Genomic DNA, 144,179 nt, shown 5'->3' on the forward strand with positions numbered 1-144,179 from the left:
GGCTTTATTGATAATTACATCACGTTTATGCACAGTCAGTATTTGCATTGTTGACCAATTTTTCAAGACCTCTGCAAGAATGTCTGAGTTTTTGTTTGTCCACACGCCTCTCTAGGATTGACCCCATGTTCCTCAAAGGTTTGTGGAGTTTCCTGATCATGGACCCAAAATGTCCATGTTTTACTTCCCGAGCCACTCAGTTATCACTTTGGCCTTTGGTTGTTTTGTATTTACTTGGGTTATCTTTGTGTAATATTACAATGTGTTTGATGATTTCAGTCATTTAAGTGTGGGGGGAAAATGGGAAAAAAATTAGTATTATTAAGTATGATGCTACAAGATGTTTTTTCTTCTGGAAGGTTCCCCTCTCTCCACAGAAAAACAGTGAAACTTTTTCAGAGTGACCATCGGGTTCTTGGTCACATCCCTGACTTAGGCCCTTCTCCCCTGATCGCTCATCTTAGCCGGGCGACCCGCTCTATGAAGAGTCCTGCTGGTTCCAAACTTCTTCCATTTATGGATGATGGAGACCACTGTGCTCATCTGGACCTACAATGCTGCAGAAATTTTTCAGTTCCCTTCCCCAGATCTGTGCCTTGATACAATCCTGTCTCAGAGGTCTACAGACGATTCCTTAGCTTGGTTTGTGCTCTGACATGCACTGTTAACTGTGGGACCTTATATAGACAGGTGTCTCTCTCCAAATCATGTCCAAATCAACTAAATGTACCACAGGTGGACTCCAAACAAGTTGTAGAAACATCTCAAAAATGATTAGTGAAAACAGGATGCGCCTGAGCTTAATTTTGAGTGTCATGGCAAAGGGTGTGAATACTTATGTATCGTACATGTGATTTATTTTGTTTTTGATTCTTAATAAATTTGCAAAGATTTCAAACAAACTTTTTATGTTGTCTTTATGATGTATTGTTTGTAAAGTCTCGAGGAAAATAATAAATTTAATCCATTTTGAAATGAGGCTGTAACAGCAAAAGAGAGGCAGTGAACACTTTACAGATGCACTGTACACACACACAAAGCAAAGATGAAATCATCAAGGTTTACTGAAATAAAACATTTTAATATATAGATCAATCTTTTTCATACACCATGTTGAGAAACATATTCAATATAAATTAACATTAGATCTCTGAAACTTTATTTAAAGACTGGCACTAGACTGAATTACAGACCTGGGCGTAAATTCATCTGTAGACTAGAAATATATTTATTAGTTTGAAGCTAAATTTCTCCAAATGTTTTGTTTAGCCTGTTAACGTTCACCAAAAATATGGCTGCTTACATCCAGAGTTAAATATCTGTATACATCAAAATATATATGTTTGTTTTTTTCCACTAGAAATATACTCTTCACTCCACTTCTATATTTGGTCATGCAAAAAGGATAGGTAGGTAAGACAGGTCCAACTTATCAGTTAATAAATCATTATAGATGCACACTCGTACACGACACGTTAGATACCGCGGGTGAATATAGTGTATATGAAGCTAATACTGTGCCGTTACACTTCATACCTACACGATACAAAAGTGTCAGGAAATCACAAACGCACAAAAGGTTTAAAACAACCATTTAAGAATCCTGGTAGAAAAGTCACATGACACAAAACTCACATTCTGCATCATTGAACGGGGACACGTCGAGATTTCTGTAAAAACCCAATAAGAGGAAAACAACATCAACAAATCACAGAATAAAATATACACCTCAAGTCACCACGACGGCCATGCTCATGATAGCGTTAGTGATTCAAAGTGCCGAAAGGGAATTTTAAACCTGATACACAATTAGCTAAAATCTACAGCGAACTCTTTTAAAGTCCAAAACGTTTTATGCAACATTTCTGCTTGTTTGTAAGGGATAAAAACTCTGATTGGTTTATTTTAAAGTGCAGGCACTGTGAAAAACGTGAGAACATCTCTATTTTCAAGTAGTCTGTCAGCTCAGAGGGTCTGCAGGATCTCGTTCAGGCCCGTGGAGATGTTAGAAGGTTGAGAAGCAGCGTGATTCAGCAGCAGCGTCGTGCCCATGTGAGCGTGCAGCGATTGGCACAGGTTGGCGGTGGCTCCTCTCATGGTGCCGCTCCTGCCGTGGACCGTGCCGCTCTTGCAGGAGGAGCTGAGGAGGTGCCAGAGCAGAGGGAGCGCTTTCTGCTCGACCAGCTGGGGCTTGCGGGGGTACAGCTCTCTGACCAGCTCTGAGAAACAGAGGGACCGAACAGAACACACAAACAGGGTAGAGTTATAGAGCACATGTTCACCAGGGGAAAAATAAATAACTGAATGAGTAGAAAATACAATTATAATGTGCACAAGTGCAACCTCAACCTGACTGATTCTCAGAGAGCTGGGCAAAAGCAAAAGCTCCCAAACATAAATGAACACAAATTCTCTAAAATGACGCTAGACATTAATAACTAATAATAATTCATTAACTTCAGTGCAAAATGTTCCCCTTAAATTTACTGTGCTGATGCTTCTACATGTTACTGAATTATATAATGTTTTGTTTTTAACTTTTTGAGAAAATATAACATCGTCTATTCAAGCCCTGATATTAAAAATAAATAAATAAATAAATAAGTCGATTTAATCAAAAGAGGGTGTACTTTCTTTTTCTCATGACTCCATGATTCTTACATTTTTTCATTTCATCCATTCTACACATCATGGTGATTTATTAATATATTAATATTTGATTGTAACAGCTAACATTCAATACAAATCCCAACGTGACTGTGTTAAATAACACGCCGTCGTCCCTCGTGCAGCTTCAACTGTGTGTTTTTTCTCTTTAGTTCATTTTTGTAAAAAGTGTTAGAGGCATCTATAAGTAATTTATGTTCCAAAAATGATTTTTTCCCCCACAAACTTAAAACTTAATAAGAAACTTCAGAACGTCATCATTTCTGTCAGTACACGGCCGGGGTGTTTCTAGTCCCATATCTTATTTTATATCTAGTTTATTGTAAACCTGTGGAACGCACAGAACCCCTTTCCTGGGTACTATGAGGATCCTGAACATACCTGCAACTCTGTCTACAAGGTCCAGTTTAGCCTTCCCACTGAGAAACTGGGCCTTTGTGCAAAACGGCTGAAGTAGCAGGGTGTTGTCTGAAAAAAAAAAAAAAAAAAGTACAGTTTATGACAAATACGTGAGTACTGCATGAAAATGATCACGTGTTTTCAAATGAGTTCTTATCCTACAGCAGATGAGAAACGCCTAAAATCTGTTCTTTATTTTCTGTTCTAAACTGAAACACTGCGCTGTGTTTGTGTGCATGTTAAACTGCAGAAGAGAACTCGCTCACCCAGGTTCTCCATCAGTGCTTGGACGGCCCCTGTCGCAGCCGCGTAGATGCCGTTGTTCTTCGAGTTGAGGTGATTGTCCACTACAGCTGGAACAAGGATGTGGACCACTGGGACCAAGTTGTCTTTAAGGATGGTGATTATCTTCTGTAAGGCTTCCAACGCGTAGAGGTTCACTTTGCTGTTCGATTCCTGTAGCCGTTCTTTAAAAGCATCAAACACCTGGTTTGGTGAAAGACAGAAACAATGTGAACTACAAACCTATACTGTGTATATACACACAGGAGTCTTCCATCTGGAAATCACCGAGATTTTGGAAATTTGTTCCTCTCGCAAGTGAGGCTGCATTCTCATTATGAGCCACGTTGCTCAATGCTGATACAGTATTTGTTGGTCAGATAGATTTGCATGTCATATTGGTTTACATTCCTAATTACATGTGACTTTACGTGGATGCTTCTGTCCTCTGTCTGGGTTAAAACACATCATGAGTTTATGCGAGTGCTTGTTAATTTCAATCCATGGACGTGATTTTGCTGAAAAGAGTCGGTTTCACTGCTTTCAGTGAATCAGTCCGGGAGCACCATAATAGAAAATGTCTGTCCTGTAAAGCCGTCCTGCTGGTGAATAATCCTAATTTCGGGAAATCCTCAACGAGACAGTCCGAAACAGCTCTGAGACAAAATGATGTCACAAAAAAGCACAGTCTTATATAATGTGGAACCAAAACACCAAAGCTGTGTTTTTTTCTTTTATGTTTTAAATTGTATATTCATGTCAAAGGCGAATAAAACTCACTTTGTCAGACTTAAAAACAAATCCGATTTACAAACATACTCGAGGACTTACTGTACTGGGAGCATTATTTAATGGGAATATGCTACCCCTGAATTCTCCAATAGGTAGATGTCAAAACATTCTCCACTTACTGTTATAATACATTTACACCTTTAGCATTCTTCTATAGTGTAGTGTAAATCTATCAATTCACTCTTTGGAAGAATTTCCTATCTGCTTGTTCACATTCAAGTCTCATAACCATATATCAATATATACAGTATATCTAATCTAGGGCCACAAACACAAGTAATTCAGATGCAATCTGAAAAACACAGATTTGTGCAATTAGACAGCACTAAATTTTTAATAGATCTTGGTCACATCAGGGCGGTAATGTGAACGCTGCCTTATTATTACTCTCTCACAGATCACTTCTTAAAGCTACTAACAGCACAAAAATAATAATAATAAAAAAAATAAATAAAAATAGATGTCTAAATAAATTACCGGGAACATGTTGCCCATGACCATATAAGGGTTTTCCTCACAGTCAGCCACCAGCTGGTCGATGCCCCTGATGCGTTCCCGGAAGTCTTTGGAGGCCAGCAGGGCTCTGAGCTGCTTGACGTACTCGGTTTTGTCTGCGATGCTGTGGAACTGAGCTTTGCTGCCGTCTTTGCTGGAATACAGAACAACATAAATAAATAAAATCAACCTGAAAAACAAACAACTGATCTGATTATCCCCAACATTTAGAAACATGTACCTGCTGGAGAACTGAGGTTCGCGGGTGAGAGACGAGGCGCGCACCAACCCACCGCCGGACATAGAGCGCCTGCCGCGAGCCGAAGGCGTGTCCTGAGGGATCTCACCCAGTCCCTGAAGATCACATTTATTAATCAATTCCCCACTGCTGTGGCGAGCCAATCGTATTGCACTGACCAAATAAACCAGAGCTCCACAGGAGAACAGGAGCAGTTAATCAGACGTACCTTGGTCTTCAGACTGGCGACGGTGTCCCTGATGGTTGCCAGGTCTTTGGCAGGGATATACTTTTCCACCATCTTGTCAAAGTCACGGTGAGACGACAAGAACAGCAGCATTTGCCGACCAAAATATCTGAAAGAAGGAATGTTAACGAAGGCGCAGATCAGAAACGCTGTACAGCTTTTAGACTGATTGGGAGCGGAGGATGAGGTCCATGCTGTAACCACACTCACCTGGTTTCCTGTGAAGAGTCCTGCGCCAGCTTGGAGACAGCAGGTAGGATCCGGTCAGTGAGATCTTTAGCGCCAGACAGTAAGCGGCCAGCTCCGATCTTGTCCACCAGAGTGTTCAAGTGCTGAGCGGTGCACTTCCTTACGACTGCGTTCAAGTGCCTGTTAGTGACAGGAAGCAGACGAGAGAAAAGAAAAGAACATGCCTATTTTAATATTTAGTTAATATAGTCATAATTGTGGTAAATAAAGGAAAATCTGAAACTAATGAGTTATTAAACAGGGTTCAGACGAAAGTTTTTGGACACCTCTCTGTTACACTTTTTTTATTTAAACTACACTTCTGTATAATCCTGATTACATTAGCATACCCGAGTCCTCCGGTGAGTAGTGCGTTCATGCTGCGTGTGGGCGTACAGTTCTGCACCATGCTATCCAGAGCTGCATCCACGTCCTGCCTGATGAAAGCGTTGTACTCTCCTGCTTTGTGCAGCAGCACTCTGGCTGTTCCCTCCAGCTCCTGGTCCATTCCCTTCTGCAGGCCGGAGTACAGCTCACCTAAAGTCACCACGGCGATGCGGGACACGCTAGAGCGCAGGTTCCGAACCTGCGAAGCGAGACGGCACACCGAGCTTTTATACACAACCCAGACCTACCTAATCGTACGAACACCATCATAACTCGGATACAGTCAGCGTCAGACGTCAACATACTGTTTAGAGGAGACGACCACAGCGGCTCTGCGTGATACATATTTACAAGTCGGTCTATATTCATTAAGCCATGGAAAGAAAATGCTTTTTAATTTCCGCTAATGTCATTCTTATTCTATAATTCTGTTCCTCCGGATATAGAATACCAGAATTCTGATTATTTCAGCATTTAAATACTTGCAGCTCAGTTGGAAGCAAAAGCATGTCTTACCTCCTGAATAAGAGCAAGGCAGACATCATGAAGTCTACTGCTAAGCACATCAGAGTGATACCGCGCCAAACAGCGCAGGCACACGAGACCCTCAATTTTCTTCTCCCTGTAGGAAGAGACAGGATTTATTACTGTTACATGGGGATTATTAAGAGCGGGTAACTGCAAGTTAGCACTTTTGACTTCTGAAAGATGGAAAGAAACAAAAGGCATCTCCAACATTAGACTATTTTCAGAATTCTTTTACACTTGATATTAAGTTAAGTGTGTTTTTGCCACCAAAACACTAATGCACTGTGTGACTCCTTTCTACCAGAACCAGCTTTAACCCTTTCAGCACTTTGAGCTACAGTAGCGCTTCTATTGGATCGGACGACACGGGTCAGCCTTCACTCCCCATGTGCATCAGTGATCCCTGGCCATCCATGACCCTGTCGCCAGTTCACCGGTTCTCCATCACTTTCGGTATGTCCAGACCCCTGCAGACCGGGAACATCTCACAACACCTACAGTTTTGTCTCACAACACCCACTTTCAGGTTGTTGTAACCAGATACTGTTTGAAAGGCCTTATACAAACTTCTGGATATCTGAAAGATTTTTATAATAAAAACCTGACATTCAGCACACCTGGTATCCATGGTAACGTGGCATTATCACACACAGCCGGGTAACGAAACTGAGATTATGGGAAGCTATTAGGGTCAAACTTGATCATATGATTAATTTGCCTAAATGAAATAGTGACGTGTAAATAAAAGTAAATAAATTCTAGATTAATCACCTACGTCCCACATTAATACTGACAGCTCTAATACATAATGCTTAATTTTTGCATTAAGATGCCAATGAACTCCAATGTTTCCACTTTCCTTATCCATAATTCTGACTCGGACCGATGATTAAAATTTTTGGATTTTACGATGGTACACTTGGGTAAAAAATTTTTTGATCTTTTCATGTGCTTACGATACACAGTACAGCACTCTACTGTCATGTCCAAGATTAACTTGCTCTGTGGATGTTTACGTTAAGCGAGGCTAAGCTATGATGTTTAATAGGAAAATAGATTTTCAACTTAACCTAGTTTTAACTTTTGGTTTATCAAGACGTGACTGTCGTAAATAGAGGATCATCTGTAACCACTAAAGGTTTGTGGACCCTCTGTTTTTTTATAATAACAGATTAGACAGCAAGAACATTAATTACAGTAACATCAGACTGCAGCATTCCTACTGAGGAGACTCACTCTCACCAATCGTAGCACAGAAAACATAAATTGTTCCAGTGTAAGAAGATCAAATTTGCCTAGAGAATAGACAGACGGATGTGACGCAACAACAACTCATTCCTTAATATCAGACATTTAAGATGTAAATCCTGATGAGTAAATCCTGAGCACTTTAACAAAGGATCAGTCAGTCGGCGTGTTCCGTTAACCCTGCGCTCTATTAGCGACGGCCTCACCAGTCGTCTAAGCTGAGCAGTCTGAAGCCCTGCGTGAGAGCGAGCTCGGGTCTGGAGAACGGTCTCAGCTCCACCTGCTCGCTGGGATCCTTCTTTTGGGTACCCGGTATGATGTCATCTAAACAAAAATGTTGAGAAAAATGATACTTTATATATGGACCTGTCCATTTTCATAAACATATCCGCAACGTTTTATATGACGCTGACGCATTACCCGAGCTGTTGGACAGAGACGGCTGTGCTCGGGTCAGACTGGGAGCTCTTCTCCGCCGAGGGGGCGTGTGTCTGCTCGGGACGCCTGCGGGAGGACTCGGCTGATGATGGGGGCTGGAACATTTCTGAGGATTCTGGGGTCCCTGTGCACCTGTAGGACTTCTGAGTGATTCCCTTTTGAGGATTTCAGTCTTATTGGAGGGTAAAACGCAACCGTTCAGCTGAATCTCTGGAAACAGGACAGAATTACTGCGGATTATTATCTGCTAGTCAGTGAAGCGTGAGGAGCGCGTCATGAGGATGTCAACAAACTCTTACCTTTTAGAGACGCTGCTTCATCCGTGGTTACCTCCGCTGTTACACGTCTACGGCTCTGCCTCATTCGCGGTGTGGGCGGGGCTTCTTGCTGTTCTAACCAGTGGTGCCGCATCTTGTCCCTCGTGAACTTGGACAGCTTCATCCTGTCCTGTAATTACAAGGTTAAAAATGTCTAGAAGCAGGGTTAAGATGACACCCCTCAGCCCGGGGCAATCAGCAACACAAGACTTGAGTGTTATGTGAAAGATTATAATAAGATGTGATGGGACAGAGGACAGGAAAGACAGGCTGGTTAAACAGCAGCTGAAACAGCAGGACATGATAATGTAAGACTGGAGTCTAAGACCACTTACTCGGGCAAAACACCAGTTGTCCCTTACTTTTACTATACATACTGTAGTTTTAAAACCATTTAAAAGATATATATCTACATATATATCTATATATACATATACACACACACACACTCGCCTAAAGGATTATTAGGAACACCTGTTCAATTTCTCATTAATGCAATTATCTAATCAACCAATCACATGGCAGTTGCTTCAATGCATTTAGGGGTGTGGTCCTGGTCAAGACAATCTCCTGAACTCCAAACTGAATGTCAGAATGGGAAAGAAAGGTGATTTAAGCAATTTTGAGCGTGGCATGGTTGTTGGTGCCAGACGGGCCGGTCTGAGTATTTCACAATCTGCTCAGTTACTGGGATTTTCACGCACAACCATTACTAGGGTTTACAAAGGATGGTGTGAAAAGGGAAAAACATCCAGTATGTGGCAGTCCTGTGGGCGAAAATGCCTTGTTGATGCTAGAGGTCAGAGCCGACTGTTGATGCTAGAGGAGAATGGGCCGACTGATTCAAGCTGATAGAAGAGCAACTTTGACTGAAATAACCACTCGTTACAACCGAGGTATGCAGCAAAGCATTTGTGAAGCCACAACACGCACAACCTTGAGGCCGATGGGCTACAACAGCAGAAGACCCCACCGGGTACCACTCATCTCCACTACAAATAGGCAAAAGAGGCTACAATTCGCACGAGCTCACCAAAATTGGACAGTTGATTTGAAGTCTCGATTTCTGTTGAAACATTCAAATGGTAGAGTCAGAATTTGGCGTGAACAGGATGAGAACATGGATCCATCATGCCTTGTTACCACTGTGCAGGCTGCTGGTGGTGGTGTAATGGTGTGGGGGATGATTTCTTGGCACACTTTAGGCCACTTAGTGCCAATTAGGCATCGTTTAAATGCCACAGGCTACCTGAGCATTGTTTCTGACCATGTCCATCCCTTTATGACCACCATGTACCCATCCTCTGATGGCTACTTCCAGCAGGATAATGCACCATGTCACAAAGCTCGAATCATTTCAAATTGGTTTCTTGAACATGACAATGAGTTCACTGTACTAAAATGGCCCCCACAGTCACCAGATCTCAACCCAATAGAGCATCTTTGGGATGTGGTGGAACGGGAGCTTCGTGCCCTGGATGTGCATCCCACAAATCTCCATCAACTGCAAGGTGCTATCCTATCAATATGGGCCAACATTTCTAAAAAAAGTATTCCGCACCTTGTTGAATCAATGCCACATAGAATTAAGGTAGTTCTGAAAGCGAAAGGGGGTCAAACAGTGTATTAGTGTGGTGTTCCTAATAATCCTTTAGGTGAGTGGCCGAACCTGTGTACACGCCCATCTTTGGCAGACGTTAATGAATATTAATGAGTATGCAAATGTAACGGTCATGTGACAAGGTGTCGAAAACACAAACAAATGGAGAATTTTCTTGGCAGATTCCGTAAAATGCTCGTGTCGGCTCTGTGTCTGTTTTGAAAAAAATTATAACGAGGTCTCAGGTCATGTGATCTCAGGGCCACGGAGGGGAGGTTGGGCCTAATTAGCACATTAAAAGTACAGGGTGCACAAAACTATTTTCAAAAAGTACTTTTTATAGATAGATGTGCAAAGCCAAGACAATACCGGTATCACTCGTCATTTTTATGAATATTCTTCTTATTTATTGTGTACTTGTGTACAGTTTGAATAAATCTTTAGTGTATTACCATCGGTCGTTATTTAAACTAATTTGCTATGACAGGGGGCGTGGTGACGTAGTGCTTAGCACTGTGGTCTCGTGTCTTTAGGGTCTAGGGTTCGATGCCCACCTCGGGCCTGTGTTAACTCGAGCAAGAAGGATTCTCTCACCGTTCCCTCTTCAGCTTCGTCATCAGATTCGAAGTGACTCCCAGAGACAGTGTGGCCGTAGACTCCAGCTGGTGGTTCGTACGAGGTTTTGTTCACGGACCCGTCCTGCTCGGGACACGCCGCCACGTCGAGACGACTCGGGAGAACCATGCTGCCGAAAACCCCTGCCATGGGTAAGGGCTCGGTTTTAGGGTCAAAAAAATCTAACACATCTTTATAAAAGTGACAACAAAGCTCACATTAACAGCAGAACGCTTGTACTTACCCCTGCCAACTATCCCCTCAGACATGTCATTAACACCAGAGGCCTTTGTGCTGTGCATCTGAGATCCTGAAACACAGAGATAAACACTAATGCTGATTATATTTCATTACCTCATGTTAAAGTGTGTACAGAGAGTAATAGGAACAAAAAGGAAAAAAATAAAAACTCATTTCCAGATCTCTCAGATCTCTTAGACAAATTCTATTCAGGTCGTCTTCCATTATTCCTTATACAACAAAGGTACATAATTGAGCAGCTCCGCTCGAGCAGGAGGTGTAACTCTACAACTGCAGAAATGCGCATAAAAGCACAGATTAGGTCATGACCCGTCCAGGACCGCGAGCTCTAGAGACGGCTAAAGTGTGGAGTGGGTGAGAGAGACGACGGGATTTCCTCTGCTGTCAATCACAGACTTTAAATCAGTGTTGCGTGACTGTTCATGTGTTCAGCTGATGTGTGATGTTGCAAGATTCAGGTGTCTCGCAGGAAGCACACGCTAAACTTTATCACTCAGTGAGTAGCTGCTGTTTAATAGGCGAGAGATAAAAATCCAAAATTCCAGTAATGACATGTCTGCAGACACGTTGATTTAAATTCCACGCACCAGCCATGATGTGGAGAGGAGCTCACCTTTGGCCGGCCTCAGAGCTCTAAGAGGCTCGCGTCCTGCAGGTCTGACTTGCAGAGGCGGAGACGGGTCTCTTGGCTTCTCCTCTGCTGCTCCGTTAGAGTACGATACTCTCTGACCAACAACGCTGACGCTCACATCGGTACAGAGCTTCTCCTGCTGTACGACACCTGCGATAGAGGACACACACAGATCTGAAACGTCTTCACACTGAACACACCCATCACAGAGGAACGACGGCGTGTCTCCTGCGGACCGTCGTATGGAAACACACCTTGAGGACCGGCTCCCATTGAAGGGGTTTTCTTTCTCCCTGATGGAACTCTCGTGAACCGTGTTCTCGCTGTTGAGTTTCCTGGGCTGCAACCAGAAATTTAATTGGTTTACACAACATTACTGATGTTGGTTCAGTGTAAATAATGCTTTAGTGTTAGTATGGAAGTATGTGTAAGGGTTTGCTGGACCAGGGTTACCTCTAAAAATGTCTATAGACAAACATATCAGATTAAACTCGTACCTGCTCTTGGTGCCGTTGATGGTAGGAGTGGTTGGAGAATAGAGGCTGGACAGGCTGCTGTCACTCAGCGGGCTCGTTAATGACGGAGACGTCTGAGACGACGAATCGAGGTTCGGCTCGAGTTTAACAGCCGAGTCTGGACTGTCTGGATCCGGCTCGGAGCCGCTCGCGCTCGCCTTCGCTCGCTTCTTAGCTGCGCTGTTACGCAAGGAGCGCAGCGAGTTCATCATCTTTCATAAAAACAAAACACATAAATGAATCCACACTGAGCCTAATAAATTTTATCCAAATACCTATACTGCTTTAAATTTGCATTAAAAAAAACTAATTAGCTTACAGTTTACATGTATAGCACGCATGCTAACAGCAACCGGACAATAAATGTAAGGAAAAAAAATGTAAGATGCTTCCCAGAGAGCGAAAACTCAATTCTGACCACGCACCTCATCCTTGTCCACGGGCTCCTCATCTGGGTCCTGCAGGTTCAATCCGGTCAGGTCGAGGTGGAGATTCCTACTCCGCTGATCCCTCGGGTTCCCCACGTCCTTCACAGGCAGCTGCGTGATCGGGGAGACGGGTGGAGAGGACCTGACTGCGTTCAGAGCCTGAGGAAACGACGAGGACGCCGCAATACTGGTTCGAGAAGTGTGCCTTGGAGAACACCTGGAGGAGCCGGCCTCACCTGCAGCAAGGGTTTGAGGTTTGGGTTATGAGTATGCTAGTGTGTGTACTGTGTGAATGTAACGCTCTAAGGTTCTCCTGGATCACATCGTTAACAAAAACACCGGGCGGGAAGTGAAAACTGCACCAATGTGTTAAAAGCTGCTGCTCAATGATTGGACGTATCCGGCGTTCTAATGATGAGTTTATTAAGGAAATAATCTACGCTAAGTAAGAATAAGAAAGAAAAACACCCAAGAAACACCACAAGCACCCAGACACCTCTGTATATTAATTACAATCCTATAATCAGCCTTTTAAATAAAAATATGTTTACATGGGGCAGGTAGGTTTAGACATGTTTTTTTTGCCTTTAATAAGTGAAATCATCATTTTGTATTTACTCTAATTATCTTTGTTTAATAAAATTAGTTAAATTTTTTTCACAACCCTGTATACGCAACGTACTTACTGTCAACCTCTACTGTATCCTAACATAAACTATAATAAACCTAAAACAACGACATTGTATTTTCCAGTTATGTAGGACTTTGACTCCACCCTCACCATTAGTATTCCTCCATGGACTGGGCTCCCTGTGTCGCGGGCTTATCTCCTGGTTGTTGGGCCAGGTGTTGGACATGGAGAGGGCGGAGTCAGCGTGGGATCTGCGGGACAGCGTGGGAGTTAACTGCACCCCCGTCAGACTGGCCAGAGGGTAGGAGGGCAGCAGAAAGGAGCCAGGAGGAGTGGGATTAGAGGGAAGAGAGAAAGTCCGCTCCACGTTGGAGTTTCCGGACCCCGGGAGCCGACCGGTCCTGGGAAGACCTGCAACGAAGAGAGAGAGAGAGAGAGAGAGAGAGAGAGAGAGAGATGGACTTATCGCCGGTGTAATGTGTGACCGCAGAGCCTCCTGGAGGAACTGGAGGAAGTGTAATGAATATCAGGGCGTCACCTCTGTCAGCGTCCCTGGAGCTGGCTGCTTTGAAGATGTCTGGGTTCGAGTCTAGGCTGCCGCTTCGCCGGAGTCTGGCTGCGGGGTCTCTCCTCAGGCCAGAAGTTTGTGACTGAATTGGTTCTGCTGAATTGCATAAAAATTCTTCATTAAAATTTTATTAAAATAAAAATCTGTTCTCATTACCAACACAAACACACACACTGAACAACTCATCAGGAACACTATAGTAATTCTGAGCCCTGCCTCAGAACACATCCAACCACACAAACTTTACTCAAAGCCACTGCGCTGCTGCTCCACGATTGGCTGAGTGCACAACGGCACATTTGGACAAGGTGCTCATGATCAACAGTAATTTCATTGACTTTAAACAGAGACATGAAGTGTGTATTGTGCATTTCAAGGGACAATCTGTTATATATTTATAAACCCTTTATAAACACCAGGCATATTTATAGAAATATAATTATTGAAAAATAAAATGGAGCTGGAAGTCTGGGTTTTGTAGGCAAAGAAAAGAGAAGATAAAAAAAAACAACCATACAAATAAGAAAAGGGTTTAAACTATAAAATCATATGAAAAGCTTTACCCTAACCCTAACCGAGACTGAAGTCTGAATCACGGACTGAGTGAATCTTCTTCAGGGACAAACAGGACATAATGACCCTGAGACACTTTGGTTAGAGAAATTTGGTATCGAAAAGCCAATGAAATATCTTACTTGCATATTTCTGAAAAAGTGAGATTTGGAAAAGTTGGCAGTTTCAGACAGCTGTTCAAACGATGCAAAATTATGATAAATAAAAGAACTACAATAAACTACAGATAACTACATAAACTACGGAATATTCAGATCCGAATGAATGTGTTGCATTTTAAAGACCAACAGTGTGTTCAGCCGTGACAAGCAGACAAATGAGCACGTTTTTATAAACACCAAATACTGAGATAAAGAGAACGAATGGTAAACTAATAACCCATCAGCCATTATTTACAGTCTGGAACACCACAGCGTAACACACACACGCACATTCTGTTCAAACATCTGGTTTATTTTAGAGGACATGTGGGATTATTCCTGGGGTCTTACAGACACCTGCATCACTGCCAACATTAACGCACCAGTGTGGCACAAAGACTCCTTTATGAAGTTCATCCACGTGGACGGGTGACGTGTTACAGCTGCTTCATGACTGAGACTCAATATACTAGCTGATGTGTATTTAAAACTCGCCTCCTTCATTCCATAATATCAGGTTAGTCGGGCCAACGTTCTACACATCGGAAAAAAAACCACCCACAAATCAAGTGAACATCAGCTGAGCACAAGTTTGAACGCGGGTCATTTAGACATTTAGCTCGCCGACTGCGTCTGTTCAGTTTTTAGTGGACTCTGAATTACTTGTAAACTGTTCTTTCCTTCAAAAGCTTCTTAAATAAAGTAAACAGTAGGTTTTATGGATTCGGCTCATTACTCACACCAGCGAGCACGCTTAGTTGTAGCAAGCTGAGTGAAATGTACACTATGAGTGGTTCATTTGTTTAGATTTGCAACTAGCGGTCACTAACTGTCAGTCACCAGCTCCGCCAGTCGCAGTTAGTTAGTTCTGCTAGGCTTGAAAGGATGTCTGGGCGGAGCAAAAATAACTGTTTAAACAAAGAAACAAATCATGATCTGTTAATAATAAAATGGTGTTTGTGGAACTGTTGTACAGTATATAAAGCAATATGACATGCGTGTTGTTGTACTGAATATCTGCACGAGATTGAGCGTGATATTATTTTATTATATTGCAGTAATTTGCCGCTCATTACAATATTTATTCATTAATCAAGAATAAATCTTACTTCAAGCAGTCATGTATAACGACTGACCTACTAACACTGGAGACTCCTTCCATGAATATTAAATCAAAGCCAGATTTCAAACAGCCTTGTTTTTATTTCTTTCTTAACACCAGGCGTCTCTGTGTTGCTGGGCTGAGATTAGATTACAGGACGTGACCTCCCTTAACCAGCTTTCACAGCCAATTCTCACTCGCTCAAGACTCAATAAAACTGACGAAGGGTGTGATAATCATGTGCTACTGAGGTGCTAACAAGCTGATAGGTGTTATAGCAGGAGGATATAATGAACCTGGCAACACACTACGACTCTGAAACGCTTAGCCAAGAGTCACGGGGTTAAAGCTGAAGACGCGTCACCACTCGTGACACCAAAACACGTCATCAGCTTTGATTGAAAAAAAAAAAAAATCTTTTTTAATGACATGGTGTTGTAGCGATTATCGAGCAAGAAGAACAAGAGAATATGAACCTGTCTAGAGAGAGACGGACTTACCGGAGTGTGTGACACTGGGTTCCTGATTCAGTCTCGAGGACGTCGTGAGATCTTCAAGACTCGACTGAAACAGTAAAAATGATCATTATGTCATAAATTACAAATATAAAGTTATGGTGCAGAAATAAACAACAGACATCATGCACTATACTGCATGGCCAAAAGTATACGGACACCTGACCATCTCACACACTCACAAACCAGGTGAGAAGAAATAAGCACACCCTATAATTAGTGCTGCACAATTAATCACCCAAAGTGTGTGTTACTGGAATCTTTGCTTTAAAGCATTTACTATTTATTAAGTAGTACTGTTTATTTAAATTATAAATTTAAAACTTTTATTTATGGAATTTAATTCAATTTTATTTGTATGGCACAAAGCAGCTTTACAGAATCAAAGGAAAAGAATGGAAATGTGTGTGAAATGTGAGAAAATGTTTATGATCAAAATGATTAGATTGTCTCTTTGCAACATTTTTGCTAAATTATGTTCCTTGTTAGTTCTTATGAACTTATGTAGATTTTACAGCCTACGCTTGATTGAAGAGCAAAACTTTGCATCAAGCATCAAAGGGCTCTCACATGCGGAAATGAGCAGAAACTGAATGTAAAATGTGACGGTCCAGCTATAAACTCACTCGTCATAACGTGCAGCACACAAAACAAAGCTGCATCAATGAATAACAAACTGAAACTGAACGTTTTTAGATTAACAAACACACACATCAGCGACACAATCTTGTAAAAGATTTTCCCAGACTGGTGACGGCGTGCTGACAGAGTTGACGTCTCGTGTATTTTGCGTCATCATAATATTATCATTTTATGCGATCGGCCAGTCGTGACACAACCGTTCTGTACAAAATTAAGCGATTATCAGCGGATACGGGTCGATGGCCGATTGATCGGAGCACCCTCATTCCTGAGAACACGCCTACGAGACCGTTGCCAAGCAACTCTTCTCGGTGTAGAATGGTGAATTTCACATTGTTTGCAGGACGACCTTATAACCCTTGTCAGATTGATGAGCAGCAGCAGAGGCTTCCTATCTAAGGTCATGGCTGATGTCGTTTTTCCTTAACATGACGTAGTGCCGAGAAGACCAGAACACCAGACTAAAGAGGGTCTCCAGCTGTACAGGACGTCTCACTTCTTCATGATTAACTCATCATTTCATTATTGACTCCGTCCTGCATGCGAATTACTGACGCCATGTTTCTTTACACTTTATAGATTAAAATCCTCCATTATATTAAATATAAATATAAAATTCAACAACAAAGAATTTTTTTTTAATAAAAGTATTTCACTCTTAAAAACTCAACACTGAAAAATAACTAGATATGTGAAATGAAACACAAAACTTCAGCTATTATTAACCACTCTGTCACTAGGAACTCTTTCTCTGAGATTTAAAGTTTCCCTAAAGGCTGTAGATCTTAATTAGACTCGTCTCGAGTCTCCATCACACCACCAGCGCTGAGATTCCCCATCAATGCTGCTGATGCCTTGGGAACAAAAGTTCTCGTCTCTTCCTCTCTTCAATCACCGGAAGCCGCTTTCATTTAATCAGTTATAAATAATTAAGTAATTTCGTTAAGCATTGGCAAAACGTTTAAAATAAATAAATAAATAAACAGATGTTTTAATCCCGCCTTTCCGAACACGGCGACAAAAAGTGACGCTCCTTTAAATCACGATGATGGTTTTAACTGCAGGTTTAAACTAAACGCTACACCGTACAATCTAATCTACCGTCGGACACACTCGACATATTTAACCTTAAACAAGTGGCTCATCTCCGTGATAATGATCAGTGTCTATAGAGCTCGGCTCAGGTGTCATGAAGCTCAGCAAGGTGAACAAAATATGTTGCAGGCTTTTTATCAGCGCTGTGGGAGCCTGTAACCGGACCGCCGCACTGTCTGTCTCTGTGACATGTGACCCCTTCAGAGGAATCTTTTCGAGTTCTTAGCAGCTGTTAACAAACCTGGCAACATGGCAACTAGATTCCATGAGTCAGCGCTCGGGTATGTTAGTCTGAGAAAATCAAGACAATAAGTCTTAAAAGAAAAACTTTTAAAAAGGGTGGAGCGTGACGGACCACAGGGACGCGTGACCGAAAAGATCAAGGGAAAAAGTCACAGGATCAGAAGTGTACAATTTAATACCACAAGTTTTTAACAATCCACTTTTTTTCAAAGGAAAAACACAATGCAACACATGACAGAGATTTTTTTTTTGTGGAAAATACAAGTCTGTCTAAAAACATTATTTTCTTTTTTTTGCATATTTAAGGAATTTATTCAGATTTTATTTGATTGATATTCCCACCAAAGCCTTCAGAATTACCCAGATAAACAATTTCATACAATCAGCCTATATTTTTCTCATTTCCCCTGCAACACCTCACTCACCTGTCAGCTTCAACGGTATATAACCTTTAACCTTTAAATAAGGGATCCATACAGTCGTGATTTCTAACACCTCCACATTTGGCAGAAACACTCAGCAGGGTCACCTGACACCCAGCATTTGGCCAAAGTGTCACCTCCAGCTGATGCATCACATCACACACACAATACGCAACACACACACAATACACAACACCCACACCTTTGATTAATTAGTCACTAGTCTTCTAATTAGACAATCTGCTCAGGGTTCACGCTGAGAGTTTAGAGTTAAACATCACTCATCCATCACCGGGTGACGCAGAGCCATGACGAGAAGCCTGCACTGCTAACTCCTGCCTAAATTAATCCGGACATCCGAGTTGATCTACAGTCTACAGATAAAGCTGTTATCAGGGCACGCAGACAGACAGACAGAGAGACAGACATATGAGTCATGAAACAGCAGATTTCCAACCTCGAAATTTATTTTGCACTTGACCGGGTGATTATCTGTACTGGTTACGTCATGCAGAAATATCAGCCTGACCTGTGCAGTGCCAGAGAGAGAGACAGACAGACAGAAAGCCTCTTTATTTTCACTGCACAAGGTCCACCGAAATTAAGTGACCCTCATAAAAATAGTATAAAGGAGTAGAGAATAAATAAATATAAAAGATTATACAGTTAAGATTTACATGGGTTAGTCATGACTGTTAAGATTACACATTTTAAATATAATAGTTAAAATTAAAGCACAAACATTTCCTTAACATATGTTCCTGTGTATGTAAAAGAGAACTGTCTTGGTTTAACAGTTTGCTGATTTGTTTTACAGAACTCTCTTTTCAGTTAGTTTTTTGCTCATTAAACATTTTAAAGTTTATATTGGGTTTAAATCACTCAGGTAGCAGTGAGGTGAAGCGTCACGTATCAAAGAATTACATGTGATTTAATAGGCTGAGGTTGATTTGGTGACTCCGGTTATGTTTGCGTGTGCGTGTCAGAAAGCTGTCATGGTTGCTAGTACTAACGCGTCTGGTTTTTTAATACGGTTTCTACGTTACAGACGTGACGCCTGATCACTCGAGCTCGCTCTACGTAAACGTCATCGACCGGCATTTCCACAAACTGACAACTTAATGACCCACGGGGTGCCAGCTGAACCCGGCTCAGGTTCTGTACACCCAGTGACCGGAGTGTGAACCGTTTGGACCTACAGACCATAAAATCCAGGGACCTACTGGAGAAATTAAAACTTCAACAACAAACAAAAACAAATAGACGCCTTTGATGTTGCATTCTCTTTGAACACCAAACATACGTTGTATATAACATTAAAGGCGCAGTTTAAAGTTAAACCCTTACCTTGTTGGTAGACTTCCCGTTCGATACGCCGCAGGGTTCCTGATCTCCTGCGGACAGAAGGCTGGACCTCTCCCAGGGCAGTTTGTTCTTACCCTTGCCGGCGCTCATTATCCTCCTCTGTAACGACGTCTCGTCGGTCAGAGACCCGACGCTGCTGTAGGCACTCATACCTTCCGAGTCCACGTCCGTCCTGTGGCTCCTGGCGCTGTTCGATCTCCCTCCGTTAAGGATCCAGTCCAGATCGGCGCCGGATCCGAACTGGGGCGTGCGCCGCTGGCCGGGTTTGGGGAGAACCAGCGCGTACTCCACCGTACCGTCTGCGGACAGCCGGGGGAGGATGTGTCTGGCTCTTCTCGCCTGTACGGCGGCCATGAGGCCGTCAGCATCACCGGTGAGCTCCACCCTGTCTACAGCCTTCATGATCGGCTGCTTCTTGCCCGTGTCGAGACAGTAATCGAAAACGGCGAAGAGCTCCAGGGCCGCGTGCCGCACCCTCTTCTTGCTGTCGGCGAGATAAGGAGCGACCAGGAAACACAGGTGCGGGATGTTAAAGTCCTTCCTGGGGTGCGCGAGCACGGCGGCTGTGATGACATTAAGAACATCTTCTCGCACTCTGGAGTTTTTGTGCTTCAAGTGTCGCGTCAAGAGATCCAGGACTTTCTGCGGCCCTACGACCCGCATGAGCTGCCGGAAAATCATCATGTACTCGTTCCTGGGAACGGTGCGCGTGTCCCCCAGGGTTTTAACGGCCACCTGGACGATCTGCCTGTAGTACCGGTCCACATCGCCATCGAGCTTCTGAACGAGGAGGTTCAGGACCTGTAAAGTGCCGTACAAGACCTTAAAGTTTGGGTCGTCCAGGAGTTTGTCTAAAAAGTAAACGAATTCCACGATGGTGTCGAAGGGAACGGATTTTAAGTCCAGCTCGGACAGGAGGGATTTCAGCTCTTCGACACCGCTCGTTCGATTCTGGTAGTTCTCATGATCGAGGAGTTGTTCGTGTAACTCCAGAGGTATTAATCCATAAATCATCGTTGACCGAACGAGCCCGAGCTGCGGCGATTTCTAACAGCCTGGAGATTCTGTGTTATTTATATATGAAGCTCATCTTGATCAGACGGTGTGAGAGCGCCGCGTTAGAGGAGCGGTCACGAGGAAAGGCCGAGCTCGGAGGTGAGAGGAGGCGAAAGCGTCGAAGACACGCGCGGCACATCTGTGAGGAGTCTCCTGAGCTCATGGGGGGGTGAAGGGAGGCGAAGAGGACAGCACACGGCCATTGTGACTCAAGAACAAGGCGCACACACACACTCACACACACACACACACACACACACACACACAGGTAATGGAAACCTGTCGCTTTAACCAGCTTCAGAGCAACAGGAGGCACTGCTGGTTAGTGTTAACTAACTACCCGTGTCATCTCTAAGACTATCTACAGCTGGTGAGGAGACAGGAAACACAGAGCTTACACACACACACACACACACTCTCTCTCTCTCTCTCTCTCTCACACACACACACACACACACTCACTCACTCACTCACAGTTTAACATGGTTTATGTCCAGAGTTTGGCTCGGTTTATCCCCAACCCTGCGACACTCATCACCTTCACACATCTACAACACGGGTTTAACTAATTTAACCAGCTAACCAGTTAGCAGCGTGTTTTCTCTCCGTGCTAAAACCCAACTTCACCAAAACACAAGCCTGCAGGTCAGACATCACATTCCAGCGGCTCTCTCTCTCTCTCTCTCTCTCACACACACACACACACACACACGGCGGTTACACTCCTGACTCGAGCCTGGACACTGCGTGCTCCTCTGGTGTGGTTTCCGCTCCTCCTCGCGCCTCCTCTGGTGTGGTTCCCGCGCCTCCTCGCGCCTCCTCGCTCCTGTGCTGCTCCTGCAAAGCAAAATGGCGCAGTACGTCACAAACCAGCCGCTGCCATGGCGACGCCGAGTCTGGGGGAGGAAGCGCCGGAAGTCAAGTCCCGCAATGCACCATGGGAATTGTAGGAATTCATTTAAAAACGTGTTCGGGCTTTTATTATATTAATGACTAGCGTTTGTTCGCGTCGTTGACGGTTAAAGAGTTCGTAGAAATAGTTACAAGGTTAAATCTAATAATAATCTGCTGATCTTTAATGTAATCAGTGATATTTTTATTATTATTATTATTATTATTTGAGGTTGAAGCCCACGTACATGTCTGTGTGTCTCTGTCTAACTTATTAGTACAAAGAAATCCCATTCTGTAAGGTTATGCGCAATCCAAGGTTCTACTGCACTCCTTTCGTGGTCAGACAAATACACTGTGTCACATAACTGTTCATAATGCCACTTTAACAATTTTGATTTTAGTGTATAAAACTGTCACGCCACAACAATTCTTTAATCATATTTAAGAAGGAAAGCAAACACAAACAGATTGATTTAAGAGAAAAGACATAATGTGTCATTTTCCCTAAAAACTATTTAAGCCCCAAAATGAGCTGTGAAATCAATCAAATGTAAAATTTATAAATATCCGTCCTAAAATTGACACTCCTGCATTTGAGAAAAGGTTACGTTTAAAATAAGTTAAATTAAGTCGCCTCTTATAGATCTCTCTCTCCTTAGCCGATTTTCCAGTCCAGTCTCCTCAAAAACATCTTTAAATGCTTCCTTCCCTGATCAGTGACTCCTCTAAGAGACTTTTATCACATAGGCTATACAGTATTTCCTTCAGGAGAGCAGTACATGCTCAGTTTTCTGCCGCTCCTCACAGACTCCCGCTGGGTGAATTAATACTTCCTCTTTCTGACGTCCCCCCTCTCCTTATCACGTCTACTTTGTCCTGTATTAAATGTAAGTGTCTCGCACTTGGTTCACTATTCCACTCATGTTACTTTGCCTCTCTCCACACTATAGCTCTCCCCTCTGACTTAGATCATTTGATATTCACCTCAACATCCACTTTTTTGGTTGCTTCACAGTCTGGTTGGATCATTTTATATATACTCTGTTGTCATTACATGTCACAGAAAACTGATCCTGGGACTGTAATAAATGAACCATTCCATATTTATACTCCGATCTCGTGAGTCAGTGAGTCACTGTCGCCTCCGAGTTAGAGGTGCAGAGTGTTGCATACATACTGTAGGCAATGCTCAGAAACTAAGGTGTGAATAGTATCTTCAGTATATTGCAGTTATTTTATTTTGCTAAGTTATTTTATTTTTCACTGAAGTTGTGTGCTGTTTGTGCTTTTTGTTTGTCTGCTCTACACCATGTGATTGCAACTACATTTCTGTTGTGTTTTCTTTTGCATTCTATTGGATGTTTTCTGGGGTCTTTGTACAATTATTTGTTTTTTACTGTCTGGCAAAGCTGGCGAGATGTAAGGATAGAGCCATGGGAAAGTTCACACCCTAAAACAACATCTAATTTATTCTAAAATATATATTGTTTATGTAATATATGTGTAACAGCCTGGAAACAATAGGTGTACTAGCCTCACTTCTGCAATCTGTATGCCAAGGTTCCTCCATATCATGTGCAGTATCACTCATCATTGTTGCTACGTACAATTTTACATCAGAATCTGGTTCTGCTATTCTTGTGGGTACTGGTTGTTGCATTCTACTTTTCTTTATCATATATCTGAAATTATTTTATTTGACTTTATTTATTATTAAATACTTATTAATTGAATATCTTTGTTTGTTTTATTCCCCTTTTTATTATTGGAAAGTCTTATCTTAATCAGCCATCTTCTACCGTGTTAATGAAGTAAAATAGGTCCACTAAAGCGTCATCACTAAATATCACTTGGATGGTGGATCGTCCTTGCGAAAGCCGTGGTAGTGACACAGCAGAGCCTGAGCATGTGTGTGTTCGTGTGTGTGAAGCTCGAATAATTGTATCAGTCCCAGCAACACTGTGCAAATTTCACCATGTTAGTCAGTCACAGTTCTCCTTTATAACATCACATGGATCTGGGCCATTCTCTTCATGAAGAACATTCAGTCACCTTCACAAACTTACCGCTGACACGTCACACCCAGGTGATGGAATGAACAGATTAATTTACACTCATGCAAAACCCACTGAAATTCCACAGCTGTGTTTATGTCGTTCCTGTGCTGAAGACCCTATTTGGGTCAAATAATATCTGATCAGCAGCCGTCATAGGGTGGTCACTTCACATCAATGCACAGGATAGAAAAGGGCTGCAATCAATAACTCTTTACTTAATGCTAATAATATATTATATATGTTGAAATACACCACAGTAGAAAAATAAAAGGAAAAAAAAACTGTTTTTGTTAGATAATATACTTCTATCCTTCATATTAATATGCAAAATGCTTTCAACAACTGACATTGTCGTAAAGCAGCTTTGTGTATGTGTGTGTATGAAACGTGAATGTGTATGAATTAAAATGATAAGACTGTCCCTGATGAACAAGCCGAGGGCGACAGTGGCAAGGAAAAACTCCCTGAGATGTTAATAGGAAGAAACTTAGAGAGGAACCAGACTCAACAGGGAACCCATCCTCATCTGGGTGATAACGGATAGCAGGGATTGATCTGCACCCATACTGTGTGTTAGGAGGCTGGAAGTTCAGTATAACAGGAGATGTGGAGAAGTCAATTCCAGTTCGGTATTGGAGGTTCAGGTACAACACTGAAAATTCGGTCACTAGTCACTAGTCCTCAGAAAACAGCTGTCTGCATCAGCCGAGGACAGGAGAATGCAGAAGAGGAGAGATAACAGTTAGGTCTGGTCACAGTCACATAATGTATAATGTGAATGTATATTTAGTGCAGAGTGCAAGCAGAGACTCCGGCAGGACTAACTATGACATCATAACTAAAAGGGAGGAGCCAGAAGGAAACACAGACATGAGGGGGAACTGAGATGTAAAGGAACCAATCACCTCACCGTCAGCAAACCTGAGTGATCAATGAGAGTGAGGAGGACAGCATCTAAACATACCAGTTCACCATAATACTCTACGTCCATGAGTTCCCCAGATCTGCTCCTTTACCTAAGGCTAATCTATTTATAAAAATGCTTGGCTAAATAAATAGGTTTTTAGCCTGGACTTAAACACTGAGACTGTGTCTGAGTCCCGAACACTATTTGGAAGACTATTCCATAACTTTGGGGCTTTGTAAGAAAAAGCTCCGCCCCCAGCTGTAGTTTTCATAAGCAAGCAGCCTGCATCCTTTGATCGAAGTAGGCGTGGCGGATCGTAAGACACTAGCAGTTCACTCAGATACTGCGGCGCGAGACCATTTAATGCTTTATACAGGATATAAAAAGTAGTCTTTTAAAATCGATGCAAAATTTCACAGGAGCCAATGCAGTGAAGATAAGATAGGGGTGATGTGCTCATATCTTCTGGTTCTAGTGAGGACTCTCGCTGCTGCATTCTGGACTAGCTGAAGCTTATTTATGCATCTAGCTGAACAACCAGACAGTAAGGCATTACAATAGTCCAACCTAGAGGTGATAAAAGCATGAACTAGTTTTTCTGCATCGTTTAGCGACAATATATTTCTTATCTTCTTTCAGCTGCATATATAATATAATAATTCTAATAATAGTGGAAAATCATAGGAGCTGCATGTGAAAGTGTGTGTAGTGTGTCTGCTGCAGAAACACATTCATCGCATCTCAGTGTGATCGAACACACACACACGGTGTGGCTGCATGATGATGAGGCTCCTCATGTTTTCGTCAGGCGCGTGAGCTTGTTTTGTGCTCCGTGGTCCCGGAAGTGACGCAGGCGGAACCTCCTTTTCGTGTTTGTTTTGCAGACAGACGCTGGAGGCTTCTTCCCCTCACACACACACACACACACACCGTGTTAGACCTCCACTTACCGCAGTACACCTCTCTGTCTCTGTCACCCGCCCTGGGCACAGGTACTCTCTCTCCTGCATTCACACTTTTATTATTAATAATGTATTTACAGAGAAACCGAGCTCGCCTAGCATTGTTGCTAACGCTAGTGGCTGTAGCCTAGCAGGGTTTTATTTTTAGCAACAGTTGTAGCTCACAGCTAGCATGCTAGCCAGCTAATTTTAGCCGAGTCGCGTTAGGTGAAGTTACCCCGGGTGTGAGTGAGGCAGGTGGGCTGTTAATGCTGGGTTTAATGCGGAACTGTGCGCAGGCGAGTGTTTGCCTTTAATTGTGTCTCTTAAACTCCTCAGGTTCATGATTAAACTGTTAGCCGTCATTAACGTCACGGTTGTTAAGTTCGGTGCAGTAGTCAATATTTAAATTTTATTACTAATAAAAAAAAACTTGTATATTAAAGTTTAAAAACCTGACTTCCGGTCTGTAATGACTGTTTATACCCTGTCAATCCTTTTTTTTTCTTTTTTTTTAAATGACACGCCCCCTAAACGCCTTTTCATTAATCACGTGACTTGGCTTTCTAGCGGTTCACTTTGAAGTGACGTCATGACAGTCCTGGTTAACGGTTACTTACGCTTATTAGTTGAACCTCTGTTCGTAAGGGCGGAGTCAAGTATGTATCCACGCCCATTTCCACCCAGGTACACCAAGCTCCGCCTTCAAACCTAACTAGCGCATTCGGTTCTTTCTCATACGCCTTGTTCACAGTTACCAGCATGAAGAGACTCAAATCTGATAATTGTTTTAGCGCCGTTCGCATGCGTAAATGCGATTTGAGCTTCATATACGGTCATAGATCGGATTGTTATGCCTTCTGAATGAAAATCGGACTACATGCAAGTTTTTGCCTCTGCTTATACGCTGACATCATCACTCCACGCTGGTGCTCTATAAATTTATCCTACCCATCAGTCCATGCTACCCACACATAACCGCCATCACTTTTCGCTGCTTTCATGCCCTGCCCCTAAATCAATGCTACTACTGTACTCCCAACGACTTGTGGGTCCATTTTTGCGAATTTCTTTTTTGATAACTTGTTTTACATTTTATTTTTACGTGGGTAATTTATCTGTCGACTAGCAGGTGGATGGATGAAGTCAAGTCAGAAAGTGCTACCAGTCTTAAAGCAACAGGGATTATGTCCTGATAATGTCAAAAAGTGCTACCGGTGTGTCAGGAAACAATACGTCTAATAAAAGTGTACGATGTTTTTGTCCAGTACTACCACCGTTAAAAATTACACATAATTTACACCTAAATCACACAGGAGACATTGAGAAAGTAGCGCAGACTGATATAGCTATAAAATTTTGCTACTGGTAGGTAATTCTGATTTCAAAGAAAAGTGAATCTGCTGATTTAGTAGATAACGTGTTTTAACCCAGGTGGTGCATATGGATGTGCATGCATGTTGTTTCAGAGGACAGACGCTAGACACACGTTAAAGTATAATAAAAGTCACATGTAATTATGACCGTAAATCATCATGATGGACAAATCAGAGTTGAGCAACATGAGTCGTAATGTAAACAAAAGCCTTAGTGATTTGCGAGGCTGTGAGGGGTGTAGGGGCGTGTCCATAAAATGACTGACAACTGGCTTATCCCAATGAAAACATTTTTTTAAAAGTCCGGTTTCCAAATTGAGATCACACTCTGATAAAGAATCTGGCCAAGATTTTATTTGAATCATGTTGTACAGTGTCACAAGTATCTCAATAATCCATTCATCCATTGTCAACCACTTGTTGTTGCGCAACAACCATTGGGTCGCGCCAAACCCCAAACTTTCCTTTCCCCAGCCACCTCATCCGACTCTGCCTGGAGAATCCCGAGGCGTTCCCAGGCTGGAGTGGAGATATAACCTCTCCACCTACGCAGTAACTGCTCCGATTTTCCGTCCAACCTCACGCTCCATCACTTGTGAACAAGATGCCAAGATACTAAAACTCCTTTTACTTGGGGTAATGACCCATTCCCTACCTGGAGTAGACTGTAATTCTAATGTCACAATGCAAAACCAGTGGGGCATTTAATTGATTCCTGAAATTCTTCTGTGAACACAAAAATCATTAAATAACCGTGCTGATGAAGAGACGCCAATCCTACAGCACTAGGATTTTCCTTTTATGCAGTTTACCGTAGTCACCGGTTAATGCTCTTGTAGGCTGAATCCTTCTCCAGCATCATTGCTTTAAGCCTACGATATTTTAAGACATGTTTGATTTTTCTCACTGAAGAGATGAAACTCTCGAACGAAGGAGCAAATTAAATCCAGCTGGTGGTTTACTTACTCACAGCAGATCTCTGGATCCAGTTTTTGCAGAATAAAATGTGATCACAATTACACTGATCTGATTTCTATAAGAAATTATTTAGCATGTCAAACTGTAACGGATATTGGAGAGCGCTAAAATGAAACATGATTCCTCGGCTCAGAATATAAAAATTATGCACTACACATTCAGTTGTCTTTACTGAACATAGAGTTTTTACTGCAGGAATTATTCAGCATAAATTCTGATGTGTGCGTGTGTGTATTTTTTAAACAGATGGACCAGCAGGCCCAGTCCTACATGCTTGCCAGTCTGACACGGCCTCACTCAGAGCAGCTGCTGCAAGGCTTACAGCTGTTACGGCAAGATCATGAGCTGTGCGACATCGTGCTCCGTGTGGGCGATGCCAAGATCCACGCACACAAAGTGGTGCTGGCCAGCATCAGCCCGTACTTTAAGGCCATGTTTACAGGCAACCTGTCGGAGAAGGAGACCTCGGAAGTCGAGTTTCAGTGCATCGATGAAGCGGCGCTACAGGTAACCTGACGCAGATGAGTCACATGATTAAAGCGCAGAATAATTTTTTAGGGTTAGCAAAGAACGTGAGCACACCTTGTGGAGCAAGTTCTAAAGTGTGCTCATGTCTCTGTTTGTCCCGCTTTTCAGGCTATCGTGGAATATGCGTACACAGGAACGGTGTTCATCTCGCAGGAAACGGTGGAGTCCCTCCTCCCGGCTGCCAACCTGCTTCAGGTGAAGCTCGTGCTAAAAGAGTGCTGCAGCTTCCTGGAGAGCCAGCTGGACTCCGCCAACTGCATCGGGATCTCGCGCTTCGCAGAGACGTACGGCTGCCACGACCTCTGTCTGGCGGCCACCAAGTTCATCTGCGAGAACTTTGAGGAGGTCTGCCGGACAGAGGAGTTTTTCGAACTGACCAGGGAGGAACTGGACGAGATCGTATCCAGCGACTGCCTCAAAGTGCTCACTGAGGAGACGGTGTTTTACGCGCTGGAGTCGTGGATCAAATACGACCTGAGCGAGAGGCAGCAGTACCTGGCGCAGTTGCTGCACAGCGTGCGGCTGCCGTTGCTTAGCGTCAAGTTTCTGACGCGCCTCTACGAAGCTAATCACCTCGTCCGGGACGACCACGCGTGCAAACATCTGCTGAACGAGGCGCTTAAGTACCATTTCATGCCAGAACACAGGCTTTCTTATCAGACGGTGCTGTCCACCCGACCACGCTGCGCTCCGAAGGTTCTTGTCGCAGTCGGAGGCAAGGCTGGACTTTTTGCCACGTTAGAAAGGTGAGCAGAGTGAACGTCCATAAATAATGTGAACATTTTTTTCCACCATTAGTGTTATATTTTTATATTTTATATCACTCTGTTTATTTTTGCTCTTGTCTTTTTTTTGGCAGCATGGAGATGTACTTCCCGCAGACAGACTCGTGGATCGGCCTCGCCCCGCTCAGCATGGCCCGCTATGAATTCGGCGTTGCGGTTCTGGACCAGAAGGTGTACGTCCTGGGTGGAATCGCCACACACATTCACCAGGGGATCAGCTACCGGCGACACGAGAGCAGCGTGGAGAGATGGGACCCGGACAGCAACACCTGGTCCTCGGTGGAGCGCATGGCGGAGTGCAGGAGCACGCTCGGGGTTGTGGTGTTGGCGGGAGAGCTCTATGCACTCGGAGGCTACGATGGTCAGTACTACCTCCAGTCGGTAGAGAAATACGTACCCAAGGTGAAAGAGTGGCAGCCTGTCGCACCCATGACCAAGTCGCGCAGTTGCTTCGCCACCGCGGTGCTGAACGGTATGATTTACGCTATTGGAGGCTACGGTCCTGCTCACATGAACAGGTGAGATACGGTTTAATAATCATCCAAATGCTGTACATTTTATCAGTTAAAAAGAATTATCTTTCAACAGTATTCACGAATACTGTAACACTACTGAAAAAGGTTTTATAAAAAAAAAAAGAAATGAGTCTTTCTCAAAGGATACTAAAAAATAAACATATTTACATTTACATTTAGGCATTTGGCAGACGCTCTTATTCAGAGCGACTTACTTTTTTTTTTTATCTCATTACACATCTGAGCAGTTGAGGGTTAAGGGCTTTGCTCAAGGGCCCAACAGTGGTTGTGGAGTTTGAACCTGGGATCTTCCGAACCGTAGTCCAATGCCTTAACTACTGAGCTACCCCTGGCCCCCATATAATAATATAAGTGATCAAAATGAGTATAATTGATGAGTAGTATTTATGAGAGTATATGTGTAGTATTTTCAGAGTATTTATAAGTAATATTTAAGTAATATTTATGAGAGTATATGAGTAGTATATAAGCAGTATTTATGAGCAGTATTCATGAGAGTATATGAGTAGTGTTTATTAGGGTATATGAGTAGTGTTTGAGATTATTTGAGTAGTATTTATGAGAGTATATAAGTAATATATTTATGAGGGTATATGAATAGTATTTGAGTAGTATATGGGTAGTATATGAGTAGTATATGAGTAGTATTTAAGAGTATATAAGTAGTGTTGGAGAGTATTTATAAGTAGTATATGGGTAGTATATGAGTAGTGTTTATCAGTAGTATATGAGTAGTATTTAAGAGTATATGCGTAGTGTTTATGAGAGTATATGAGTAGTGTTTGGGAGTATATGAGTAGTGTTTGAGAGTATTTGAGTAGTGTTTGAGAGTTTTTGAGTAGTGTTTGAGAGTTTTTGAGTAGTGTTTATCAGAGTTTTTGAGTAGTGTTTATCAGAGTTTTTGAGTAGTGTTTATGTAAGTATATAAGTAGTGTTTGAGGGTATATGAGTAGTGTTTGAGGGTATATGAGTAGTGTTATGAGTAATTAAAAAGTTTATGAGAGTATAAGTTGTGTTTATGTGAGTATATGAGTAGTTTTTATGAGACTACTAAGGTTTTATTAAGAAATTGTTTTAATAATTTGATTATTGCCAGAGGTGATTAAAAGGAGAGTTCTCGTGTCATTTCAGAGGTAGATCTGTGTCGAGCCGGGGAAACAGCTGGTTATTAGAGTAACAACCGATTGCATGGTGGATGTAAAGGTAAAGTGGCTTTATAAGCGTCTCAGTTTTGAGGTCACTAAGGACAAACCCACCAGAGGCAGATCCATCCTTATAAACACGAAAAGAGGCGAGGCAGACATCAGAACACTCTGTTTTGTTCTGTTCCTGAAACATCTTGAGACTGAGAGCCGCGACCTCACAACCTCACTCACTAGAGAGCGCTTTTGTTGTGCTGTTTCCTTGACCGAGTTTTCCCTCATGAGATCAGTGTACAGATATCGAGTACACGCCGTCTCCGCAGGATGGGAATTGGGAATTATACAAACCGGTGTGTTGTACACTCACGTAGGATAGAAATAGGTTTTTGTTCTCGTAGACTCATTAAAACCGGTCTAGTGTAAAGTATTTACAGGGACTGTAAATAATCTTTCAAAATTTAAACTGCATCCTTGTGCTTTTTGTCTTCTTTTTTGTTGTTGTTGCTGTGCAGTGTGGAGCGCTACGACCCGAGCAAAGATTCCTGGGAGATGGTGGCACCCATGGCTAACAAAAGGATCAACTTCGGTGTGGGAGTCATGTTGGGGTTTATATTTGTCGTTGGTGGGCATAACGGCGTGTCACATTTATCCAGCATCGAAAGATACGACCCTCACCAGAACCAGTGGACGGCATGCCGACCCATGAACGAACCCCGGACAGGTGAGGACCAGGCCACCTCTGCTGTAAACTTTCACAGCCAGACATGTGGCCCTTTTAAACCAACTTGAGCTCCCTGAAACGAAATCCTACTGAACAGCTCTGCCTCCGTCTCAGACATCACTCCCTGAACTCACTCAGGCTCATGGGGTCGAACAAGCAAAAGTCTCGTCAGCCACGCTCCAGAATGTAGTGGAAAGCCTTCCCTGAATAATGGGGTTATTTTACGAAGTCGGGACTAAGTCTAGAACAGGATGTTCAACATTCACATGGTTGTGATGTTCTCGTGGTTACAGTCTGTTGGTTGTGTAGTAAGTGTTTCTAATTGAACATCTCAACTGACTGTGCAGGTTATTCTATACAGCGCCAGCGTGTTCACGCTCAGATTTAACAAAGTGACTGGAATTACCAGGACTGTCCTGATACGATATTATCACGGTACCACGGCGCCCGCAATTTTATTAATGTCCTAATTCAATATTCAATTAGATTTTGTTACAATTTTAAACAAATGTAGCAAATAATTTGCTCCTACCACACAGGACGCTGTGCAGCCTGCCAGTGTATGAATAGTTGGTGCCACCTGTAGGATTATAGAGGAACTGCAGCATTTTATCTATATTTTATCTATATATATATATATATATATATATATATTTTTTTATCTATATTGAGCTCAGAAATACTTATCCCGAAAGTACCACCCTAATGCTTTTATTAGTATTAGGCCGACATTTTTTTTATTATTCCACAGTGCGTTTTTGTGCAGAATGGGTATATAACAAATACAAAATGATCAATATATTAAAAAGAAAAAAAGTTATTGCATATCAGAATTTAGGTCTAAGTTGACAGCTTTTTTTTTTTTTTTAACTCTCTGATGTTACACCATGCAAGCTCCGCCCACTTTCCACATCTCACATATGTAATGTCCTGTCTCTGAATTTGTTTCTAATGGAAACATGCACCAATTGAGCTCATTTATTTTTGAGTTTGTTAATCTAAAATACAAGGGACGTTCAAGTCAAAGCGGGACTTTTGATTGCCCAGAATTATAGAAAACAGTTCTATATAATTCCCTGCTACAATAATGCACTTATCTCAGCGCTTGGACACCATCAAGGTAGAACGTTTCGGTCACGGTAGAAAGTTTCCATAACTGCCTGTCTGATTCACGTCTGGAACGCTCACCTCCCACAATCCCCAGTAACCCTCTTCTCAAAACGCCAAGTAGTTACCATCAAACCTGGTAGGACATCTGCATTAAAGAAGCTCCAGACTGAATGATGGGTGATGCAATTTATTATTATTAATAATAATAATAATAATAATAATAATAATAATTAAGCTGATTGTGGTAAACACTTGAATAACATCTTAGTTTTAAATTGTTGCTGAATATGCAAATAAAAAGTGAAGCTGTAATGCTGCAATTCTCCATGCTCAGAAGAAATAACTTGAGAAAAAAATATACATTAATACATATTAATTATAATGTAATAACTGTCTCGTTTGCCTTTGCTTGAATTGCACTAAATGTAGTAGCATTACTTTGCAAATGTAAATGTACAGAGCTGTTAAAACACCTCGCCGCAACATAAAAAGATACAGATGGGGTATAAAATAGCTCTTCTGTCAGAGAGTTTGGGTAAGAGAGCGAGACAGAGAGACGCTGAGCGAGTCTGGAGGATTGCAGCATGAGCCTTATGTTCAGAGATCAGCCCTTTAATAAATCTGTGTGTCTCGCACCACAGGGGTCGGCTCGGCCGTCGTGGACAACTGCCTGTACGTGGTGGGGGGTCATTCCGGGTCGTCGTACCTGAACACGGTGCAGCGCTACGACCCCATCTCGGACAGCTGGCTGGACTCCAGCGGCATGATGTACTGCCGCTGTAACTTCGGCCTCACTGCCCTTTGACACCTGGGGCAGTCGTAGGGGTACTTTATTTCAAAATGATAAAAACTAACAATGATCGTTTGCATTTCTTTTATCTACACCCCGTTCACTTTTGGAACTGCGCTCCTCACAAGGTCGCCAGTCCAGGAAAAAGAGCGCGCCATCCTTTTTCGGGCTTTAAAGCAGAAGCAGCAGCGGAGGAAGACGTTTTTTCCATAATGCGAGCAGAGAGACTTCGCCGAGGCTGGACGGGCTCTGCAGAGGACTAGGAGGTGCCGAGCGGCAGGAGACGGTTCTCCTGTGGCGTGGTGGCTGCGGTAATGCCATTCTCGCTCGTTTTAACCTGGCTACAGGTGCAGCTCTCGCACCTTCAACTTCTGTCCGTCTGCAGGTCCAGGCTTGAGGATGATGTGTATGCATGTCATGGAAGAGATGATGTATCTGTGTGTGTGTGTGTGTGTGTGTGTGTGTGTGTGTGTGTGTGTGTGCGCGCGCGCACGCGTAAGTAAGTGCAGAACAAGTGCTCGGGCTCGGGAATAAAATCACCGAGTTTGAAACATCTGCATCTAAAGTAGTGCTTCACAAAAAAGTGAAAGAAAAAAACAAACTAACTTTATTCACACTTAAAAAGGGCTGCCTTTCTTTCAACATGTACAAAGTTTGACTAAAGAATATAGATTATATCCTCCAGTGCACTGCCTGTAAATGTTACCTGCACTGGCTGGTGTGTGAATGTGTGTGTGTGTATGTGTGTGTGTGTATACATACATATATTCATGTTTCACTGCAGTCTTTTAAGAATTCTTCCAAGTTCTACACTTCTATTCCTCAGTAGCTGTAGAACATTTTTGTTGTAAATGTACTTATTTTGTCATGTCTTTATTCCACACCTTTTCTCTTCTTCTCCACGTGTTGAATGTGTCTTGTCTTTATTTTATTTTATTTTTTTAACTATTGCAGAGGTGGTGGAGTTAAAAGTAAAAATCTACTGGTGCTAGTTAATAATTCAGGATTTGTTTATTTTGTCTGTCATTTCACAAAAGCGTATTTGATATATGTTTTTTATTTGCATGTGTGTGTGTTTGTTTTTGTTGTTGTTTTTTTTCTTTCGTGTTAGTGTTACGTAAACAAAAAGTTGCTCCGTTAAGCCCTGTGCAAAACCGGCACTCGAACGATTTACACCTCCGGAGACGCAGCGTTGTAAAGTAGTCGGATCGTCCCACGGCGACGTCATTGAGCACGGCTCGAACCGCTCACCGACTGAAGATACGACCCGAGACCGAATCCTGACTGACTTTATTCGACAGAATTCAAGGATTAACCAGATATCAGGTCAGAACAGCGTCGAGTACATTTCAGCAGCGTCTGTCTTAATCAATCGTAGTGATTTTTTTCTTTTGCGTCCTGTTCGTTTCTCTAAACCAGAGGTTTCTCAAAAACTAGACTGAAATCAAACACGTTTCTCACTGCTGCACGGACTTATTTATATAAATAAATAAAATGAATAAAACTTCGCCCCACTCAGAGATGAACCGCACAGCGCTCTCCGACTCCAGTGAAACGTTCCACAATAAAACACAGAATTTAAAGCTGCAATAGGCAATTTTTTTTAAACATCATAATTTTAATCATAGTCACAAATTAATATCTGTTAAACCCGGATTCCAATCCATAAAGGCTTATTCCTCCGTCACCTCCTCAGATTAATAACGAGGGAAAGTTCTCCACGTCAGAGTTCTAAGTGACGTCATGACGTGCCACGCTAATCATTCTTTACCTCCATCAGGTGAGCCATGGTGAGCTTTCTATCTTTTTTCTTCTTCTTTAAAGAAATTTTCCCTAAATGTGACGGGAGCACTCGGGTATCCTGTAAAGAGCGTTTATTGAGCCGGAAGTCGTTTTCCAAAATCCAAATTGGGTAGAAACACGAGTGTGAGCTCTGATACGTCGCTATATAAACCCGTACTCGTGCAAGAGAGAGAGAAAGAGAGGGGTATTTGCACATGGGCGAGGTTACAAACGGGGCTCTGCATTGCACTTTTTAAACACTTTGTGTTGTGTATATGTGTGTGTGTGTGTGTGTGGATATAAAATACATTTACGTTGAAGGCTTTTATATGATGCAATAAGACCGTTTCTTTTTTGTTGTTGTTCTTGAAAAATGCTGCGCCTGAAATATGTGGCTTCTCTTTTTTTTTTTTTCAACACGAATCGGACGAAGAATCAGATTTTTTCCGTTCCCCCTGTTGTTCAGAGCACTTACGCTGTTTTTTTTTCTTGTATTCATTATTTTATTTCTTCCACCGCAGCCGTGACCGTGACGTTTTTCGACGACCAAAGCAAACAGGCGTGGAATTAATTAAAAAATCTTCTTTTTCATTTTTTTTAATGCCACCCTCTTTTCGTGCTGCCTCTGATCAGTTTAGACGAAACATCGACTGACTTTTACGAGGAAAGCAAAAGAATCGTAAAGCACGCTCTTACATCAGCAATAATTCTATACAAGGTTCACGAGTAATACGGAGTAATCTGTTTTTTTCTGTAAAAATCCTGCGTTGTTATAAACTACGACATCAAGGAAAATAGTCAGGGCGGGTCTTTTTCCTTTTCTTTCTTACCTTTTCCTCCCCGTACGATTAGCCTAACGATCCAGAGTGTAGAGAGAAGCGAAAATGAACTGCTAATAATAAATGTACTATTGATGTCACGATAACCTCATTACATTATCGTTGTTTGTGCATAGATTAAAAAAAAAAGATAAAAAAAAAATGAAAACCCCATCACGCTGGCGTGATCTTGCGTGATTTACCGCGCGTTTACGACGTCTCATAAGTCATGGTCTTGTTTGATGCATGCACTTCTTGAGCGAACTTTCTTCTAACGCTGCTTCTTTCTTTAGTTTGTCCGATCTGTTACGGCTTCGGAACGGGAATGCCGACGGCCAAATATGCATCTCATGTAAATCTGAACACGTGAAACTGCAAAACGAAGGGATGTTTGTTACGTGACGTTTCGTCGGTGTCGCTCTTAACTGTCTCGTCACCACTCTCACCAAAGTGCTTGTTTTATGAGGAAAGCTGGATGAAATGAAGTGTGTGTGTGTGTGTGTGTGTGTGTGTGTGTAGGGTATGGACTTGATCCCAGTGACTAAAAAGCGTTGTGTGAATCTGATGTCAATGTAAACCACCTGTTTTTCTCTCCTTTTTTGTGTTCTTTTCTTTGTTCTTTTTTTTGTCCATGAGTCTCTGTCTGTTCTCTGAAGTGAGGTGATTATTTTGATTTTTAATTTTTTTTTTTATGTACCTGTGGATTGTTACTGGAAGTAAAAAAAGATGGAACCTTAATTAATAGAGTGCAGTATTTATTTTTCAGTTTAGCATCGAGAGAGAGAGAGAGAGAGAGGACGCGCACCTTTCTGCCAGTTTATTTAGCCGTGTGGTGCAGTTGTACCGAAAAAATAAACGCCTGCTTTGAGAGGCAATCTACTGTACTGTTTGCATTGTTGTTTTTTCATTCCAATGCAACACGTCCCTGAAAAAAAAAAAAAACGAAAATAAAACACTACATAATCCAGAATCTCGCATTTAAAGTAAACTCCGCTCTCATTAAACTGGCTTGTACTGAAGTAATTGATATGTTTAGGACTCTCACTCCCGTTTTTGTTTCTTTTCCTCCCTGGTTGATGTTGTTCTGTTATTCCTGTGTGACGTCAGTTTAGAGGTAAAAACTCCCTTTATTTCTCTCTCTAATCCCCTGATGCACTAATGCACTTATCCCAGTGTCTCACTAGAGCTTAAACACCATCAAGGGAGAAAGTTAACTCAGTACGCCGGAGCCGTGATCGGACTGTCTTATTCCTGTTTAAGGTCCAGCGCTGAGCCCCAAAAAGAATAAGCGGGCACAAAAATATGAAAACTACAAAGAAAAAATGTCCTTAATAACTGATGATTTTAATAATTGTACAGTAAGTTTATTTACAATCACGACCAGTTTACCCCAAATCATTTACTCCAAATAAATGCGAATGAAACTGAAATATTTTCAGATCTATACTTTTTCGTTCATTTAATTCTCATTCATGGTACAAGTTTAACACTTTTTGTAGTCGTCTTAAAAATCCAGCGTTCAGTTTAAAAAAACCTGCAGACATTACAGAAGTACATACAAACTCAATACTCTAGTGAAAGTACTCGCCCAAAAATGGACACGACTTCGAGTAGAAGTTGTGCTTTAAAAGTCATTTTAGAGCATGTTCTTTGTACTTGTGTACATTTTTAGGTGAGTACTTTTACTTCTACTTGAGTATTCAGTTTGTGTACTTCTGTAACCTTTGCTGATGAAGACTATCACGTGTTTCCTCCGAACCACGTGACACCAACTGACCGCATCTTTTGGAACTCAGAGAAATGTTGTTTTTCCCACAAAGGCAGCTGAAAAAATAATAGAAGAGAGTATTATGTTACTGAATCTGATGTTTTTTTTAAACGCAGTTCTTATTGGAATGAAGAGAAAACTTAACGTGAAAGAGATCACAGCTCTTTCTCTAAGTGTGTTAGCAAGTTGGCTAAAGTGGGTGGGATCTGTTGTCCAGGTAACCATTAATCACTTTAGTGTGCTAATCAATCAGTACTTTCTTAATGATTTCTATAAACTAGGATCGGTGGAATTGACTTGTTAAGGGTGTATTTGGGCTAGAATGAGAAGAATATAAGAAGTAAAAGTACAGGTTTTACATTAGAAAATGTGTAAAGTAGAAGTAAAAAGTATGATACATGAGAAACATTCAAATCAAGTATAGCTACACAAAAAAAAGTTCCTTAAGTACAGTGAGGGTGTATCAGTACTTGAATTAAAGCTTCTTTACAAAGACTTAGAAGTCGTTTTTCACCCCTGTTGACCCCTGAGCGATTAACAAGATTCAGCATCCGTCATCAGTTAATTGCTGCTTTTCTTTAAAGTAAAACAATACAACCACAATCAGTAATAAATTGTATATTTTTTTAATGAAAGCAAGTGCAAAATTATTTAGGTAAGAATTATAAATATAGTCAACTCTGTGTAAACCAAATCTGTACTGAGAATTTAAGAATTAAGGACATGACAAGCTCGTAGGCGTACAGGGTGAGCTGTGAGGTGAAAATGTCAACAATCAGATTTTATGACCATAAGGTTCACACAAACACACGTGTATTTAATAAGAACTCATTAATATATAAGAAAGAATGTTAAGTAACTTAAGAAAGGGGTCGTTCAAGTCAAACCGGGACCAGTTATGAAATTTATGGTGAATGAAGGCGGATAAAAAGTGACTGACATTCGTTCCTGCGAAATTCAGCGAGAGACACATCTGTGTGTGTGAACTGTACACACACTTGTTCACCAACACCACTCGCACGGTACAGGAACTCGGCTGAGAGTTATCGCCACATCCCCCGTACAATCCTGACCTTGCTCCAAGACATTTCCACGTGTTTGGAAACTGCATTAAAGGAGGTCCTAGGAGGCCGGGGGCATGTGGCGATAACTTCCAGCTGAGTTTCTGTAACGTGAAGCAGGCGGTCGAGTTGATGGTGTCCAAGCTCTAGTGAAACACTTGGATATTAGTGCATTAGTGTATCAGGGGATTATATAGAGAAATAAGAGAGTTTTTACTCTCAGAAATGTGTTGTTTTTCTGTACTATTATAAAAAGTCCTGGTTTGACTTGAACGCCCCTCGTACATGGATCTGTAAAAAACAAGGGGAAAAAAAATGTTTCCTGAGAAGGTGATTTGGCACTTTTCTGAGACACCAATTATCCCAAAAAAATCATTATCGCTTAGATTAAAGACGTGGCTTCTGATTTCCTGGATTTTGGTTTTTAATGACGTCTTTAGGAAAATACATGATTCTTTTTTTTGAGCAAAAAAATAAAAAATATAATAAAAGAAGTGTAGGAAATGTTTTACATAATCAGCCCAGGGCTATTACAGTCTATTATAAAATTCTTGGATTCCAAGCAGAACGTAAAAAAGGTGAAGCTGTTTAACTCGGTGTTGCCGAATTCTAGCATCAGTTATAAAAGTATAAAGCATTCGTTTAAAAAACAAAAAAACATATCATCCCTATAATTATGTAAAAGTAAAAATACTAACAAACTATTTTAAGTTTACAAAAAACGTTCGCAATAAACTATAAAATGTAACCGTCTGACTGAGTGTACATCGATGAGACAATGGTAAAGAAGCAACTACGTGGAAAAGTTGAGAAGGAAAGCAAAAGAATCCAAACGCGCTACGGTGAAGGAGCATGAAGTCTCACTCGGACGTACACTTCACTCTCTGCAGTCTGGCTACAGCTTTCTCACCCTTACCAACACTCACACCTAATACTGAAGACTTTCGAGAACAATTTGAATAAAAAAGTGGTATCGGGTGCGGCTTCCGTCTCAGCCGGGTGTTGTGCGGGTCATTTCTCGTGAGACCGCACGTAAACCAGGGAGGACAGAAGCAGCAGCTCCGGAGGTTTGTTCAATAAGATTAAGGTGTCGCTCCGAAGCCCGTCGTAGTGCATCCAGTACCCGTCGATCCGGAACGCCGCAGAGTAGTGATGTTCGTCCCGGTTGAAGAGAGTGGCGCCCTCTAGAGAGTACCTGTGGCAGGGAACAAAAGGATGGAGACGCATGATGAACATAAGTCCATATTGGGTGCAAATCAGGTAAGCACCACCCCTAAACACACCCTACTAATCATATCGTTTCAGTATTCAGACCCAATATATTATACCATACTTGCTGTTATTTATTTTATATCTTTTGCTGCTTATTCTGTTTTTCTTTTAATCAGGCCTTTGGATTATTAATATTTTTATGATTTCAACCTACAAAAAAAATCCAAAGATAAAAGGTAGGGAGAATCAGGACCTGTGATCGGACACAGCCAAATGATACGGAACGTAGGAAAGGTCCTCGGATTTCCACAGCTGCATGTTAAGGATGATGAAGGGAGGAGCACCGTGGCAGAACTCTCGCTGCGAGAACTCTCTCAGGCCGTTACACCTACACGAGCAAAACGGAAATCATCATAATGACGATGCAACAGCATTAAATGAACGGATTAAACAACAATTAGGTTTTTTTTTCCCTAATTGAGTTAAAATATATATATGAAAATCTGTACCCATATTCCTGACAGAGGACTATCTTTGGACAGAAGAACTCATCCACTGCAGACTGGATGGGATCCCTCTCTGGGAGCTCGTGTGGAGGGCTGCGAGCGGAGAGAGAGAGGGAGAGAGAGAGAGCATATAAGATGCACTGGAAATCTTATCACAACTTTGTTTGCAAGAAAAATATTTCTAAAGTTAACGTGCCTTCATGATATCTAGGCTTAGACCTGGACAACACTGTAGTCTACTCACTGATTCATGGATTATGTTCAGCGATGACATAAAAATGGTTTCAAATTTGGCATGATTGATTCGTGACACGCCCAAGAACGATTGCTCCCCTTTCCCAGTCCTCTGGCAGCCAGTGTTCACATTATTATTATTATTATTATTATTCTCAGTACTCTGGTATGTTCAGGAGCCTTTCGTCTGCTCTGAGACTGTGAGATTGTTGGAATTATGCCCTATTCACACGGGATTAGTATTACCTGGGGACCTCTTGTAATTTGTCCTCTGTGATCTTAATCCCATGCGATTCAGCCATGTCTGTAATTTCAAGTAAAAATTCCCCCGCAAATGACTGAACATCAAGTCCTGTGATAATATTATCACTTAATTCCAGGATTCAACAGCGGCGTGTATCATTATCTCAAGGTTTTGTTTCCTGTGTGCCTTTTTATCCATCGTCTACAAAGAATGGCGGCTGCGTTGAAGCGTTTTAAAAGTATTTCGGATGCTGGGTCATGAGACATCTCCAAACAATAGCCGATCCAAGAAAATGCACAATTAAGAGAGGAGGTTCACATCATAATACGAGGTTAATGTTACACATAAATCAAGCATACAGCTTGAGCTTTTAGATTTTAACCCGGTGAAATGTTAATGACAAACGGCACGATAACTATATTTGTTTCTTTTTTTAAACCATCGAACCAGACATCCATAAATTCTCACAAGGCCCCGCAGGTCATACTTATCCCGTGAAAAGATTATAAATTATAATTACACAAGAATCATATTAAGAAAAGATTATTTTTATTCTATTCTTTTTTTGTGTGTGTCTGGGCCGGACTGCAGAGCCGTTTCACTCCGAAACTCAAATCACCTCAAACCAGAACCATTCAGAAATCTCACACCATCCTGAAATTGCTTTTTTTGCACATAATTTATTAGCTGCTATTTGCACAAGGTTTTTTTTGCCCTTTTTTTTTTTTACATCTTCAGTGCTAATTACAAGAAATGTTTTCTGCTCTCATCCCACTCATCATTCCTCGGTATTGGATTGTACTGGATTGTGTCGCGTTGTTTGTCTTGTTGTCGCTCTTGGTTGCACATTAGCACGTACACTTTATGTTGTCTTGTTGTCTTTTTGGCCCTTATTTTATGCATATTTATAGTGTTAATCTGTTTCTTCTCAGCTAGTCAGCTAATAGGGTGTCCTAGTTAGTTAGTTCCTTGTTAATTTATGTTTTTTATATGTAGCACGCTGGTCCTGGAGGAACACTGTTTCATTTCACTGTGTACTGAACTCTATATGGTTAAAAAAATAATAAAAGCCTAGTTGACTTGACTTGAGAAGGGGAGCAACAACGTCGAGAGATGAAGTACAGACCATCAGAGATCAATCCTTTTTTTTTTTTTACAAAGAAGTCAGGGGATTTTACAGTTGAGTAGTTACCACTACATATGTTTGTTCACTAATATACAGTATTTTTATTCAAGGTGTTCTGCTATTTGTTTAGAAACCTATGACGTGTATGTGTGTGTATTGTCTCTAAACGCTCGAACACCGTCATTTGAAGTATTAAATGTTACGAGCATTAGTTTACTGTCTCTAAGGCTTCAGTAATAAATAATATCTATTTACTCCGACACTCGTTAAAGGTTTACGACTCCGCTCTCTCACTTGATGTTTATGGTGTTCTGAAGGAGCTCCTGGTAACGACACGGACAGCACCAGTTGGTGCAGAAACTCTCCTGAATGGTCGACATCAGATTCTCCAGGTTCTTAGTAAAGTTCTCATGCTCGTTGCCGAACAGGTCGATCTCCAGAGCGGCCTGATGGATCTCGGAGCGGTACTGCCGCTTGGACATCCTGTCCCAGATCCACAGAATCTTGACCGTGGTGTAATCGTAGGAGTCCATCAGATAGAGGAAGTGCTCCACAAAGCGCTTGCCTAAGACCAGCCCCACCTCCCGGCGGAAGGTCTGGTTATCGCGCAGGATGACGTACAGGAGCATGAGGAAGCCGTCGATGGTGCAGGTGTTCTTCAGACTGATTTTGACGTACAGGGGTATGCAAGAGACGGCCTTCTGACCGGCCCGGATCGTGTAGACGCCGCCCCAGGGAAGCACCGGCCTCCAGAAGGAGCAATACTCCGCATCGTGGTTCTTGATTAGAGCACGGATCTCTTCGATCAAGGTTTTGGTCCTGAGAAGAGAGAAAAAAAAAAATTTGTTTTTAATTTGTTATTAATTAAGATTTTGGTGCTAAACACAAACTGAAATCATTTTGAAAGAAAATATAGAAGGTTATAGTGATCAGAGTTAAAGCTCGTTAAGAGTACAATTAGAGTGTTTGATGTGCTACACACTACATGATAACTCGGTGTCAGTCGTACTCTTTGCTCTCTTTTGCAGATATGACCTTTAACCTGTTGGTGATCAAGTAAAAAGCAGTGCAGCACAAAAACAACGTTATTACTGACAGTTCTGACTCACGTGCTGTATCAGATCAATTAGGAATAAAAATAAAAATAAAATGTAATATTATTAGTGATGAGGACAGGAAATCACACTCCAAGTGATTCTTCCGAATGCAAGTGCAGTACACAAACTCAAGCATTTCGCCAAAAACGTGATTTTTTTTTTTCAAGTCTTACTTAAATCAGAACTGAGGTGCAAATACATCAGTACATTGATTCAGCCCTACCATTACCACCAAGTTGCCCCTGTTTGGCCCTTGAGCGAGGCCCCTAACCCTCAACTGCTTAAAGTTATAATGAGATAAAATGTAAGTCATTCTGGATAGGGGTGTCTGCCAAAAAAACAGCGTAACTTTGAAAGATAACTCTTATGGAATGTATTTGTACTGTATGTGCTCTTATGGAACTTATGGACGGTATTTGTGCACGACATGAAGGTTGTGGAATTTGTCCCTGATTACTTACAGTGTCCTCACACTCCGGGGGACAAACTTCAACACCAGTGTGTGTGTGTGTGGAGCAGGAACACTTATAACCACAGAGACCTATTCTAATGCACTTACATGCAACTTTAAATCAAACTTGATATCCTTTTAAAGCAGCTTTAACTAGGAGAGATAAACAACTGATCTGGAGCAGAAGAATGACAAACAAACTTTACGTTCAACACCTTTTATACGTGACACACTCGTGTGTGTGTGTGTGTGTGTGTGTGTGTGTGAGAGAGAGAGTTAATGCAAACTTCCTCGTGCCCAAGAACTGTATTTATTTATTTATTTATTTCTTTTAAACCTCGCAACAACGTAACAGCCGAGCGTTAGAGAGTGATGACGTCACCCACTAGCCAGTAGGTTAAGCAGTTGCAGGTTAGCTTAGCCGCCTAGCCTGAGCGCGAGCGTTACCTTTCACTCTGCACACCGCGGCACTGCGAGTCTGACGTCACGTCGTCTATGTCTCTTAAACAGCACACGTCACTCTCCATAGCGCTTCACTTCTCATGACTTTCACTAAAAACGGCTAAATGCCCCGAGTCTCCATCACACCTGAGCACAAACATGGCATCTGTGTTTTCATAACATCACGTGACGTGTAGCGTCACCACGCCCACCGAGTCGTCACGTACAGTCCAGGGCCGCGCTGAGAGTGGGCGTGGCTTTCACGAAAGACCCGGAAGTTTCTGGAATCTCGAAATAACTTTAAACACAGGAATCGCATATTGTATGGATAGTGTGTGTGTGTGTGTGTGTGCGGGTTTTTTTTACTTCTTATTCACACGTTAACGTGCTTTTATAAAAGAAAATGTGAATGTGAAAATGTGTGAAATGTGAATGTGAAAATGTGTGTAATACTTTTCGGGAATATTTATTTCGTTCGTGTCAGTGAGTCATTTGATCCCATTCGGCTCAGTGAACCAGTGAGTCGACTCTTCCGGCTCAGTGATGCTTTACTCGAAAAAACCGTCAAAGTTCGTCATGTACCGGGATTGTTGTTATTTAACGTATGACTGGAATCGTTTTAACAACTTATTTTAAGAGTTGTTATTTAAGCTTTCTTAGGATTTAAGCGTTTCTTATGTATTCTCACACCTTCGTTGCTTGCTAATAATCTGCTGGGATTATTATGAATAATTGATTATGGGCGTGTCCCTGTTTGATTCAGGCCCACCCACGAACATAGCTCGGGATTGAACCCAGGGATAAATGTCATAACCACTAAACAAATAAGATGCAGAATATTACATTTGATTTAACAAGTATCTATGTTTGCATCATTGCATAAAACCTGAAGAGTAATTGATTCCAGTTTATGCTGTGTGTAAAAACCCCATGATTTTTAGGGCCATTTGCCATATTGAGGGCCCAAGCACTGTGATATCACTCTATGATATAAAAAGTGTATAAAGGACTCTCTTGATCTTTAGGGCCCAAGAACAATGACATCACTCCTATGACATCATAGTGTTACAGGCTCGCTTGTTCTTTTAAGGATTTCTTTCCAGAATCCATGGTTTTTTGGGGTCTTAACATGCTCAAAAGGTCATGAAAATTAGCACAAAAGTTGAAACCTGCAGGCATTAGGAACCTGGGCATGGCACGGAGTCTTCACATGAGATTTTACATGGGAAACCAAGAACACATTTCGATCTCATTGAGCTGAACAACCTTTGCTATGCATGTCATGGGTGATATTTAACAAGTTTTGGTTTTTTTTTGCAAAATGCACCAAATGGAATTTGATAATCTCCTAGAGGATTTATACGATTACCACCAAACCGCCTAATGTGATCTCAAGACATCATGTATGCAAAATTGGGATATGGCAAAATTGGGAATGGTTTTATGATATATCAATTGGTTTCACCGTGGTGAGGCCTTAAACTTTTGCCAAAAAGTGGCTAATAATTTCCTGAGTGACATCTTATTGAGTGACATCACATTGGGTGATATCATGGTGTGATGGTTTTTTCAACGTCCAGGGCTTTTTGGAGGTCTTAACATGATCAAAAAGCATATAGGTTGTCTGGTACGCCCCGGCAGTGATGGTACAGGTGCTTGGGCCCGATCATTTTTGCTTTGTAACTATATTTCAGCCTGTTGTTCTATATAAACCCTAATTTTATTAAAATGTGTTTGGTTCCACTTTTGTCTTCTCCTAGCAGAATCTTTTGCTGTTTGCTCCTGTCTCTTTCTTGACTTTCTCCAATATCCTAATGATCTGTAGTCATGTGAAAAAAAAAAAAAAAAAAAACCCTAGACCACATTAATTTGGGGGGATACAAACTACATACAAATACAAACTAGATAATTTTTTTATCATTGCGTTAACATTAAGCAATTACACTGATCATAATAAATATTACAATATTAAATAGTAAGGCAAATACATCTTCAATCTAAATCAGCTCTGTCCATGTGTGTGTGCGTGTGTGAGTGAATACATACGTGGATATGTATTAGACGTGTTGGGCGGATTGGTGCTCTGCAGGTTTTAGCGCTCACTGATCAGGATCAGGGTGCAATAATTGTCCTCCTTTTATACCTGGTTGCTGAAGAATTGCACATATAATACATATATATACATATAATATGAGTAATAGATATTTCTGCAGGCCATAAATTTCCAAAAAATATAACCATGGACCACTGATTTTAGAAGTCAAAGAAATACATCCTGATCCCTAATCCCTAAACACATTATTCCTCCATTATAAACATTTAAAAAGTAATGACTTATGGAACTTTGGAACTTTTCTGTCCCACTTAAAGCCACGGCCCCTTTAAAATGCTACGGGTGCAAGCTTGAACATTTTTTAAACTCACTATTTATAAGACGGAACAGTGACAGTATTTTAAGAAAGTATGCAGCAAATGTGAGATGATCAGTGAGACCTGCTTTGAGATTAAAATTTAAAGTTTGTCGCCCTCTCTTGACCACAAATGCAAACTGTCTCAGATGTACTGAACTTTAAACTAAAACACCTTGTTTTCCAAATGATTAAATCATATAAGATTTTAATATTTGTCATTAAAAGTGTTGTGATTTTAAAGTAAAAAAAAAAAATTTCAATCCACTTATATCTTACACTCGATAAAAAGGGTCATGAAACAATACACTTATCCAAAAAGATTAAATTTAATTAGCAAAAAACATTACAATGTTTTATGTTTTGTATGTATGATTCTGCTTATATATTAAACCAGAGACTAATCTGACTAGAAATGTAAATGCTGTTGGTTAAATCTTATCAGGACACAACTCAGATACAGGAAGCATGAAATGACTTCTCAGTGAAATCTCAGACTTGGTAAAATATGAATATTTCATGGACATCAGTACAGTGTAATATTCAGGTCAGACAGACATTTGCTTCAGTGCCAGTGTGCTTCCTTTAACAGATCTGTTCCTCTGCCGTCTCTGTTCCTCTATTGCAGTTACATTCACATTTAGGCATTTGGCAGACGGTCTTATCCAGAGCAATTTACAAAAATGCTTTGAAGTTTCTGTCATTCGATTGGGTGGATCTAAAAAATTTTCTGTCATTGAAAAAATATAGTTCAGTAAATTTATATATTAAAAAAACATTCTGTGTTTTCTTTTTACACGAAACAACAGGAATAAATTATTAAAATGAATTTAAAGTCTGTACTAAATTTGTTTTTGGGCAAACACATCCTGTACAGTAAATCCTGTGTCAGGGCAACTGTAGTGAAAAACGACACCTGAAACCTGAAGCTCTGCTGCTTCCTTCCTGTATAGCATTAACATTGTCCTGTTTAAAATGTTAAAATGTAAGAAAGTCTAAAAGTCATACTAGTGGTTTAATATTTAAATATTTGTTCAACTTTTCAGTTCTTGAAATTTTAACTCCTGAGAACAAAGTTTAACAATGATTAGGAAAAATAGAGAGGATGCACAGAGCTGTTTAGACACGGGGCGAAAAAAAAAAAGATCTGTTAAAGTGTCTGTTGGAATTACGCTGTTATGGTTTTATTCAATTCAACCTAATATTTGAGACATATATCATTTGGCCCCCAAAATGTCACCATTTTAGAAAGGTCAAAATATCTGCATTAAGCAAATAATAGAATGACTGGAATTGGCTTAAGAGCTGTATAAGATGTTGTTACAACCTGGAACTGGACTCCAAGTTGTGTATGCCAAATTTTTATAGTATAAAATAGTTTAAAAAAAATAACACTATTTAAAACATCCTGTATAAGTGCAGTGCATCTGTTATAAAGTGAAACACCAGCATACCACTGAACTGAGCTGTACAATCATGATTGTGTTTAAAAGGCATTATATGCATGTGTTTTTCATAAATGTTCTGCTTTAATCACGACTTCATTAATTCAACAAAAAGTGTGACATTTGTTGATTTCATTTATTACTGTGCCATTAGAGGGTGCAAATAATAAAAAAAAAACAGAGGCAGTATGTACAGTAGCACAGGGTATGACACTTAATTATCAAGAAACTATCAGCTTATACAAAACATCAGGAGAAACAATGGACTTGATGTATGTATGAAGCAGTCACATTTACAACATGATATCCATCAGTCAGATGAGACCTGAGTCAGGAAAGAACTGTTAAATAGTTTATTCCGTCTAGAAGAAAATTCTAGTCTATAGTTTATAATGCAAGTATGATTATTAGCTGTTTTGTTTGCAATAATATATATATTTTTTTTATTTCATTTTTATGAACTCTCCTAACAGCTCTAGCATTGACAGTACACCACTTTATTTAATCATTATTACATCAGTATTATGTTGACCTCAAAGGAAAAAAAAAATGTAGCTGCGTATAATTATGAGCTGAAATGCTAACAACAGTTTCTGTTCATGTGAGAGAAGCTCGATAAACCTGACTCAGTGAGAAACCAGGAGCTGCGCTGTCAGTGTTAAAGCCGCCAGCTCATTGTTAAAACTCACTTCAGAACCTTGGAGAGCGTCTGGTTATGAAGGCCTCAGAATAAAGCCAAAAGATTTCCTAATATATTTTTTTGTCAAAATTCATTTATTCATCTTTTATAGCACTTATCTCAGGCCATGGGCGGCCTGGAGCCTATCCCAGGGGACTTTGGGCATGAGGCAGGGGATACCCTGGTCAATTGCAGGAAACACACACGCACACACACTACGGCCAATTAAAAAACAGCAATTACCCTAATCTGCATGTTTTTGGACTGCAGGAGGAAACCAGAGTAAACTAACTGAGCATGGGGAGAACATGCAAACCCCACCACAGACCCGAGGTGGGAACCGAACCTTCACCCCTGGAGGTGCAAGGCCACAGTGCTAACCACTACGCCAAAACATGCTGAGGTGCATGGTGCCCTATGATGGGACTTCCATCCTTTCAGCCAGTGAGACAGACATCCACTGCAACACAAAATAAATAGTTATATTTATTCGTAAGATATGCACTTTTTAAGCTTATATATATGAGAATTGGGAATGAGGCAGCGTGCACCATGGACAGGGTGCCAATCCATTGCAGGGCACTCACTTCCACACTACGGGCCATTTGAGAACACCACATGTCTTTGGACTGTGGGAGGAACCAGAGTATGTGGAGGAAACCCACGAAGCACGGGGAGATCAGGCAAACTCCACACACACACACAGACCCTGGAGGTGTGAGACCACAGTGCTAACCACTATGCCACGGTGCCACACACACGTATACCTCATATTAACTACAGTAACCCCTCCCCCCGGATATTTATATTTAAATCCTATTTCATTTCCATATTAAAGTTTCTATTTTTTTTTATTTTTGTACAAAATAACAATTCTCTTTCCATATTTTTTTATTTTTTTTTATTTATATTGTGTATTTGTACAGGTAGGTTTTCTTATATTTTTCCTATATTTTTTTATTTAGTATTACCTTCTATAGACATATTTTTCTTTCCTTAGCTAAGTTATTTTCTATATTTTATTTTTTAATTTTATTCAATATCTATTTCCTATTAATGATCTTTTTATTTTAAGGTCACGGGCGGTCGTATAAGCATTTCACTGCATTACGTACTGTGTATGACTGTGTATGTGACAAATTAAATTTAAATTTGATTTTGAGGTATATATAACTAATTACATTTTTATTTGTCACATACACAGCCATACACACGATACGATATGCAATGAAATGCTTAAATGACCACCTGTGACCTAAAATAAAATGGAAAAAAAACAAAGAGTATTAAAATAAAGAAATAAAATATAAAATAAGAGATTCTACAAATATAGAAAAAAAATAAAATAAATATATACTTCTTTACTACACCTCACCTCTACATTATTATTATTATTATCTACATCATACATCTACATTCTACATCATATGATTATTATTATTATGGAGTGTTGGTGTCACTTATGCATTTCTGCTTAGAGATGAACTACACTTCATTGGCTTTGTACATTTGTACAGTGACTTCAGTGACAAGTCTAATCTAATCTAATCTAATCTAATCTAATCTGATCTCCAGTCTCTACACTTTCTGAAACTCGTGAATTCCGCATGTCCGCGTTTTGCGCGCGCGCGCGTGCAGTTTGTGTGAATGGAGCAGGTGAACGCAGCGTGCCGCGCGCGCTCCACGTTAACGTTACGTAGTGACGCAGGGAAGCACCGGCGCGTGCAGGCGCAAAGGAGGAAAAAAACACCCGCATCTCTTACAGACATCTCACACACACACACACACACACACACAGCGCTGGATTATTATTATTATTATCATAATAAATATTATTACACTGATGACTTCCGCTGATGTGCGCGTGACGGTAAGCTGGAAACGCTTCTGTGTGTGTGTGTGTGTGTGTGTGTCGCGCCGAGCTGTTTTATATTATTATTATTATTATTATTATATTATTTTGTATTATCATATATATTATTATTATTATTCTAAAGAAAAGGCCTCGCGCAGTTTTAACTCTTAAACACACGCATGTGTAAATCATTCTGCATTTTACCCTGTGTGTCCAGCACACACACACACACACACACTCATACACACACACACACACACACACATCCTGCATTCTTTATGCCTGCCTCCATGTCGCATATCCGAGTGTCTTAGTGCGCGTGCAGTCATGTTATTTTGTCCCTAACACACACACACACACACACACACACACACACACACTCAGATGTCTGAAAATATGCAGGTTAAAAAGAGTAAATGAGACACTACTGTTTTGCATTAGACTAGTGTCCCCTGTGTGTGTGTGTGTGTGTGTGTGTGTGTTTATACTTCACTAAATGCCTAATGTGAGACAGTAGGGACATTCGCCACGTCCCCATCAGGACCTCATTAGCTGCATTACTGTGTACAGTGACGATGGAGGTCCTCAGAAAGACAGCAAGACCAATATGTGTGTGTGTGTGTGTGTGTTTGTGTGTGTGTTTGTGTGTGTGTGTGTGTGTGTGAGAGAAAGAGAGAGAGAGAGAGAGTTATTGCTCCAAAAAGAATAAGAAAATTGTTTCTCTTTGCTTATGGATCTGAAGCTGGTTGCAGCTTCTACAGAAATGAACAAACGTCACCAGAAATGTCTGACAAATCTGTAACCTGATTAAATGTCATATTGTTAAACGTTCTGCTCAGGGCCTCGTATCACTCCAGGACACATGCTTGTGTTTAGGCGTGCGAGCATCAGTGACGGCAACGTCAGCGTCATTAGGACGGAGCCCCAGTGTGGACACATACATGCAACTAAACAAAAAAAAGCAACTAATGTAAATGTATTACAAGCTGTCTTTCTTTTAAAATTGCACCTTCTTGTCCTTCTGATGCAGTGAGAGTTACAGTGAGTCTTTAGTACAGATGCCATCATCTCATGCGCATGAATTAGCCAAAATGTGGGAATGAATTGTGCTCCAACTCCATAGATAGATAGAAATAGTGTCTACGATAAGTCTCTGCTACATCAAGCAATAAAAAGCCCACAATAATCAGGCACATGTGTCTACTAATACTTTGATTAAGCATATTTTTATATTTAAAATATATATACACTCCCTTTTAGATAAGAGTCTAGGAACTCAACACTACTTTATTTAGAAAAAACTACTACAGATGTGCTTCTCAGGTTTCTGATAAACCTTGTGATCCTCCATTACTGGCTGAATAAAGATCTATTTTCAGATTTTAGCTTTATCTCAAAACTTGGACACAGCGAGGTGAAAGACTGCCAAGGGTGGCAAAACCAGATATAGGTTTAGGGGGTAATTACTTTTTCACATAGGGCCAAGTAGATTTGGATATCTTTTTCCTGAATAAATGAAATCATTATTTAAAAACTGCATGTTGCATTTATTTTTGTGTAATGTTAACCTTAGTTGTAAAAAACGTTGTAAAGTTTAATAACACAATAAAGTGTTACATATTAGAAATAAATATGTCAGGTCTGTAAAAAAGGAGTTTATTTTATTCTGGCATGAATATAACACACACACACACACACACATACAGGCATTCATCCCCAGCTTGGTGTTGTCAGAGGCTCAGCTGTGTGTTTGTACAGCTACTGATGTTGACAGGAACAGACACACATCAGGGTGTGGTTTTAACATTAATAATCAGTAACGCAGCATGTTAGCTTTGTGCACTTACAAGCAAATTAATTGAGAAAAATGCTTTGCGAGCTGATTAGCATTAAAGGTGCAAATAGTAAATGTTTTTCATTTTTTACAAAATTAAATAATGTTGTAAATTACATATAATAATAATAATGTTATAATTATAAATTATAACAAGTGCTAAAAAATGTAAAAGCTCTCTGTCTGGAATGTGTGGAATTATACAATAAGATCTGCGGTTCGAGCCCCAGCTCCGCCAGGTTGCCGCTGTTGGGCCCTTGAGCAAGGCCCTTAACCCTGTCTGCTCCAGGGGCGCCGTAAAAAAAAAAAATGGCTGACCCTGCGCTCTGACCCCTGCCTACTAACAAGAAGCTGGGATATGTGAAGAATAAAGAATTTTACTGTGCAGTAATGTATGTGTGACGAATAAAGGCTTAACTTAACTTAACTTAACTTAAGGCTTAACTTAACTTAACTTAACTTAACTTAATATACTCTTCTCAAGTGTGGGCGGGGCTTGGTGTATATAGGTGGGAATGGGGTGAGTTTAACAAAAAAAATTCATAAAATTCAAATCTTGTTTTGCTCTACACGTTTAACCATCATCTGTTTTTCAGAATGCAAATCCAAATCCGATTTTTGGCAAATCCAGATTGAAATCAGTTTGCTTTAATCTAGTCTGAACAGAAAAAAGAACACATCAAATCTAATTTTTGCAAATCTAATCTAAACCACATCCAAAGGTGTTTTGGATCGGATTCCCCAAAAATGTTTCCCAGTCGGGACGCTCTCCCTGTTCGAATCAGATTTTAAACTGTCCATCACGTCTCTCACAACCTGATGTTGAAATGGTATAGGACACGGATCTATGATTGAAAAACAAGCTGAAAGACGATGAAAAAAATAGAGATGGAAATGAAGATATATAAATTGTAGAAAGTTAAGTTGCTTTAGTTTTAGAGGGTTGTTTCTCAGCTTTTAAGTGATATCAAGTATGTAAAAGCTGCACCCTTACATTTTCGGTGTAGTTAGATTGCCTGTGTTTTCAGAAAGAGGGTCTGGATTAACCGTGGTATGGAAATGGAGAAAAAATAGTCCCTGGACAGAGGACGGAATAAAACGTCTGATAGCACATTGCGAGGATGCATCAGTACAGGCAAAGCGGGAGGGAACATACAGACACAGGGAGAGATATATGAGGAACTATCGTGGTGCGTGGGAGCCTCCAGCGTTGTTACCATGTAAACCAGTGGAGCTAGGCCGACAGTGTGTCTGATTTGGGCTGCCAGTCTGAACAAATCCGATCTGATCATGCTCACATAACAGTGTAGACACTCTGTCCTAAAGATCAGATAAGTGAAACAAGTCAGATTTGCCTGCAGTCTGAACAAGATCTTGGAGACTTTTTCTCCCAACAAATCTTATCTAATGCACCTTTAAAAAAGAAAAAAATTCTAATAATTTCAGAAGTCGTAAAAGTTAGAGCAGGAGTCAGTTTCTATTAAATATAGACTGCAGCTCTATAGTCTCTAAAATGATCAGGTTGGCTCTGATTTTTCCCCTCTAGCATGGGCCACAGAAGATTGTCTGTTCAACCACGTAAGTAAAAGGAAGGAGATTAATAATGCCAAGTTTTCATCAGAACCTGATCTGGGTAAATGCGAGATCCGCAAATGTAACATCTATAAATTACCAAGAGGATCGATTGCCTGTTTCTACTGATTGCGTTGATCCATAGGGCCAAAATCAATAGACACAGTCTTTACGAGACCTGCCGTTACACTGCCTAGACTGGTGAAGCACTGGTCCGATACTTAGCATATTAGAGAGAAGGGAGGTTTTAAAATAAATAACACTTCACACATTGTTTCATATTCAAATAATTATGTAAAAAGACAGTCTGCAGTGCAATGTGGTTTTACTGAGTAAGTTTAGACATCATTCCTAAGAGCTCTTTTGTTTGGAGATACACGGTCCAAGCGAAGGTACACCTCGGGGGCACCCTTAATTGTTGTTATGTTATTGCTGTGTCAAAAAAACATCATAGAGATAACAAAAACCTTTCTTTAAGAGACTGAATACTCTGGTGAGCTCAGTAACACCATGAAGCCAGGACGAGTGTAGAAAACATCTAAAGGAAGGATTTTTCCTTTTGAAGAAAACCTCTTTGTAACAGTTGGCCAGATAGAAACCTCCCATGGTGCTCAAGTCGTGCAACAGAAAAGTGTTCGCCTTAAGATCTGGAAATTCTCTAACTTCCAGTCCTAAAGAGGGGCAGGTAAGGGTCGCGCCCTCTGTCTCCAATCAAGCGCAGTGAATCAAGGGCGTCTCTGAGCTTGTGCAGGTTGGTGGGTAGGAGGAAGAAGAATCTCCAAGAGGTATTTATATCTGTGTCAAAGTTAACAATCATGAGTTAACAATCTCATATACTCGATATGATATTATCAGGATATACAGCTATACATTTTTTAATGCAGGTTTTGTTACAATTCTAAATAATTCATGTGCTGCCTGCTGAGTGTGCCACCTGCAGGATCATAGAGGAACTGCAACATTTTTCCCATATCAAATACAAACGTTAAAAAAAAAAAAAGTTTTTTGTGTCAGTGTGGTGCTACATTAAAGAATCGCAATACATACTGTAATTACATGAGTCTATTTTTCCCCTATAATGAATACAGGCCGTTTACTACAAGTTGTACAGCATTAAGCTTCAAAAACAGAAAGACCAGATTAAAGTGTATCTAAAGTGCTTGTTCGGTTCTGGAGCAGCTCCAGGAGTTTCTGTGCATGTTTCTACCTCCACCAGCGTGGGTTCCCTTCCTCCTCCAAACCACATGTCAAGTAAATGGCTTGGCTGTGTGTGTGTGAACGTGTTTTTATGCTACTTTATGATAGTTTTTTTTGTGTGGGTGTGAAGTAGAACATAAAGCAGAACACATGCACATGTTTGACTGACAAGTTGTCTTATGTCATCTGACTTTCTGTGTCCTTTCTAACGTAAGAGGTGACTACCCGTGGCTGGAGCGTCTCTCGCGGTCGTGATGTCGTCTCCGATTCTTCTAAAGTAAAACAAAAAGAAGAAAAGTGATTAAAAAGCTATGCTGCGAGGAGACATTTTGGACTAGTGTTCATAAAGAAGTGAAGTGAGCAGCTGACTCGGACTCCGTCTGTAAGTATGCTTGGGGTTAGAGAATGTAATTGAGTGTGTATGTGTGTGTGTTCTAAAGTGGGCATGGTTGTGGAGTTAGTATCCAGCATCTTGGCTGGATTATGTAACCTGAGAAAATAGACACATGTAATCAGAATCAGTTGCATTTACAGCATCACGTCCCAGGTCCTTTCACCTTTGAGCCTTCTCTGGATGGACGAGTCAAAACCAGACTAATTTTTGAACAAGTTACCAATTGATAGGATATTAACACGATACCACTCTGCTGATTTGATTGTCTTAAGCCGAAAGTTTTATACCTAAGCTTTATTAGTAATTAAATGTAACTCGTTCCTCATAACATTAGTTTTATCACTTAAAAACCAATTGCAACATTTAAACAATGCAAAGTAACTTCAAATACAAGAGTTTAACATTTAACTTTAAATTAAACAAAAAGATCAGCGCATATCTCTGTCATCCACCCACCATAATCAATTTTTCTAAACAAACTTAGCAAATAACTCTCTCCTATAACACGGGGTGCCAGTGTTGGAATAGTTTAGAGCGCCCTCCGGAGGATCATAAAGAAACAGCACTGTTTTACCGCCTCAACTGTATGAAAACCTTCTTTCTAAAGTCTCCTCAGTAGACCATAAATCAATCAAGGTTTCTTAGGTTGGAGTATTCATCGTAAAAGTGCATGTGTTCGGGTAAATTACAGACCAAAATCGCACCACAGTCACCACCAGGACATGATGTACCGTATGTCCCCCAGTCATTCACTTTATTAAGGTAACTCATATTTGACCAAACAGATTTCACATTTCTCCTCTTTTAGTTTTTTAACCCTTTCATGATTAAATTATTTTTTAACCGTATCCAGATTGTTTATTGTTTTTGATTATTTAAAATAAAAATATTTCTGTTTTAATACATAGAGTATTAAGTGGGTATAAAGTTACTGGAGGAACACTGCACTGAGAGACTGAATATATTACACTGTAATATAATAACTGTCTGAATACTTATGGATCTGACTCTATATGCAACATGATATAACCTTAAAACACTTATGTATTTCTGTTTAAACAATACATAACTCCTCTATTACATACATATAACATTTGTTTCAGGTTTGACTGCTGGCTTTAAGCAGCTCTGAAACAGCTGTACACGTCTGGCCCGCGTGGCACGGACAGCCTGGCATAACAGGGACGTTTTAGCGCTTGCACAGAGCCAAGCATGCCAGTGCTAACATGTGCATTTCATACGTGCACTTGCTGTATACCGTGTTTAATTTGCCAGAGTGGGAGGTTCTGACCTCGTTCCAGTTTAGCGCATAACGTACTAACTATTACCACTATTAACACAGGAATATGTGATATGTCTCAGGAGACGGTGTGAGAATAGCTCCATCAAATGAAGAGATAATTTTAGAGAAATTGGATTGATGTAACACTTTTTAATGTTTTAAGTTATAAGTTGATTACTGGCTGTCTGGTCTTATGAATTGTTCTGTTACTGTCTTTACAACATCTGCTTGTCTCTTCTTCTAGTCATGATGGTCCTGTTCCTGGTGGCAACACATCTCATATTGAACAGCTCCTCACATGCGAACTGGACTGCAGGTAGGTTCATTCAAAATTCTGCAGTTTAGCCCCTGAGTGGTGCAGCAGTAACGTATCATCCGCAGATCAAAGGTTTAGCCTTTCGGAGAGAACTGATTGGCTGAGCGCTCTCTTTCAGTGGGCGGGGGGAGGGGCTGTTGATTTTAGCACTCTCACATCAATCATGGTGACATAAGACAATGGTTACTGCTGGACGTCTGTAAGCTCATGCGAGCGGAAGGAGAGGATAACGATATTGTCCAAGTGCGTTATGCCGCCCCCTACTGTTTGTGAGCAAGCCGTTAGAAAACCTGGTTGATTGAAGACCTGATAGCCTTCGCCCTCCCTTTTGGTTGGTTGTAGCCTTGATAATGATTAGTGACGTGTTGGATTTGGCAATGACTAAATTAGGGGAGAAAGTTCTAAAAGAAATATTCAAGTTGGTCCGGTTGTGTTAAACATGCTTTTTGTTTATTCGTTTTTTTCCCCCTCCTCAGAGCCTCCTGCTCCCCAGGGCTCTCACATCTTACCCGCTGCTCTCATCATCTCTCTCCTCCTCATCATCTTTATCCTCCTCACAGTCTACTTGCTCAGGTAAAGCACACACACATAGCCATAGTCACATTGCTACATATTAAATCAATTCAATTTTATTTTATTTGTATAGCGATTTTAACAATTGTCATTGTCGCAAAACAGCTTTACACAATCATAAGAATATTACAGAAGTTTGCATGAAATGTGAATGTGTGTGAGTCAGAATGATCAGATCGTTCCTGTTGAACAAGCCGAGGGCGACGGTGCTGAGGGAAAAACTCCCTGAGATGTTAATTGGAAAAAAACCTTGAGAGGAACCAGACTCAGCAGGGAACCCATCCTCATCTGGGTGATAACAGATAGCAGGGATTGATCTGCACTCATACTGTGTGTTAGGAGGCTGGAGATGTGGAGAAGTTCATATGGAGTCCAGTTGGTTATTGGAAGCTCAGGTAGACTGTAGGAAATTTAGACATGTCAAAGATTAACAGTTTAAAACAACAATTAAATATGTAATGTAACATAAATATGATGTTTTACATAGAAACATGCAACGTGAGAGCACAACATTAGGATAAATAATAATGATAAGGTTTCTATCACTTGCAAATAAAATGTCTTGCTTTGGATTACATTAAAAGTTCCGTTTTGGGTTCAATTAACCAAAAACGATGAATGAAATCCCAAACCCCAGATTATATTCTGTATGAATAACAGTCTAAAGAACAATCAGCTTTGCTGTGTATATTGTGTGTGTGTGTGTGTGTATGAGTGGAGGTGGGGCATGTGTGGTCTTTCCCAGCAATAATAACAGCTGTGTGTGTATGTGTGTGTGTGTGTGTGTGTGTGTGTGTGTGTGTGTGAAGTAAATGTAAAAGCAGTTGCTCTAGCTGCTCAGTCTTTAACTCTCAGCTGCTGTTTTGAATCTAAACTCTGTCTCCTATGAGAAAGAACAGCTTTAAATGGTGTGGTCTTTTAACCGTCCTTCTCACTTACTGAAATATTATTAATATGATCTGTGTCTGCTTTTTACAAAAAATCTGATTGAATGTTTTTTTCGGGTATATAAGGTTCAGACAACAGCGGAAGGACCTCGTCACTTCAGTTGACAAAAAGCTGCCCAATGGCTTCCTGGAGGACCAAGGTAAGACCGAGTGTCAGCTCAGCTCAGGGTTTGTTCTCTGGATTACATTTAAAGTTTGTGCTGATAATAGTAGCGGTGTTATTTATACATGAGAAGGTGTCAGTCACATCAGACATACAGTAAGTGCCAGGAAGTAAATGTAGTTTAAAACTTGTGTATAATTTATTCTCTAAAATATTCTTTATTTACCCAGTTATTTAGCTCCGCCCACACATATCCTTTAGCGCCTGGCGGATCTTAATAACCTGGTGAAGCTAGCGACTGGCAGTTAGTGTAATTAACAGGGATGAAAATAGTTTTAAATTACAGTTACAAGTAATTAACCACTGTAGAATACCTGTGATGCAAATAGTTAAACATCCCAGTGCCGGTACTCTCTATTATTATTATTATTATTATTATTATTGTTATTGTTGTTGTTGCTCTAACTAGTCACATGTCCAAAAGTCTCAATGCAGGTTCAGTAATGATGAGTATGTAGTGTATTAAGTTCCATATTATACTCCAGTTTTTCTAACAGGTTCATGCATTGAGTGTCACAGCTGTTTTAAATGCAGCATTTCACTGTCCATAGTTTTGAATACAATCGAGCTGCTGCTAGCTTGCCTTTTGTGGAAGTGCATTTTTGTAACCAATCAGAATGCAGGACTTTCTTAAACATGCACAAGTTGCGAAGAAAGGAGGAGTTATGCAAATTGTGTCTCGTCCCTCCTTTTTGCCAGTTATGACGTCATACATTGTTTAAAGAACACTTATGGACATAATATTTTTTTTCCTTATATTACATATACACACAGTAAACATAAATCAATATCCAAAAATGATCAAAGAGTGATTTTATTTTTACATTTTTTTTTTACAAAGAACTCAGCTGTATATTTTCTTTGATCCTGTCTTTACCTCTCTCTCTCTCTCTCTCTCTCTCTCTGTCTCTCAGAACAAACAGTGGTGCTCCTTCCCAGATCTCCTTCTCCATCAAAGCATTACTTTCCGATCCCACTGGACTCCCTGGAGGAGGAGTACCGCCTGCGCATGGCTGATGATGGCAAGCTCTTCAGAGAGGAATTTAATGTATGAACACACTCTCCACCTCTCTCTCTATCTCTTTCATCTCTGCAATACTTTCATTAACTATACTTTCATGCTATTTTATTCACAGTCGTTGCCGTGCGGTTTTGGCCGTGGCACGTTCGAGGAGGCGAGCAGAGAGGAGAACAGAGAAAAGAACAGATATCCGAACATACTGCCCTGTGAGTAATAATCACACACACAAATGAACAGAAGCACACAGCAGCACTTTATTAATCTTTGTACTCCTCTGAACAGATGATCACTCCAGAGTGTTACTTTCACACGTTGACGGCCGTTTGTGCTCAGACTATGTTAATGCCTCGTACATAGACGTGAGTAGGTTTTTTCTCCTTCACTTAACTAACATTTATTGTTTTAAATAGTGTGATGATGATAATGATTACGATGATATGTATGTGCACATATTTTTGTTTAGGGTTACAAAGAGAAAAACAAATTCATCGCCACTCAAGGTAAGCTTAGAATTGTGCTTTGGTTTTCTTTGTTTTACAAACACCATTTATTATCAACAGATTATGATTTGTTTTTTTATTTAACCAGTAATTTAGCTCCGCCCACACATATCCTTCAGCGCCTGGCCGAACTAACTAACCGCGTCTGGTGAAGCTGGCGACCGACAGTTAGCGAGCGACAGTTAGTGTAAATAACAGGGGTGAAAATAGTTTTATATTCCAGTTATAGTAATTAACCACTGTAGAAGACCTGGGACGCCCAGTGATACATACTGTATAGTTAAACGTCCTAGTGCCGTTACTGTCTAATATCACCGCTCGTCCAATGCTGCTGACCAATCAAATTAGTCGGTCATAGTTAACTATAATTAACTGTATGTCACAACACCATACACCATAATTTCTGGCAATGTGTAATATTAGTAGCATAATTTTTGTCATAATTTTGTGTATTCTCAGGTCCGAAACCAGAGACAGTGGCTGATTTCTGGAGAATGGTTTGGGAGCACAAAACTGCCACCATAGTCATGTTGACTAACGTACGGGAGAGGAAGGAGGTAAAACTCATAAATATTGTATAAAGTGTCGAGTTTAAGCATCCGTCTGCCCTTTGAATGGAGGAACGATCAGGAGGTGTAAATGGATTTTGCATTTGCGTGTGCTGTCAGGATAAATGCTGTCAGTACTGGCCTGAGCAGGGCTGCTGGCTGTACGGGTGTGTGAGGGTATCTGTGGAGGACGTCACAGTGCTGGTGGACTACACTATCCGGAAGTTCTGCGTGCAATATGTGAGTCACAGATAAACACATGAACGAATACAGAATACAGAACTACAGACTACTGTAATACAGTACTGTGTAAAAGTCTTGACCCCCCCTTTTCCTATTAAATAAAATTACATTATATAGATTAAACAAAAGGTACACTTAAAAACTGTATGTTCATGTAAGAACCTCAGCAGCGACCTCATTTCCCCTCTCGTCTGGTCGAACCACTCGATCATCTCTCATCATCTGCACCTGTTTCTCACTGGGTCAGGACTTAATGTAGATGATTTTGTGCTTGAATGATTCATAGATCACTGTGTGGCTTAACAAACCAAACACATTCCTGTGAAACTGCTCAGGTACAGCGACTGGAGTGAACATAATAAGAGACAAAAAAGTCCTTCAGAAAGTCTGGAGAACTGTTTCTCAGAACGACTTTAAAGCTTTGGAAGCACAATATGGAGAAATGAGGAAGGTCCAGACTTTTGCAAATTACTGTGATGGTTTAGGTAAAAACGATATACACATGTTAAAGTAGTCTCTGATGGTTCTGTCTGTACTTCAGCAAGCTCCAGACGGCTGCAGATCCCCGAGGTTGGTCACCCAGCTCCACTTCACCAGCTGGCCTGATTTTGGTGTGCCGCTCTCCCCTATTGGTATGCTCAAGTTTCTTAAGAAAGTCAAGATTGTCAACCCGGTACACGCCGGACCCATCATCGTTCACTGCAGGTAACAGCGATCGGCGATCTCAACAGGTTTCATCTGGATGTAAATGTAAATTTGCCATTTCAGACTTTTTCAGACTTGCATTAGCGTGTTCTTCTTATGCGGCACAAACATGAAAAACTAAGGTTTTTATGGTTGTTCTCAATAAAGACATAAAAGATCAGGTTTTTTTTGTGTTAGTATTTTAGGCACATTATATTTGCCGATACTCTTGACTAAAAGGAAGATCTGTTCACATTTTATGACAAATAAATGCAGAAAACCATGAAATTTTTAAAGGTTCGCATATTTTTCCTTGCCACTGTACAGTATATAGTATAAGCTTGGTATAATACTGCCATCTTGTGGAAAGACAGAGAATTGACCCGGCACAGGTTTTAGAAAAAAAAGAACCTCAAAGCAGCTCAGTTATCATCCTGAAATGGCTCTCAGGATGAATGTAGAAGTGTTCGACTGTTTAGAAGGGAATTGGGAAATTTGTGTGACTGCATGTAAGCTGTTTAAAGGAAGAAACCCATCAAATAGAGGTGATAACACTTAGCAGCAGGAACACCACATTATACTGACTCATCACAGCACTGCACTGTCGTTTTTAAATTTCATTTATCTCAGGCTTGTTTTATGAGACTAATCCTTGTTATATATCTAAGGACTTTCTGCGTAGTTTACAGTACAGACTAATTGAGTTCCATGAAAAGGTTTCATTTCTAAAGCCTGATTATTTCTTTATTTCTCTCCTGAACCTCCAGTGCTGGTGTCGGACGGACCGGGACGTTCATCGTGATCGATGCCATGATGAATATGATGCTCACCGAGGGCAGAGTGGACGTCTTCGGCTTCGTGTCCCGAATACGTAACCAGCGCTGCCAGCTCATACAGACAGACGTAAGACTTCGTTCTGTCTTCAGGAGTCCAGACTTTTTCACCATCACTCCCAGTCTGTAAGAACTCCTTTTCTCATGCTTGCAGATGCAGTACTCGTTTATTTATCAAGCTTTGCTGGAGCATTACCTGTTCGGCGACACCGAGCTGGACGTTTCGTCGCTGGAGGGCCACCTGCACAGACTCCACAGCACGCACATACACATGGACAGAGTGGGGCTTGAAGAGGAGTTCAGAGTAATAAGGCCTACTGTACTTTTAGAGCATTTCATAGATTAGATCTAATCTTTAAGGTGCACATATTGGCTTTTGAAAAGCACAGCATGTTTATCCAGACCCTTTTTTTTTTCTTATTATTTTTTTGGCAGAAACTGACGAATGTTCGCATTATGAAGGAAAACATGAGAACTGGAAATCTGTCGGCTAACATGAGGAAGAACAGAGTACTGCAGATCATTCCGTGTAAGGAAATCATTTTATATTACTGACACTCTGCACTGTTTAAAGCCTGTATAAGTGACTGCCTTGTTTTTAAGTTATATAGCTGAGACACACAGTTAGTGTCATTAACCACTGGACAACACCTGGGACACGCCCACTCATATACATAGAGTTACACCTCACAGTGCTGTTATGCCCTATATCACAACACGTGCAACGCTGCTCATCCAATCAGATTATTAGTTTGAATCTAACTGTTGTATTATATATATATCAGCTAGTTAGTGTTGTAAGGTTTCGACCTGATTTTTGCATCTATTTTCCAGATGATTTCAACCGAGTCATATTATCTGTAAAAAGAGGACAGGAATTCACAGATTACATAAACGCATCTTTTATAGATGTAAGTATCTTTCTTGATAATGAACACATTGTCATGGACATGCAAACTGCCTTGTTTTATTTGAAACAGTAATGTTGTTCATAGTGTTTAGTGTGAACGTAGCAGTTACCAGAGATTACAATCAATAAAATATAATGTTCTGTTATAATAGAATTAAAATAACTCTATTGAAATCAAAACATTACATATTAATATTAAATTATACTGTATATAATATTCTATAATATAATATTACATCAGTTACATTTAGCATGAAAAACAACAAAAAAAAACCCCACAAAATCAGAATTATAATTATTTTCAAATCATTTGCACTCATTCGCTGTCTTTCTGCTTTCCTTGGTGGAGCGGAATAGTTTTATATTTGTGTAGTGATGTACTTTACGTTATTTCATGATAAACCACAGAAAGTGTGTATTTACTCTAGATTTGTGTGTTGTGTGTAGGGTTACAGGCAAAAGGATTACTTCATAGCGACCCAGGGCCCGTTAGCGCACACGGTGCAGGACTTCTGGCGCATGGTGTGGGAGTGGAAGTGTCACTCTATTGTCATGCTCACAGAGCTAAAGGAGAGAGAGCAGGTACACTAACGCAGCGTTACACTAACGCAACAGCAACGCCTATACGGTAGTGCTACTGCCCTGACGTCCCAGACTGCATGCTTTTAATCTGAATCATATAACAAAAGTGTTTTACCCTTTAATAAGCACACTTGTACCAGCAGATTTTGTCTTTCTGACTGCAGGAGAAATGTGTGCGCTACTGGCCTGCAGAGGGCAACATATTTTTCGGGGAATACAACGTAGAATTGAAGAGAGACACACTTTACGAGACGTTTAGCCTCCGGGATTTGATGCTGACGTACACACCTGTGAGTTATACCGACCTGCTTCTTTCTCTTCTGTTCATTGATTAGGGGTCAAATGATGTGAGCAAAAGAAAGTCCAGATCCTGGCAGATCATTTTTTTGGAGAATCAAGCTTGTATTATTCTATTTATTTATTTATTTATTTGTTTGTTTGTTTGGATTTTTCCTTGATTTTCTCCCTAATTTAGTCGTGTCCAACTCCTCCCCGTCACTAGGGGGCTCCCACATTAAGGCTACTACTACCACTCAGTCAGGAGGGCGTTTCCTCCGAACCACGTGACGCCAGCCGACCTAGGGCATCTTTTTCGAACTGCTCGCTCACGCACCGTTAGGGGCGGAGTCACACATTCGGACAGCGCTATCCGCTCCTTCCGCTTGCGTGAGCTCACAGACGCCCCTGATTAGCTGTAAAGCTGTGATTAGAGATTAATGTGGAAATCTCTGAAGATGTCCTGAACAGATGAGCATTATTCAGTGAAAAGTTGCTCACTCATCTGGTGTTTTGTGATGATGATGATGATGTTGGTGGTGGGGATCACTTTCTAGAACACCATGCTCTGGTTCTCATACTGGTTCTCTGAATCTCCATATATGATTTGACATTATTTTTATCCTCATTTAACCGTCCGGTGATCCCTCGTTCCCTGTGAATAAGGACATGGTCATGCTGGGAGAGACTGCGCCAATCAAAATCCAAATATAATGATTTTTTATAGGATGAAGGTGATCAGTCAGAGGAACTTTGTGTTGATTTGCCATGACTTTTCTCTATAATGGAAAAATAATTTTCTCTATAAACTCATGCAGACAAAAGAATTGCACTGATTTTTCCTTTCACTTTGTCCTCATGAGCAGAGTGTAGCTGGACTAATTCAAAGCAGAATAACAGGTCGTTAAGGGTCAGAAATCTGGCTGATAAACAAGTGATTAAATACTTATTTGACACATTAATTCACAAATAAATTGTTTAAAAAAATCATACAATGTGGTTTCCGGATTTTTCTTTTTAGATTCTGTTTCTCACAGTGTAAATGCACCTATGCTGAAAATTGTAGACCCTCCATGATTTCTAAGTAAGAGAACTTGCAAAATCACAGGGTGATCAAATACTTATTGACCTCACTGTATTTTTTTTGTCCAGGAGAAGCAGTCTCGTCTGGTCAGACATTTTCACTTCCATGGCTGGCCCGAGATCGGAATCCCGTCAGACGGAAAAGGAATGATTGATCTGATTGCTGCAGTGCAGAAGCAACAACAGCAATCTGGCAACCACCCCATCGTGGTGCACTGCAGGTACACGACCTCATACTCTCACACACACCCGAGCTGCACAATGATAACAGAGATAAAAGTTCAGAGTGGGAGTAAAATTTTGAATACTGTTATTTTCTTTCACTATCGTAGTATATTAAAATGCACACTTTAAATCACGTCAAAAACACAGATTTTTTTTTACTCTGTAAGCAGATGTTTATATGTGCGCACACACACACACACAAACACAGATCAGAGAGCACATCATGATAGAAACCACGTGTGTCTTGGTTTGATCAGTGCTGGTGCGGGCCGGACCGGAACGTTCATCGCCCTCAGTAACATTCTGGAGCGGGTTAAAGCCGAGGGTTTACTCGACGTGTTCCAGACTGTGAAAAGTTTACGCACCCAGAGACCACACATGGTCCAAACTGTGGTAGGAACCTTTCACACTTATAAAAACCACACAGTCTAAATAAATAAAACTGTGAATAAATGTTTATTTCATATTTCTCAACATTTTATTTTGCATTCTAATATGTGAGCGAATGTTTTCTTTTTTTTCTTTCAGGAACAGTATGACTTCTGCTACAAAGTGGTACAAGATTTTGTAGATATCTTCTCAGACTATGCTAATTTTAAATAATGAATTTTGCTTTTATAACTTCTGATATGATTTCAAGTTTGTTTTGAGTTCGAAGAAACTCTTGCTATGGGTCCATGACACTCTATGCACTTCATCTTTCTGTTGTTAAGTATTGAAATAATTTCACTTTGAACTCAACACGATTTTGTTTTGTACATAAGCGAGTCCTCACTTGTGTGAAGGTGATACACAGCATTTGCATTTAGATTGCTGTATCTTCGTACTTTGTTAAATACTAGAATTCTTTTATTTATATACTTTGAGAACATTTTTTTTTAGATTATGATTAGTATTGTTTTTATTATTATGATTATGATTACTATTGTTATTATTATTTGAAATGGAGCAAGTGTTAGGAATGTATTATATATTTTGTTTTGTAAAATCTGTTTATTCTATAAGAAAGGTCCATTTAACAAGTACTCACCTGCAGTTAAATATACACAGTTATTATATACTACACTGGCAAGCCTAGGACACTAGTTGGATTCAGGTGTGCTTGTTAAATGGTCGGACTTTCTGTTGCCAAAAAGTGAGTCATTGGAATTAAGCAGACCCTGCTATATTTTTAATCGATTTGTTTGCCGTGACCAAATGTCCTTATAAAAGCCATCTAACTGTGATTACAGCAGGTAAAGTGTAGACGATATAGTAGAAAAAAAAATTGTTAGACTTTTTTTCTTTTTCTTTAATAATTTCAGCCAAACGGTGGTGCTGGAGGGCGAGATGGCTCCTACAGACCTGCTGTAATGTAAAATTTTAGCTGAAAGTATTAGATATTTTAAGAAATATAGCAACAGAAACAGTAAGAGAAGACTTTGAACAATCTTTTCAGATATATACAGAATACAGTTCATTTGTGAATTATTTTGCTTTTAGATGCCCGAGGTGAACTCAAATGACTCATTCGGCTACTTGCTAACAGACAGATGTTAAATCCTGTTTTGGATGGATTTCTTTTTACTAATGTGATGATGGTGTAATGACCATGGTGGTGATTGCAGAATTACAAAGTCTGGGCAAAAGGGGTTGATTATTCCACCCACACTGTATTTTAATTTGAGTAAGCAGTAATTGAACGGTGTAGACTGTCTGGAGAATATTAACAACATCATACATAGCTAATAATATATATATATATATATATATATATATATACAATGTCCTTTAAAGCTACTTGAAATAACATACTGATATAATAACTTTTATGTTGTTTAATCCAGCAGCTTGGAACTACAATGAGAGTAAAGCAATTATGAAGCAAAAGTCAACAACGTGAAGTTTTATTTTTTGTGGTTATTGGTTGGATGTATCCTTTTGACGTGTCTATCTAAATGCTGTTTCAAAGGGCAAAAAAAAAAAGAAAGAGGAAATGAAACTGAGGAAAAGGAGGATTCAGGAACACATTAAGTGATACAATGTAATGCAGTGACACATCAGGCAACCAACTTGGTTTCCAGAATGAGTTGTTTTTGCCAGTAATTTCACAACATGTATTTTTCTGTCAGATTTTTTTAGAGCATATAAAGTATGATAGAAAAAAAATACTAACATAATATTGACTATATACAAGGGGTATACTGCATGTACAGTATGTGCGCTGTATATACAGTACACTGAATATACGCTGTACGTGGACACCCTGCGTGTTTCGTCCACAATCTATTTCCACAGAAGTCATTGTAAATTAAGGCAAGAGTGAAATAACTCACAAGGCCTCTAAACAGAGACCTGATCCAATCACAGCGGACATCTTTAGGATAAAGTGGAACGCAGATTGTGCCCCGGACCTTCTCACCCAACATTGGTACCAGACCTCATTAATACTACAGTGGCTTGAACGGGTAAATCATCCCAACTACGTTTAGAGGAAAAGGTTTCCCAGAAAAGTGTGAGTTATTCTGACAGCAGAGGGAGACAACATCAGGAATGGGCTGTTCAGCAAACATACTGTATAGTGTTGAGTAGATTTCAATCGTGTTGCTGGAGAAGCTTATCCTTGGTCTTTTCTCCAGATCAGGTGTGTTGGGAGCAGATAAATCCTGTTCTATTTAAGATAAAGGGCCGTTGTTATTGCAGGAAAAATTAAAACATAGTAGTGTTGTTACAGGTCAGTACATATTAATAAAGTACAGAATTATTCTACATCATTATTTTAATGGTTTATTATGTGTAATTTAATGATCAGCAGCCATAGAATAGGCTGTATTAATTAACAATTTAATGAGGTTCAGTTGCAAATTATGAATGATGGATGTGCAGTCTAATTTTGTCCAATTACTTCTGCAAAAAATACTTTTAAGCTACTTGATTTATGAATGTTAGAACACTTCTGTGATAACTGTATCTGAGTCACATTCAGTTCAACATTTAATTGTAAAGCGCTTTTAACAATGGACATTGTCACAAACAGCTTTACAGGAATTAAAATCTGGAAATAAATAAAAAATGAGGAAGGAACCCAGACTCAAAAGGGTCGTACATGTGCATGTACCAAATAGTACGGCCATAAATAATGTGAAAATTTTTTTAATGTGTGTGCTCTTGGGTCAAGTATAAGTGCTTTATAACTGGGGCACATTATATGTTTAACTCAGTGAAAGAGGAAATAATGGATGGCCTGAAGTGAAGTTTAATAAATAAATAAAATATAAATGGGAACATGTTTAAGGTACATCAGGTTCAGAGGACTTTCTGTGCTCTGAAAGAGAGAGAGAGAGAGAGTATATAACTGCATTATTATTATTATTATAAGTTTTCTATATACATTGTATATATGGTGGCGTAGTGCTTAGCACTGTTGCCTCGCACCTGCATCTGAGGGTCTGTGTGCATGGAGTTAGCATGTTTGCTCCCGTGATTGGTGGGTTTCCTCTGGGTTCGCCGGTTTCCTCCCACATAGACATGCAGATGTTTCCCAAATTGCCTGTAGCGTGTGAATGTTGACCAGAGGTCCTATCACGATGGTAAAAATGGGAATAAATACAATGGTCACCATTGGCCCCCAGGAACTAGGACAGTAAAAATATATATATTTTTAATTTGAACAAATTTACTAGCGTTAGATTTCTCTTCTCAGAGCTTGTCATTCCTTCACACACATTTTTTTTTTTACACATTTTCATTAAGGGTGCCAATAATTGTGTAAATCTAATGGCATATACTTCAGTGTTATGATGTAGTTATTACACTGATCCTGACTCTCCTGATAGAGAGATATTATACATGGGATCATAACATTTCTGTATTGAACAATGAAGGCTTCATCTCAGTGACGTCACGAGGCCACGCCCCCGATGTTCCCACCGCCTCTCCATAATCTCCCATAAAAATGACAGATCGCATGATGAGCTCTGCAGCAGCCAATCGAAACCCTGGGGCGGGACTTGTGTAACTGATAGTGGACTCTGATTGGCTGTTCCCGCTCAGCAGCGACCTCGGCTTCGGCTGTTTCTGGCGTTGCGCTCGCGGCGACGTAAAACACGAGCAGGAGAGAAAGAACCGGACTGACGTTACGTTTACTGGATTATTATTGATATTATTGTTGTTGTTATTATTATTTCCCAGTCGTCCTGTGTTATATCGGTGTTTACTGAGGCCGCGCGCTGCTGTAGCGGAACATGGCGGAGTGCTGAGGGCTGATGGTCTCGGGGAGTAACGGGGAGCGCGCGCGCAGCAGCGGGAGGAGTGTAACGGGGTAAAGCGCGAGCTGCTGCTGCTGTGTCCCGGTGTGTGTGTGTGTGTGAGTGAGAGAGAGTATGGCGGGAGTGTGTAACGGCTCCACATCTGGGCCCGGTGACATCATCCAGCTGAACGTCGGCGGCACGCGGTGAGATTTAACACCTTATTAGTGTTAATATAAAAACAACAGAGGTGTGTGTGTGTGTGTGTGTGTGTGTGTGTGTAACAGCAGCAACACTGTAACACTGCAGGCCTGTTACACTCACAGTTACACACTTATAGAGTTATAGAGTTACACACTTATAGAGTTATAGAGTTACACACTTATACACTTATACAGTTACACAGTTATAGAGTTACACACTTATACACTCATACAGTTACACACTTATACACTTATACAGTTACACACTTATAGAGTTACACAGTTACACACTTATAGAGTTATAGAGTTACACACTTATACACTTATACAGTTACACACTTATACACTTATACAGTTACACACTTATAGAGTTATAGAGTTACACACTTATACACTTACACAGTTACACACTTATAGAGTTATAGAGTTACACACTTATACACTTATACAGTTACACACTTATACACTTATACAGTTACACACTTATAGAGTTACACAGTTACACACTTATAGAGTTATACAGTTACACACTTATACACTTATACAGTTACACACTTATACACTTACACAGTTACACACTTATACACTTATACAGTTACACACTTATACACTTATACAGTTACACACTTATACACTTATACAGTTACACACTTATAGAGTTACACAGTTACACACTTATAGAGTTATACAGTTACACACTTATAGAGTTACACAGTTACACACTTATAGAGTTATACAGTTACACACTTATACACTTATACAGTTACACACTTATACACTTATACAGTTACACACTTATAGAGTTATACAGTTACACACTTATAGAGTTACACAGTTACACACTTATACAGTTACACACTTATACACTTATACAGTTACACACTTATACACTTACACAGTTACACACTTATACACTTATACAGTTACACACTTATACACTTATACAGTTACACACTTATACACTTATACAGTTACACACTTATAGAGTTACACAGTTACACACTTATAGAGTTATACAGTTACACACTTATAGAGTTACACAGTTACACACTTATAGAGTTATACAGTTACACACTTATACACTTATACAGTTACACACTTATACACTTATACAGTTACACACTTATAGAGTTATACAGTTACACACTTATAGAGTTACACAGTTACACACTTATACAGTTACACACTTATACACTTATACAGTTACACACTTATACACTTATACAGTTACACACTTATACACTTATACAGTTACACACTTATAGAGTTACACAGTTACACACTTATACACTTATACAGTTACACACTTATAGAGTTATACAGTTACACACTTATAGAGTTACACAGTTACACACTTATACACTTATACAGTTACACACTTATACACTTATACAGTTACACACTTATAGAGTTATACAGTTACACACTTATACACTTATACAGTTACACACTTATACACTTATACAGTTACACACTTATACACTTATACAGTTACACACTTATAGAGTTATACAGTTACACACTTATAGAGTTACACAGTTACACACTTATACAGTTACACACTTATACACTTATACAGTTACACACTTATACACTTATACAGTTACACACTTATACACTTATACAGTTACACACTTATAGAGTTACACAGTTACACACTTATACACTTATACAGTTACACACTTATAGAGTTATACAGTTACACACTTATAGAGTTACACAGTTACACACTTATACACTTATACAGTTACACACTTATACACTTATACAGTTACACACTTATACACTTATACAGTTACACACTTATACACTTATACAGTTAAACACTTATACACTTATACAGTTACACACTTATAGAGTTACACAGTTACACACTTATAGAGTTATAGAGTTACACACTTATAGAGTTACACAGTTACACACTTATACACTTATACAGTTACACACTTATAGAGTTATACAGTTACACACTTATACACTTATACAGTTACACACTTATAGAGTTATACAGTTACACACTTATACAGTTACACAGTTACACACTTATACACTTATACAGTTACACACTTATAGAGTTATAGAGTTACACACTTATAGAGTTACACAGTTACACACTTATAGAGTTATACAGTTACACACTTATACACTTATACAGTTACACACTTATAGAGTTACACAGTTACACACTTATACACTTATACACTTATACAGTTACACACTTATACAGTTATACAGTTACACACTTATACACTTATACAGTTACACACTTATACACTTATACAGTTACACACTTATAGAGTTACACAGTTACACACTTATACACTTATACAGTTACACACTTATAGAGTTACACAGTTACACACTTATAGAGTTATAGAGTTACACACTTATAGAGTTACACAGTTACACACTTATACACTTATACAGTTACACACTTATACACTTATACAGTTACACACTTATACACTTATACAGTTACACACTTATACACTTATACAGTTACACACTTATACAGTTACACACTTATAGAGTTACACAGTTACACACTTATACACTTATACAGTTACACACTTATAGAGTTACACAGTTACACACTTATAGAGTTATAGAGTTACACACTTATAGAGTTATACAGTTACACACTTATACACTTACACACTTATACAGTTACACACTTATACACTTATACAGTTACACACTTATAGAGTTACACAGTTACACACTTATAGAGTTATACAGTTACACACTTATACACTTATACAGTTACACACTTATAGAGTTATACAGTTACACACTTATACACTTATACAGTTACACACTTATACAGTTACACACTTATAGAGTTACACACTTATACACTTATACAGTTACACACTTATACACTTATACAGTTACACACTTATACAGTTACACACTTATAGAGTTACACAGTTACACACTTATACACTTATACAGTTACACACTTATACACTTATACAGTTACACACTTATACACTTATACAGTTACACACTTATAGAGTTATACACTTATACACTTATACAGTTACACACTTATACAGTTACACACTTATAGAGTTACACACTTATACACTTATACAGTTACACACTTATACACTTATACAGTTACACACTTATACACTTATACAGTTACACACTTATAGAGTTACACAGTTACACACTTATACACTTATACAGTTACACACTTATAGAGTTACACAGTTACACACTTATACACTTATACAGTTACACTTATACACTTATACAGTTACACACTTATAGAGTTACACAGTTACACACTTATACACTTATACAGTTACACACTTATAGAGTTACACAGTTACACACTTATACACTTATACAGTTACACTTATACACTTATACAGTTACACACTTATAGAGTTATACACTTACACACTTATACACTTATACAGTTACACACTTATACACTTATACAGTTACACACTTATAGAGTTACACAGTTACACACTTATACACTTATACAGTTACACACTTATAGAGTTACACAGTTACACACTTATACACTTATACAGTTACACACTTATAGAGTTACACAGTTACACACTTATACACTTATACAGTTACACACTTATAGAGTTACACAGTTACACACTTATACACTTATACAGTTACACACTTATACACTTATACAGTTACACACTTATAGAGTTATACAGTTACACACTTATACACTTATACAGTTACACACTTATACACTTATACAGTTACACACTTATAGAGTTACACAGTTACACACTTATAGAGTTACACAGTTACACACTTATACACTTATACAGTTACACACTTATACACTTATACAGTTACACACTTATAGAGTTACACAGTTACACACTTATAGAGTTACACAGTTACACACTTATACAGTTACACACAGTTCCAAAGTTACACATGCAGTGCTACTGAGCTTTACAGAGTGTGCACCCTACAGTTACAGTTTTTGTCTGTGGTTGACTCAGGAAAGTAACATCATGTGACACAAATAAAATAAAAGAAAGATTTTGGCTGTACATTGGGTCAGAACTCAGCTTTTTCAATGATATCATTACATTTTATACACTGGAGGGCCAGCGACCAGTCTTAGAAATATTTTTCACAGATTTTTTCACAGCAGCATGTAAACCTTTCTGGACCGAATTTAATGAAACTTTTGCAGTCCTTAGATCTCTGCCTAAAGTTTAATCTGCACCATAAGTGAAATCTAAATGTTAAGTAAAAGTGATATTATGAACAGTTATGTGTTGGATTTAATAATCTACTTTAAAATAATATAATGTGCTACTTGCCCAAAGTAAACAAACACCTGCACCAATAGATATTAATTAGAAAAGATAAACTGAATATTTTTACTGGGATTAGTGCATATATCATATATCTTTAATTTACTCTCTGATTACCGGACAGGAAGTGTATTTGTCTGTCGACAAAAGAATTACAACTTCTTGTAAAAACAGGGTGTAAACATAAACATTTCTATATCCTCTCTTTATCATTGACTGTAATAAGATGAAATGACAGTTGATGTAAAATTTTGCTCTAAACTCTGTATATTTTGTACAATTTTCTAATATTTAGCCACCAATCCAGTGGAATCCGATACCATATAATGTTATCACTTCAAACTGATTTTTGTGAAATTACAGTAAAAAATAAAAAATTAAGGGTTTTATCTTTGTTGCAGACATGTACATGATCTTCAACCTGAAATAATAATATCACAATATTACATTAAAGCTAATTAGATTATTTTTAAGCTTTAACCTTTCAACTATTTCTACAAACACTTTATTCATTAACAATGGGTACCAACACTAGTAAATCAATATAATAATAATAATAATAATAATAATAATAATAGTATTGGTGCTGCACAGTTAATTGCAGTAAAAAACTTAAAATCATGATACAGACCTGTGCAGTTATTTATTCGCAGAAGGCTGCACTCTATAATCTATAAATAAATCTATAAATAATCTAGAATTTTGGCAAAAGTTGTCAATAATTTAAGCAGTTTTTTTGTAAATAATTTTTGATTTGATAAATAAATATCAGCAAACATCCTCTTAATTTTGTTAATCATTTGTCCACTTATTTGCTGTTATCCTTGATAAAATAAGTTTAAATACAAAATCATACAATAATTATATCTTCTTCCTCTTCTTCTTCTTCTTTTTTGTTGTTTAATGACAGTTGGAGCTCAGTAGATTACATCACTGCCATGTCATGTTTTCAGCCCTTTAGAGCCAATGTTTTAGACAAGACTTCCCTGATCTTGTTCTGTGTCTTGAGCTCTTCGTCTGCTTTATCCAGTACTTACACACACACACAGCTTCCTCTCAGTACCGCGCTGTGCCTTAAACTGAAGTTCTATAAGTTGAATTAGCGCCACCTATAGATTTTTCTCTCCCATAGCTTCCCTGCCTTTTTATGGTTACGTATCACAGTTAAAGTCACAATCAGTTATAATCGATATTCAAAATTATCGCAAGGTGATTTTTTTTTTTTTTTTTTATTAAATCACAGCACTAAATGCAGCCCTAAATATTCAGATTTTCATTTAGGAATAATAAATATTAATAATAATAAGTATTAATAATAAGTATTAGCCATGTAAACTCTTGACCTGACTGATTCTCTCATCTAAATAAATATATTTTTATATAATATAAATTATCGCATTTCACACACAGTATAGAGTCTGACCAATCATAGACAAGTATTTGTAACCAATCATAAAGCAGAAGGCGGGATTTATCAGAAAGATGATTACTTGTATAAACTCTTAAATTTATGAATTCTTATTTATATTTAGCAGATTAAACAATACACAGTGAGCCAAACTGCTTTGTGCAAGTCAGAAAACTAATATTTAGATGGAATGCTTTGAGCATGAAAACAAATTCAAATTTTCACTATATCATACACACACCATATCAGATCCGCGTTCATGTAAACAGTAAAGGCGGAATTTCTAATCAGAACATTTTTAATCAGATTGAAGAAATATTGTGCATGTAAACATAACTAGTGTTGATGCTGTGATGAGATCAGAGCACTGAGGTGATGGAACAACATGTTGTGTCTCTTTTGGTCCATGATTATTGGACAAGCATGATGTCTTAATGTTGATAGTATTTGGGTAAAGAAGCGTGTGACTAGAAGTCAGGTTGGACATGAAACATAAAACTCTGGGAACCAAAAGTCCCCCCCAAAAAACCTTGATTAATTTGGAGATTGTAATTATTATATAAAGTGTTTGTTCCAGTCACTCTTCTGATGCTGCAGAATTAGATGATCAATATAATTATTATTGTTTTATCTCTCTGTCTATTTATTTCAACATGTTATGTGCAGGTTTAGCACCTCGAGACAGACTCTCATGTGGATTCCAGACTCTTTCTTCTCAAGGTAAACTTGAAACACGACTTCCTGCCAAATAACAAGTCTTCAAAGCACAAGACTTCTGTAGTTTCTGGAAAGATACAGTAACGTTAGGAAACAAAGAGAATTTTTACTAGATAAATACTAACACAGTAACTAGAACAGGATTGTGATGGGTTTAAACATTGTGTGTATGTGTGTGTGTTTTAGTTTACTCAGTGGGAGGATATCAACACTAAGGGATGAAACTGGAGCTGTAAGTATATTATCTACTTGTTCTGATAAATAATTAAGTGTGTGCGTTGTGTTTGTCACGCCAGCACTGCTCACACCTTTGTAACAAATGTACGTGTAATACGAGGGGCGCTCGAGTCTTTTGATAACAGTACAGAATAACAGAACTCAGTCCAGAGAGTAAAAACTCCCTTTATTTCTCTCTATAATCCCCTGATACACTAATGCACGTATCCCAGTGTCTCACTAGAGCTTCGACACCATCAAGGTAGGAAGGTCCTGAGAGTCTCATCACCATTGTCTCGAAGTGTCACCCGCTTTTACGCCTACATTCATCACAAGTCTCGGTTTGACTCGAACGCTTCTGGGACATACCACAGTCATACAGTCCTCTTTCCCTTTTTATTTTTTTGGCAATTATCTAAACAAGGCTCTTTTCTATTTGCCAACTTGCAACGCTTTTACTCTTTAAACCATCTGAGGAATCAAATGCTCTTTTGCTCAGATGGTTCGACATCCCGCAGAGTTCTGCCAGCTGGCCGCCCCGTGGCATCATCATACTGCGAGTGCGGTCTGTGATGTCATACAGCTCTGGGCTGGTATTTGGCTTTCTCTCTCGCCAACAGACCCCTTATTATTTTCAGTTGGGTCTGTGTTCCTGCACTTTCCTTCGGACTGCTTGTGTAAATTCCTTCAAAGGCAAAAACAGGCACCAGCTATGTTATTCATTTAAATTCCAATAATTTTTATTTGAATAGCGCTTTTGACAGTGGTTATTGTCGCAAAACAGCTTTGCAGGATCAAAAGAAAATGATGGAAATGTGTATAAAATGTGAGAAAACATGAAGGAATGATAATGATCAGATCGTCCCTGTTGAGCGAGCGGAGGGCGACGGTGCTGAGGGAAAAAACTCCCTGAGATGGCAGTAGGTGTTAGTGTGTTAGTGTTATGATATGTAGAGTTAGTTATTGATTATTTTAAAGACACACTGGACCACTGAACGGAAGATCACAGGTTCAAACCCCAGCACTGTTCTTGAGCAGGGCCCGTCACCCTCAACTGCTCGTATGTGCAATGGGATAGATGCAATGCATTCAGGAGATTCTCACAGGCCTTTCATAAGCCGTGTGAAACCGAACTGTTCTTTTTAACAGCCCCATGCATGTGCTTTTCATCCATTGGTACAGTACAGCTACATCACACTTTACCAGCACCATCTGGTCCGACCTGGTCCAACCACTTTACTGGGGGCGGGGGCCCGTCGGTGGGGCTGTTATAGTAATGACACTGTTTCTCTTCTGTTCTGGTTGTTTTTTGGACAAAAATATATTGAAAATGACATTACAGTATGCATACTGAATAGGATGATCAGTTACGCAGTCAGACTGAAAGCCTGTACCTTTTGCCCTGCAGATATTTATCGACAGAGACCCGACTGCATTTGTGCCCATTTTAAACTTCCTTCGTACTAAAGAATTAGACTTAAGGTAAGTTCTGATCCCTTGAGTTTTATCTTGATATTAGATCAGTGAAAGTGTCCTGCTTTTTCACATTAACTTGGGCGTGACTCTTGCAGAGGGGTCAGCATAAGCATTCTGCGCCATGAAGCTGAGTTTTACGGAATTACGCCTTTAGGTAAAATTTACATCACACAAAAAAATACAGATTGATTTAATAGAAGTATAAACTGTATTGTACATTTTTTTCCTCCTTCCTGCTGTGGTCAGTTCGGCGCTTGTTGCTGTGTGAGGAGCTAGAGAGATCGTCATGCGGCAGTGTGCTGTTCCATGGTTACCTCCCACCTCCAGGTATTTTAAAAGTTATTAACGATTGGCCCAGAAAACAGTGAATGATGCGGTAAAGCCGGTTGGACTGATTGGACATCTTTATGTTGGTTTTCTTCCAGCTATCCCAGCTCGCAAAGCCGTCGGTGGACAGAGTGTGACTGCTGGAGTGCAGGAGGAGTACCCAGGCCCGGGCGGGGCCGAGGGGGGATTCTCTCGCTCATACTCACACACATCTCTGCCTGGGCCTAATGGAATAGAGGGAACCACGAAACTTGGTGAGTGGACTCTGTGGAAACACCTTTAAAGTTGTGTTTGATCTTCATAAAAAGAGTTAAATATTAAACCTACATGAAGAGCCATGTTGCTTTGATCATAAACTAATTTTGTTGCTGGTGACCGGCAGTTAGTGTACTTAACAGGAGGTGAGAGTAGTGTTAAACTCTTAGCGGTACTCTGTAACCAAAAGGCGAGGAGAATAAACCCTGGAGGTGGTGGACAGTCCTGGAAAACTCACCAGATTTACTTTATATTTACACTCATTACACTTTAGAATATCAACTTCGTTAACTTCCGGGTTCTGGGGTCGAATCCCAAATAGTGTTAAATAGAAAGCTAGTGCACTATGTAGGGAGTACAATCCCCCTTGTTCCACCAAGTAGTGCCCTTGCTCAGGGGTTAGAGAGGGATTTGGGATGCAGCCTTGTGTTAAAAGCTAGTTAGCTTTGTAGCTAAGTGTTAGCCGTAAACAGAATGACACGGACGGTTCAGAGGCGATTCAGAAGGACTTAGAAGTGATTAGTGCAGAGACGGCGTGTTGTTTAAGACGACATAACAGACCTACTCTCAGAGCCACACAGTTAGTGTCATTAACCACTGGACAACACCTGGGACACGCCCACTCATACATACACTTACACCTCACAGTGCTGTTATTGTTTATTATCACCACTTGTGGAATAACACCTCCTTTCCAATCAGATTACTTGGTCAGAACCAACTGTTCTACAATTAAAAGTTAAGGTGTCCTTATATAGCATTACTGGATGAATACTAAAATACTGAAAAAAAAAAATAAATAAACAGCAACAAGGTATGAAAAAACGCTGGATTATTAATACTTTTAAAGTAGGTAGTTGTCCAGGAGTTGAAGTATCATATGAAAAATTTAAATGTTTTTTAGAAAGCGCAAATTTATTATATTTTTATTAAATGTCATAAACCATGAGGCAGAAGGGTCTTTTCTTTGCAGGTCCACCAATTTTACACCCGGATGAAGTTCATCTTACAATCTTATACTTATCATTAACATTCTACAAAACATTTTAAATATTTATAAATGACTCTGATGTTTAAACAGTGTTAAATGTTACACTTAGTGTGATATATGTTATTTATCTAAAATTAAATTAATGTTACATGTTTTTATGAGTGCGTGAGACGTTAATTCTGTTCCTGAACCAGCTAGACATCGTGACTTTGTGTATATATAAAAATCCTACATAATTCAGGGCCATGCTCAATCATGAGTTAAACTAGCCCCATAAAACGTTAACAAGTCTTGTGATTTAAGTCTAAAATATGGAGACCCATCATATTTATGGCATCTGTCCAGTGGGGTGGAGAGGACTGCGCTCCAACTGCGTTTAATGTCCTCGTCTTCTGCCTTAAGCAGGAAAAGTGTAACAATAGATCGCCTCTTGGCAAAGAACACATGTTTGCTTTTTGAGTAAAACAGAACTGTAAGAGGAATTATTATTGATGAAGAAGAGTGGATTTTAATATAACTAAAAGGATAGTGTTCCAGTGTTCTAGTTGTATTTAAGAACGTATAAGCTTTTGGCACGGCTGGATGTGACACCACACCATTATGTGAAAGACACAAAAGGACAATGAAAATGAGAAATGCAAATAGACAAAAAATGTAATAATATAAAAAGCCAAATTTAGTTAAATGTCCTTTATTTTATATAGAGTATATATCTCTATATATAGTGAGAAATTAACCCTGTCTCGACCTACGTTTCAGCTGGATTGACAGTTGATCCCAGGAAGGTGCTAATCGTCGCTGGTCATCACAACTGGATAGTTGCAGCCTATGCTCATTTTGTCATCTGCTACAGGTAAAGCTTGTCAAACGTACATTTTTACTCAAAGTCAAACCGTTCGGCCCGACCTGCTCAATTCCTTCCGTCTGCCGTACAGGATAAAGGAATCCTCGGGATGGCAGCAGGTCTTCTCGAGTCCGTACCTCGACTGGGTCATCGAGCGGGTCGCGCTAAACGCCAAAGTAGTCGGTGGTCCCCATGGAGACAAAGACAAGATGGTTGCGGTGTCATCTGAGAGCAGGATCATCCTGTGGAGCATCCAGGATGGAGGAAGTGGCAACGAGATAGGTGAGGAGGGTAGAAAGAAAAAATCCCACCTCAAAATAGATTCAAATAACAGTAAAGGTTTTACTGACGTGACCTGATGAAGGTTCTCTGTATTCTGAAGGTGTGTTCAGTCTTGGCGTGCCTGTAGATTCTCTTTTCTTCATTGGGAGTCAGCTGGTGGCCACCAGTCACACTGGGAAGGTCGGTGTGTGGAACGCAGTGACGCAGCACTGGCAGGTAAAATATCAGAAAATAATATTATGTTATTTAATATGTACTAAATGTTTTAGGTAAAGTTTAAGAAAATAACATCTTAACGTGGTCAAGAATTGAGTCCAGCAGTACCTCGACATACGTCATACATAATTTAATCAGTTCCGGAGGCGAGTTCTTAAGGTGAAATGTCGTATTGTGAAACGCATTTTCCCATTATTAATAATGTAAATGCAGTTAATCTGTTCCAGCCATCCAAAAATATTACCAACATTACACCAATATAACACTATAATTATGTTTTTAAATATTAAAGGTTCTTCGGATGCCGAGGAAAATTTGTTGCAAAATTTTTGTTCTTAAGGCGAAAATTCTTAAGGCGGTACCACTGTTTGATTGACCTGGTAGACGACTAAGCAGACTTTTCTTCTGCAGCTCAAGAGCAAACATGTACAGTACATCCACTGTGAGCTAAATCAGTGCACATCAGATTTAAAATCATCTTGACCCTGAAGGATGAGGTCTGAAAAAAGGGGACATACAAGTGTGCAAATGAAAAATTTCTTTTCTTTTCCTTTTCCTCTTATTTATGACTCGATTATATTTACCTGGGAAATTGTTAAAATAGGACAATAAGCCTTTTGCAGGCCAGATATTTGATCCTGTACATTCCTGACATCCTGTGTTTATAATGTTGTGTAGGTGCAGGATGTTGTGCCCATCACCAGCTGTGACACCGCAGGATCCTTCCTTCTTCTTGGATGCAATAACGGCTCCATTTACTACATCGGTAAGTAATTAAACGACTGACTGATGGTTGAGCTGTGTGTGTGATGATGATATTCAGGAATTTTTCCTCAATATTGTATTTATGAGATCATTGTATGGTAAATGTATATACTGCATATTGGTGACATAAAGCTCATTTAGAACATCAGCCTCTACTGGAGACCTTATAGCCTAGTGTGAGTCAGTGTCTTTGTTAGAAATTAGTATCAATTAGTGATAGTATCAATTATACTAGGTACACCTTGCTATTATTGAGTTGAACCAGTTTTTTACTTTAGAACTGCATTAATTCTTTGTGCCAAAGATTCAACAAGGTGCTGGAAACACTTTACTGAGATTTAAGTCCATACTGACATGAGATCACCACCCAGTCGCTGCAGATTTGTCCCCATTATCTTTCTTCTCCATTCTGATGCTCAGTTTGAACTTCAGCAGATCGTCTTGACCGTGTCTACACGCCTAAATGCATTGAGTTGCTGCCATGTGATTGGCTGATTAGATATTTGCATTAACAGGCAGTTGACCAGTTGAACCTACTGTAACTAATTCATTTCTGTATTTGGAGCTTTGGTACACGTGAAAGGTATTAATATGGTTTAGTGTAAAATGCACTTCAAGGCATGTGAGTGATATTTCACAAGCCCTTCCCAGCTTTTCAAACCTGAGTAAAGAATAATACTGTAAAGACAGCAGTAGCATTAAGCAAATCTAATGCGTCTTATAGTTTAATTATGAAACGGTTTTAATATAATATGAGGAACTTGTTTAATTCTCAGCAATAAAGAACACAATTATAAACACTGCAAGAACCAAAAAGGGAAATTCTGTGTTTTTTTCTTCCCAGACATGCAGAAGTTCCCACTGAGAATGAAGGACAATGACCTCCTGGTGACTGAGCTCTACCACGACCCCTCAAATGATGCCATCACGGCCCTGAGTGTCTACTTAACACCTAAAACCAGTGAGTGACCCGAGAGTGAACACGTCAGTCCTTTTAAACATCTGCCGTTCCTCACAAACACGTGGTATTTTTCTGTAGGCGTGAGTGGAAACTGGATTGAGATCGCATACGGCACCAGTTCAGGTGCGGTGCGTGTCATAGTGCAGCATCCGGAGACGGTTGGATCTGGACCTCAGCTGTTTCAGACGTTCACAGTCCACCGCAGCCCTGTCACTAAGATCATGCTGTCTGAGAAACACCTTGTGTCCGGTAACACCGCTCTCCTCACTAATCCTAAATCCTTTTCTTTCCTGTTGAGGTTTGCATGGGAAGAGAAACGATCGTGTGGTTTTGTGTTGCAGTGTGTGCAGACAATAACCACGTGAGGACGTGGACGGTGACTCGCTTTAGAGGCATGATCTCGACTCAGCCTGGATCCACGCCGCTGGCTTCCTTTAAGATCATCTCGCTGGAGGAGACGGAGAGCCACAGCAGCTACTCCTCAGGCAACGACATCGGTGAGCAAAATCCTTCTTAAAGCGCTTTGGCTCCAGTTACAGTAGAACCAGTGTACATTGTGACCTCGCCCTGCGTGTTTGTGCAAACGTACACTCATGGACTTGTTGATTGTTTCCATACAGGTCCATTTGGAGAGAGAGATGACCAACAAGTATTCATTCAGAAAGTCATTCCTATAACCAATAAACTCTTCGTGCGCCTCTCCTCTACTGGAAAGAGGTTTGTGCAGATGAGAAACCCTACACACGTGAATATGAAATGTAGATAAGGAACGAGTCTCCATGAGCTCATTTCTATACAAACTGATTCAACATGTTACTGTAACGACGTGTGTCTCACGAGGGGCAGAACCGCACAGAAATGCTTTGCACTGTTTGGAACGGGCAGCAACCAGGGGTGATAGCGTTCCGGCCCCACGCCGGATTTCCGGCGTACTGTGGCTGCGGGGAAAAATAATAATAAATCAGGTTCGCGAATATTGATCTGTCATTTCTCTAGATCTGAGATGCGCAGGTGATAGAGAAGGAACAGCCAATCAGAAGTAGTGTGTGGATGTCTGAGATTGGCACTGGACAAAGTCGAGCGCGCACAGAATCGAGAAGTCGCGCGTGCGCCGAGAACATGTTGAGCAAGCAGGGGAGATCCGCACGTGCAGAATCGCAGGAATATAACGCCATAATATTCCACCCTCAATGACCGATCATGTGACTGATTAAAAAATCCGCTTGTGCTCCTTCCTTGCTGAGCTTGACCTGTCGTTTAGTATCGCCCACCCACTCGTCACTTTATGTAAGAAATTAGCGGAGGATAGCCAATTAGTTAATCAATTCCTGTGTACTTTGGAGTACTATTATTGCCACTTACTCACCTTGGACCTTGGTATGGCTGTAGCATCTGTAGCATTTACTTCCAGTGATTGTACTAAGATGGGCTAAAAATGTCAATCTAGCCACTGAGAAGAGAATGCTCTATTTTCTTGAATAATACTGGGGGCATAATGCAAATATGAAAATATATTTGCCACTTGACCATAATGATGATCAGGGGTATATATAGGCTGTTTATATATTTTGGCCCAGGGGCCAACAAGTTATGTGTTAAAAGTGCGTCGCATACATAGTATATACAGTTCAGGCTCAGGAATTTTTTTCCACTAACAGCCCTGTGCTACACACAAGGAGTTCTAAACAAGCAAAGGTGCAGCGGTTTATAGACACGCGGTTGCCAGGCAACGTCGTAATCAGCCTGGATGTCTATTTAAGGGTCCTGATACCTCGGCACTTTGTGTGATCATTTAGGTAGCACCAGTAAGGTATCAGGGCCAAAGACAAAGACAAAGAAAGATAGAAAAGACAAAAAAAAAAGAGACAGAAAGACAGACAGACAAAAGCGTGCTGTTGAGAGAGAGAGGCAAAGCCCAAGCTTCTGCCTCCCTAAAGACAGAGAGAAAGAGAGAGAGAGAGCAGCGTGTTATCTTTAAACGCATGCTCTCAGATTAAGTATAAAGTGTACACAAAAAACACACAACCCCTCCCTCTCTCTCCAATAAATTCTCGGTAAGGGGAAAGGCCTCTGGAGGATCATAAGTTTTATTTTAAGTTTCCAGAGCCCCGTCTGTTTCCGCGTAGTTTATTTTGCTTTTTCAGTTTTTTTTTGTTTCCTTTTAAGTTTCCTAATTAATAACCCCACGCCATCTCTAAAGAGAAAAGCACTCTCGCAACCTCCTATTTTATTGACCCCCTCTAAAGCCCTGCGTTAGGGCTCTTACAAACATTGAAACATCTCGTGGTGCGGCTCTCCAATCTGCACCACCTAACAGTTACTGATTGATTTTATACATTACACATACTTTTATCTGTCCCTGGACTCTTTTAATATAAACAGAGTCAGACAAAAAAAATGTTTACTCACTTCAGGAAAAGAAAAACTTGTATACATATTTTAATACCATTACTGAAATATTACTTATGTATATTATATAAATATAATTAATATAATATACATCATACTGTATACATAGTTAATGTATATATTGTATACACACACACACGCACATTTCCTGCTCAATTTTATGGATCTTGCTTGTTTATATTCCTACTTGTACACCTTTATTTATCTCCACCGTACAAGCTGCACAGAGCCAATATGTGCATTGATGTATATACTGTACACTAATATTTGAACTTGTGCTAGATGCTGGACCATATTTTATTGCTGATAAATGATAAACTTCTATCCATCCATCTATCTATCTGTCTATCCGCCATACTAGATGCTTGTTTTTATTGCATGATTGATAAATAAAGCCTGAGCTATCGACACTGCGTCTTCTGATAATGAATTTATTCCACCCTAGGATCTGTGAGGTGCAGGCTGTGGACGGCACCACTATCACATGTTTCACGGTCCGCGAGTGTGAGGGCTCCAGTCGTATGGGCTCCCGGCCGCGGCGCTACCTCTTCACCGGCCACGCGAACGGCAGCATCCAGATGTGGGATCTAACCACGGCCATGGACATGGCGAACAAAAGCGAAAGCAAAAGCAAGCGTGATGCTGGTGCGACACAACAGACATACTCAATGTTTGTTTATTATATTAAACTGCTTTTACACCAAATTGAATTACTATGTTTGTGTTTGTTTTTTCCCATCAAGAAGTGGGCGGGCCTACAGAGGAGGAGCTTCTGAAGTTGCTTGATCAGTGTGACCTCAGTACATCACGCTGTGCCACACCCAATATTAGCCCCGCCCCTTCGGTGCTGCACCACAGCCGACTCCGAGAGTCCTGCTCCAGGTCAGACTCGCCACATCAGAGTCACACGCGTGTTAGATATCTTAAAGCAAGAAAATACTGTAAGATTAATTTTTTCTTTTCTTCAGTCTCCAGCTGCAGGCACAGGACCTCCTGGCAGAGACTGCCACATACGGAGCCGTGCGCCCGTACCGAGAGAGCCCGCTGCTGGCACGTGCCCGTCGCACCGAGAGCTTCAGCACCTATCCTGACTTCCACACCCTCAACCTGGCCAAAGTCCTGAGGGAACACGCCGACGACGACAGCAGCAACGGTGACTCTGGAGACAAGAGGAGCTCCGAGAGTCCGGCGAGCGCCGCAGACGCCACCAGAGACCCTCGGCGCAGGGCACACTCCTCCGACGAAGGGACGTCCGAGGGCAGACCGGACGGGAGAAGGAGAGGAACACTAGACGGGAACTTCCTATCTCGGAAGAAGGCTCCTCCCGTTCCTCAGCTGAGCTCGGCGTCTGTGGGGAGCGAGGCAGGAGGCAGCGATTCGTCCAGCACCGCCTCGCCGTCTCCCACTAAAGCGTCCACGTCGCCGCGGCACCGCAGGTGTCTAGACATGAGCGACTGACACTCTGAACACCCAGACGGTGCACGTCTACTAACAAACACAGCAGTATTAAGAAATCTTTAAAACATAAACATATGCCTGAAGCAAGTTACCAAATGAGTGAAATATTTTATATATCTTAAACACACTGCAAACTCCTTCCTCAGTTCAGAAGCACTTTAGTGTGAGTTTAACGCTCTAATTCGTGTGAAGGTGAGTTAGTCACTACAGTAACTTTCATCGTGTTCATGCTTCCTGTCTGTAAAGCAGTCGCACTTTATTTTTGCGCTTTTCACATTTAAAGAAGGGAAGAATCTCGCAGTTACTCGCCGGTGCCTTTTTCATTTCAGATGTTTAGGAAGATTGTGAGCTCGAGATGGTTTGGGTTGTTTTTGAGTGGACTGTTCACAAAGGGATCATTACAAGGGAGTTACTGAGACTTTTCTAGAGGTTTATGGAATTTCTTTGTCAAGCATAAAGGAAGTAATTTCCGTTCTGATTGAGTCACTTGGTGCAGAAAAATATTTGTGGCAGTGTGGAGAAAAAACACAAGAGCACTAAGGGGTCGGGTATATTATTATATGCTTAATATTAAATACTTAGTATTAATTAATTAATTCATTCATTCATTTATTCTGCTAGGACTTACATACTCATTTTTTTAGGTTTATTTCATGGATAAAACATTCTCATAAAACACACGCTCTCACTTATGCAGGTCGGTACTCCTTATATCAGAATCTGTTACATTTCTGAATAGATGTTTTGTTTTTTACATTATCTGTGTTGTTAAAAAGTAAAAGAGTATCTATTTAAATATATAGCTATATAAAACCCTAGTTATTTTATTTGCACTAACAGCTTTAATTGATGAAACATTTCTCTCTCTCTCTTAAGCTAATTATACTTACTGAAGGAAAGACGTCACTTTCTGTTTAGATGTTTATATCTTTTCCTCTAGGAGTGAAGTGTACAGGATTAAGCTCTAAACGTGGCATATGATATTCAGTATACTGTATAAAAATATTTTTATTTGTAAGCTGTTATGCACAGGTTCATATTATTAAGGTATGCATTTAAATTATATAAAGAATGTTTAATGAATATATATTTAATTCCCATCAGATCTATATTAATAGTAGAAACACTAAGGTTCCCTTTTTAACTGTCAGAATTAATACAGAATCATATCGGTCTCAGATTTCAAGCAGTTGTTGTTTGTTCTTGTTTTTCTTGCATTAGCGCCACCTTCTGGTCCTCATCTCCCTCATTTCAGTGTAAAACCTTTTATGAAATATCTTCTTTCGTGTCCTCTTTCTCCATTTTCTAAAATCTGATTTTAAGCAGTCTTTGCCGCTGCCGCATCATAATCCGACACGTCACGATGACATCACGAGCCGAATGACGATAGAGTGACTGAGTGAGTGACGCGTTTTCCTCCTTTAGTTAACACATCGATTTTGCGATGATCAAAGATCATGACTGTGTATTAACCTCTTGTACCGCTTAAAATATCCTTTTGTCAAAGTTTAAATGGAAGTATAAAAGCTCATGGTTGCTATAACGGGCCGTTCGAAGTTTGATCCTGCACCTCGATTAATTAATTATTGCTGAATTATTTAAATTTCAGGTGAAGCACGGATGCGTTAAACAGGAAATATATTTTAGTCCAAGTGAAGTGTGATCCTCATTCTGGTACGAGACTGATGTGAGATCTGTGTACATACATTTGTACTTTCCCCAACAATAAAGAAATAACAAGGACTAAGAGAATGTTTTCAGAGTCATGATTTTAATACATTAAGTTTACCAACACCGATCGCACGTAAAGGCTTCTTTCTGATACATCACTACCTGATATATATTAAAAAAAACAACAAAAAAAACTAATTAACATAAAGTACATTCCTATTTGTACAAAAAAGATAAATTACTCCATAAATAATACTGATAATCTTTTTACAAATGTTCCAGGGGCATCGAACAGGATGGAGCTCGGCATATTGCTATAAGGTTTAAAACAACCCCTAGGAAAACACACGCATCTAAAATCCACATGGAATCTTATCAAGACGACAGACTTTAATGTGATACAGTAAAACACTTACTGCTTGGTTGGCATTGTCACAATTACTTCTAACTATATTGCTCTATCTAGTAGGCACAGAGTCACATTAGCTCTAGTTCCAGTACTAGCGTCCTAAAGGTACTTTATTAGAAATGACTTCTGCGAGACGGACGCTCTGCTGCATTTACAGATGTGAGTAAAGAAGGAAGGCGACTTGTGATGGATTGTTAAAATCCTGCCTAACCATTACTTTATGTGTATATATGTATATATATACTGTATTTCTCTATCCATCTGTAACACTTCCTCAAACTGTTTAGGAATTTTGGAATGATGTCATGAGTCAGTTGATTAACGATTTAAAAATTAAATGAATAATCCCATTCTTTTGAATTCTAAAGCCAAGCAAATAAACTAAAACACTCTTCTATTCCAGATGTGCAGGGAAGCAACATTTCCTATATTATGAAGGAAGGCTGAGTGGATTCATCAGGCCTGTGAGCAAAATCACTCTGTTTAATAATTAATACAAACTTCAGAGGACAGAAGGACAAGTGTCCTTTGATATGTGACTTTTATACACCACCTGGCCAAAAAAATAGTCGCCTTTAATTATGTTGTGCAATGTAGTGTGTGTAAATGATTCTTCATGCTCATGAAATATGGAATATGTCCGTCTCATCAGTGAAGAAGAAACCCTCCATAGATGTGATCCTCTGGTGGTTCAGTACATTCAGGTGGTCAGCTGACTTCATTTTATTGCCCCATAACGTTACTGAGTCTAGACCTGAGTAACTGATCAACCCCAGATCATAACACTGTCTCCAGAGGCTTGTACAGTGGACACTATGCATGATGGGAGCATCGCTTCATGTCCTTCCCTTCTCACCCTGACACGCCCATCACTCTGGAATAGGCTCAGTCTGGACTCGTCAGGTCACATGACCCCCCTCCATCACTCCAAAGTCCAGTCTTTATGATCCCCAACAAACTGAAGACTTTTTACTGATGAGTCTCACTAACAAGTGGTTTTCTTTTGGACACACAGCTGTTTAGTCCCAGTCGTGTGAGTTCTCATCACACAGTGTGTGTGTGTGTGTGTGTGTGTGGAAATGCTCTTACTCATAGCTCTGGTTTTTACTGGTCATTTAGTTTTTAGTTTTCTCTGCTTGATGCAGGACAATAATCTGGACATTCTAAAAGAGTGACGACTTTTTTTTTTAGCCAGATGGTGTGTGTGTGTGTGTGTGTCATACTGAGGTTTAGTAAGAAACTAATAGGAACAAAACATTTAAAATACTCCATGTAAACCTTCCAATGATCATGAGGAAGCAAGAACCAAAGTACTAAGTCTAATATGCAGACTTTAGAGGTAGTTACTGTACACACTGAAGGTGTCTCTCTAATGCGTCTCTAAATCTTAAAGGGACAATATGAGGAAAAATCCAGAATTCTTAAATTCCATAAAAAATAAGTCACTGTGTATCCTAAAAATAAGGTCAAATCTCTAAATTACCATGTTTACGGGTTTAAAACTACAAGGGGTGTTCAAGTCAAAGCAAGACTTTTGATTGTACATAATCGAGGCAGAAAGTTTTCTCAGTACGCAAGAGCCATGATCGGACTGCCTGCTTCATGTCTGAAACCCCGGCCTCCCAGGAACTCCTCTGCATGTTGGTGTCATTGATGTACAAGGATTCTGTCGTTCCACTCGCTAAATATTCTTGGGAACGACTGCAGTGAGCTCGGACCCACCTCGGCTGGGATCGTCATTCACATCCGTACGGCCTTCGATGAAACATCTGCACTCAATCACAAGTCCTGGTTTGACTTGAACGTTCCTTGTATTAAGATACAATTATGGTGTAATCATTCAGAGTTAGAAGTCGATTTGGGTTTTGAGGACTTGTGTGTGTGTGTGTGTGTGTGTGTGTAATCTGTACTGTATAAACATGTAGGAATGACAGGACGAGAGAAAGAAAGCTCTACAGGTGTGTGTCTGTAAACACTGCGTGCTCTTTCTTCACTGAGCTGAAGCCCTTCACCGGGTCTGCAAACTCCTCATCTCCAACAAACTGCAAAAAAAACCCAGAAAAGATCTCAATCTCACGCTGATCACAACATAACACACTGCAAAGACAGACAGTCCACCATCTCATAACACCTATACATCACATCAGCACACACACACACACGCGTGCCTCACCATGCCACTCTCAGTGCCCTGCTGCTCCGTGTCCCACGTCAGACCTGCCAGAGATTTCTTATCCTGTGTGTCAATCAGTTGACTAACGCTGCGGTGCAGGGAATTCTGGGAGTAGGCGTGGCTGAGCTGACTCTGACTGGGAACACGCAGCATGGATAAGGTGCTCTGGTAGCCCCGATTGCTGACGCCGAGCTTCGTATCGGTCAGAGCCTGAGCAAAAAAAAAAACAACCAGAGTGAAATAAACTGGTGGCACAGATTTTTTCCAGGTTCTCCAAAGCTCAGCACTATGAACTAAAAGATCCACCATGTTATTACCGTGCAAAAGTGAACAGCAACGTAAAAGGACAGGGAATTAAATGCGAGTGTTAACAACAAGGTTCTGGTCCGTCAGCGGAACCGAGGGCGGTTCTTTAACCAGGCCAACACCACACATGACAGGAAGGAGAGTTCGAGTGCCAAAGGTTTGCATCCCTCTTGGTTTTGCAGGAAAAAGCCGAAGAGATTTAAGATTTATTCTCATTCTGTTCATTTAATAGTTTTAGAACTGTTTTAATTATGTTGATAATAATAAAAATTGTATAGTTTTAGTCTCCGAGTTCAGAGCAACCTGGCTGAGAAAACCCATTCGGAAAACATCATGGTGCAGAACACCTGTGTGTGATTGGATGGGCATCTTGGTAGGCATTTCACACACACACACACACACGCACGCACGCACGCACGCATGCACGCACGCACCCCAAAAGCTCTTCCACTCCCAGCTAACCCCAGACTCAATCCTCATCCTTAATCCCAGTCACGGTCATGGGGTGTCACTAAAGGTGTCACTCAGCCATCCTGAGACTTTCTGCTCTTTAGACCTCACCGACCGATTGGTCCCAACACCATACTGTACTTCTGCCTCTGCTTTAAGCTAAAGGTGACGTCCGTCCCACCATTAAGACGTCTCTGCTCTTCATTTGATACAAACAGTTTGACTGTAATGGATCCCGACTGCAGTCACGCTGAACTTACGTACGGTTTTGTGTTGGTAACCTCAGCAAAGTGGACATCATGTTAACTAAAACACACTTCCTGTTACACAGCCGTTTTGAGCAAATAGCAGAAGGTTTATTACAGAAGGTTTATTAATGTTGGCTCTGTCCAGTATCACAATGAATGAACACGGGTTCCCTTTTGCGTCTGGGTTCCTCTTCAGGTTTCATCTTCATGTTTGTCACCTCTGACTCACTCGTTAGACACAAATTAATAAATAAATTAATAAACCCCCAGCTTAAAGGAAATTTATATCTGGAATTGATCTTTCTGTAGAGCTGCTCCACACAATCATCTGTAAAAAGCTTTAAATCATTTGATTTATTTATGTTTTTTTTTAAAAGAAAATAAAACCAGAATAATATTTTTTTTAGAACTTTATTAATCCCAGAGGGAAATTACTTCTTCGCATATCCCCAGTGGGGTCAGAGCGCGGGGTCAGCCATGATACGGCGCCCCTGGAGCAGTTAGGGTTAGGGGCCTCGCTCAAGGGCCCAACAGCGGCAACCCGGTGGATTACCACTGGTGGATAATTCTGTGTTTAATGTTACTTAGCGTTCAAGCAGCTAAATCCTTAACCTTTAACCTTTAACCTGACATGCTAACACCAGAGCTTAGCATCAGAGCCGACTCCAAAGAAATCAAAAGAAGGCAGCCAAAGTCCCTAAAGTTTTATAAATCATTATAAGACTAATTTTGTGTTTTAGACTTTAAGACTTTTAAACATCTGATTGGGTTACTGGTGTTAAAACCAAAGTTTATGACTATAGTTAGCATGCTAATCCATTTCGTGCTGTGGCTTTGTGTAGATGGGGAGGAATGTGGGCGGGGCTAAAGGAGTAAATAAAATAATCTTATTTAACTCACTATTCACTGTTGAACAATTTTCGCAATCGATGCTTCTTTATCATTAACACTATTATTAAGTGTTTAACTATTAAAAAAAAAGGAAGAAGAGTTTGAAGGAAATCAACGTGATCAGAAAACTGATCATCACATTAAACACCGACGGAGCTGTAATAAATATTCTGATATATATATATATATATATATATATATATATCCTCACACATTTTATACACATTCCTATAATTTTATTTTGATTGTGTGAAGCTGCGTTGCGACGATGTCCACTGGTACAGTAAACACTGTTAGGGATAAAAATGAACTGAAATCGAATTGTTGATTATTTCATTAAACATGAAACGCCCTTGTTTCCAACGCGGGTATGCAAACCTTTATCCTCTATCCTCTACTCCTCATCAGCATTTCAGCTGGAAGAAGATGAAAGAAAAAAAAAATCCAACTGAAACCAAAATATATAGAAAGGAGGAGAAAAACATGCTGTTTCATAATAAAGCCAATAAATAAAATGCAGGCTGAAACAAAAATAAACTGCCAAAACCACCAAACACACGTCCTGCTCGGGACAAGCCAGATGCTGTACCTCAGTGTGCATGGTAAAGCCCTTTAACATTACACTGCTGGACGAGTCCGGGACATTGTCAAACTGTGAGGAGAGAGTGAGCTGTGAGAGAGAGAGAGAGAGAGAAAAATAAGTGCTTACCATCCCTCCATCAGACTGAAGGAGAGCAGTAGAGGCATGGTTAGGGCAGAGCTCAGAGCACGGCCCCTGCGGCACCAAGAGCACCCCAAAACCAACAGCAGGAGGAGAACAGAAAGGGGTTCAGAGATAATAAGGAGCATTAAAGTCTCACGAAATGGAAAAAAAAAAAGATCTAGCAGTTGATTTAATTATCTTTAGATCATGTTGGTATTTCTGAGTTATTTATCTACAAGCTGAAAAGGGGTAATAATGGCTGACCAGCACCCTCTTGTGATCATTTGGTGCAGGTACATGAGAAAAAAGTAAAAAGAGAGAAAAGAAACTGGTGTATACAGTACAGCCACATTAATACGAAAATCTACCCCCACCTCATTCATGCCACCCTGTCCCACCTCATTCATGCCACCCTGCCCCAGCTCATTCATGCCACCCTGCCCCACCTCATTCATGCCACCCTGCCCCAGCTCATTCATGCCACCCTGCCCCACCTCATTCATGCCACCCTGCCCCAGCTCATCCATGCCACCCTTCTAGCCAATCATGTGGCAGTTTTACACATGTTCCCAGGTCCTGATGAACTGCCATGAAACCTGGCTGATTTAATAAAGGCATGATTGAGCGGGGTGCAGGTATTCCTATTAATGTGGCCAGTGTGTGTAGGAAACAAATAATATGCCAAATAAAGCAAAACAATCAGACCAATATCAGTTTATCAGCATGCAATTAGTATTTTAATCTGATGTAAGCCTACGCCTGGTCTCCCAATAACACACAGATGAACCTGGTCATTAAATACGTTTTCACAGAAACATTTCCCAGTCTATCAATTTTCTACAAAAGTGTTTCTCGTGGACTCTGATACAGTTTTTGCTCTGTTGCTGGATAACATTAGTTTGTAATGTAAATGTAATCTGTAAATGATATTTTTTTCCCCTCACTTGCCCTAAGTAATATTTATAGTATCGTATTTATAGCTTTGGCTCTATCGCTGTACATACATTCTGTACTACTTATAAAAATCAGTTATTAAGTCACATTTATGGTGATTTGAGTCCTGTATACAGTATCTTCAGATTCCTGGTCCACTAAGTTTCATTTAGATAATTTTGATTGAAGTTTATTACTGTATCACATCCGGTTGCTGAGATATGGTCAGGGGGAGTGTGTGTATGAGGAGAGCCAGTGGAAATCCGATTTTTAGAATATATAAATGAGAATCTCCCCGTGCTTGGTGGGTTTCCTCCGGGTCCTCCGGTTTCCTCCCACAGTCCAAAGATATGCAGGTTAGGCTAACTGGTTTTCCCAAATTGCCAGTAGTGTGTGAATGAGTGTGTGAGGGTGTGTATGTGTGTGTGCCCTGTGATGGATTGGCACCCTGTCCAGGCTGTACCCTGCGTCATGCCCTACGGCTCCCTAACACGCAGTCTCACTTTAACACCAGCATTTTCGTGCTAGCCATAAAGGTAACTTCACTAGCAGGGCGTGTTTACAATGAAAAAATGTTTTTTTTCTATGACTGATGGAGTGATCAGCTTGGATGGTGTTCATTAAAGTGCTTTAGGATAAAAAAAGTTCTGTTGAAGGATCAGGAAGATAAGGGATTTCGCACACTGCCCTCTAGTGGCCATAGCGCAAAACTGACCTGTGCAACATGTGACCTGGCACATGTGCTTTTATCATTATTTATCCAGACACATTTTGTACTTTCCAAGAACTTATAAATGGACTTTCTATAAATGCAACTTTTTTTTGCATGTTATAACCTGCATATTGTATAAGTTTAGTCTATATGTCTATACGCTACATGCTATAGCTCTGAATTTAAGAGTGTGTGTAATACTGACTGCTCCACTGAACTCTAACTTAAGAATAAGTGAAGTGTTGTGTGTGTCCTCTGACCAGGTACGAGTCCCCAGGTGGGTATTTGGGGCTTCTCCTTTGCAGCGGTTGAAGCGGCGCCCTCTCTCTGATGAAGCATGGCTTTCTGAGGGCTCGGCGCAGCACCAGACCCAACAACACAGCCACCAGCAGCAAACCCACAAAGGCCATGAGGATGATGAACCACAGCTCCGTGTAGAACCTGTATCCCGATGCATACTGGCCAGTCTTACCACCCGAGGTCGGCTCGGTGGCATCTGTTCAGGGGGAACATTTTATTTTAGATAACATTCAAATAATAAAGTGAAAAATGCTAATGCGCAGTAGATAAGGAAAAGTCACTACACACACAGGACGCTACATGGGCTTAAATATTTACTTTGGTTTAGAATTTATATATTGAATGAATTAAGATCTAAATTCAAAGTAGTGCAAGAAATTTAATACAACGCATCTTACATGGACCGCTAACATGGCCATGTCCTGGTCACATGATCAACATTTATTCACTTAAATGAAATCCATGAGAAAAGCAGGAGGACACGGAATAGGCATAACCTTACCTAGACCGGTAGCGGTGTTGTACTTGATTACGGGGGAACTGGCACTGCCACTGTCTGTCGTACACGTTACTTGAAAGACAAACGCTAGGAAGAGAGGTTTGTGTCGAGATCAGTGAGAAAATGAGAGAGAGTGAGAGAGAGAAAGAGGGAAAAGAGAAAGAGATAAACTATTAAAGGAGTGGTAAAGGTGTCCGATAATGTAACTGAAAAGGCCGCGGCTAATTAGCAGGTCAATTTACATCAAATGTGACATCATGCATCACACTGAAATATACAGAGCTGCTATGCTATGCCATAAATAAATAGCAATCATAATAAATAGCTTTGATTCTATTCAAATGAAATCTTGAATTTTGGCTGGATAAAAAGTTACAAACTTTTAAAGATACGAACATGCACTCTGCATACAGATCTGGACGCAAATGAAGGTAATTAATACTTTTATCTGAGGTCCGGGGAACGTAGACGAAGCTGTGGAAGCCACTGTAAAGGCGAAGGCCACTTTCGGTCAGGGCGTAATCACTCAGAGGTCCGTTCAGAAAGAAAGATCCGCTCCAGTCCACGAACACCAGGGTCAGGTTACTCTGCACCACAAACGGCTCCTTATACTGTGGGGCTACAACAATGTCACAATAAGGTCAGACTCAACTGTCATAACAAGACTTTGTAAGAGAAACTGGGAGTTTTAGGGATATAGTACCTTCTTTTAGTGTAGTGATGGAGACCCAGACAGATGCTGCACTCCCCATGTTGTTATATGAGACTACACGGACCTCGTAGGTGGTGTAGGGGAGGAGTGCGGTGACATTGAGACTCAGCCCCTTCCCGAAGAACCTGGTCTCCACCGGTCCTACGGAACAGGGCACTGGCACTGGTTGCAGTGGTTGGGGACAAGCCGTCCGCATCAGCAGCTCACAGCTACCGCAGAGAGCCAAAAAGAGAATATTTGGTAAACAAATGTACACTAATGTCTAAATGTTTTGTTATAGAAACCGAAGGTCTGTTTATTGCAAAGCACCTCTCGATGATGCCGTTGGGCTGCAGGGGTTCATCCCACTCGAGTAGAGCCGATCGGGACGTTAGAGTTACGAGTCGAGGCGGAGGCTGCTGGGATGGAACCGAGGCCTGAGTACGGAGCTCGCTCACTGGGCCACGGGTGCAACACATGAAGCAGGTACAAGCCTCCACCCTGATAGAGTATGTGGTGAAAGGCATGAGGTCATGCAGTGTCTGCTGCCGTGACGTCCCCTCTGACAACTAGACGGGAAGAAAAGGGAGATTTGTTGGCTGTTGAGATGGAACAACGAGTGAATGAATGATGAATGGGTGGATGAATAAAAAAACTAATGAATAAATAGGGGATGTAAGGATAAATGACGAGCTGGATGGTGTACAGTCTTATGCAAAAGTTTAGGCACCCCTTGATAACAGTTTTTCGTGATTTTTTCAATTAAAAAGATCTCACAACACAGTCTCTCTTGGAAATGGAAAAAATGCACAATATTTTTAGCAAACATTGATGCATAGTTACTTCTTATGCTATAAATTGAACAAAAATAAAAAATAAAAACATTTTTATGCCACTGTGCAAAACTTAAGACACCCAAAGAGTTCCCGAGTCTCAGATTCTTTTTACAAGGTTTCAGACCTTAATTAGCTCGTTAGCTCGGATGCATGGCAACAGCTGTCATTAGTAAATGCCAATTTAAAAGCTTTACAAATACTTTGACTCATCAAAACCTTGTGCACACACTTGCGGACACTCAACAACCATGGGTTCCTCTAAGCAGCTGTGTAAGACTTTAAAAATAAAAGTTATTGATGCCCACAATGCAGGAGAAAGCTACAAGAAGAAAGCAAAGCGTTGTCAGCTTACAGTTTCCAGTGAGAAATGTAATTAAGAGACGGCAGTTCAGGAGAACTGTGGGGGTCAAGATGAAATCTGGAAGACCAAGAAAACTCTTGGAGAGAACTGCTCGTATGCTGGACAGAAAGAAAAAATCAAAACCCCCATTTGACTGCAAAAAACCTGCAGGAAGATTTAGCAGAACTCAGGAGTGGTGGTGCACCGTTCCACAAGACCTTCAGGGAAGAGTCAGCAGAAGAAAACCTTACCTGCATTCCAATCATAAAATCCAACGTTAGAACTATGCAACAAAAGCCTGACGCGTTATAGAAACAAGTGCTGCGGACTGATGAAGTTAAAATAGAACTCTTGGGCCACAATCAGCAAAGGCATGTTTGGAGAAAAAAAGGAGCAGCATTTGATGAAAAGTACACCTTGCCAACTATTAAGCATGGGGGTGGATCTGTCATGCTTTGGGGTTGTGTTGCAGCCAGTGGCACAGGAAACAGATGGAGAGAAGAATGGATTCCACTAAATACCATCAAACATCACACCATCTGTAAAAAAGCTGAAGCTGAAAAGAGGACGGCTCCTACAACAGGACAATGATCCTAAACATACCTCTAAATCCACTATGGAATACCTCAAGAGACACAAGCTGAAGGTTTTGGAACGGACACCACAGTCCCCTGATTTAAACATCATTAAAAATTTGTGGGTAGATCTTAAAAGAGCTGTGCATGCAAGACGACCAAAGAATATTACAGAACTGGACGCCTTTTGCAAGGAAGAATAGGAGAAAATCCCAAGTACAGAATTGACAGACTTTCAGCTGGCTATAGAAAGCGTTTGCAAACTGTGATATCAGAGGAGGTGTTACTAGGTACTGATTATGTAGGGTGCCCAAACTTTTGTGCAGTGCCACAATAATGTGTGTATCTTTGTTCAATTTATGACTTAAAAAGTAACTATGCATTCATGTTTGCTGACAATATTGTGCATTTTTTCCATTCCCGAGATAGACTGCTTGGAAAGTAAACAAAGACTGCAAAGTTAACATCTTTTCAATAAAAAAAAAAAAAATCAAAATCTGTTATTTACCAAGGGGTGTCTAAACTTTTGCATAAGACTGTATAGCAGGTGGGTGACTTGATGGCTGGGTAAGTGGTTGATGGTTTGTTTGCTGGAATGGTTGGGTGGTTGGATGGATGGACGATGGATGGATGGTTTGTTGTTGGGATTAATAATCAGTTGGTATTTGGGGTATTTGGATGATTACATGGAAAGATGTAGTTTGCTTGAATGATCCACATCCAGATGCTTTCACTGATTTCAGACATTTAGATATCAGAGCCGTTCCACGTATCTTAATGAAGAATTATACAACTGTCTCACTGCGTTATTCTAATAACAACACGTCAGGTTGAATGCCATAGTGAAGACAATGGTTGTGTTGCTGTGTAATGAATGCGGAGGTGTACCAGCAGGTGTGAGTCTTGTTTCTGATCAAACACCCTGTAGATGGTGACGATGCCATTGGGCTTGGCAGGAGGGCTGATATCCACCACGGCAGAGGTGGCATGGATGTGTAGGAATGTGGGAGGGCTCACACCCTCGGGAGGAGCTGGACCAGTCCGACCCATAGTCCAGGGGCTTCCTGTGCGTCCTGCAGAGTTCACGGCCCACACCTGAAAAAAACAGCGACCCTTTTACAAGGTGCTCTTAAGAATAGGTTACCAAGAACTCCAACATCTGGACAGTAGTTCAGTCCCAATATTGTAAGTTAATAATAGTCAATAGTGTTCGTCTTTACTGCAGTATGGAATCGTTCAGCATTATTTAAAACTGAATTGTAAAACATTCTAAAGTGTTTGTGAAATTACCATTAATTTGGACATTTCTCCATGGAGAACCTGTTTAAACTGTATATTTATATACATCTCTGGAAAAAAAATAAGAGACCACTGTAAAATAATCAGTTTCTTATGTTTTTTTTTCTTACGTGTTGGTAAGATGAACTGTTTTGTAACTATTGTTATTTAGAGTGTATATTTAAGGGAAATGACATCATCATAACACATCAAAATAACCCAGTTAGCTCATGCAGTATTTGCAGAGCTTTAATAACTTAAATAAAATGAGTTTATGAGTATGAGTATAAGTATGTAATGATGCTTTGGCGAAATAACATTAAGAAAATCAGTATTTAGTGGAATAACCCAGATTTGCATTTACAGCTTTCATGTGTTTTGTCTCTCTACCAGTTTGTCATACTGCTGTTAGGGAACTTTATACGACCCTTTTTACAAAGAACCAAACAGCTCAGCTTTACTTGATGGTTTGTGGCCCTCCATCTTCCTCTTGATGACATTCCAGTAGTTTTCTGGAGTAAATTGCAGTGCGTTAAAAGCGTATAAGCATATAAGCGTTTTGTTGTTGTTGTTGAATTAAATCAAGAAAATCACAACTCAAGCTGAATAAACAAGTCAAGCTGAGAGGCTGAAGGGGACATTTGGACTTCACTAGCGGGTCAGTGAACGTGACACTGAGGTTGGTCCAGTAAGACCGTACCCGAAGCTCCTCGTCTTTCAGCACACACTCCCTCCCTCCCACTTCCTCCACCTGCTACTCACAGGAACTTCATCCTGTCTTGTCTACACCTCACATCCCAAAACTGCCAGCATCCATTACGCATCGTCTTTCTGCGAAATCTACATGGAAATTGCATTTCACCTTCGTTAAGGCGCGCGTGAACACACCGATAGGTAACGTAATCTTATTTTGGCGAGGAGCTGTTGGTGTAATTAGGGAGGAGGAACAGCGAAAGGTCAGCCGGGGTCTCGATTTGCATGAGTAAGTAATTTGTAGACTGTCAGTTGGAATGGAGGCGACAGATGGATGTTCTCGCAGATAGGGTTAAATTAGCCTCAATAATAGGCAATTAGACTGTGATCAATCAGAATGATAGATCTAAATGGCAATATGTAGGGACTGCATGCTGCACTGCATCCTTGTCTGGAGACTGATGTCGACACGAGTGTGAGGGCTGTAGGAGTGTGATCTGGTGGCGGCGCTCGTGGTCACACAAAGGCCATCGTGTCAGCCTAAAGACTGAAAAGGTCAACTCAGGACGCGTAAGACGGAGGACGAAAGCGAGTTCACTCGGACACGTTATAGAGATTCAGAAAACCCCATAAACATTCGTTTATAAATGAATAACAGAGAAAAAGTTAGAAGGTAGCTTTCCACTGCGTGACTAGGACATCCGCACGTCCTTGTGTGTGGAGCGGACCTTTTTACTGCAGCACCAGCACTTGCATACTGAGCTGTTACTCCAGTAATTAGGAGAAAATAAAAATATGTCATGTGTGAGCTCTAATGGATTTGGGTTTAAGCAGTGAGGTGAGAGTCTGCCCGGCGACAGGTTCCGGGAGCGCTCCACCACGCCCCGCTCATCACTCACCGGGCCAAAAAGCAACCGCTTCCAACTGGAGAGCTAATTAAGGTTCGGCATAAAAGTGTCAATAAAATATGTAGCTCACGCTGCTCATGGAACAGGTTTGGTTCTGCTGAGAGTCGAAGTGAAGGAAATCCTGAGCGAGATGAAAGAAGCTGCGCGTTATGATATTTTCGATAAAGACATCAATCACGTTAGAAACGATGAGGCCCTGCGATCTCGTTACAACACGAAACCTCATAATGTAGTGAAATTACAAACACGGCGGTGTTAAAGTGCACAGGTTAAAACACAGACAGCTTCCACTCAGACGCTGTCAGCATTCTCTCTCCAGGGAGAGCAAATTGGTATTAAAAGGTCTTTCCGATGCTTGTACTTATAAAAGGCAACGATGGCTAATTCGATGGCTTCGATCGTAATCAGCAGCGCGACGCCGTGCCAGAGATTAATCGTCCTGTCACCTGTCCGTTGTTGCTCGGCCCCTGTCATAAATTACAGCTCATAAATAAAATGGAACAATCAGGCAGAGTCTATCAATTTATCCCACGACCAGCCCATGCCTCTCACACCTGACAATCAAATGCTAATGTTATTTTGCTCTAAAGGCTAGCCTGTCAATTAAGAAGGATCCTTTAAAGTGGAGCAATGCTATGAATATTGGTGCTAGATTAAATACCTGTCATTAAACTAAAGGCAGGCGGTGCGGCTGAAACGGCCCAGAGACCTCATTAACCACCACGAGTGGTCTACCTGTACACGGTCTAGATTTAAAATGGGGTACGACCATACACTCAAAACATGGTATCGGGGCTAAAAAGTGTCTCACCTCGGTGAAAAAGTGACAGGATCATAAAACACCATTTTAATACCATTCATAACACTTAATGCTTCTTATCTCCTCATCCATGCCTTATTTTTGTAAATATTCGCACATGTTTATATTTTTATTAGATAAAAAGAAACATATTTGCTAAATACAATTTCATGCCCTTTCATGTTTTAGTGTCTTTTTTTTAGTTTAAATTGTCATTCAGATGAAACTTTAGTGCCAATTCAGTGACGTGGTTACGGACACTACGGATTTTTTGCTTTTTAAGCTTTTACCAAAAATCTATTTAAGCAACTGTTTTTACAGGTCATGTGCTTTTAAAAGTTTACACCAATTTCAGTATCGATACTTATAAAGAAATATAAATAATTAGCATATTAAATGATCATTGTTTGAAGAGAGACAGTATGACACTGAAAAATGGCAATTTTCAGGACACATATAAAATCATCTCTTTAAAACGCTTGGAGTTAGCAACTTGAAATTTTTATAGAGATGAGATCGGTCACTTCTATGTTGCATAAACTTCAGGAGGAGCTTCTTTGGTACATACATTTTTTTAAAATTATATGTTTAACTTAAACTACTACTACTACTACTACTAATAATAATAATAATAAAACTGGCACCACCACTGTGTTTTGGGCAACAAGTAAGTTATAAAAGTTAATTAGTAGTTTTTCTTTAATTTAGTGAAACACAAAACAAACACAAAAACACTAAACTACAAAAGCTACGTCACCTGGTACTCGTAGGCCGTGTAGGGCAGCAGCTTGTGGTCATGATAGACAGTCGAGATGTTGCGATAGACAAGTGTAGGCTGGCTTCCTGTTTCTTCACCGAGTCTCCTATAAAGCTCATAGTGCAGGAGTTTTCCATTTGCTTGGGCCGGAGGAGACCACGAGAGCAGGAAAATGTTCTGCAATCCCTCCGAGTCTGTCTGCAGCTCCAGCAGGGGTGCGCTCTGTCCAGCAGGGGGCGCCTCCTGAGTCTGAATCGAGGACCAGTCGCTTGCAGCACATCCGAGCAAAGTGCAAGCCTCCACTCGCACCTCATACCTGAGAAAGAGTCGCATGCAGACGCTCAAACTCGGCATGTCCCTGTCACAGTGTAGTGTATAAGCATGGATGATCCACACCTATTAGATATTTTTATATTTTTAGTTTTAAATACAATATTTTTGGAACAAGGTAGCATCAGTAGTGGCAGAAGGATTCAGGGAGAAAAGAGGAAATGAGAGAAGGTCATCTGAGAGAATAAAGCCCTCTGAGCTTATCTTAACATAAGTTTATAGACATGGCTTCCCAAGCATCCTTCATCTGATCAGAGATCAGAGACTTCATGGAAGTCAGAGTAACATAAAGGATCACAGGTAAAAGACTCAAGATCCTAAAACTTTTTGTTATTTCTCTGGATTTCTCGCTCCTCTCTTTAATTATCCTTTGTACCTGTACGTCCCTATTATGACTTCTGCAGTAGATCTGTTTGGAAAAGTGACACAACAGTGTTAGAGGAGAAGGAGAAAACCAACCTGACTAAAAATATCATTGGGAAGTGTAGTTTGTAAAATACAGTAAGTCCAAAAGATTTAAAAGAAATTGTTTAAGAAAAAAAAATGCAGAGCATCAAAACAGAGCATCGTCATTACACAACTCGTGCCAACTCGGTGACATTCATAAACATCTACAGTGAAGTGTAATTGTTCGTAAAATAATTAAGTGTAAAATGTGTGATATTTATACGAGAGGTGGTCATAAAATTCCAGTTATCTTATGAAAAAAGTGTTAAAAATAATAATATAATTTATGAACATTGCCTCTTGTTTTAGAAGAACTGGTGGTACAGTTCCCCGAGAAGCCACTAGGGGGGCAAAACCCAAAATGGCGCGCATGGTTGAAAAAGCTGAAGAGGGCTTCTTTACGGCACACGTCAGGCCATTCAGCTCACAAAACAGAGAAATGGCGGACGAATTGGGATATGACCCCCCCCCCCCCCCACACACACACACTCTCCTGACATTGGACCCAGCGACTTCTTCCTCTTCCATTACATCATCGCAGGCGCTTGATGATGACGAGGTGATGACCGAGGATTAGCCGAAGAAGAAGGCTTCCAAAGACGTCTCCACCGGCTCATCCATCGTTTGGAGAAGTGTAGAGTGGGTGGAGGATGCGTAGAGAAGGACTAAGGTCACAGCCAACATTCGCTTTCATTACATTACTCTTAGCAATAATAACACATTTATGACCGCCCCTAGTATATGTGCAGCACTGTGATGCTGAGTCTATGAGTGTTTATGTTTCCTGTATCTCCAGACCACATACAGTATGATGCAAAGTTTTGGACTTAGTGGTGTAAAGTGTGCTCTAACGCCTACTGTACCTGTGGTAGGGCTTTAGAGCAGTGAGAGAGAAACTGCGGCTCTGGAAGGCGCTGTGATGCGGTGCGAAGACCACCCTCTTCACGTTGGGCTCGGCTGGGTCACGTGTGTAAAGCGAGTAGCTGATGATCACCCCGTTTGTTCGTGCCGGGGGCTCCCACTGCACCAGCACGCTAAGAGGCGCAAGGGTCTGCAGCTGCGGAGGAGCGACTCCGGATGGAACCGAAGGCTGTGTGCGAGCCACTTCTGTGGGGCTGGTGGTCGTACCCTGGCTGTTATTAGCCGTGACCGTGTAGCTGTACTCAATGCTGGGCAGCAACATAAAGTCATGGTAGCGTGTATCCATGCCGGTGTATATGAGGTGGCCGTCACGCCGGAGTTCGTAACCTGTGATAACCCCGTTTGGATGATCGGGCTCTTTCCATGACACCTCCACTGACTCGGGGCCTGTGACTTTCAAAACTGGGGCTGGCATGCTAGCAGGCGGGGCCTCTTTGGTTAGAGTAGACGTGGGCAGACTGGCTGTGCAGCCTCCATTAGTGCAGGCTGTTAAAGTAAGCGTATATGGAGCGTGCGGCTGTAGATTAGACACCTGGACACTTAGCTTTTTCCCGCGGTAAACCACCTCGCTGTTGACCTGGAGGATGTACTCCACAATCTCCCCATTCTGAATGGATGGTACAGTCCATGATGCATTCAGGGAGCGGGATGTAATACCGGACACAACGGGTGGCTCGACTATTGCCGGTGCCGCCTCTAACGTTCGAACCGTAGTCGGTTTGCTGGTAACGCAGCCAGATACTGTGCACGCGGTTACAGCGTAGCTGTAGTCAGTGTACGCGGTCAAATCCTCGTCAGTGTAGTTTAACACAGACGAGTCAAAGCTGAAATGGAAGCCAATGTCATCTCTCTGAATCCTGTAACCCAAAAGGACACCATTGGCCTCCAATGGCGGTGTCCAATTTACAAAGAGCTCATTAGGGCGGCCCTCTAGATGACTTACAGTTGGTGGCGGCAGCCCATTCGGGGGAGCTTGCTTCGTTTGAACAGTCACCCCCGGGCTATCGGTTGACCCTGCTGTGTTCGTAACCCGCACCTGAAATTTATACCTGCTCCAGGGCTTCAGGCCAGAGACATTGCAGGAGAAGCTAAGTGCCTGGACGTCTCGTTCTGTACAGACAACCTTGGCTTGTCCTGTGTCAACGTCGTCCTCATCACTCTTCACTGACAATACTTGATAATATAGGATTCTCCCATTAGCTTTTCCGGGTGGCACCCAGTGGAGCTCCACGGTGTCAGCGCCAATGTCCTGGACACTAGGGGGCAGCTGTGAGGAGGGAGGGGCCTCGTCAGTGGTGATATGCTGTGGGACAGTCCTGGTGCAGCCTGCCTCTGTGCAAGCCTCAAGAACCAACGAATATGTGGTGTAGGGTTCCAAGCGGCGGAACAGGAACTGGCGTGAAAGACCACTGAACTCCAGGTTATCATCACTGTAGATGTTATAAGTCTGGAGAGGAGACACAACACAACACATCCTACATTTCTTATGTGTACAGGACATTTTTGTCGCCCTTCTGAAAATAATAAAAATACCTTAATGACGCCATTGGGCGAGGCAGGTTCTGGCCAGTGCAGCAGCAGTGCACGTCCGTGTTCTCTCTTCTCCACGGTGAAGTTGGTCAGACCACTGGGAGAAGCCTGTAAAGTCCGAACTGTAGCCCAAGGGCTGCAGGCACTACCTGCTCTGTTCACCGCCTCCACACACACACTGTAGGTGGTGTACGGTTCTAAACCAAATACATGGGCCTGGTGCACATCCCCCTGAACCGGAACACACACACACACACACACACACACACACACACACATATTCACATATTCAGTGAAATCAACAATTATCATTCCCTGTCATATTTATTGAAGCTCATAATTATGTAAAAAAAAGAACCCATTCAATTCTTAAATAGTGCAGTTGTTCTTTAAACAAAACAAATGTTGGCGTGCATGGCATCAGTAGGAAGATCTGGTGCCAACAGTCAGTCCCTCGGCCCCCTGCTAGCTTTTACACCCGCCTATCATGACACCAGGAGGCGATGGGCCGTTTAAAAGGTACCTTTTTAACGTGGTGAAATATGGAACGCGCTTGGGCTATAAACGTGGCAAACATATGCACACTGTCAATAGCAACAGCTGCTTCATTCCACTTTATTTCGGCACTGAGACTTATATCTGGCCCCTAGATGGCAATGCTATCAAACACTTTCCCAAACACGGATGCTGCGATATTAACGAGCACATGCGCTCGCTGAACCAAGACACTCAAGGCAGCCATTAAAAAGCGACTAAGACGATTGATTTTGGTTATAGATTTTCAAATAAATGTTAACAGCACGGATTCCTAAAATGGGATGTGCTTAAGTTTTGATTAACAGAATTGGAATACATTTAATACTATGCAAAACAGGCATTAAATAATATCCTGATCCGAACACACACCGCTCTGTACCGCGTGTGCTACTGCTGCTGGTGAACTTCGACAACTTGGGTTAAGACGTTGAATTTTGAACCCCGTGCCCAGGACCCTGGAAAGGCGAGACTCGCACAGATCCCATCCTGACAAAAGCGCTAATCCCACTTTAGCTGTTTCAAAGGGAAATCAGTGTAACCGTGTCAGAGACAGACAGAGAGAGTGTTTCCCGTGTTAGAGCGCTGCAATTAGGCGCTGTACAGGCATTCAGTCGTTTGTACAGAGAGGAAAAAAAAGAGTCTTTCAACATTTTTTCTCCTTTTCCCCTTTCAACTCGACACAGGTCTATCTCGTCTCATCCGCGGCCTGCATGCGAGTTATTTCCTGTGACAGCGCTGGGGGTCGCCTGGGCCCAGGGATGATTTTAATTAAGAATAACCATGTGTATTTGTCACAACAATTATGCTAATTAGCCAAAAGCAGAGATTCCTGACCCTTCAAAGGTGTGGGTCTGCCTCATCTGCATACAGGAAGACAAGCCTGGCTCGCCTGCTGCTGCTGACTTCAGCCTGAACGAGCTTCCATTAGGACGTGGCGGAGTTTAAAAATCAACCATTAAAATATGAAAAAATATACGTATATTGTGCCGTGCAAAGGTTTTAGGCACCTGTGTTTTTTACTATGTTATACATGTTTATTTCACGATTTTATTATTAACTTAGTACAAAAAACTTCTGATTTCAGCAAAAAAATAATAAAATCTTGCAGAAAAGTATCTTAGTACAGGCCTGTTATTTAAAAGACCAAAACACAAAAACCGCCAGGGCTTTGATACACGATAGAAAGAAGCAGGTGAGATAAATCCCTCAGAAGGACCGTGTTTGGTTCTGCAGGATGTTCAGTAAAACTAAGCCGCTCATTTCTTTATAAAACTGCACACACTGTACTGAGACTATATTTTAAGCAAAGGCTCACAAATTACTGACTTTTTTATTATTAATTAATTAATGTTTTTTATAGTATTTTTTAAAATGTAGAAACATTTTCTTTTGGAGGCATCCCTGCTCTCACTCATCATCATCTATACCGCTTTATCCTGTGTACCAGGTCACAGGGGACTGGAGCCTGAACCAGGAGACTTGGGGCACGAGGAGGGGTACACCTTGGACAGGGCACACACACATACACTCAATTTGGAAACAGCAATTTACCCAATCTTCAATGTCTTTGGACTGTGGGAGGAAACCAGAGTACCCGGAGGAAAGCACGGACTCAGGGGAGCGAATCAAACCCGGACCCTGGAGGTGCCAGAGCACAGTGCTACCCACTACGCCAACGCTCATCCCTGGTCTACAGCTGTTATTTTCATGTACCTAGGAATTGTGCACAGTACTGTATGTGTTTAATTAGCGTTTATTTTGTTATGAGTGTGCACTTCTGTGTATTTCAGCATTCATCAAGCCAATACAACTCCACTAGTTAATTAAAATAAAATGTGTAAAGGCTACCACACTGGCATTTTCTCCATAAGTGGAGAAAAAATCAATTCAGTTATATATTGCAATTCTTTAGTGTGGCAAATTCAAGCATGACTACACTGACTCCATTATCAATATAAAATTTAAAAATATATATTTTTGCATTTGAAGTGGTAAAATGTTGCTGTTCTGTTATAATCCTACAGGTGGCGCACTCTGAACATATTCACACCGAACTGTGTCCTGTGTGGTAGGAACAAACTAAAGAAAAAAGAAAAAAGAAAAAAAGAAAGTCTGGAAAAAAAATATTAAATCCTGACATTTATATAATTGTGATACAGAATCCCAATACAAAAAGAATCAGCACCAAGGTACCGTGATCATATCGTATCAGGACAGCCCTGGTGATTCCTGTCCCTAATACACATACAGTAGTTACAAAATGATTCGTCTGGACATTTTTAAAATAATTTTATTTAAATATATTAAAGATATATATGTTATAGCTGCCAGTATAATTCACCTGCACCGTTGTGACAGGTTTACACAATTAGATAAAAAAAAATAATCTTCATCCTCAATCTTCATGACCTGGTATCGCACCATGAGCTGTAAAGTAGCCGTCATTTACATTTGTACAGAAGAATTTCCTCCGGGATTAATAAAGTTTTATCCTAAAATCATCCGGTTCATCACTAAACATAGCTGCTGATTAAACTGGAAACTTTTTTTTGCTTTTTGCTTTTTGCTTATTTCATATTCTACACACATTCATTCTAATAAGACGCCACTTTAAGCGAACCGAAATCAATAACACACACACACACACACACACACACACCCCAACAGCAGATACTTTCAGGCTCGCCTGATTGACCAAACCTCCTCTTCTAACCAGAGTCCAGCCTTTCGAGCCTCTTAATGCTAAGTGCAGCCATAACACCAGTATTAAAGGGGAGAGCGGCGCACGTATCTGTGGACGCGCTCGTCATTGAAAAGTCTGTGGCCTCTTGTACAGGGGTAATAATGAAACAGCAGACTTTACTAGAAGGGTCTCTGACAGTTTACGAGATCCTCGCTTTGGAGAGATGATTTGCCATTTTGAATGGGAGACCCTGGTTAAAAAAAAAAAAAAAAAAAAGGCTCCAATCAGGTTGAGAGCTCTCAAATCACTGGGCAGTTCTTCAGTCTGAACCAGCGTCTGATGAAGGCTTCCATCTCAGACGAAGGGCACGGCTGCTCTCAAGTGGAGACGCAGTTACACCATGTGTCCACATTATCATCGTGAAGGCACGGGGAGTAAAACTTCCCCGAGAACGGCCTTTACAAACTCGACGACTAAGAACAAGACTAACCTCTTCTTAGTATTTAAGCTTCGAAAAAAGCACTTGCGACCTTATTTAGACAAAGCGGAGAGGAAACCCAGACGAAACGAATCCACGTCTATAAAGAAGACGCACGCCGTCTGCGTCTATCCGCGCCACAACAGCTGTCTTTGTTTAATAAAGCAGCGAGTTTCACTACAACCCATAAAGCAAAGTGTTATCGAACAGCAGCCTTTATGGCGTTCGTCCTATTAGTTAATGAGCAGCCATGTTTGCCGAGCCCCGAACTAGCTGCTCAGAATTCCGCTCAGATCGTCCTGCTCTCCGAGTGCACACCTCGCCGCCTGCAAAAAAAGGAAAAAAGAAAAGAAAAAAAAAAAAGAGACATGGTCCAGCGCTTGCTCATCTTGTCTATACACTCTTTGCTCTCTTCTTAATGATACACTAACAGATTGTAAACATGCTGTTGCCGTTTCAACATCCCTCCCCTCCTCCTTTCTCATTTTTTTTCTGTGCATTTTTTAAACAATGTCCTTCATGTTAGAGTGGTTACAGGCAGCAGAAGGACATCATTAGAGCCATGGTTAAACTGCAATTTACACCATTAGGAAGGCAGGAGCAATTTTTATTGCCTAGTAAATTTCAGCTCTGAAATATTCGGACCATATGGCTCAATTTGTGTAATAACCTTAATTTCTTGCACCCTTCAGGTCCTCCTGCCTCTCCGACAGAGTTGGGCTTCTGTGCGCAAAAAAAAAGAAAAAAAAAAAGAGAGGCAAAGTGTCTGCGGTGCACCGGTGAGATTAATAAGGTGTCACGTCCTGTTTGGGTGAAGGCGTTGGAACAGCGGCCAGATGGTATCGCGGCAAATGACTGTCAGGGGTCCTGATCTAATCAATAGGATGTATTAATACATCTCCCATCGCTGGGAACCTCGTGGGGCTGCGGCGCAACATCTGGAAAGACTGGGGGGGGGGGGGGGTGATGGGAGGGAGAGCGACGGGAGGAAGATAGAGTGAGAGAGAAAGAGAGAGAGATGGAGGGAGGTACGGAGAAAAATGAAGGCAGGTAAAAAGGGAAAAAAAAGAGAGGAAAACTAAACAGTAAGAACGAGGAGAATTAGAGAGAAAGCAGTTTAGGAAAGGGAAAGATACGTCGTGGAGTTTGCATCAGATGAAAAAAAAAGAAAGCAGAAAGGCGACTTCTGACACTGGATGAACCTCTCTCTCTCGTGGAGCTTTGATAAGTGTTTGGTAATGAGGGGCGTCTGCACACATGGCGAGGGAGGCAGGTTTTTGGCGGCTAGGACCGCCTGCGCTCCGTAGCCTCATTCAGTCCTGCCGCTGTGACGTGCCCATTAATCAGCCTCTCTGGCACCGGCTACAGCACACAGCACAGCCAGGGATCAATAGCAGCACCAACCCCCCCCAACCCCACCCCACCCCTTCCCATCTCTAACTTCAACACACACACACACTCATACACACACTTACACAAAAGCAGAGAGCGAGTTATTGGATAGGCCTGCGCTGACTGGAGAATGCCACGCGTCTCCTCCTGATGCTCCGGTGCCACCGAACATTACGAAGAGGCATTATCGAGCATTACACCATCTGCTCAGCTCCCTGCCTGCTCGAGACCGTTCTGTGTCTGTGTGTGTGTGGCGAGGGGAATCTTCTCAAAAAGCCATAAAATACAAACTAAAACAAACAAACAAACAAATACATGTGGAGCTGATTAGATCCGAACTCTCAGGTTTCTGATCCGTCAAAGCAAGCAGTCACGTAACCGCCACGAAGCCCTGAGTAACACTGAGGTTCCTCCCAGAATGCTTGTTTCACTCAACACCTTCATGTTAACTCCATGAGAGAGGATCAACCTGTAGCCACGCAACAGTTGGTTACAGCAAAATCAATACGACACCCTACTGCAGGCCAAGTATTGACACAGCAGGCCGGACAGCTGATCCAGCACAAAGCTCGTGTCCAAAAAAGATCCAGCTGGATCAATGGATTATAAATGTAGCCCTGAGAAACTGTGCTAATAACCACACTCCGAATTCCCGGTACGTCAGGTGGCACGTGAGCAAAGAGGTAGATTCGGGAACCGAAGCACGGAAAAGCTGCTCGGAGAGCGTTAAATACTAGGAGAAGGCATCAACAGGAAATTCTTTTTTTTTTTAAATAGATAATAATGCATTTAATTTACTAACGGCAAAAAAATGCTGAGAAATAGATTTAATAATAGTTTTGCTGTCTGTATCATCTCGGATATTTAATCACCTGAGTGCTTTAAACACCTCATCATGGTGACTCTCAGTTTCTCCGGGTATTTCATTAGCGCTTAACAGATACGTTTGGCGAGTTAAGTATGTACATAATTTTGCACATCAAACACACATCGGGTTTGGAGTGGAGAGCTAAAAGTTAATGAAAACTGCACAAACGTAAAGCGAGTTATTTAAAGCGAACTGCAGCAACCTGACCTTTTAATCCTCCATTCCAGATGAACACTATGAATATTCAACCCCAAACCCTGCAGACTCGAAACAATAGAAACGAGCTTGAGTCTGATTCAAGGACGGTTGATATGGAAGTTTAAAAACATTTAAGAGTCGTGATCGCATTTCTTTTCATTAAAAAAAACAAAACAATGAGCAACAACAAAAAAAAAAAGGTAAGAAAACACGAGATGATAAATCAGCAGCACCCATTATCAGGTCAGGGTCATAACTCAAGAGGGCTGAGGACAGCGGAGGAAATTAATTATGAGTTGATTAACAGCAAACTACCTGATGTCACACGTTTGCCCAGCGCTCAAACGAACGCCGACTTCTGGAGGTCAAGACGAACCGGAAAGGGCTGCCAAGAGAATAGCAACGGCAACTGTAAATTATTCCCATAGAAGGAGAGAGGGCCGCTGATAAAAGGCTTAGCTCCGATGACGTTCATTAATTGCTACCCAAGTAATTAATTTCTGTATGGAGCAGGCGTTTCTCTGAAGCCCGGTGGGGGAAGTAGAGATTCTCAGTGGGACGTGGATCGCTTCCCCTCGTTCTGGTGTTGTGAGTCTCAGGGCAAATTTGTCGTGAATAAAGAGAAATACGTTTGTAGTGACGGAGCAGCTGGATCGTCTCAGAGTGTCATGGATCACCTAAGCAGGCTTTACAGGTAGACATGGGGAAATTGATTCCGTTACATATGGTGATTCTTTTGTGCGGCAGTAGTAGTTGTATTGTATAAAACCACACTGACTTCAAAATCAGTTTTTAATAATTAATTTTTTAATTTGTATATTTTTGCATAAATTAAATCTTGCAGTTCCTCTATCATCCTACAGGTGGTGCTCTATCCTGTTCAGGCTAATGTTTGCTAAAGTTGTTTAGAATTGTAACAATAAAAAATTTTTTTTATACTGAATCAAGATATTTATAAAATCACGATACGAACAGTGTTGTAATAGAAATCGAATCGGCTCACATGTATCGTGGTCTCATCGTATCAGGTGATTCCATCCCTGTTTGTAGGTGTCGGCAGTCATTAGGTTAGGTTTTAAATAGGGCTGTCAATAGTAAGGTGTTAATACATGTGATTAATTAAAATTTTTGAACACATTACTATTTTTTTTAAACGCAAATTAATTATACAACCCTATGGACCCTAATGTCTTCCCATAATCGCGGCACGGTTACCCGGCTGTGTGTAATAACGGCACGTTTAACGCGGGTAATAAGACGACTGAGGAAACATCTTCTAGATGGAAGTTTGGATAAAACCAGAGTTGTGTTCTTATGCTTCCTTCATGGGGAAATATTTTTACGAGAACACATTAAAAACAACATGGGAGCGGTGGTTCAGATGGCTAAGGCTCTCGGGTGTTGATGTTTGGATCTGAGGACCCGGGTCGAACCCTGCTGTCAGTAAGTCGTCATGCCCCCACACTACCCAGCCGCTGCATGCATGCCGGTCCCATTCGAGAGGTTTTCATTTTAACATTTGCTGAATATTACTGTTTGAGAAATTTTCCTCTAATCTGTTTCCTCTAACCAGTTTATCTTTATTCCAGCTTTTTATGTTTACAATACAAGTAAATCTGAGTACTTTTAAATTGTAATTAATCATGATAATCATGAGAAATGACTGTGAAAAAACTGACTATATAAAACATTTTAATCCATAAACAGCACTAGTTTTAAAGGTCCCATATATACATATAAGTGTGTGTTAATGCCTCTTACATTTACATTTAGGCATTTAGCAGACGCTCTTATCCAGAGCGACTTACATTTTTATCTCATTACACATCTGAGCAGTTGAGGGTTAAGGGCCGCGCTCAAGGGCCCAACAGTGGCAACTTGGTGGTTGTGGGGTTTGAACCTGGGATCTTCCGAACCGTAGTCCAATGCCTTAACCACTGAGCTACCCCTGCCCTCTGCTGAAATGCCCCATGGATAATGCATTTATTCAAACCTCACACTCTCTCCATGTCATTTATGCTATGTAAATGAGCTGCTCCTGAGCCACGCCCACCTCCAGAGAACTTCCCATCTGAGGACAGAATTTTGGGAGAGGGGTTCTCCTTATATGAGGTCACAATAGGAGGGAAATCTAACTGGTTTGTTGAAGAGTTGGTCGATATGGGAAAAAATACAAAAAGCAGTACTTTTGCATTAAACAGGTCCACTTTAAATAAAACTTTATCTACATAACAGCTTAAAGAATTGTTGTTGCTGCAAATTCAAGAAGAATGAAGAACCCACAGTCTAAATATCTAATAATTTGAAGTTTTGAATTTCAGCGCTCATGCCGTATAAGACAGTACCAGACGGTGATTATTAAGGGGAGAAGTGGACGAGATAACGGGACACACGGACATAAAGACACAGAGGAAGCAGATGTGAGCTGGATTTGTACGAACTCATCACACACACACACACACACACGTGTGCACAGAGTGAATAATCTCCCCAGAATAAAGCACTATGTGTTTGTCTGGAGACGGGAAGGAAAAGTCACTGATAAATGATTGTGAGCAAGGTTTAATTCGAATGACTCGGTTTAAATGGCACCATTTACATCGGATACCAACAAAGAAAGGTCAGCAGTAAGAGCTGGTCCGGTTGCAGTGCAGAGAGCATACCAAAGAGTCTACATGCATCTTATCTTGTCTTAGAGAAACACCTATATAACATTTAAACTAATACGTCATTCCTCAAACCCTTTCTGAGAAGTTCTTCCTTTACAGAAAGCCGTACGCGTGTTTAGTAAGCAGGCGCATCACAAGCACTCAGGATGTGATTAAACCTTAAAAGGTGGCGTTCAAGTTCCAGTACGCTGAAAAACTAATTATGGAATTTACTTTAATAAACGAGCATCGGACGTACAGTAATTACACAGCTTAACAGCGGCAGCGTTTATTGCCACCTTAAAAATGCTCAATTTCCTCTGCTCCCCATGAACCTTACTGCGTTTAATAAGAGCCATACCAAATAAAAATAAATAAATACAATAAATACAACAAATTTGTCAAAATTAGATAAATGCATAAATGATTTTTTATGGAAATCGATTCAATGATTCTCGAATAGTTAATTAAAATCAATATAAAAAAATAATTATATAGATTAATAATAAAAAAATAAGAAAATAAGAAATAATAATAATAATAAAAAAATTTATATGTAATAATAATAATAATAAAATAAATTTAAAAACCTACCTGCACTAAATTAAAATACTGTAAATAACAAAGGTTTGATTTCCAAACTTTAAAAAAATGCAGGAAAAAAATTTATTAAATGCCACTGTACAAAATTAAAAGTATTTTTTAAGAAAATGTTTTCTTAATCATTTCTGAAAAAAAAACTTTTAAAGATCTATTATAATATATATTCACTCATTGTCTGTTCCGCTTTATCCTGTACTGTATACAGGGTTACACTATTCCAGGAGACTTAGAGCACAAGACGTGGTACAATCTATCATAAGGCACGCACACACACACACACACACACACACGCACACACACGCACACACACGCACACACTCATATTGCTGAATATTGAGGATATCATCTAAATTAAACCCTTAAATAAGCATACAGTGCTAAGGCAACATGTATTTTACCATTAATCAGAAAAAAAAATACAAGAAATGACTTATAATGCCTTAGACATGAGTGGGTAAGAAAGGGCTATTTTTCCAGCTATTTCTGGTCTCTGTGTTCTGATTGGTTAAGAATATGCACTTCAGAGAACAATGCATGACATGAGTAGTCTTTCAGCTCAACAAACAGAGATTTTTTTGAGATTTAAAAAGAAGTATAAAATTCAAGCTTTAAATCTGATAAAAAAAATCCATTTCAAATGTAATTAAAATTGTACAATGCAAAAAAAGGGGCATAACATCTAAACACCTTCCTCATCATGTTATTTCTTAAGTTTACTTTGTATCTTAAGCCATAATTATAAAAGTTTTGTAAGGAATATGGGAGTGTATTTATCACATGACCAGACGCCCTGAGGTCTAAGAGCTGCCTACCTGCACTGTGAGCGCTGTGATGCTGCTGGTGTCGAGTGTTGGATCTCCGGGTTCTTGCTTGTACGCCACTTTGTAGTCAGAGATCAGACCATTGGGATTACTGGGCTGCGTCCAGTTCAGGAAGATGGAGTACGCACCAGTCGGGCGTGCCGTGGGCACATCTGTACCGTCCGGCTCCGCCTCGAGTGTGAGCACGGAGCTCCAGGAGCTGGAGACGGAGCCCTGAGAGTTGTGTGCCGTGACTCTGTACTCGTACTCAGTGAATGGCTTGAGGAAATCTGAGGCATCGATAAACTCCAGGGGACCTTCAGACCAGATAAAGACCAGGAGTTCCTCCAGGGTTCCTCTCAGTCGTCTGCAGGATAAAGGAAGGAAAACTGTTGAGTTTAAATAAATCCTGATAATCTTCAGATCTGGAGAAGCATATTTCTAGATATTTTATTAATTTCAAGCTTGTCCTGTATTATTGGAAAATAATTGAGCGTCTTTCAAGAATATATCTGTCAACAGAATGACATCATTTAAGCTTTAAATTAGGACATAGGTCTAGAAATATATCTTATAATTAGAAACATTAACTTCTCCTGTGCATTTAGATAAAAATAGACACAGTATATTGTGTGTGTGTGTGTTTAGGGGGGTTTTAATGAACCAGTCCGGAAAGCATGATGATAAAAAATGTCTGTCCTGTAAAGCTGTCCTAATGTTGAATAACCCTAATTTCGGAAAATCCTCTACAAAACAGCACAATCCAATACAGTGAAAAACAGCTCTGAGACAAAATGGCATCCGGGATTCCCTTGCGATTTAAAGGTGAAGAGACAACACTGTTACATTTGTGGGAGATTCATTTCCTTAGGCGCAATTAAGGTGTGGGGAAAGGGGACAGAAATTTAGTGGATTGGTATGATTTATACTGTATATTTGTGTCAAGGGCGTGAAAGACTCACTTTATCGGACTTAAGAACAAATCAGACTTACAAACATGCTCCTGGAATGAAACTCGTTCATAAGTCGGGGACTACCTGTATTCGCTGGACATTAAAAACAGTCACATGTCCTTATATTCATTTAGAATCCATGAGATGTACAAAAAAATTGCACTGATTTGTCACATGACCAAAGGTAGAGGCAAAGAAGACAAACTAGCAGAACTACTTACTGAAACACTGCCATACGGTATACTTCTATACGAAGCAAACAGACCAACTTAAATACCAATTCCTGCCTAATTCATGAAGCTGCCAGCTCACAGAGAGACCCGGAGGAAATGAGAACAGTGCACGGAGTGGGTACGAATGTCAGAGAGGCGGATGAAAGGGGGGGAGAGGCAGGGTGCTGTGCTCCACACAGGGCAAACCTCGTTAATTCAGCTACATTGAAACCTGTGCCGTCATGCTGCTGCAGAAATGACATACGGGGTCCTGTAATGTGGCCCCTGCTGGCCCCACTCGGCCCGACACTCCCTAATCCGACCCACCGCATTCAAATAACGGAAAATAGTGACAGGCAGGGGGAGAGAAGCCACACACCGTGCCTTTAAACTGCGGCATGCTGCGGGGAACAGAGGCCTGGCGTGCACTCACATACACACACACACACACACACACACACATAGAGATGATACATAACTATCCTTATAGAACTCTCTCCACTTTTACTTGATTTGTAAGTCACATGTGTGAGGACGAAACATCCGACTGATAAGAAGACAGGGACAAAGTCAACACTGGATAAACAGAACGGCTCTGCATCTGATGTAATGCTGATCTCTGGTATTAGACTAAACGGGTACCACAACATGCCAAGTCTTTTTAAGCCAACAGTGGATTCCGGCGCTCCTCGGTAAGCGGGTGGATTGCATTCTTCCCCGTTTATCCGAGCGCAAATCGCGGCTCAAAACAAATCCGGCCTCATGTGTTCTAAGCGCTTGCAGCTCCGCGGGTATGCTAATGATATTTCTTCAGGACTTATGCTGGCTTAGGCTGGTGTGACCTCGCGTATGGATGACATTGGTCAACATGCCATACTGCCCTTGACGAAAGCTCTTGCAACAGCATAGACCCGCGGGGAGAGGAGGAGAGGAGGAGAGGAGGATGAATAAAGGGTTTCAGAGCGCTCTGCAAACTATGGGAAGGCAAAGTCTGACTTCATTGCTACTGTAGGTCCTCATTGTGAAAATATATCTTTATTAAAGATAAAGTCGAGTGTGTATAGTGTTTGAGAGTCTACAGTGTTTTTATGTCTATGTAAAATTGTGTACAATTGTATAATCGTGCATTCGCAGTTTGCATGTTCTCCCCATGCTTGGTGGGTTTCCTCCGAGTTTTCTGGTTTCCTCCCACAGACCACAGACATGCAGATTAGTCTGAATGGCGATCCCAAATTGGCCGTAGTGTGTGACTCAGCGTTTGAGTGTGTGTTTCCCGCCTTGTGCCCTAAGTCTCCTGGGATAGGCTCCAGGCCCCCCCCTGCGACCCTGTACACAGGATAAAGCAGTATAGAAGATGAAAGAGATGAGAGATTAGACAAAAATAAACTCGTACTCGTGATATCACGCTAATAAGAATCTTAGACGGACAGACAGACCCGTGAACGGACCAATGGCAAGGAATCTCGACTTTGAGTTCCTAATTATTTAACACCACTGTACAACAAGAGAAACAATATTTTACTACAGACATTTGACCTTGCTGTGACCTTGACCCTGTTCCGCAAGTTCAAATGAGTTCATCTCCTGAATACAGCTGGTCCAACACTCATGCACTCATTCTTTGAATATCTCAGATGGACCGACTTCCCGAGAACCACCTAGTGGTGGAAAATGATATCTGATGTTTTATACTGGTGTACAGCCTCAGTGTTGATGCCACGTCTATAAAATAATCTAAAGTATGCCTGGTTGTGTTTTTACGGTGTATAAGTGCATGTGTATGTGCATGAATGGGGAGTCACACGGCATGACTACGGAGTCAGCAGGTCCCTCGTGTCTCCATCTCCATCCTCCCTGAACAGAGGCGAGTCAGAAGTGGCCTCTGAGGCTGATGTGATCGTGTCGTGTCAATGTAAGCCCCCTTCCTCACGCAGCACTGCAGCATCCTGTTTCATATCGCTCTTTCTAGCACCGCTGGAATAATCAGAGTCAGCGGGGCCGTGTCAGCTTCCATTTATAGCCCGTCACAAATGCTGCAGCAATCTCTCTCTCTCTCTCTCTCTCTCTGCCTGTGCCTCGCTGATAGAGCTTTGATATCCGTATATAAGCGCTCTGCATATAAGGCTTTTCTCTTCCGTAGAGTAGATGTTGACACGTGTGACCAAGCCGATTTGCCCCGTTCACCTCAAGGTCACGACATAATTACTGTTTATCATGTTTCATCACTACGCTGTTACGCCCTCAACCTCAAAGCCTTCTGCGCTCATGTCTTTATGTTTAAATAAAGTACTCATAGGACAATTTTTTCTATCCATCAAATAATGGACGAATCTATCTGAATTCAACTAAACTAAAAGTCAATACGTGGATCACCATTTAAATAATATTATGTCTTATACTTCCATACACAGGTATATACGGTAAAGCACAAAGGTGTACATGCCTTATTATTTCTGTAGGGGAAAATATTACTGCTACACTGCAAAAAAATGAGCAAGAGGAATATTCTCTAATCTGGACAGATCTGTCAATAATTTCTTAAAATAAGTTTACAGCAAATCTATATGAATAAAAGAACGGTTTTGCCTGTATGTTGGTCAGAACTCGCTCTGTAATTCTATCTTTACGTTTCATACATCAGAGGACCTGAAACCAGTTAATTTCCATCTGTCTGTATGTTATGTTTGGTAATATGTTCGTCTAGACAGATTTTGTCACAGCATCATGCAAAACTGTCTGGACAGACTTCAGTGAAACTTTAATAAATAAGTCCGTCGTTATTTGCCTGAAGTTAAATCTGCACTATAAATAAAATAAAAATGTTGAGCAGAAGTGAAGTTATGAGCACTTTTGTGCCAGATTACGTCAAATCATCTAGTGTTGCTTTTGCATCAAGGTGGGTGTGGCTATACGCGATTATCACCGCGATTGAAGACTCTAAAACAAGGGTAATGCACCTATAAGCCATATACTTATTTTTAACTTTAACCTTTTAAATATTTCTACAAACTTATTACTTACACTTCACTCTATTTACTACTTACACAAGATTAGAATATAAGATTATTAAGTTCATTTCTACTCAAATGTTGCTAAGATGAAAAATGTTTATTAGGTGGGAATTTCGCTTCTCTTAAGAAATAAATTCCTAAAACTATAAAATTTATTTGCCAATAGATAATTTAATCTTGCTTGAAATTTAATTAAAATTTGATTACAAATCACCTTAACAATATTGTCTTTGGTTTGTTGTCGTATTTTAAGAAAATGATGATGTATAGTACGTAACTATATTCAAGATATTATTATATTATATTATATTATATTATATTATATTATATTATATTATATTATATTATATATTGTTATATATAATAGTATATTGTAGTATAAGATGATTTCTAAAAAATGATTAGAGGATACAAAAGACATAAAAAGACATTGTAAAGTATTGCTAAATAAAACATCCAGTGACTACCCAGAGGCAGGTATCCTGTACAAGAGAGAGGCTTGAAAGAGAACAATAAGGCTGTTTTGGGCAAACAGGGAGATTAGAGTAACCCCAACATCCACTCCTTAGAGCCGCGGTGAGCAGAAAAGCATCTCACGTGATCCGACGTTACGCCTGACCTCACACGGCTTTAACACTCCTGCAGTCAACAGCAGACTGATTATTTATAGAGGGCACAGACTGTCGAGATCACGTGTGTGTTGGTACCTGTAAAGGAAGTATGCAGTGATTAAACCATTGGGTTTGCGTGGAGGACTCCAGTGCACTTCAATAACCGCTGCTCCTGCTGCACTGAGCTCAGGAGGGTCCAGAGCCTTTGGTTCTGCTTCAGATGTCCGGACAGAGGTGCCTTCTCCTACACCACAACCATCTACAACAGTGTGTTACATTTATATATTTATTTATTTTTTTTGCTTTGCAAAGGATCATTCCCAAAACGTTCCCGAACAAAAATACGATTAAAACACAGAGCTGTTAGAGGAGATAACTGGACAGTACCAGCTTGGCAGACTTGAACTCTGATATCGTAGGTGGTGTATGGGTCGAGTCCATCAAGCAGCAGGAACCGCTGAGGACCAGCTGACCGCGACAGGGGGCGCTCTGTACCGGCATTCAGCAAGACGCTGTAGTCCAGGGGGAGACTGGCGTTATACACACCTGAGGACACGAGACAAAAGGATCGTTCAGTAAGAATAAACATCTGACAGTTTCAGTAGCCATGATTTAGTCACATCATTTTCTCTATCTATTGCACTAGAGATGAATACAGATGACTTTCAGACTCTTGGTGAGACGTGAGATTTAAATGCATTAAAATCAGATCATAACACTGTCTCCAGAGGCAACACTGTCTACAGTGGACACTATGCATGATGGGAGCATCGCTTCATGTCCTTCCCTTCTCACCCTGACACGCCCATCACTCTGGAATAGGCTCAGTCTGGACTCATCAGGTCACATGACCTTTCTCCATCGTTTTAAAGTCCAGTCTTTACGATCCGTAGCAAACTGAAATCCTTTTTTTCCGGAGTATTTTTTTAATAACAATTGGGTTTCTCTTGGACACACAGCTGTTTAGTTCCAATCCTGTGAGTTCTCATCACACTGCATGTGTGTGTGTGTGTGTGTGTGTGTGTGTGTGTTTGGAAATGCTCTTACTTTCACTTTTAAACATAGCTCTGATTTGTACGGTAGATTTTTTCTTTTTTTACGATGCAACTTCACCAAGCGTGTAAGTGATCTCTATTCATGATTTTTTCTGACCACAAAACTCTCACGATCCTCCCAGGTTTTAAATCTCTATGAATGTTTTTTTTTTTTTTTTTGCTTGTTGCAGAACAATAAGTCGACCCTTCTGAAGTGGTGTCTTGACTTCAGGCAGTGTATAAACCCTCTCCATAAAGATTACTCACTTTTTGCTTTTAAAACTAAAAGTGACAATTTTGACACAAAATGGTTAAAATTCATAATTTTTTCTTGGAATATGAAAATATAGATTGGAAGATAAACTGCTTCAGAGATAATGCCTCCTTGTTTTTTTAAAGACTCTATGAAAAAAAAGAGCTTTTCCTACTGTATGTAATCATATTCCTTATAGAGCAGTAATTCTCCGTGTGCTAAGTTCACGCTTCCTAACTGAGTCCTGCTGATTTCCTTTTTGCTTTCACACACCCTTCTGAAAATCTGCCATGACACATTTGAAGACAGAGATCCGGGCCCTGGTGTGGGAGCTTTGTTAATATTCCCATCACTGGTGCCTTTCATAATTTACAGCAACTAGAGGCTGATAGGTTATTCAACATTTATGAGGCCTGCAATGTATTCCGAGCGGCCTGATTATCTTTACAAATGAAAAAGTTAAATTATTCAACTTCCTTCATTGCCACCTCCCTTAGCAGATGTAGTCTTTTGCCTGAGACACAAACCCCACTCAAATTAGACAGTGCTTTGATCAGCGCTCCCCTGCCAGGGAAGTTCAATCGCACAGGTCCTTAAGTTCTATTATTTACAACTAATCACGGACTTTGGAGTTTTCCCCCACTTTCAAAACGAATGAGAGTCTAATAAGAAATAATGGCGCGGAGGAAAGAAAAAGGAATGCGCTATCAGATCCGATACGTCAGATGCAGGCGCGCCTCGCGGATCCACGGCCGATCTGGTATTCGGACCTAACCAACCGTGAGAGATTGTAGTTTAAAGCCATAGATTTTTTTTTTTGGCCCCTCAGAATGTAAAGTCGATAAACGGTCCAGGCTATGTAAATGTTTTCGGTGGCCACGGGGTCTAGTTAAGGGCTTTTAAGGTGTAATTGAGGCTTCTGAACAGGTTCCTCTCATACGGAAGAGGCCTAATGAGACAATAATAACAAAAGATGGACCATCTGCGGCAGACAATCAAGCCTGCTTGAAGGTAGCACACATGCATATATATATATATATATATATATTCTCACACACACAAAAACACACTCGCATTGCATGAACAGCTTCCCAAAAACATACCTGCTCCCTTTTTCTTCCTGACACACACACACACACACACGCATGCATGCTTAGCAGGTGGACAGTGTAATAGGTGTGAGCGTGCAGGGTTTGAATGGGAATGAGATTGTGTCAGACCCTGTGGAAGCACAACCTGAGGATGAAGCGGAAGAAAAAGAGAGCGAGAGAGAGAGAGAGAAGGGGGGCAGGAGGGGGGCAGTTGTTTGTTTTGTTCCCACGCATGTTTGTTTGTGTTCCCGCTCTCTGGGTGGGAGAACGCTCGGTCTTGGCAGCCCCACAATGCTCAGCGGGACCCTGCAGATGGGCCGCCGCTGCCTCAAACGCAAACACACGCTGATTGATCAGCGGAGGCCAGTGGGTTGCAGACTGCCACCGCAAAGATTAGAGGAATCACTGAGGGCCGTCACAAGGACAGGACATTTAACACTAGAGATTTGGTACAGAGTAAAAAACAACACTGACAAAATCTACTACAGAGAGTCACGGAGAGAGAGAGAGAGAGAGAGAGAGAGAGAGAGAAAACACATGCAGATTTAACTAGAGAATGAGTTGCTTCTGTCACTACTCACACCATTCAGCCATTTCGACCCTTTTGCTGCCAAAACAGTTCTGACCCGTCAAGGCCCGGACTCCACTAGACCCCCGAATGCGTGTGTGTGTGTGTGTGGCACCGAGTCTTCAGCAGGAGATCCTTAAAGTCCTGTAGATAAGGTGTGAAGTCGAGCCTCCATGGATCAGACTTGTTTCCCAGCACGTCCTAAAGACGCTCGATCTGATTGAGATCTAAAGAATTTGGAGTCCAAATCTACACCCTGAACTCAAGGTGACCCCAAGTCATGAAGGGGTGTAATTTGGTCTGTAACAGTGTTAAAGTAGCTGGGACGTGTCTGAGTAATCCACATTAAAATCAGGACTGCCTCCGCCCACAGTGCATCCTGGTCTAATGAATCATGTGGACGACTGCGTGTGTGTGCATCACTTCTCCAGATAGGTGACACCCATGATTCATCAGACCAGACCACCTTCTTCTATTGCTCTGTGGTCCAGTTCTGATGCTCAGGTGCCCATTGTTGGAGCTGCTGTTGGTGGAGGAAACGGGTCAGCATGGGCACTCGGGCCGAGCTGCAGCTACACTGCCATGCACGGTGTGTTCTGACTCAGGTCTATCGAAACCAGTGTTCACTTTTCAACAATTTTATATGAAAAAATACCATTTTATTAAAGAATTTTTTTTTTTACAATGCTCATCTTTCTACACAGTTTTATAGACACTTTAGGGTGACGGATCATTCCTAAAACATGCAAAAACCTTAGTCTAGAATCAACTATATAATAATGAAATAAGTAAAAACAACAACAACAAAAACAAATCAGCCGAGTAAAGCTGAAGGCATTAGCTACAACACGCAGCATGGACTCTCTGCAGCCCCTCAGTAAATCACGCCAGTGTTAGAAAATCCGCCACTTGAGTTTGAATGTCGAGCTAATTGATTCCCGGCTACGTCAAGCCAGCGGCTGACTCACATAACAATCCTCGCCACGCTCCTCGTAAATTTCCTCACGCAGACGCTCACCCTCTCTCTCGCTCTCTCTCTCTCTGGCCGAAGCGCAGATAAATCACCGCTGAACGACTGATAAACAGAGAAGGTGCATCACGCATTAGGGTGAAAACATTACCTGGGAGTGACCACGCGACAAAGACAGAGCGCGGCCCCAAGACGCTGACGTTATACGGGGCAGGGATTCTCTCCGGGGAGGACGCGGGGGTCTGGATGATGTACTGGTTGCTCACGCTGCTCCCAGCATCCGTACTGGCCTCCAGCTCATACACGTATCTGCAGGAACACGATCGTGAAGGACGCATAAACACTCATGTATTTCTGAATTTGACACTCATAGGAAAAAAAAAAAAAAGTTAAGAACTTTAACTGAAGGCTCGGTGTTGATTTTCCTGCTCCCGCTTAACGCTCCCAGTGGATCGATAAAGGGTGATGCCATTAAACAGATGACGGTGTTAATGCAATGCTGATCAGAGCCTCCACGCTGATCTTTCACAGGCCTGATAGATACTTCACACACATGCATATGAATGCCATGCTCGTGTGTGTGAGTGTGTGCGGGTTATAAAACGCTAAAAGGAAAGCTCTTTCAACATGTACATGACTTCACAAGATAGATTTAGCTTTTTAACAGCGAGACGTGTCGGTGCAGAGGTCCGTCTCGGGTCACTCTGAACATTCCAGGCTTTTAATTCGCCATAAACTCCACACACAGCCATTAAGTATTGTTCCAGCGCAATCCCTTTACAATAAGGCCATCAGAAATCATATCCCGCTCTCATCACTGCCAATAAAGTGCATTAGCGGTGCAGATTTGCCACTGGAAACGTTTTACACGCGCTCACGCTGAGCCAGCACGACATGTCTCGTTAGAGAGTGTGTAAAAGTGTGTAATAAGACTTAAGTGGCACAAACATGTTGTGACGCACACACGGATTCACACTCGGCAAGTTACACAAATTAAAACTAGAGAAAGTCGGATAGACATAACACACTATGATTGTCGGGATAAAAAACGACAACAGTGTGTGTGCAGTGTGTCTGTGCATGAATGTAAGATGTAAGTGGCCAGTGCATCAGAGCTGCATCAAAGGAAGCCGCGTGCTCCTATCAGGTTAGCTCAGATGTTTAGGGGCGGATTGGGGGAGGGGGGTGGGCGTTAATATTTCACTCATCAGCCAGACTTTCCACTGTGGTGAGGTACGTGACAGCTAATCAACACTGTCATAAATAATCGATGAGCACAGCCCACCGGTTAGCTGCGTCCCGCGCCTCGCTACAGTCGCGGCGGATAATGAAGCGAGCGCTCGCCATTGTGCCGAGCTAAATTGGACAAAGGAAAGAGAAAAGGTTCGAGCAGCGGAGAGGGGAATGCCTTTTGGCAGGTCATCTGGAATTACGGCAAATTAAACGTCATGCCTCGGCGCGACCCTCTTTGAAGCCATCGTACAAACAAAGACGAAAAAAGGATGGGGGGGGGGGGCACACAGTGACCTAAACAAACCATCCAATCAGAGCTCACGGATGGTTTTGACATGTCAGATATGTGCCGTAGACATGGACCGACGGGATTTACAAAAAAATAAAATAGAAAACACACACACACCCAGGAGTCAGTAGTGAAGCTCTGAATGATAACTTGGGCATTACCTCACCTCTCTCTCTCTCCCTCCCTCTCTCTCTCTCTCTCTCTCTCTCTCTCTATAGATAACATAATGAAAACAAACAGATTTATATTGTATCTTAAGCTGCTTATTGGACGCAGGCCGTCTTTTCAAATATTTACTCTCTATATTGCATAAACAACACAATCCGTATGCATACAGGCTGTGTGTGTGTGTGTGTGTGTGTGTGTGTGTTTTTAAACAGATAAAAAAAAAAATCAATGCATTCTATACTGACTTCACTTTTGCACTCTGGATCGTTTAAACATTTTTAAACACAAATGAGAAAATTTAAATGTAAATTATTAAAATTCATTATAAACAAATTGCAAAAAAAAAATCAACCATTAAAGGAGTTTTCATGGATTTACACTCTGGATTTTTATTTGCTCTTGTTAACAAATGATTAAACAGTTTTTAACAAATTATTGCATATTCTGTAAATGTGTTTAATTTTCTTTATAATAATATCATTAATCTTTAATACTAATTAATGATTAGTAGATTATTTATATAATTTTTGTTAAACATTCGTTCTAACTGATCGAAACATATAAAAACCCAAATTTCTTTCAATAGAATCTATAACAATTTCAGGTAAAAAATAATGAATAATTATGAATTCATTTATTAATTAATCTTTATAATAAAGCACTTCAGGTTTAATCACAACTTATTTCTATATTTTATTTAAATGTCCATCATTTCTATAAATCTGCTTTATAATAAATATTCATAGTTATACATTAATAAAAAATAAATGATTTGAATAATTATGACAAAAAGATCCCATCTAAATCTCTTACTCTTTTACTCATCCTGTTTCAGTAACTGGTGTACACACACACACACACACACACACACACACCTTCATTTCTTTATCATTGTCCTGCTCACGTTCAAAAAGTTTTCTAATGATTTGTCTCTCTGTGTCTCCTGAACAGGTATTAAATAAAACACAGAGGATTAAGAGCTGCTTGCTGTGTGTTCGAGATGTGTGTGTGTGTGTGTGTGTGTGTGAGAGACAGGACCTGGTGTTGGGCTGCAGCTGGGTGTCTGTGTGTTTGCTCTCCTGTGGGCCGCCGGTGTACACGCCCTCTCCGTCACGCAGGAGCTGGTAGCGGGTGAGACGGCCGTTGGGTCGCGACGGCCGACTCCAGTAGAGCTCCACGGCCGTGTTGTTCACCGTGACGTGCCTCGGTGCGAGCCAGACGCCTGTGTGTGTTCAACAACAATAACAACAACAACAACAACAACAACAAAGCAGGAACGTGAACCTTTGACATAAAATTGAGAAATAAATAAAAAGGAAATACAGTGGCAGATAATGAAAGATCTATTTAAAAAAAATGATGAACACTTTGGGTGCTCTGTGTGTGTGTGTGTGTGTGTGTGTGTGTGTGTGAATGCACTAACCTTCTGGTGCATCTTGCAGCGTGCGGCCCATAGATGGCTGACTTGCTCCGCAGCCGGCCACCGTGCACGCCGTCAGCACGAAGCTGTAGTTGGTGTAAGGCTGCAGCTCTACACACACACACACACACACACACAGCCAGCATGGATACACTCAGATAAGTAATACCATACACACACACACACACATACACACACAGGATTATTTTCTTTCTTCAAGCATTAGATACTATAAACAGATAATTATTAGTGATCTGTAATTAAATTACTCTCTTACTGACAGATTTGTAAGTGTGTGTGTGTGTGTGTGTGTGTGTGTGTGTGTACAATTTACAAATATAAATTTAAACTGCTGCAAATATTTAAAACAAATCCCTCAGTAATAGTACACGATTCTAACACACACACACACACACACACACACACACACAACAGCGATCCTCTCGTCTCATAAACCAGACAAATAACTTTTTTTCTGTCTTTGAAATATTTGCTTTCTTTCAGACAATCGCGCTCCGATGAAGGAGTTGCAGTTCGCAGGTGGAGGAGCTGCAGGTTAGTTAGTATTCCGTCCGTCTGCCTTCATTTAACCCCAACACAGATCAATGTTTTCAGAACGCTGAATTGTGTTTGGGTTAAGTAAAGAATTCTGTCGAGCATACTAAACACGAAGGGACAGCCGCTGAACACTGTCTTTAAAGCTCGGCCTCGCTATTGCCATGCACGCCATGTCTGCGTGCGCGTGTGTGTGTGTGTGTGTGTGTGTTTTGGCATGGCAAATAACCTCATCACAACATTATTTGCCGTGATCCTGAACCTTTATCATGCTACCTTTTGGTTCCAACTTTATTTTAATGTTCATTTTTAATTATTTACTTTACTATGAATATTATACACACACACGTCATGCGCAAAAATCTCTGCAGCAACCTCTATTTTTCTTAATTAGCCCGTTGTATGACGTCATTAAAATGTGCAAACATCTCCTTGTAGAACAGTTATAATTTTTCACTTGAACATTTTTCAAGCTGACTCAAGGGGGCGCTCTAGGTCTGATTAATCAGAGATATGCAACTTCAATAATAATAAAAGAACAAAACAATAAAATAAGAGGTGTACACTCATTTTAGCGCTCCGCTCTCACGCGGGCCGTTTGCGGCTCGAGACTAACGCGAAGTGAAACAACGCCGTAACTGTCATCCAAATTGTTCTGTACGGTGCGAGGAGGAAGTGCGCGGTAATAAATGACAGCAAACAGTCGTTTATTGACAAGCTGCCATTTACCGTTTGCATTAGTGAATATGAGGAGATGATGGCTGCGCGTCCGTCCTCCCTAAAGCGACCGGACCGAAGGAGAAAGATCCGGAAAGCGGGCCTAAATATCTGAGAGCTGACTTCATGTGTACGATGAATTAGTTTTTTTTTTCTTTTAACACTATTAATCCCCCCCTCCCCCCTCCCCCCTCCACCTATCTGGAGGGTATTACGGAGTGATTTGTGGGGCCCGTGTGACGGCCGAGATGACCCGCGATGCCTCTTTACAGGCTCGGCTTCCTCCCCGGCGCTCCGTCCCTCCCCCACGCGCCCCCGCTCGGGCAGAATTTAGAGGAGGTTGAGGTTCGTCTCGTCCTCCTCGCTCCCCTCATGTGTCACAACACGGCCACTCAGATGTGTGTTCTGTGACAGAGAAAGATTAGCTCTGTACCGGAGTGGGACAGGCCCGAGCTCGGAGCACGACCAACCGGTGACTTTGAACGCTGGTGTTTCTGTCTGCACCAGGGGGGGAGGGGAGGGGGGGGTCTGTGTGTGTGTGTGTGTGTGTGTGGGGGGGGGGCGAGTCGTTAGAGCTCGGATCACATTAAATCATCGAGGTGTTTAGGTGTGTGTCGTTTGAAAAGAATACTGAGAAAAATTACTGCCTCTCTGTGTGTGTGTGTGTGTGTGTGTGTGTATGTGTGTGTGAGCTTTAAAGGAAAATTATTATCCAGCAAAATGTCATAAAAAAGGAAAACAAAAATACCCTAAATAATAAGAGTATTTCAAACATTAAAATGTATGGCTTTTTTTTATACAAATATCTTCAAATGCACTGATAATAAAAATCATTATCATTAGAATTATGTACTTTTAACAAAATGTAACAGAACATAATGTTATATTATTTTAACATTTAAAGTTTTAAATAACAATGTCATCTTAAATATATTTTTATTTATTATTAATATATTTTACTGGCATGTTTTTAAAAAAAATATATGATTCAACATTGTCATCAAGGTTCGAGTATTATACATACTGTATTATTGTTATTATTATTATTATTATATAAATATAATTCTATACACACAGTATATCTTACAGTCAAATAAATATATACTGTATATCTGTACATACATTTCAGAACCTTACTGTATACAAGCTAATGAAAAGTATTTCCAGTATTTTATTATTAATCAGGTATTATTTCCTCTTGATTGTTGATTTCTGAGTGAATTCAGCTCAGTTAATTTGTGCATCTTCTAAAAGTAATGAGCCTGTAAGTGTTTGACTGTAAGAGTCTGGGAAAGTCTTGAAGTCATGATAATTTTCTCTCTCTCTCTCATCTTTAGGCAGATAATTTGGCAATTAAGTCTAAACAAAAGGGCACTGTTGTGCAGCGGCACTTTCGCAGGAATCACGGCGCTTCGTCTGAAGATGCTCTGAGTGCCTGAGTCAAGGTTAACTTATTCCAACGCTGAGGTCAATTACTACCAGCACATTTTGTTTGCAAATGTGCCATGGTATCATTCTCACTCTGGTTCACCCTCCCTCTCTCTCTCTCTCACACACACACTCACACACACACACACACCTCCACACATAGCTGCTGTGTTTAAGTCGATTCAAAGTCTAAATGTGAGACTCTCTAAATGTTAAACACTCAGTTAAGGAAAAAGTTGTAATGATTTCAGACGACTTTTTAGGGAACTCAGTGATCTAACACCGCTATCAGCTCTTCCATTCTTTTTTTTTTTCTTTGGACAATGCAGTTTAACAAAGTGGCTCTTTTATTTATTCTGTTATTGTTCTTAGGGAGGGTCCTGAGCACAGAGGCTGTGAAATATAAATGTGTGAAGAGAGAGAGAGAGAGAGAGAGAGAGAGAGAATGTCTCTAATAAAACAATCAATCCACACATTTGGGACGCAGAAGACTCTTTTCTTCAACATAAATAAATGCAGCATGGAGTTCACGGCCTGCCGCTGTCTCTCAACATGTCCTAAATGTGCTGTATTTCTCCCCCCCTAAAAAAAACCCAAAATCTGCCCTGATATCGTGACACGCCCAGAATCCCAGAGCGACTGATTGGCACTGTATGCCCCTCCTCGTGTGTGTGTGTGTGTGTGTGTGTGTGTCAGCTCCAGGGCCTCGACAGTGAAAGCGTGGGAGCCCCAGCGCTGGAATATCTTTACTTAGCAGAGATCTGCTTGGGTGCTTTGGAGGAACCCTGATTTCAAGCTTGTACACAAACATGAGCTGCGTTCCAGGACTTCATTCCAGCCTGATGTCTGAGGAACGACGAAGAGTCACGACGGAGAGGAAACCATGAGAGCAGCTCCGTAAATCATTTAGCATTAGAGACCTAACACGTCATGGCATCCGACTAAACTCCTATCAGATCTCGTGTCTGATGAAAGTCTTATGTTAAAGAAGTGAAATATTACAAAAACTCCTTTTTTTATGGTTTCAGTAAATGAAGGCAGTTTACCACGGATATCAGTGTCTCAAAGGAAGTCAAGCCAAATGCCTCGGCTCGCTCTGCGTGTGTTTTCAGCGTTCCCACAGCCGTCTCTCTCTCTCTCTCTCTTTCTCTCTCTCTCCCAGGACAAGCTCCCAGCATGCCGTTTCATTCATATTAATTGTGACTGGAAGAAGATCAGACGCTTCCCAAAAAATATGCGCCCCACTCAGATTTGATAATCATGTCATTGATAGTGTCAGCAAGCGAGGAACGACTAGCATTTGGCTTTTTTTCCCCATCATCTCTCTCCACATGAATTATGCATATCATATTTCCTCCTGAGAGGGACACTTAAAGCACATATGTCCTATTTGCATGGAGACATTTACATAAATGTTTTACAAATGAAAGAACTGCTGTATTATTATTATTATTATTATTATTATTATTATTATTATTATTATTATTATTATCAGTAGGAGTAGTAAAATACTCTTCTATTATGGATTATTATTGTGCACATGTTAATATAAGTATATATTACTGGTGTAATAATATTAAAAATCATAACAATCATAGAAATAATATGTTTTAGTGTATCATTATTATTTTTCAAGAAATATATACTTCAATAAACAAATGCATAATAATAATAATAATAATAATAATAATAATTAAATGCATGTTGTTGTTGCTACTTAAACAGATGCAAATTATTATTATTATTATTAGTATCATTATAAAAGATAAAATGGTTTATTAGTAAAATAGTTTTTTTTTTTATTATAGAGGTAAAATGGTTTAAAAGGTGAACTTATTCCAAGGCTGAGGTCAATTACTACCAGCACATTCTGTTTGCAAATGGTATCATTCTCACTCTGTTCTAGCAAAACATATAAACATTTGCATACCAATGACAATATTATTATTATTATTATTATTATTATTATTAATAATAATAATAATTATAATAATAATAATAATAATGTTTAATAAAACACATTTCTTATTCTTATTTAATACTAATATTAAATATACTAATACTAGCCATACATGTTTATATAAACATAATAATAATAATAATAATAATAATAATAACAGTGATGTGTTACAATTATCAATCATCTTTTTATTATTATTACACAAATTAGTCCATTATATTACAATAATTATATTTCTCTTATGATTCCAAAATAAAGCAGAAATCTGACTCTCCACAGTGAGCCACTCTCTCAGCGTGTGTGAAAAGCTGTGTGTTGTGCAGCTGCCTGTTTCCATGGGTTAGGCTTAGCAAAGCGTGTGTGTGTGTGCGTTTGCGTGCGTGCGTGCGTGTGTGTCCCCGTGCAAATTCCCGGCCCAGCAACGGATGGCTCGGGGCCAGAATCGCAGCTCCACTCCTGGGCAGATATAAAAGAGACCCCACAAATCACGGGGGCCCTGGCGCCTGATGGGCAGGGCAGCACGCTCATTGCGGGAATCAGGTGTAAATTCAGTCATTAGATTGCTTCCAGAAAACAGCGTGCATAAATAAAGGGTTGTCTGCGCTGAGGGGACGCTGGACCCACTCCCTCTTCTCTCCGTTACCGTTACTGCTGCTGCTGGAGGTGTGAGGGAGTGGCTACTCTCAGCTGCCCTATAGATTCATCACTCACTCTCAGCTCACACACACACTCACACACATCAAGTTTAGAACCAGTACTTTAATTTTTTTAGAAATTAGCTTGAGCATGATGCAGTCGACATGTTCCTCAAACACACGAGTCTGTTCAAACACTTTAACTTGATTTTTAGTGGCTCTAAGACACTTGTGTAATATCACTTTAAAATACACACTGCGATACCTTGGACGCTGTGCTCCATCTCTCCGTGCGTGTGTGTGTGGATGAGTCCAACTCCGGTTTGGTTAATCCGATACTCTCGCACGATGCCGTTAGGTTTAGACGGGGCCTTCCAGCTGATCTGAAGAGCTTTGGGCCCTAGAGCGCTGACCACTGGAGGAGCAACCCCTTCTGGTACCCCCTGGACAGTCACTGCCACCACCTAGTCACACACACACACACACACACACACACAGAAAGGAATTACAGAGCAATTTGCCCTAATGGAGGCTTGGATATCCTTCTCTAATAGAATGTCACTAGTGGTTTCGGTTCTTGTCTTTAGGAGTGGCAGACTATTAGGAGAGGGCAGGGAGAGGTGGTTAAGGTTCTTTCTTTCTTTTTATTTCCCCCCCCCCCCCCCCCCCCCCCCCCCCCCCCCCCACCGGTCTCTGCTTGTTTGCAGCCTGACCCAGGCACTAGCCTGATGTGCTTCTGTGAGCCCACAGAGTGTCCGCGGAGATTAAATCAGCCTCCTCGGGTCCCCCATGCCCTGGCAGGTAATTGCTCACCTTGTATTGGGGCCCAAAATAATTGCAACTGTTTGGGTAATGCTTGCAGGTGTACAAGTTAATCCCTCCACCATGCCTCACTTAAAAACTGCCAAGTTTGGGAAGAAAGAGGAGAACGAGCGAGACGGAAAAGTATCATCAGAGGCCCGGAGCCGCAACGGCGCATCCTGAGTGCGTCTCAAAAAGTGCTGTTTCGGTTCTCTCCTGTTTCCTGAGTACGCCTCGGAGAACAATAATCACCCGATCTCGAACGGGACACGCAAAGGCTCGAGTTAGTGCTTTCATCTGGCGCAGACAGCAATTATAGCGAGATAACACTGATGTGGTTAGATACTGTAGATGCTCCTGAAGAACCACACGGCCGCTATCGGAAACATCCAGTCGGCTCAGCACTTCATAATTAGAAAGCAGGAACACGGCTGGGGCCGGAAGAACAAACATCTCCAGGTAGAGGAGTTCTGCTCTGGCTCCATCACGCTAATTTTATACCTTCAAAGGGATGAGAGGTAAAATACGAACAATAACGGGTCAAAACTGAGCTTTACGAACTTTTCACGCAAACAACCCGAAACCTTCAGTGGAAGTGAAGAAGTAAATGAAGATTTTTTTTTTTTGAAATGCTAAACTTTCAGCACAGGACAGAAAAAGACTAAACCAGGACCTTCATTCCATCTGGATGTTGCTGGTCTGTAAGTAACTTTATTTAAAACAGTGGAAGTAATAATGTTACTTGGTAACAAATTAATAAAACAAAAAATTCTCTCCTGACCCAAATGATAAATTAAGCGACTCCACACTGATCGCATAGTTCAAAGGTTTTGTAAGGAGTCTCAACTAAGGGCAACTTTCTGCATTCTCACGGTTGGTTTATATAAAAGAAAAAAAAAAGGAAAATATGTTTTATGTTTAAGTAATTTAAATGTATGCATGTCCTTAAACAAGTCCCAAATTCAAGAAATGAGGTAAAAAAAAATCAACAACAAAACGCTGCTGTTTTTTCGAAAAGAAAGCTCGTCATTTAAGAATTATTAAATTATTCTTCTGCAAATAAGGGAATCTGAAATTATGTCCATGATCACTTAAACAGTTGGCAAAGTTGCATCATAAAATTTGCCCAGTACAGATACACACACAGTGTAATTAGGACTAAACACAAAACACTCATCAGGAAAAAGTCTTCAGTTTGCTCGAGAGCATAAAGACCGAACCTTGGAGTGATGGAGAAAGGTCATGTGACCTGATGAGTCCAGACTGAGCCTATTCCAGAGTGATGGGCGTGTCAGGGTGAGAAGGGAAGGACATGAAGCGATGCTCCCATCATGCATAGTGTACACTGTACAAGCCTCTGGAGACAGTGTTATGATCTGGGGTTGATCAGTTACTCAGGTCTAGACTCAGTAACGTTATGGGGCAATAAAATGAAGGTAGCTGACCACCTGAATGTACTGAACCACCAGGTTGCCTTGGCCTGAAAAGCATTTTCAAGATACAAATGTCCAAACTGAGCCCAACCAAACGCCGGCTAAGTTGCGCGTACGTCCGGGGGCTGGTCAAAACCTGTTTGTGTCAGTGAAAAGCCAAGCAGAGCAAGTTTACTTTTTTTTTTAAAGATTCAATAAAGACATACAGTAGCACGACGGGTCCCAAGAACGTTATCAAGGACGGTAGCAAGAAGAAAAGGGAGTCGCTTTCGGTTTGGTTTATCAAAGCAGTCGGTGCCGAGAGGAATCAAAAATGAAGGTTAAGTGAGGTTTAATATTTATTTACTTCATATTTTACTCCATTTACATGTCTTTACTAAATGTTTTGATTGTTTTATATGCAAAAATATGATTATAGTGTTGGAAATTCGTAATATTGGTCATATTTTTTGGTGTCTGGAACAGATTATCTTCATTTTCATTATTTCCTATGGAACAAAGCGTTTCATAATACGACATTTCATCTTAAGAACCTCCGGAATGGATTAAATTCGTATATCCAATGTACCGCTCTATTGTATTTATAACATGTATAGTGCATTATACCCTATGGCCAAATCTATTTGGACACCTGACCAACACATTCATCTGCAAACTCCATGAATCCACACATGGTGCACAATGTCTTCATGGAGCTCGCTTTGTGCATTATGGTGCTGGAACAGGTTTGGGAATCTCAGTTCATGCTACAGCCTGCAAAGACATTCTGTACAACTGTTCACCTCTAACAACATGAGACCACGTGTGAGTGCGATGGCTGGGTGTTTCCACCACAAACCTTAGATCATACATTATCGATCAGGCAATAATAGTGGACTGACTTTGGTGGAGTCTGCGCAGCCGGCTGTAGTGCAGACTCTCAGCTGGTACGTGTACTCATGAAAGGGCCGAATGCCTCCGGCGTCAGTGAAGCTGCTTTCGGTTCCACGGTAACGCTCCCGTCCATCACGCAGAACCACATAATGGCTGATCTCACCTGGAGCAACATAAAGACATGAAGACACACATTAATTCGAAAGAGAAGGGAAGAAGAGTAGAGCTGTGGAGGAGGACAGGGTTTAAGTGTTAACTTTACTCCTCTACCGCTCTTTCTCCTCTCTACCTCCCTGTGTCTCTGTAGTCAGAGTGCGGAGACGCAGGACCGACTTCGCCTAAAAATCACAGCAGATTGGGCCTCTGATTAAAGAGCAGAATGCCCTAATGAGCAATCAACGTGTTTCTTTACATATTTAAGTGGTCCAGAAGTTCGCTCAAATGGAGCTTGTTATTTCTACTTAGCGCCATGTTTATGCGCATGTGAATTTGGGCATTCATAAATTATTCGGCTGGGAGATGCAGATTAAGTACGGTAACTCAATGCGCGCTGCTACATCAATCAGCCGGATAGACTTCGACCCACCCGCCAGGTTATCCTCATCACGGGGTCGATCCCGGTTCGGCGTCGGAATGAGGCTAAATGTAGGAAATCACAACGCGAGCACAGATTAGCCAAACAAGCGGCTCTGTGATTAAAGGATGGAGCGTGTGTGTCGTAAGAAGACTAGCATTTACTACAGCAACAATGACTTTCACATAATTACAATGGCACAGCTAAAGCTTCCCTCATCTGTTACCAACAATCACATCCTGGTGGCAGCAAGTTTCAGTTTCAGTAATTCGAAAATACAACAACAGCTTTTACAAATATAATCATCAAATATATATATATTTAAAAAATCACATAAAAGTTACCGTTAGACTTAATCGGCGAAGACCAGTTAAGTTGGATGATGTCATCCCGGAGGCCCACTCGGCTCCAGTGGGGGGGCAGCACACCCTGAGGTACGTCCTCTTTCGTAGTGACCCGTGATGGCAGGCTTAACCCATGGCCACGCCTGTTCCATGCAGACACTCTGTACTCGTAGGTGGTGTAGGGCTCCAGGTTTGTGTCTGAATTCGCATGCAAAACCATAAAACATGTTCACACACACATCTGGTCCTTGCAACCAAACTTCTTATTCAATAAACTCCTGAACTTTTCTCTGAACAGTTCCTCGATTCTCGAGCCACATCACTCGAGTTCAGAAGTGACAACGCCTGCTAGCTGCCTTTCAAACCATTGAATTAACTCATAGATTTACTGTTTATGGGTTCCAGGGACGCGTGAAGTAAGGGAAGTTTATTTATAAGAGGGTGAGTCAAAAATAATCCGCACTCCGGTTATATTAAAGCTTCTGATTTTTTCAGTCACTGCTGTGCAGGTGTGAATGTGTTACATCAACTATTTGTAACTACGGTGCGAGCAAGAATAGACGGCCCATTCGTTTTGGATTACTTGAAAGAAGATCAGCGTGCAGCAAATTTTTTATTTATTATTATAATTTTTTTCTGAGGGTCTGAGGGTGTACCTGGTGCCAAAACAACTCACGGAAAAGCATAAACAGAAGCGTTTGGATAACTTTTAACAAAATTGAGACCAATATTTTAAGGCAGGTGAAAGTCTCTTAAAGAGAATCATTACTGGTGATGAGGCACGGATTCATCACTACGAGTCTGAGAGTAAACTGCAGAGTACGGAACGGAAACATCCTCAATTACAGACTGAGCAAAGGTTCAAAACTCAAACCATCAGCTGGAAAATTGATTAGCGCTTACAGTTTTCTGGGATTCAAAAGGTTCAAAAGTATTGGAACCCCATCAGGAAAAAGGTTTAACAATCAACAATGGTACAGTGAGGCGCTCATTGACGAACTAAAGACTACACTTCAGATTAAACACAGAGGACTGATAGCCGAGGGTGTCACGATCACAATGATGACTTCCACCTGTTTGGTCCCCTGAAAGCAGCCCCACAAGGAAGAAGTTACGCTAATTTATATCCGTGTTTGTTTAGGCGACATTTTTGTGTTGTGAACATTGTAAGGCTTATAGACGGTTGGGTAATGCATTCCTACGAGCGATCGCTGAACTGAGGCCAAATGTGGTCCGATTACTTTATGAACCCACAGGAGAGCGGTGAAGCGTCAGGAAGCATCTTCCTCTCCATACGGAAACAAGGCATTGCTTTGAAGACTGGCCTGGGACCCCGTGTTTATTGCAGTGTTTTTCTTTATCGGTGCAGCAACTGTTTGGTGTAAATGTGTGTGTGTGTGTGTGTGTGTGTGTGAAGGGGGGGTGTCATTAGTGTAAATCACTTAAATGGGTTTGTGAGACCTGCAATGGTGGATAGGACCTCACATCCCTGCACACACACACACACACACTGTACACACACCTCTCATAAAACTTGCTGTTATATCTTTATAAAGATATTTTCCTTTGGAAAATCAGAAGTCAGTGTCCCGTGATTAAACGATTCCAATAAAAGATTCACAAAGCTTAAAAAACCCGGATTATACCTGCGAGGTATCTGTCTGAGCGCGCTCAGTGTCACTCGTACGCAGGTTGTTAGTGTGGGGGCGCACAGAACATCTGGAGGCGCGTGGGGCCACCGCAGCTTTAGCCGCTCGTGCCCAGATGGCGGCACAGCGCTGACTAGAATCACTCTGGTTGCTCCAGCCAGCCCCGCTGAACTCTTGCATTAGTCTTGATTAAACAGACACAACTAACCGAATAAATAACGTGCCGAAAGAAGCGATCGTGCTCGCCCTCCAGTCACCCGGATAAATAATGTGAAAGCCGAGCAGCCGCTTCAGCTGCCGGTTAAGGATGATTAACAATAACCTGAACAATGAGGATATGAATTGCGTAAAAAGGAAAAAAACATGGTCGTGTTTTTTTTTTTTTTTTAAATGCTGGTGTTGATTTTGGAGGAAACCAGACACCACTGAGACAGTCAGAGTGTTCCTGCTCTACCTGTAAAATAGTATCTGTTCGCCAGTCCGCTGTAAATGAGCTCATCAGCTGCCGGGCAGAGGTGTGTGTGTGCTGATTCACGTGAATTAAAAGATGATGTTGTGTTGTTTGTGGGTACGTCTGTCTCGCCCGGCATCCAGGTACAGGTGAAGAAATTTGGGTTGAAATCACACACACCGCAGTAGGCGCTTGAGGCAGCGGACGCGGGACAAAGAGAGCTGGGAAGACACTTTTCCTAAAACACACACACACACACACACACACACACACACACACACACACACACAATCACTGACATGTTTGCAGTTGACTTCTGAGTGTCACGGTACGCTAAAGGCCCCATGAATGACGCAATGACGAGTTAACGACAGTTTGCGTTTCTTCACTCGCGCGCTCTCTCTTTGCCTGCCGAGCTCATGCTGAGTTGCGTTATGTTACAGCGAGCGAATCTGATTAATGAAGTTAAAGTGTAAGTTCTCGCGTCCTGACTGGAGAGACTCGTACATCGCGGATCTCCGCCTCATATTTCTCACGCAGCTTCCTGATGTGCCAAAGAACACGTATGATCGATATTGCTAGCGGCGCTATGCTGGCTCATGCTTCACCTGCAAGGAAATTTAAAAACACACCTCAATCATCTCCCTAAGAACTTTATATTGTTCATAGTTACTTTATAATATTAGTAAATGTCATAGGGAATATGTAATCATAATATTTTTTTTTATTGTACCTGGCACCATAAAAACAGATGTGCGGTGCACTATCCAGATGTGCTGCACACTGTAAATAAAAACTACGGAGCAAAGTTAATCAGCCGGACCTTTCCTGGCTAGTGTTCGTCCAGAGCGTGATCTGTATCAGTGTTATTAACATATATTAACATGTAAGCCTTATTACCATCAGCGCTGTATCTGTGGGTCAGAGCACCGCTAACGATTCAGCACTAAGGCTAATTATATCAGTCGAACCGAGAGCGTTGCAGATGAAGGAGCGCTAATCTGAGAGTTTCCATCACTGGATTAGCTTTAATGTGTCTTTATTTTTCTTTACTACAAAAAGAGAAGAGAAACCCTCTACACTTAACGATCACGTATAACAGAGCTCTAAGGGCTGCTGTGAAATTTATACATTTATTCCTACAGATTTAAGTTTTGAACGGAGATTTTTTGTTAGAAAACAGCTTTTCAGTAAAATTACCGTCCAGACGTGATCACCGTGATGCTGATTTTGCTGAACTCCTTCCCTTAACGTGATGCTCAATATTTAAATAAATAAATGTAAAAATGTCAGTCATGTGATATACCATGATGACGAGGCCATGAGGGGCCCGGTCTGCACACACGGCCACCTTCGGGTCGAACCCGACACCGTTACAGCACTCCCTGTCCTGCTCGATCAGCTCGGTCCAGCAGCACTTCAGAGACGCCGTCCTGTTCTCCAGCACGTGGGCTCTCGGACCCTGATCTGGGCCGGCGCAACATAACGTGGTGGATGTGTTTATGTAGTGCTCGCCACAACACGCCATTCCTGCACACACACACACACACACACACACATATATATATATATATACACATCATCATCATCTTCATCACTAAACAATATTTATATTTAACGGCATCTAAATAGCAAAATCGAGGTATATGTACATGAGAATAAGTCTTGGTCTCGGTAAGTAACTGGGACCAAATTCCACAACCCTTGTTCCGAGCGAAAATACATTCCAAAGTTCAGCTGAGACTCACATGGAGCTTCTTCAGTTCAATTGAGCTAAACTGAGCTGATATCTTTAAAAATTATGTTGTATTTAGTACAAATTTAACTATTTTCTTTCCCCAGAAAGAGTCATATGACTAACCAGAACTAGCTATGTTTGGCCCCTATTACTTAGTGTACTGGGTGACGAACATCACGGTGTGTGTGTGCAGAGCAGGAAAACATAACAATAAAGTTTAATCCTAAAATGATATTAGAATGTACTCATATGATCCTCAATTCTGATTTAAGACAGACTTTAAAAAAATCTGAACTACACCATGTGTGGAGACACGTGTGGGCCAAACCAGTGATTGCATGAAATTTTTAACATTATTACTTTAACCTCATTATAAACTGAACAGGACTAAATATGAGGCTTCCTATATAAAGTTCCTTTGTCATTTATCAGTCTGGAGAAAATCAAAGTGATCGAGCATAACAGAAATAAAATGTACCAAAAGGAAATGTACAATAACAGGGCCATGAGTTGAATATTTGTCAGGATAAAAAGTCATAAGCGTGGTGTTCCTGGTGTACAGGAATGACTGCAGGGGGGGAAAGAAGAGCTCAAAGGCCAGAGTTTCAATCAGGAGGAAAAGAATCCCACGACAGATCTGATACGTCGAGCACAAACTACCAAAAAACAGAATTTTCCCACTGTTCTCAATAAAGGTGCCAATATTTCTTGATACTGTTCTAGTTGCTGTGACTTGGACATGTTATTTCCATGTATGAAACAGAAAGACAGGAATACACAGTCAGCGCGCGGCGTGGCTTCCGGAGCGCCGTGTGTGTTTCTGCTCGTCTCGGTCAGCTGGAGTTTCAGACGCAGCGTGCGGAAACCAAAAGCCCGGCGTCAACTATGGGGACATCAAATCGCTCGGCTGCCATCAGATTGTCTCGTCCCATCAGGCGTCACTTTCTCAAACCCATCACCCTGCATCCTCTCCCATTACCTTTAAAAGCATCAGCCGCTGACTCCTCACGCGCGCGTTCTGCGTCCACACAAACTGTTGTCTCGGTTTCTCGTTGCCGCGGATGTGAGGGATGAAGCTGCCGCCGCGACTTCATGTATTAGCTGCAGTTAGACGTGCAGTCGGTGTGACACGTTCAATTTAGTCCTGGACTAGACTCTACTTCTGACAGGAATTCATAACAGGAGACTCCTGTGGATCGTTTTTGTGTTTTTTCTTTTTTTGATTTGACTATTTATAACAAATTAAAAAATAAACGATGTAGAGTTTCATGATGATATTTTTTGCACAAACTCACGGTCTCTGAGCTCAAATCTCCTATTCATCATGCAATATACTTTATATAGAAATTGTCCTGTCCATAAATATTGGCACCCGTTAAGAGAATTGGCTAAAACCTTAGCATTGAATAAAGATTACATCAAATTACTTCATTTTTTTTAACCAGCAGAAACCGAAAACTGTCATAAACAATCAATAAACCGATCTTAGACACCATTTCAACAAGAACACTACCTTATTGTTTAAGCTCACAATATCACTCTGATATACTGCATGTTTATTTATCTCCATGAAGGTTACTGATTAAAAACAAAATGCTTATTGTAAAATGAGTCTTGTTTTAGACATCGTATTATAATTACACCCTGATTACGTCTCCTTAATACGGAGAATTAGTCAAAAATTACTGCATTAAAAGAGAGAAATAACTTTTAATTACACAATTTAATTCACTTTAAATACTAATATTTGGAAAAGTAGAATATTTTCGTGGTTAGTAGGTTTCCTCGGGGTACTCCAGTTTCCTCCCACAGACCAAGGACATGCAGATGAGGCTAACTGCCGTTCCCAAATTTCTGATAGTGTGTGCGTGTGTGTGTGTGTGCAACCCATTTAGGGTTTACTCCGCCGGTCCCCAGAGTCCCCAGGAATACACTCCGGGTGTCCTGAGTAAATATAAACCCCATATAAACAAAAACCTGTTTAATCTTAAAATGTAAAACCATTCCTTAACACATCGCATGTCTTTTAACTCTTTTAAAAATACAAATTAGGACCTACAGTGTACAGTGTCTCAGCACGTTAAGGTTCTGGGTTACTGATCAGAAAGTTGGTGGTTCACGCCCCAGCTCCACCAGGCTGCCATCGTGGGCCCTTGAGCGAGGCCCTTAACCCTGTCTGCTCCAGGGGGCGCTGTATCCTGTATTGCTGTACTTTCTTCAGGCTGGAATATACCACGGTAGAACTTTCCTGTGCAGTAACGTCCTGTACACGTCTCATTTAAAGGCCTAACGTAACTACATTAACTAGCGCATTATGGAGCGCTCGCGTGACTGTGTGTTTCTTGAATTCAGTGATCGTGTGTTTCACACATGGCACTGCCACACACTCTTTTCAGTTGCAGATGAAATTAAGAACAATTAGATCACATTGATCAGGCGCGGTGACTCAGTCTACTAGTCTGGGTAATTTACAACAGACGAGACGTGAACAACCTCCCTCCTGTACCATTCTCATGCGTACGAGCGGTTTACACAGAAGGTGTCTGTTTACGCTGATCTTAAATCACTTTCTTATGGACCTCTATAAAAAGCTTCAGCCAAACCCATTTCTGTCGTCTGACTAAGAGGAAGAGACTGCTGGTTTATTTTCATGGGTAAACCATTGCTACAATAATCACCATCAGCCTCCGGTATGATAAATTGCTAATTGTTCAATACCCTAATCAGCGTTCATTCTTTGCACAGATAAACCGTGACAGCGCCATTAATTTAAATAGTAATTTCACTT

At 40.8% G+C, this 144,179-nt stretch overlaps 6 protein-coding genes across 8 annotated transcripts in view; 3 read left to right on the top strand and 3 right to left on the bottom strand.

The window, feature by feature from the left end:
• Positions 1–1,060: 1,060 nt before the first annotated feature.
• LOC128536033 (TOG array regulator of axonemal microtubules protein 1) lies at positions 1,061–21,507 on the bottom strand. 2 transcript variants are annotated; one of them, XM_053510174.1, is made up of 22 exons: positions 19,595–21,507; positions 15,831–15,894; positions 13,486–13,608; positions 13,098–13,358; positions 12,314–12,552; positions 11,871–12,100; positions 11,628–11,713; positions 11,356–11,523; positions 10,726–10,791; positions 10,461–10,624; positions 8,249–8,396; positions 7,932–8,159; positions 7,718–7,835; positions 6,252–6,357; positions 5,699–5,934; positions 5,331–5,489; positions 5,103–5,229; positions 4,877–4,989; positions 4,618–4,789; positions 3,333–3,552; positions 3,049–3,135; positions 1,061–2,219 (listed from the first exon to the last, which is right to left on the bottom strand). In XM_053510174.1, exons 1-22 carry the CDS (start codon positions 20,624–20,626, stop codon positions 1,966–1,968), a joined length of 4,401 nt encoding a protein of 1,466 aa, XP_053366149.1. In that variant the 5' UTR covers positions 20,627–21,507; the 3' UTR covers positions 1,061–1,965. The 2 variants fall into 2 exon arrangements, with proteins under 2 accessions (XP_053366149.1, XP_053366148.1); XM_053510173.1 differs by having other exon boundaries at positions 13,486–13,611.
• Positions 21,508–25,397: 3,890 nt separating this feature from the next.
• Positions 25,398–36,913, top strand: LOC128536107 (kelch-like protein 28). Its single transcript, XM_053510267.1, has 6 exons — positions 25,398–25,518; positions 28,068–28,328; positions 28,458–29,095; positions 29,209–29,652; positions 31,325–31,533; positions 33,285–36,913. The coding sequence occupies exons 2-6, from the start codon at positions 28,068–28,070 to the stop codon at positions 33,446–33,448; spliced, it is 1,716 nt and encodes a 571-aa protein (XP_053366242.1). The 5' UTR covers positions 25,398–25,518; the 3' UTR covers positions 33,449–36,913.
• Positions 36,914–38,429: 1,516 nt separating this feature from the next.
• On the bottom strand, positions 38,430–44,344 carry c13h14orf28 (chromosome 13 C14orf28 homolog). The gene is made up of 5 exons (XM_053509308.1): positions 44,180–44,344; positions 42,479–43,003; positions 40,584–40,673; positions 40,328–40,462; positions 38,430–40,057 (listed from the first exon to the last, which is right to left on the bottom strand). Exons 1-5 carry the CDS (start codon positions 44,257–44,259, stop codon positions 39,874–39,876), a joined length of 1,014 nt encoding a protein of 337 aa, XP_053365283.1. The 5' UTR covers positions 44,260–44,344; the 3' UTR covers positions 38,430–39,873.
• A 6,175-nt stretch (positions 44,345–50,519) lies between these two features.
• ptpreb (protein tyrosine phosphatase receptor type Eb) lies at positions 50,520–67,469 on the top strand. 2 transcript variants are annotated; one of them, XM_053509770.1, is made up of 21 exons: positions 50,520–50,575; positions 55,379–55,545; positions 57,084–57,155; positions 57,632–57,728; positions 58,742–58,815; positions 59,753–59,886; positions 59,975–60,065; positions 60,142–60,218; positions 60,323–60,359; positions 60,819–60,916; positions 61,028–61,147; positions 61,692–61,855; positions 62,602–62,737; positions 62,822–62,971; positions 63,103–63,196; positions 63,502–63,578; positions 64,025–64,159; positions 64,324–64,449; positions 65,588–65,739; positions 66,001–66,136; positions 66,272–67,469. In XM_053509770.1, the coding sequence occupies exons 3-21, from the start codon at positions 57,086–57,088 to the stop codon at positions 66,344–66,346; spliced, it is 2,043 nt and encodes a 680-aa protein (XP_053365745.1). In that variant the 5' UTR covers positions 50,520–50,575; positions 55,379–55,545; positions 57,084–57,085; the 3' UTR covers positions 66,347–67,469. The 2 variants fall into 2 exon arrangements, with proteins under 2 accessions (XP_053365745.1, XP_053365746.1); XM_053509771.1 differs by lacking the exons at positions 50,520–50,575; positions 55,379–55,545; positions 57,084–57,155; positions 57,632–57,728 and adding an exon at positions 58,551–58,636.
• A 2,315-nt stretch (positions 67,470–69,784) lies between these two features.
• kctd3 (potassium channel tetramerization domain containing 3) lies at positions 69,785–87,580 on the top strand. Its single transcript, XM_053509560.1, has 18 exons — positions 69,785–70,175; positions 76,563–76,616; positions 76,800–76,845; positions 78,238–78,311; positions 78,401–78,459; positions 78,552–78,632; positions 78,731–78,886; positions 80,638–80,731; positions 80,814–81,004; positions 81,105–81,220; positions 81,899–81,986; positions 82,830–82,946; positions 83,025–83,195; positions 83,288–83,443; positions 83,567–83,663; positions 85,801–86,000; positions 86,099–86,237; positions 86,324–87,580. The coding sequence occupies exons 1-18, from the start codon at positions 70,105–70,107 to the stop codon at positions 86,811–86,813; spliced, it is 2,400 nt and encodes a 799-aa protein (XP_053365535.1). The 5' UTR covers positions 69,785–70,104; the 3' UTR covers positions 86,814–87,580.
• Positions 87,581–90,778: 3,198 nt separating this feature from the next.
• Positions 90,779–144,179, bottom strand: part of ush2a (Usher syndrome 2A (autosomal recessive, mild)) — a 213,367-nt gene continuing 159,966 nt past the window's right edge. Inside the window, exons 50-73 of the mRNA XM_053509206.1 lie at positions 140,960–141,183; positions 139,657–139,891; positions 137,554–137,751; positions 136,644–136,798; positions 133,794–133,992; positions 128,237–128,344; positions 127,852–128,035; positions 125,275–125,432; positions 121,595–121,753; positions 121,304–121,466; positions 116,433–116,787; positions 106,217–106,444; positions 104,626–106,130; positions 102,986–103,301; positions 99,439–99,645; positions 97,130–97,368; positions 96,812–97,029; positions 96,551–96,727; positions 96,112–96,195; positions 95,570–95,805; positions 93,671–93,736; positions 93,551–93,613; positions 91,067–91,276; positions 90,779–90,935 (exon numbers count right to left, since the gene is read on the bottom strand). Of these exons, the coding sequence (XP_053365181.1) occupies positions 90,846–90,935; positions 91,067–91,276; positions 93,551–93,613; positions 93,671–93,736; positions 95,570–95,805; positions 96,112–96,195; positions 96,551–96,727; positions 96,812–97,029; positions 97,130–97,368; positions 99,439–99,645; positions 102,986–103,301; positions 104,626–106,130; positions 106,217–106,444; positions 116,433–116,787; positions 121,304–121,466; positions 121,595–121,753; positions 125,275–125,432; positions 127,852–128,035; positions 128,237–128,344; positions 133,794–133,992; positions 136,644–136,798; positions 137,554–137,751; positions 139,657–139,891; positions 140,960–141,183 (5,777 nt within the window). The 3' untranslated portion in view covers positions 90,779–90,845. The remainder of the gene's footprint in view (positions 90,936–91,066; positions 91,277–93,550; positions 93,614–93,670; positions 93,737–95,569; positions 95,806–96,111; positions 96,196–96,550; positions 96,728–96,811; positions 97,030–97,129; positions 97,369–99,438; positions 99,646–102,985; positions 103,302–104,625; positions 106,131–106,216; positions 106,445–116,432; positions 116,788–121,303; positions 121,467–121,594; positions 121,754–125,274; positions 125,433–127,851; positions 128,036–128,236; positions 128,345–133,793; positions 133,993–136,643; positions 136,799–137,553; positions 137,752–139,656; positions 139,892–140,959; positions 141,184–144,179) is intronic.

The sequence above is a fragment of the Clarias gariepinus genome, chromosome 13 (assembly GCF_024256425.1).
Source record: "Clarias gariepinus isolate MV-2021 ecotype Netherlands chromosome 13, CGAR_prim_01v2, whole genome shotgun sequence".
NCBI lineage: Eukaryota > Metazoa > Chordata > Actinopteri > Siluriformes > Clariidae > Clarias > Clarias gariepinus.

What these genes read in the sequence shown, in the direction of transcription:
- ptpreb (XM_053509770.1), top strand. Translation starts at nt 57,086, where the DNA reads ATGATGGTCCTGTTCCTGGTGGCAACACATCTCATATTGAACAGCTCC. An exon ending in ACATGCGAACTGGACTGCAG is followed by an intron (nt 57,156 to 57,631) that starts GTAGGTTCATTC and finishes CCCCCTCCTCAG; the next exon opens with AGCCTCCTGCTCCCCAGGGC. An exon ending in GGAAGTTCTGCGTGCAATAT is followed by an intron (nt 61,148 to 61,691) that starts GTGAGTCACAGA and finishes TCTGTACTTCAG; the next exon opens with CAAGCTCCAGACGGCTGCAG.
- kctd3 (XM_053509560.1), top strand. Translation starts at nt 70,105, where the DNA reads ATGGCGGGAGTGTGTAACGGCTCCACATCTGGGCCCGGTGACATCATC. An exon ending in CCAGACTCTTTCTTCTCAAG is followed by an intron (nt 76,617 to 76,799) that starts GTAAACTTGAAA and finishes TGTGTGTTTTAG; the next exon opens with TTTACTCAGTGGGAGGATAT. An exon ending in CAAAAGCAAGCGTGATGCTG is followed by an intron (nt 86,001 to 86,098) that starts GTGCGACACAAC and finishes TTTCCCATCAAG; the next exon opens with AAGTGGGCGGGCCTACAGAG.
- LOC128536107 (XM_053510267.1), top strand. Translation starts at nt 28,068, where the DNA reads ATGGACCAGCAGGCCCAGTCCTACATGCTTGCCAGTCTGACACGGCCT. An exon ending in CTTTTTGCCACGTTAGAAAG is followed by an intron (nt 29,096 to 29,208) that starts GTGAGCAGAGTG and finishes TTTTTTTGGCAG; the next exon opens with CATGGAGATGTACTTCCCGC. An exon ending in CATGAACGAACCCCGGACAG is followed by an intron (nt 31,534 to 33,284) that starts GTGAGGACCAGG and finishes CTCGCACCACAG; the next exon opens with GGGTCGGCTCGGCCGTCGTG.
- LOC128536033 (XM_053510173.1), bottom strand. Translation starts at nt 20,626, where the DNA reads ATGATTTATGGATTAATACCTCTGGAGTTACACGAACAACTCCTCGAT. An exon ending in ACGAAGCTGAAGAGGGAACG is followed by an intron (nt 8,397 to 10,460) that starts GTGAGAGAATCC and finishes TTGTAATTACAG; the next exon opens with GACAGGATGAAGCTGTCCAA. An exon ending in TGAAGCAGCGTCTCTAAAAG is followed by an intron (nt 8,160 to 8,248) that starts GTAAGAGTTTGT and finishes TCCTGTTTCCAG; the next exon opens with AGATTCAGCTGAACGGTTGC.
- c13h14orf28 (XM_053509308.1), bottom strand. Translation starts at nt 44,259, where the DNA reads ATGGAGAGTGACGTGTGCTGTTTAAGAGACATAGACGACGTGACGTCA. An exon ending in CAGAACACCATAAACATCAA is followed by an intron (nt 40,674 to 42,478) that starts GTGAGAGAGCGG and finishes CTCCGCTCGCAG; the next exon opens with CCCTCCACACGAGCTCCCAG. An exon ending in GTCCTCTGTCAGGAATATGG is followed by an intron (nt 40,463 to 40,583) that starts GTACAGATTTTC and finishes TTGCTCGTGTAG; the next exon opens with GTGTAACGGCCTGAGAGAGT.